This window comes from Manis pentadactyla, chromosome 3 (assembly GCF_030020395.1).
Source record: "Manis pentadactyla isolate mManPen7 chromosome 3, mManPen7.hap1, whole genome shotgun sequence".
Classification (NCBI taxonomy): domain Eukaryota; kingdom Metazoa; phylum Chordata; class Mammalia; order Pholidota; family Manidae; genus Manis; species Manis pentadactyla.
Window position 1 is genome coordinate 76,117,453 of NC_080021.1, and position 144,179 is coordinate 76,261,631.

Consider the following 144,179-nt stretch of genomic DNA (forward strand, 5'->3'; position numbering starts at 1 on the left):
TAAAAAGGCCCTGAGCTCCACTGAAAGGACACCAGAAATCATTTTGGCCCATTTTCAAGACTTGGACAATTTTTCCTACATGAGGATATTGTCACGGAGGAGGATGTTTAATGGAGAGTAACCACAAATGCAGAAACTTTTAAAATCATGCATTAAGTGGAAAAATGAAGGTACTGGGGATATTACCAGCCTGGAAAAGACAAGATACATTGTTGACAGTGATTCTAGTATTAGACAATCCTGGAGAACTGTCAAAAGGTTACCCTTATTCTGTATGGTTTTAGAGGTCAGAAGCAGGGTAAAGGAAAAGTAAAACGTAACAAAACAGGAAGTTATAGCAAAGCAGATCTTAATTCATTATGTGAAAGACCTGTTCAGAAATGAAGGTGCTGATGTGTACGGTCCTTGCTATTGAAAATATTCAAGCAAAAATTACATAATTTTCTTTAGGAATTTCATAGAGCCAGTTTTTACATTTTTAAGAAGTTTGGTCTAGAGCAGTGATGTCCTTTAGAAATATAACATAACTCACATAAAATTAAAAATTTTCTAGTAGCCAGACTAAAAAAGAAAAAGAAACTGATTAATATACTTTGTTTAACCTGATATATTCAACTCATTATTATTTCAAAGTGTAATCAATATAAAAACATGAACGAAAATTTTTCTTTTTTGGTAGTGTTTTTGGATTCCATTGTGTATTTTACATTTACCAGCACGATTCAATTTGGACTAGTCACACTTCCAATGTCCAGTAGTAACATGTAGCTAGCAATTATTTTATTGGACAGCACAGGGCTAGACCACTGGCTCTCTAACTTTAGCCCAGAGGACATGTTTAAACGTGACTGAAGGGCTCCCCACCCCTGCTCCAGTTTCTTATTATGAGTCTGGAGTGGAGCCCAGGAATTTGCATTTCTAATTTCTCAGGTGGAGCTGATACTGCTTGTTCAAGGACCACACTTTCAAAACTATTGGTTTACACAGACCTAAGACCTTTACATACAGGGGAGAGATCCTTCTCTTGACAATGTGTATGGGTTTTGGACATTTGTCACTTATTTTTGTGAGATTAGGGCCTTCCTGCAATGAAACTGAAGCTTTCTGGGTTAGCTCCAAAATGATTCTGCCTTTCTCAGTCTTTACTAGAAGTTGCGTCATTTTATGATTATCTCATTCTTAAGTTCCTCATGTTTTATATGCATTGGACTTTCAACAGAAGTACTTCTGCAAATTTCAATGAGAATATCTAAATATTAACATAAGAGCAAGTTAAGGTAGTCTTTTTTAATTGAAGAGATGCAAAAAAATGCAGATTTTTATTAAATTTATTTTTTAATTAAAAATATTTATATACAATCTTATGAAGATGTCACATGAGCAACATTGTGGTTACAACCTTCACCCATATTGTCAAGTCCCCCCCCCCACCCCACTGCAGTCACTGTCCATCAGCATAGTAAGATGCTATGGAATCACTACTTGTCTTCTCTGTGCTATACTGCCTTCTGCATGACTCACCTACATTATGTGTGCTAATCATAATGCCCCTTAATCCCTTTCTCCCTCCCTCCCCGCCCACCCTCGCCACTCTCTTCCCTTTGGTAACCGCTGGTCTCCTCTTGGAGTTTGTGAGTCTGCTGCTGTTTTGTTCCTTCAGTTTTGCTTTGTTGTTATACTTCACAAATGTGGGAAATCATTTGGCATTTGTCTTTCTCCACCTGGCTTATTTCACTGAGCATAATACCCTCTAGCTCCATCCATGCTGTTGTAAATGGTAGGTTTTGTTTTCTTCTTATGGCTGAATAATATTCCTTTGTGTATATGTACCACATCTTCTTTATCCATTCATCTACTGATGGACACTCAGGTTGCTTCCATTTCTTGGCTATTGTAAATAGTGCTGCGATAGACATAGGGATGCATATGTCTTTTTGAAACTGGGATCTTGTTTTCTTAGGGTAAATTCCTAGGAATGGAATTCCTGGGTCAAATGGTATTTCTATTTTTAGTTTTTTGAGGAAAAAGGTGGAGTTTAAGATTATTGTATTCTTAGAAAGGGCATTCAGTGATGGGACATGATTTCCCAATGTGCAGAACCCACGAGACATAAATATCCCTGTTTTTATATGTAAATAACATATATATGTAACATATCCATAGGCTATTGAACTCATGAATTTACCTAAATCTTTCTTGAAAGTATACATTTCTTGAAAGTAAGTATTTCACAATATTTTGAAGCTTATTAATTCTGTAAAGTAGGACTTCTTTTAATTTTTCCTACAACTATCTCTCTTAATTTCCCAGAGGAGCTTTCTTAATGTTGTTATTCCAGGATTTGGTAAACATGTACATATCTAATTTATTGATACCACCTCTTTTCCCAACTAGAATGAGTCTAAATATCTCTTGGGAACTTTAGTTTGGGTCTTACCCATTGGTACTCATCCATCAGTTGTATCCATCTATAGCTATAAGGATTTCCCTTTTCAGCTTACACTATCAAAATCCACATTTCTCGCACAATTTTTTTGGTTTGGCCACTGAAAATTAATCAGATAATATGAAAGCAGTTACAAAAAGAAAAAAGAAGGAAGGGAAATTGCATTACAGTGTATTGGGAAAGAACACAGACCTTGATATTCTTGGGAGAAGAAGACAAGAGTCTCTTCTCAGTAAATATAAAGAAGCAGAGATCTTTATTTTCATGTAACCAAGAAACAAATGTTCTTCTTATGAAGTGTCAGAATACAGCAGGGGACACTTTCTCACAGTAATTGCAAATACACACGGTTTCCATCAATTCCAAATACAGATGGGCTCAGATGTGCTTGCTGGTTGGGAACACCAGGTTCCCATCAGGCTTCTGTTACAGGGAGGATACATATTCACGCTGGGGCAAGGAGGACAAATATCAATGGTTTAAAAATATAAAATATAGTTAGTTTCAAAATGTAAATTAAAATTTTATGAAGCTTTCCCAAAAAAGATTTCATTTAGATGTATTGTGGCTCAGAGATGTCAAGAATAGGGATTTTACCTTAAGAATATGTAGCATATGAAACAGTGCATATTTCAGTTATTTGCTTAGAAATGTCTAAATCATTCTCAGCATACCCAGAATTTTCATATTAAACTATGGAGTTTACAGAACATTTTTTACAGGTTGTTTTTTAAAAAGATTAAAATCCTGTCATGTGAATTAGTCAACAAGCATTTATTTTGAGTACCTAGTATGAGTCTGATTTTTTCTAGATCTTGGGGATTCAAAGATGAGAAAAATGTAGCCTTTGACTTTGAAACTTATACTCAAGTGCTAGAGAAAGGCATGTAAGCAATGATTATGGTGTGAATACTTGGAGAACAGCAGCTGCTTTTGCAAACAATGGGAGTTGGGGAAGTCTTCACAGGGAGAAAGAAACTGAGCAGGGTTTCCCAGGCTGAGGGAGCTAAGGAGGGTTGGGGGTACAGGGAACGGGAGCAGAAGTGAGAGCAGTTCTCCATCTGGGTGGAGGGAACGTCATATGCAGGGCACATATTGGAAATACATGGTATATCTGGGACCAGGAAGTGTTTGGTATTGGAGTTATAGAAGAGGTTGGTGCAACCCGATTGAGATAGCTCATGTGTGAGAAGTGCATGGGAGTTTTGAGAGCATGTGATATTCAAGATGGAGGGAATCTAGAAGAAGGGCGTACAGCTAGTAGGCTATTACAACAACCAGGGTGAAAAATGATGAGGTCTAATTAGCCAGCATAGTGATTATTACTGTGCATATCAGTAGGGATCTAATACATTTTGAATATCAAATGCATTTTTGAAAAACAGATTTTTAGTTTGTCAACAATCAGTCAGCAGCTATTTATTGATTGCCCAACATGTTTCTGGAGTTACAACACTCTTGCTGGAGTAATGGAAGCCAACCATCCTTGAAGCTAACAAATCATGTGCGTATTCTAATTTCACTGCTTATTGTTTCTGTCATGTTGGGTAAGTTACATAAGCTCTCTGAGCCTCAGCTTCCTCATCTGTAAAATAGAGATAATAATACTTAACCTCTTAGAGTCGTCATGAGAATTAAACGAGTAATAAGTCTAGTATTTGACTCATACTGGGTGCTCAAGATGTGTTCAATACTGCTCCTGCCCCATCTCTGCTTATAGGCTTACCATTGAACTTATTTAAATAACCTCTAGAATTTTGTGGCATCTTTGGAGAAACTGGAGACACCTGTGGATTGGTTTAACTGAGATTTGCTCTAGTCCAGTGGTTGTTAGCCCTCCCGTATATTATATTAATTGGTGGAGCTTTTGCAAATTATGATTCTTGGATCTCACCATCTTCCACAGCTTAGAACCATTGCCATTAATTCTTTCAAAAGTTTGAAGATCAAACTGATTTGGGGCCATTATTTAAGTTTTTTACAGACCATATTAGTCATAGATATTCTGAATGAGGTCCATAAGGATGTTCTTGCATAATGCATATTGAATCCACAGAATCATGGTGATAATTTAAATGACACTTAAGTTGTCAAAATAATGATAATAATAACATAGACAGTATCCAAACTAATAATAATAATCAAATTAACTGAAACATAAAATGATCTAAGAAAATACCCAGATCATATACACCAAACATCAGTTTCTTTTAATTACCATAATAAAAATTACATTATTTTAGTGCTTATTGCATGCCAGATATAGTCAGTCTTGCTATACTGTGAAACATGCATTCTTAAAAACCACTGCACTATGCAAAACTGACAATAAAAATCATAGGACTTATAGGAAAAATGGATTTAGGGGCACAAAAGTCAAAAACTTTTCCCAACATCTTTTACCTAAGTTCACTTTATTGTGAGAGAGTCATTTTCAGGATCACAGAATGACCTAGGATTTTTTTTTCTGGCAGACATAACATACCAAGATTATTTAATTTTGTTCACTTGAGACAAGTTTGAGAATTGGTATAGATTAGAAAACTCTTCTTTATAGTAGGACAAACTCAGCTCTTTAGGTGTTAGTAATACATGAGGCTATTAAAAAAATGGCAAAACTGCTAGAGTAATTTCTGTGTTTGGATTTTTCCTTGTGTTATGAATCTCTAGGAGAATCCCACCAATTATGAGGGAACTCTTACAGAGCCCCTACTAAGATAATCCAAGACTATGTTGTTAGCAAAACTTGGAAACCCAGAAAACATCAATTTGTAGAGAAAATAGAAGCTTGCTAGAGGTCTAGGCTGGGAATTTCTAGCTGATGAGAAAGGCTGATAGACTTTTTGGAGAGTGGAAAGCATGTCTAGCATCAGAGAAAGACCTGAAACTTGGTTCTAGTCTTTCTGTTACCTAAGGGAGTAAACCTGGAAAAATCTCATGACCTTTTTGAACTTTGCCTTTTAAATTAAGGGATCTGCAGGATCTCTTCTGCCAGGAAAAGTCATGAGAAACATTAGAAATGAGCAGGAGGTTCTGATGTCTTTTCAGTGGAAATCTGGGCATAGTCCCAGGGGCCTTCCCAGGATAGCCTGATTTTTTGGGGCTGTAAGTCTTAGGCTGTTTTTTTGTAACTCTGTAGGGTTAGAAAGTAAGGCTTAAAGTTAATTAATTAATTAATAATCAATTAATTCATAAATTTATTAAGCTGCTACAATAAGCTGGGAACCAACTAGACCCTAGCAGGGCAAAGACAGAGAGATGAGACAGGTTTTCAGTCAGTTTCTAGCCTGGAAGAAGAGGCATCTACACTCCCGATTCGAGTCACCCTTTATCTGTGCCTCTACCCACTCCCCCTAGGAATGGGCAATAGGTCAAAGAAGGAATGTTACACAGAAAGGCATGGTGGGCATGAAAAGAACAGTGAGTATTTTGTAGTTAATGACAAGTTTTGTGTGGTTAGAGTAAGGGGGTTGTTATAGAGAATGAATTTAATGAAGCTAGGTGGTAAAATTTGGCCAGCTCTTTAAGGGCCTTGTATTCCTTCTTAAAGAGGCAGATCTTATACACTATATGAGGCATGAAGTCAGTAGGAATTTTTAAGCAGGATGTTACCTCCACCACTGACATGGAAGATGAGCAATAGAAGAGGCAGTGGGGGCAGGGTTGTCTGGGTGAAAGCTGACACATTTTTGAACTAGGACAGTAGTTGTAGGGTTGTAAAGGAAGGTAGGGTTGGGAGATATGTTTTGAATAGAATAAACAGGACTGAATTAGAGAAGAAAACTGGAGATATGAGAAGGGATGTAGTGCAGGAAGATTCCAAGCTGTCTAAGTTAGAGGAATAGTGGCTTCCTTAGGAACATAAGAAAAGTGAGGTGTGAGGGCAAGTGGGTGAGTTGGGAATGAAAGTAGTTTTAGATAGAATTTGAGAAGTAATTGAAAAGCCAATGATTAAGAAGCAAATTTACATTTGACTTTACAGTTATTTACAGTTTTCAAGAATCTTCCTGTGTGTTAACTTGTATGTTTTTTATGATTTTGAGTTGATATTTGTGGTATCATAATTTTACCTTTCACACAGAAAACAGTGCTACTCTTGTCAACATCATTAATGTATACCTGTGGATTAGGCAATATGTGTGTGAGCACGTTCATGCCATCGAAGCTTAGGCAGAGCAGCATAATTGCAGTGCTGATGGACTGCCTGGAAGAGGCCAAGGACTTGGTGTTTGTATTCTCATAGTGTTCTTGCGGGTAGTTCATATGGACTTGGGTTTTGAAAGTGCATAACAAGTAGGACAGAAAGTGTGCAAAATATCCACATCTCAAACGATCGTCTTGCCTTCTTCCCAAAACCTCAGCCTCTCTACTGAACTTGCTGATTACTGCCCTAAGGCCAAAGTGTAAATGTCATCCTCCTATTTTGTGATCATTGGTGAGAGAGGCTTATGGATCATTAGTCCAGAATACATGTGGTTGTATGAAACCAAACTATCTTGAATCAAATACTTAGAGTTACTTACTGATTACCAGAAGGTCCTATTTCTATCTGTGGTCTCAGAGGGACATGGTCAAGTTCCTAGGACATGGAACACTTTTGAAATCCTTAAGTGATAGATGGTTCCCATATTTTTATGTACTTTGAACAATCTCATAAATGTGCAAATCATATTGCTGAGTATGAATAAAATAATGATAATAACATAGACAATATCCAAACTAATAATAATCAAATTAACTGAAACATAAAATGATCTAAGAAAATATCCAGATCATAACACTGAACATCAGTTTCTTTTAATTACCATAATAAAAATTACATTATTTTAGTGCTTATTGCATGCCAGATATAGTCAGTCTTGCTATGCTGTGAAACATGCATTCTTAAAAACCACTGTGCTATGCAAAACTGACAATAACAATCATAGGGCTTATGGGAAAAATGGATTTGAGGGCACAAAACTCAAAAACTTCATCAGTAAAAGAGAAAAAAACCCCAAAACACCTTCATTAGTGACACATTAAAAAAATAAAGGACACTGATAAAATAGTAGTAGTTTTTTTACATATGTTCAAAGATTAAGAACTGCATAAAAGCTAAATTAAGGATGGCATTTTAACTTGGAAATGACCTGATGTTTGCCTGTGGAAGTGGGTGTTAGAAAGGCTGCAGCTCGTGAGTTACTGTAAAGGTTTTTAAGGAGGGCTGCCTGAATCTCATGGACAGTTGTCCCATCAGAGGAGGGTGGCTTGGGCCCTAACAAAGGGTGATCTGAGGTAGCTCGTGGATGCCCGAGGGGTGCATGTGTGTGCATTTTGTGTATCCCCTACATGATTCACTTCCACAGTATGCACTTTCCTGGTTTCGTTTCATGTTTCTCACAGGCAAATGACATAAGTAGATTGGTAAGTCTTGTCGGGCTCAAACTGTTCCTCATCTATCAATTGCTTGGGAACAAATTTGCATTTTCAAAATAAGCATTCTAGTAGAACTGACTGTTCTTAGTTTAGGGGTATTACCTATATTAACTTACTTTTTTAATCCTTCCAAACCTCTTTGGTTTAGTTCTATTATTATTCCCATTTTATTGAGGAAGGAATTGAGGCAGAGGTTAGATAACTTGATCAAGATCAAACCTTAGTGATAAAGCCATTGTATTTTATTATACAATACTGCCTTTCAATGTATTGTATTATGCTAATGTAATAATGCATGTAATAAGTGTTTCCTTCAGACTTTTGAAGAGGACTACTTCAAATAGTTCTTAATATCTGATAATTATTGTGTCTCACCTAAATCTCTCATGTTGTATTTTTAGTCTATTTTTCTGTTATGTCTTTTCTCAAGGTGAGGAATATCAAGCTAAAATGTTGCAGGCTACTGCCCGTGAAGTAATTAAGGTCTAGTTGAAACTCACAAAGTCGATCTTGTTTAATGCTTAGTATGTGCTCAGTACCAAGCTAGACTTTGTCGTCTATCATTGACAATTAGGCTAAAAGTAATATGCAGGGAAGCCTCGTCAATGGGGTTCCAGCCATAATGTAAACATGCTGTGCTCCATTAGCTTCAGAAGTGTTTATTGTTTAATGTATTTCATTTGTGTCCCTGGTTCCTCTCATTTCACAAACTCTATGAAATAGAAATATTTACTATAAAACATCTTGAATGCTCTCTGTTTTTGAGGAGTAGCATTTTTAGATCACTAAGTAGGCACTTAATTCATATCCCATTGAGAATTGGTTGTAAATGTGATGGATGAATAACTAATGACACTTTGAATGGTTTTTTTGGGGGGGTACAATTATGGCTAAAACCTGACTCTGAGGTGAGAGGTGGGAAAGGATTATGGAATAAGTATTGACCATAGAGCTGGTTAGAACTTACTCAAATTTTAACTCCTCCATTGGTAAACTGTACGATCAAGGGTACAGCACTTAAATGAGTTTCAGTTTTTCATCTATAGAAAAACCTTCTTATCATTATAAATCAATGAGCTAAATCACATTGTGTACAGAGTACATAATAGGTAATTATTAAATCACCAGCCAATTAGAGAGGACTCTGCAGTCCATTAAGAGACATCAAATCCTGGGTTGTTAGACTGAGCAGGGCAAGCCTGAGCCTGAAGACATGTCACCACCTGGGAGCTGCGTGACCCCAGACTCAGAGCTAGAGCGAACCTCCTCAACATGGGATTCCAGCCACTGATTCCCTTTTCGAGACCTAAGCAGAATACTAAAGTTATACTTAGAATGTACAACACAAAAAATGAACCCTAATGTAAACTATGGACTTTAGTTAATAGTAATGTATCATTATCATTGGCTTATCAATTTTAACAAATATACCATGTGGGGAAATGCAAGGTGCTAATAATAGGGGAAACTAGGCTGAGGCAAGGGAGTCCATGGTAATTGTATTTTCTGCTCAATTGTTTTGGAACAAAAAACTGCTCGAAAGTCTATTAATTAAAAAAAGAGATTTCAGTTGTATTTTTTTCTCCAAGCTTCCTTTCTTAGCTTATTTTTTCTTTCTCTTTCTGACCCTCCTAATCCCAGCTGCCAAAACTGGTCCAGCAAACCTCCCAGGCTGCCCAGAGGCAGGATGTAATAAGGCTGCAGTATGCATTTAAGTTGCTGTTTGGCTCCTGTCATAACCGTGTTGTCCTATGGTGGAGGTGGAGCATATCTGCTGAGTTTATCTCTGAAGGCAGTGAGTTTCGTGATTCAGAGCACAGGTTCTGGAGAGAGACAGATCTTGGGTCTCCCACTGTCTCTGTCTGTGGCCACAGACAAATCTGAGCATTGGTTTCCTCATAGGAAAATGGAATGTTACTGAAACTCTTATGACAATTAAAGGAAATAATCTATGGGAAGTGTATCGCATAGTATCTGGTACACAGTACTGATTTCAGTTATCTATGCTGCAAAATATATCATTTCACAGTTTAGTGGATTAAAACAATGATTTGTGATTTCTCAGTTCTGTGATGCAGAAATTCAGGTAGGACTCACATGAGCAATTTTCTGCTCCACATGTTATTGGCTGGGGTCGCTGACTTGGCTGCTGTCAGCTGGTAGCCAAGCTGGGCTGGAAGATCTGAGAGAGCTTTACTCATATACCTGTGCCTCTGTGCTCCTCCATGAGTCATCATGCAGCTGGCTTGGGCTTCCTCACAGCGCGGTGGGGTCAGGTAGTGGGGTTTCTTACGTGACGATTGGTTTCCAAGAGCGAAAGAGGAATTGGCTAGCCCTCTTAAAGACTGAGCCCCAAATTGCACAGGGTCACTGTACAGTGACCACAGTCTATTAGACAAGGTAAGTCACAAAGCCAGCCCTGATACAAAGGAAAGGGAAACAGCTTCCCCCCTCAAAGGGAAGAGCAGCATATGCCTAGAGGAGGGCAAGAATTATGGTGCCAACTTTGGAGACAAGTACAGTGCTCAAATTCTTCTTTTCCTGTGATTGGTTTGTCATCTTGCATAAGGGGCACACTTGCAGCATCTCCTAGAGCCAACAGCACATTGTAAAGCAGACTGCAGTGTCCCCATTGTTGTGGGAACTGAACTATGGGTATGGCCAAGAGGCTCTTCTATCTTGGCCATTGCATCTTCTCTGATTGTTGAAAAGGGCTCCATGTATTTTTTCTTGTTTTGAAACTGACCTTTCATTTATTAAAATGTTTGGCCTGTGAGACATACACAACATTCATATTTTGAAAATGCAAGCAATTCTCACAGATCCAAATTACAGAATAATTTAGACTAGCCTGAACTTTGGCAGGTCACAGCTAAGGCTATCATTTTGTAACACCCTTTCTGGCCTCTGGCTTTCCTTTCAAGGCTTTCTATGTTCCTTGGATCTCACCCACAGTAGGAAAAGTTATTTATTTTTTTTTGCTATCAAATGAATTTTTTAAAATGAAGGTATCATTGATATACAATCTTATGAAGATTTCACATGAGCAACATTGTGGTTACTACATTCCCCCCTATTATCAAGTTTATCAAGTCCCCCCCACATACCCCATTACAGTCACTTTCCATCAGCGTAGTAAGATGCTATAGAGTCACTACTTGTCTTCTGTGTGTAATACTGCCTTCCCCATGACCCCCCAACATTATGTGTGCTAATCATAATACCCTTTAATCCCCTTCTCCCTCCTTTCCCTCCTGCCCTCCCCACCCACTTTCCCTTTGGTAACCGCTAGTCCCTTCTTGGTGTCTGTGAGTCTGCTTCTGTTTTGTTCCTTCAGTTTTTGCTTTGTTGTTATACTCCACAAATTGGTGCTTGTCCTTCTCCGCCAGGCTTATTTCACTGGGGCTTCATGTATTTTCAATATTGTTCTGTCAATACTATGTAATTCAAGCATATCATCTGCTGTGCATTATATTTCATGTCATGATATTACTTTGAGACTCTCTTTTAAACGAAATTAGTAAAACATAGATATGCTATTTAAATGTGTCATTTTGCACTTTTATAACACCATAAAAAACCTGCTAACACCATTAAAAGAAAATAAACTTGATCAAAAAGCTTAAGCTATGTTGGCTTCTGAACTTGAGTTTGTTTTCCCTTTTGACTGGTATGTTCTTCTTTCTTTCCACCTCTTTTCTGTGCGCAAAAGAGCACTTATTTATCTTTCAAGACTCAGTTCATATGTCACTTCCTTTATGAAGCCCCTATTGACACACCTGCCACCAAGTGAACTTGGTCACTTCAATCTTTGCCTTCCACTGTACCCTGAAAACTTTTACCTTTGTAATCTTAACTTTTATTGCACTAATGTATTTATAAAGGCTAACTGGGCCACTGTGTGGCTGGTGGCACAGGGAAACCAATTCTTAAGTGCCTATCTTGGGGGGGTACAAAAAGGAGAAAGATGACTGTTTGGTCTTGGGGAGCTTGCTATCTATTGGAGGAGATGGTAAAATATATACTTCAAACACAGTGCTTTATTCATTCTGGGGCCTCCCATAGTGTCCAGTGCAGAACAGTACACATGAAGGAACACAGTTCTCTGGTGTTGAAATTCAGAAATTTATAATCTGGTTGGAAGCCATTTGACATACACATGTTAGCATTATTCCTGAGGTGTTCCCAGAACATAAGATGGACACAAGAAGAAGGTAGTTGTTAAGAACTACTCTAGGGCCCCAGCTCACCAATACAAGAAGAAAGCCTTGGTAAGGTAGATAAAAGGTGAAGAAAGATTGGGAGGACAGGGCTGTATAAGTACAGGGTGTGGTGAAGCAATCTCAGCATCTCTTTGTTCCTGTGACGTCTAGATTAGTTTGTCCCTGTTAGGTATTTCAATTTTTATTTTTAAGGGTAATTAGTTATATAGGTCTTCGTTTTAAGAAACTGTTCTACTAATGTAGTTTGACCTCAGTTACGCAAATATTAAAAGTGAACAGTAAAATAATTTAAGGAATCAAATACAATCTTAGGTTGAAGTGTTTTAAAAATTATATAGATGAATATGTGGAGTACTTCTGTTCATAATATAGAGCATGAGTATTTTTAGATTCTCTGATATTAGGTTTAGGTGTGCTTGTTCTATTTTGTAAATCAAAGAATTGCCCTATATCTTTGGTCTGTGTGTTTAGGTTTTATGGTGACAGATACCTTATAATAACTAGAAATAGAAATTCCATCTTTAGTGATAATATAGTACAGGTTTCTGAGAAGAGAAGGTCTTAAGGTGGTGGTAATTAGCATAAGTCTAATGCACACAGTCTCAAAGCAATTAAGGTTATTAATTGAATATCTGGATATACAGTGGAATGGCTCATATGTTGCTGGGCACTGTATCCTAGGATTTCAGGAGTTAGACACATAATATTGAAAAATTCAGAAAGGACAAATAGGTTAAACATCTGTTTAGTAGTCAACTGCATTTTATGAATGGTAATATGTTGTTGGCTATATGCCAAATTGCCTATTAGCTGCAAAATTCCATAGTAACAAATCAGTCTTTCAGCCTGTCTGCTATAAATATGGCACACCATTTCCTCATAGAAAACAGGTCTGTTTTTTTTTTTTTGCCATGGTGGTTTAGCTGTTCTCTGGTTTGGTAAACAAATACCTCTACAATTCATGCCACACTTTCAATGAAATTGGTGGTTCACCATGGTTACAATTTAGCATCTATATGTTTGGGGCAGAGTACAATGGACATTGCTGAGCTCAGAGTGGCAAAATGATTTCATTATTGGGGTCTTCCACAGGTTGCTTTAGCTGCATCATGATTAATGTATAAAGCTACTTCTGAAAAGAAACTTTAATGAAACTTTCAAGGTTGTGAAAAAGTTTTCAAAAATGGAAAAAGAAAGGAAATGTTCCTTTCAGAAGAACTGAAAATTAACCTTTCCAAAGGTTAATATTTTGGGCAGTGCTTATTATTTTTAAAGGCTGTAGCTTTAGGGGAGACTTCCACTTCTGTCAATCCAGACTTAATAAACTGTGGAGGAGAGAGGGTCCACTAAAGGAGGCAGTTAGCTCAGTCCTTGGAAGGGTATATTAAAAGAACAGAGAAATTATAAGAATGCCTGAAATCCTCAAAGCTAAAGTTGACCAACAGTTTTCACCTATTTTGCTAAAAGTTCTTGAAAGTGTCAGAACTGACTTTTCCCCCTTTCCTTTGGTCCCAATCCACTTTCCAGAGTAATTTCTGATATCTGTGAAGTGGCTTTTTTTAAAGAATGGAGAGCTGAGCAAGCAGTGAAGGCCAGGGCCACAGAACTAAAAATCCCCCAAATGATCATCTCCAACCTTAGATGAGGAATTAAACATCACGTAAGGATGGTATTATTTAGGAGCTGGCTATTCACACCACTAGCAGACATTTTGGTGCGTGCATAGACCATATAAAAACAAATTTTACTTAAGGTCCAAATCTGAGTTTATTACACCTGAAAATGTGGAGTAAACCTACTCTGGGGTTATTGGCTCCAGCTTTTGAAAGGCACTGGAACAGGGTCAAAGTCATTAAGTCATTGGGAAACTTGTTAAGAGGTAACAATGCGACCTCTTTGGATCAGGAAAGTTCCTGTTACGCAATGTGTGCACTCCATTATTTACACGAGTTCGTTTGGCGTTTGGGAGCTGTGTACACAGCTCCTGGGGCAGCACCCCAGACTCTGAAACTCAGTCTGAACACCTTTCCTCATCTTCATTCCCTGCTCCTGCCTTCAAAGTCATAATTTTTCATGGAAAAATTTCCCCAAATGATATCTACTTCTCTAGATTAAAACTATTTTTTTCTTAAATGTTTTTAGTAGCTACAACTGTCCTGGAAAAATTTCTGTACTCGTTTCCACTGTGCTTTAAGGACGAATTAAAAAGTAAATACTAAATAATACAGATTGAGTGATAAACTTTTATTTTGTTTTGGGGTCTCCCGGCCCTCCGTTTTCGCCTATCCAAGGCAATTCCTCTCTCCGCTCCTCGATTCCCTTTCTTCCCTTTCGGAATAACCTGCAGTGAAGATGCAAATCGAAAAGGGTAAGGAAGTCTAGGACCTGCGCACAGGGGTCCCCAGAGCGGAGGTTGGGTGCCTGGCGGGTTGTGGAAGGTGAGCGCGGGAGGCCGAGCGGGAGCCGCTGGTGGAGACCGACGCCCAGCCGCCCAGCCGCCCAGCGGTTAGGGCCAGGGGGTATCGTTTCGGCCCGGTAGCCCCAGGCTTTCTCCTGCTGTCCACCCCCCACCCTCATCCTCGCCCTCACCCCGACGCGGGGGCCGCCGAGCGAAGGGGGCGGATCCTCTCGTGCCAGACACGCCCCGCCGGGTTTATAAGTCGCCTGCCGGGGCTCCCGGAGCCGCGGCTCCTCGCGCGCTCCCACCCGGTGCGGCAGCCCCAGACCTCAGGCTGGCCCGGCCCGCCCGCGCGCTGCCGCCCACACTGCCGACCGCCTCGCGCTCCCGCTCCCTCTGCGGGGCGCTTCGCCCCTGCTCACCGGCGGAGGTGCAGGCGCAGCCGGCGAGAGCGCCGAGCGGACCCGCGCCTTCCCATGGCTGACCTGAGCTTCATCGAAGATGCCGTCGCCTTCCCCGAGAAGGAGGAGGATGAGGATGAGGAGGAGGAGGGCGTGGAGTGGGGCTACGAGGAAGGTAACCGGCGCGCGTGCGGGGTCCGGGGCCCTGGGGCTGCGCGGCGCGGCGGGACAGCGCGCGCCCCCTTCCCACGTGGTCCCCTGCGCACCCCTCTCTCCCACGTGGGTCCGCGGGCTTTCCCGCGGCTCTGGCCTGCTCTGGGGCCGCAGGCGTTCGCAGGGGCGAGCCCGGCCTTCCTGCAGCGCCGCGGTTGGCACCTGCCGCCGTCCGCGGCGCGAGCTTTAAAGATGCAGCTCATAACAGTTCTGTCCCCGGAGGAGCCAAGAGCGGCGTTACACTTGACTCATCTCCTCGGGAACAGTGTTGGCAAACGAATAGGTTCTTGCTGGCTGTGAAGACCCAGAGGGAGAAAGTATTTCTGCCCCTGCTCTTTTCGTGAAGAATACTAACAATGCTCAACTTTGAAGTCCTCAATTTCAAGCCGAATTAGTGGCTTGGCTAGATGGGGGTTGACTTTTGGAAAAGTTTAGTTTCTTACAATTATCCCTGAGGATGTAGGGCTGTTGTTGACTACGTAAGTGGAAACAAATATAGAATCTATAAGTTTAATTATAAAAATATGGAAAGAATATAAATGTATGAACATATAGCTATTTGTATGCACATATGCACACCTCAAAATACTGTACTTAAATTTCTGATAAGAGGCATTTATTCACTAGCAGATTTATGGTTTTTGGCTCTCACCAAGCACGTTGAGAGTTACGGGAATTTCCCAGATACTGCACATAATTGAACCAATGAGCAGAGAAAGTTTTTTGTGGTATTATTTTGTTTTCTAATCACAGGTGAGCAAAATTTTTTAGTCATAAACTATTAGGTCTGTGTGGACAAATACTGATAGAATATTTTGTTAGTCCAGGATTTTGTATGTGGTATTTGATAATATTAGATGATGCAAAATACGAATGCAAAAATTCACATGCATTTGCCGTATTTCATCTGTGAAGAGACAGTAGTCATAACCTTCTTAATGTCAAGCATCATAAACAGGGTTGAAATTAGTTTTTACATGTTACATTTTACTGTAACTTATTATTATTATTATTTTTTAACCTGTTCTGCATTTGCTTCATTTTGTCCCTAGGCGTTGAGTGGGGCTTGGTGTTTCCTGATGCTAATGGGGAATACCAGTCTCCCATTAACTTAAACTCAAGAGAAGCTAGATATGACCCCTCACTGCTGGATGTACGCCTCTCCCCAAATTATGTGGTCTGCCGAGACTGTGAAGTCACCAACGACGGGCATACCATTCAGGTTATCCTGAAGTCAAAATCAGGTATTTTAGAAGATGCTTCTTTGTGTTCTTGTAAACTAGAAGTCATCCCAGCGCTGTTGAACCCCCATTTAGCTTGTATGACCTTAAAGGTAGAACTAACCTTCATTGTCAGGATACCTTTCTATGTTATAGAATACGTTGTTTGGAATTACTTTCTGAAACATTCTGGGAAGGCTAAAAGGAAGAGATTATGAGATGGCAGTTTGGTTGTTTTATGTTATATGATGTTACTGGAACAACCATACCCGGTCAGCTTATACTTTGTGGAATTTGAGGAAAGGTAAATGCAGGTGTATGAATCTGTATTGTGTGTAAATTGTTGATAAGGTGAAATCATTTAGGTAATTATAAATTTTACTGCTGTGTGAAACTAAAGATTAGGATTTATGGACATAATTTGGCATTCATGATAGACTTTTCAAAATAATTTTCTTCAGTATATCAGTATGACACAACTTTTAACTAATAGTGATCAAAACCCTCTAAACTCAGCAAAAGATTTAAAAGGCAAACAAAATTCTTGCTTTCACTTACGTATTTTTAAAGTCCTCTACGTTCCTCTGAACCTATTTGGGAGTGATCTGAAGTGTTTTGTGGAAAAGGTGTTGGATAAGTACCAAAGCTTAGCTAAATGTAGGGGAGGGGAAAGAATTTTTTAAAGTTAGCATTAATACCATGATTTTCATAGTGAATAATAACTGTATTTCCTTCTTGGGAAGAATGTAAGATTAGAGTATGTTGAAATACTAGGAGGTATTTAATAAACCAAGACCAACTGAACTCAGTTTAATTCCAAATTGGTAAATTTAGTATTTCAAACTGTCTTCTGGATTTAATATTAGGCAGGGCAGGTATTGATGTCCATCTATGGATTTTTAAATTCAGTGTGAATATTCTTGAGCTTTAGTTTAGAATCTATAGAGTCTTGTAATTTTCCTACTGTTCTGAGTTTAGTCAAAGTATGGGCATCACTCAAAACAGATTCTAGGTGTTAAGATGTATATATTCAAAGAGACAGTTTCAGATATCAATTTAAACTTAAATCAAATTTTTCTGGGGAGTTATCTTTGATGGGACATTGTTATTTTTAAAATACACATTTTTAAAATAAAAGTGTTGAATGATGACTATCCTGGCATATAAAAACTTTTTAAGTTCATACATGTGTATTGGTATTGTTGACATTCTTTGTACTTCTGGAAATAAACATTTATATATCTATAAAAGATGTTTAAACATTTTGTTAAATGAACATTTTGATGAACACTTCATGTTAAACATCATGGCGAGTGCATGTTGTTTGTATACAATCGATAAGACTCTTCTTGACAATTCACAGTTTAGTGAAAACACAGTCCTTTTAAGTATTAGTGTTAATATGGTATGGTAAGTGTTATAAAGTATTAAGAGAGCTCAGAGGAATGACTGAGTACAAATACTGTCAATTAAGACTGTGTGTGTCCATTCCTGCTCTAGGGTCAAATTTACTTGATCAAATTGCATTTAATGTTTTTTTTTTTCTGGTCACTTCTCAAACACTCACAACTTTCCTTGACCCCTTACTTCACCTCAAATGGAGACTGTTAAGCAATGTTTAGAATCCCTAACCACCAGTTGTGTTAGCTTTTGCTGTCCTTATGTTCTCCATCCCTAGCCCTGACCATGGAGAAGAGCTGTGTGTATTGCTGTCTAGGCCTAATTCAGATACACTTGCTTCCAGCCCCATCCTTCTGCCTCCTCAGAGGTCTTGCTCTTTGAGATGCTCTGTGTCCCTTCTGCCACTAAGATAATTTCTTCTTCATGTTTCTTCCCTTTCAGTATCTCTCCAAACTTAAAAAAAGGTAACAAAAACTGCTATGTCTGGACCCAGGTTTATTACTATTTTCTTTGTAGGATATTTGTTTCTCAAAGGGATAGTTTGCAAGTCCAGGATGCCCTGTCGTTCATTTATTGAATTCCAGTCTTGTCTTTATTGAAATAGAATATAAATATACTTTACGTAGTTGACTACTGCCTAATTCCTCTTTGCCTGTGGTTATACCTCCTCTCTCCCCACCTAAAACTTTTTGCCCTGATGACAACCACCTTGAACTCTCAGCTGTTTATCCTGCTGTCAGCTCCATATTTCTTTCTTTCCTTTTTTTAAATTGAAGTATAGTTGATACACAATTTTATATTGGTTTCAGGTGTACAGTGTAGTGATTCGACAGTTACACACATCATGAAATGCTCACCATCGTAAGTATAGCTACCATCTGTCACCACACAAAGATAACTATGATATTAGACTGTATTTCCTATGTTGTACTTTCATCACCATGACTTAATTATTTTATAATTGGAAGTTTGTACCTCTTTATTCCCTTCATCGTATTTTGCCCCTCCCTCTAGCCCCCTCCCCTATGGCATCCTCTCTGTTTCTTGATAAAACATGTTAATATTGCCTTGCTTTGATAATTTAAGATATTGGTGAACTCCCTAATCTGCAAGATGAGGCTCTTTCTCTGACTGCCCCCCCACATCATGGTTTTGCCCCCCTATTGCTCCTGTATACTTAAATTACAATTTTATTTAAATTAGCACTCATGTTTTTATTACGGTGATGTGTAACTGCAACTATATTTTTCTAGCTGAAACTGTATTTTGTTTCCTTTATTGAACAATGAGGGTTCTTGCCCTGGAGTTAATGTCTAATCATTTTTTGTTTATTCAGTTTTTATTCATTTTTCATCATTTCATTTCCTAATTCTCTGACCGATGGTAGATCTTCTCCCAGACATTCAGATGCATCAGGAAGCCCTTCCTTACACCCCTTTGAGGCCTCTCTTCCCTTCTGCTGGGGTCTGGATGGTGTGCTATCAAGGCCTGCCATGTAGCCATTGCATGCACCTCCCTGCACCATAAGAAAGTTCCTTTGCTTGTCTCCCATGTCTGGTACTGTGTTTTTGCACGCTGTGACATCCTCTTTTGAGGTTGTTCCCTCATCGCAGGGAGTTTCTGGGTTTATTCCCTCCTATGCTCATCTTCTAGTGATTTCCCAAGGAGAAGGGCATGTGTGAGTAAATGGACACCTTGTGTGTGTCTGTGCTGGTTACTGGGAGGGCCCCTTCAATCAGGGTAATGGTGTCTTTTATGTCTCAGAAATTTTTCTTATATTATTTCATGGATAAATTTTCCATTTTTCCTTTCATTCTTTCCTAACTTCTATTTTCTTTTTGTCTTTTTGTTCTACTTTCTGGTAGACTTCTTCAACTTAGTATCTTTCAGTCTTTCTATGAAACTTTTAATTTCTGTTCTTATATTTTTCATCTCTAAAATACTGTTCTTATTCTATGAATTTTTTCAGTTGTGAAGAAACAGCTTCTAATATTTTTTTCATGAATACGGATCTTCCTCCATTCTTCTCTCTAATGCTTTTTTCCCATTTTCTGTGTGTCTATTTATTCTAGGTTCCTTCTTCTATTTGTTTTGGTCTCTCTCTTTTATATTGGAAGTTCTTCTCAAATGGCTGGTGATCTTTGGCCCTTTGTCCATATTAAGGAATGGGCCTGAAAATCGGATTAGAAGCTCTGTGCGTGTGTGCAGGGAGTGAAGTCTGGTGGGCATCCCAGTACCCTGATTCAGTAAGGGCCTAGTGTTGCAGGAGCCTTTGCAGGTTTATCAGCTTCTCTGAGGGCAGGGGTGTGGTGCCTCATAGCTGGCTGTCCGCATTCTGGTTGTTGACCACAGACAAACAGGTGTAACCAGAGTGGTACCTTTGTTACAGTTGATGAACTGGAATGGACACATCAGTGTCACCCCAAGTGTGTAGTGTACGTTAGAGTTTGTTTCTGGTGGTGTGCATTCTGTGGATCTGGGCAAATATATAAAGACGTGGACCCACCATTACGGTATCACACAGAATAGTTTCCCTGCTGTAAAAATTCTCTGTGCTCCCCTTTTCATCCCTTCCTCTTCCCAACCCCTGACAATTACTGCTCTTTTTCTTCTCTCCATTGTTTTGCCTTTTTCAGAATATCATATAGTTGGAATCATACATTATGTAGCCTTTTCAGATTGGCTTCTTTCATTTATGCATATTACCCAATGCATTTAAGTTTTCTTGAATGCTGTCATTTTGCAAAAAAACTTATAGCATGAGAATTTTTTTCTTTTTTTTAATAGAAATTATAGCTCATACCACTCTACTGAAACCTTAGGCATCACAGAGGCTGTCAGAGTCCTGGGCTCCTTAATTTCTTTCTTTCTTTCTTTGATTTTTTTTTGCTTTGTTTATATTAAAAGATAATAAGTGCTGAAAAGACTTATAACAATTGTAGTTTAATTTAAATGCTTATACTTACTAAAGCTTTTAACATAATCCTTATGATAGAGTTACTCTATATAATCCCATGTGAAGATAGTACCTTGTTTTAAATTTGAGGCATGTCATGAGCATGAATCCTGTATTCTTAACCCTTGCTGAAATGTCCCAAACCCAGGTCACTGATAATCTTCTCATCCCATGAGCTAATGGCCACTTTAAAGTTCTTAGAATACTTTAATTTGCAGTGGCATTTTTGGAAACTCTCTCTTCCATTGGTCTTGTTATTTCACCTCTTGATGTTTCTTTTTAACTTTGCCTTCCCTGTCAGTTCTTCATTTTCCATTATCCTTAAATAATGGGATTTCTTATGGTTTCCAACTCGACCCTGTTTTCTTTTTGTGCTATGTGTGCCCCATAAGCAGTTCACCCATACAGTCTGTATGCTGTTTTGTTCAGCATCCTGTTATCCAGTAAGACCCCAAATACATTTAGGAAAGAGGCTGAAGTCACAGATTCACTGAGAGCATGCGCCCTTGGAGGGCTGCTAGTCAAGCCACCCATTTCAGACCCTCTGGCAAATGGCTGAACAGACTCAGCTTGAACAGCTCAGGAAAGGAAATTCATTTCTCACTGATGAAATCCATTTTACCTTTTAGTAATTCTGTAAAGTTGAAAGTTCTGTGAGCTCCCTCATTGCTTCTGTTTTGGGATTCTGGACTTACACAGTACTTTCACGTGGCATCCTTTAAAATACTGACTGCCATCACCATATCATGAGGTTGCCATTTTTCCTTTCAGACATACTTAGTTCCTTTAGCGTTCCTCATGATAACCCATCATTCACCAATATATGCTTCCTGGTTATTTGCTATAGGAATTGCAAACTTACTCGTCTCTGAGAGCCAAATATTATAAATGAGGGCAGCCAGCAGAGCAAAACTTGTAAATAGCGATTGCCCCAGTGCTTTATCTGCAGTGTCAGGAGGCAGTAGGGACTGGTGGGGACTGTGGGCAATCAGCAAACTGCAGAGAGCATGCCTGGTTTGCCAGATGTTCAACATATCAGGGGAAGCTAGAGATGTGGACCTGTGAGTCAAACACACAGAGTGACTGGTGTTATCTGGCCTGTAAGGTGCAGTTGGCAGTCTTTGTTTTACCTTATGAAGGTGTTACATGCTTTGCATGAGGTAAATATAAATGAACACCAAAGCCCTCAAGGTTGCCTACTTTATGGTAAGTTGTAGAAAGGTAGCTGTACAGGGAGAGATTATTTTTTTACTGAAATTATTAGGGGAAGATTTGGGAGGAAATAGCACTTGCAGTGATCATTGAAGGGTGAATAAATAGCGCTTCGACTGGGAAGATTGGGATGTGTGGGAAGAGAGGAGGCAAAAAAGATAGGATAGGAAAGGTCTGGAGATCATATGAGGAAAAACAAATCCTTAAGTGTATGTGGAAGAAAAGATTCATATTCATGTTAAATGAGGTTATTAGAAAATTTAGTGGAGAGGCCATGTTGGAGCCAATTCATGAGGGGTCTTGACCCCAAGTCTAAAACGTATAGCTCTTTTTTTTCCTGTATGATTAAGTCATAATCAGCATGTTGCTTTAGGAAAGGTAATCTGGCCACACTGAACAAGATGGTATTGGGAAGAGATTGGCAGCCACTTTGAAGATTTTGCAAGAGATTGAGTTAAGCTGCAGTTGTCTGGGCATGTCAGTGGAAAGGAAGGGATGACATGAGAGGTTTCTGAGATGTCATCTGTGGAATGTCAGTGATTGGTAATGTGGTATGAGGAAAGGAGGGAGTCGTCAGAGGGAGGGCTTGGGGTGGATCTGCTGTGACTGGACCAACTTTTGGATCCTGTTGCTGTTCTTCAGCCTCTGCTGTGAGCGTATTTCAAGGTGGCAGAGCCCTTCCTAGAGTGGAGTTGAGCCAAATAGTCACCTCCCAGGTATGACTTTACCAGGCTGTTGGTCCTGTTCGCTCCTTGAGCTTGGACAATTTTATTTTTTTTTAATTTTAATTTTTTCTTTTGGTCCCTTCTTGCATTCTCCTGTTGCCTTTTTTTTTTTTTTTTTTTTTGTGAGGGCATCTCTCATATTTATTGATTAAATGGTTTGTTAACAACAATAAAATTCTGTATAGGGGAGTCAATGCTCAATGCACAATCATTAATCCATCCCAAGCCTAATTTTCATCAGTCTCCAATCTTCTGAGGCATAACAAACAAGTTCTTACATGGGGAACAAATTCTTACATAGTGAATAAGTTCTTACATGGTGAACAGTACAAGGGCAGCCATCACAGAAACCTTCGGTTTTGCTCATGCATTATGAACTATAAACAGTCAGTTCAAATATGAATACTCATTTGATTTTTATACTTGATTTATATGTGGATACCACATTTCTCTCTTTATTATTATTATTTTTAATAAAATGCTGAAGTGGTAGGTAGATACAAGATAAAGGTAGAAAACATAGTTTAGTGTTGTAAGAGAGCAAATGTAGATGATCAGGTGTGTGCCTGTAGACTATGTGTTAATCCAGAGCTTGGACAATTTTATAAAGGCTGCCACATACACCATATAATTTCTCTGCTGAACACATGAATCACTGTACTGCAGGAATCTTAACATTTTGGTGTACATAGACAAGTTAAAATCGAACACACAGTGGTGTAAAGTGTGGTTTAAGTATAAAAATATGACTATAGATTTCTAGCCTGAGTGGTTTGACATTTAAGTTGTGAAAAAGTGTAAGCCTGGCCATACTCGTGCAATAGAATGTCATTCCATCTGATAACAAGCAGTGTGCTAAGGTTGTGACATTTTTAATGGGCTGTCAGTATGCAAGAGATTGCTCATCAGGACAGGTCATATGTGTCCTTCACTATCTTATTATAGAAACCTTAATTAGAAAATTTTACATCTGGGTCTTCTATAATTCTCAATATTAAATTTAGGCTAAGTTATTATGATTATGAGTCATACTTTTTTCCAAAAACGTGACAACTTTTTATAATGTTTCCTAGCAACCTTGCTGGTTTAAAGATGAAATTGTCAAAAAAATCTTAAAATTATTTTCATGTAAGAAGAGGCTCTGTGTTGTTTATTTATTTGAAATGTCAAGGTTGAATTCTTCATGACTGTATTTATTATTTACTAACTTTGGGGGATTTGAACTACCTGGACAGTTGCTGTAATCTGCTTCATTTTGCTTATGTAGACCCCACCTAACTGGCCTCCTCTCCATTCTTTTGATGTTATCTTTACCCTTAAGAGCTGATAATATTTATTCCTTAAAATAAAGTTGTAGATTAAAAGCTAAAGACAGTAAAAAACAGTCATTTTTGCTTTTGAGATTTTGAATGCTAAAAAAGAACTAGCATACTCTTTTGGGAATGTTATATGAATACATTTGGGATTCTTAAAAGCTAACCTGAGGTTATAAAATCTTTGAATCTATTGATAATGAACTATTCGGGCCTTTAGATCCTTGGGGGACATGTCAGGGACCATTAGTGTTGGTTTCCCTCCATGCTGGAGGTGTGGCTCCAGCATGCTCTGTCTCCTGGCCGCACTGGCTTTGCCTGGGCTCTGACAGCAGCTTTGTAGCTGGTTAGGGGTGCCCTTTGTGGTCCACTGTCTGTGCAGACATAAGGGTAATATCTTAAAGTGCAAAAGTTTAGTCCCCTGCTTAAAAGCTATCATGATTTCCCCCATGATAACCCCAGCCCCTAAGCATAGGCTGCAAGTCCTCCCCTGGTGTTTACAATGCTTTTGGCCATTGGTGACATCTAACCTTTTGGAACACACTCAGGCTTGTGCATATCAGCCTCTGCCCTCCGCTTGGAATGTACCTTCTCATTTCTTCTCTTAGTGAACTCTTCAATACTCTGCTAAGCTGTTGTCTCCTCTGGAAAGTCCTCCCTGATGTCTGATACCCTCTTGATTGTGGCTTGGTCCTTGCTGGGTCCCTCCGAGTGCCTGGTGTACTTTTCCTTGCTGCTCCTGGTGAAGCCTGTTTAAACTGTTAAGTTTAATTCCTTAAACACTGAGAATGCCTTGCCAGCACCGAAACTATCTTTCCTTGTATATACTCAGTGGTCAGGGTAGTGCTGGCATGAAGTCCACCTCAGTGTGCATGCTGAACTCACACAAAATGAAGGGGAATAAGCTGTGAAAGCTTTTGGACCATCTGGCAAATTTGTTTTAAGCAAAAGATATTGGAAGCTTACATAGATTTAGATGAATATGTGTGTATGTATATGTGTGTGTGTGTTTGTATAATGTCTTTATGGTATTCTCAAATTTTGCAGAAGCTTCCAAAAGGAGCTCTTTTATGTTTATAAGTATAATGGTCATGTCTGTTAAAGACCATTAAAGAAAATGGAGATGGGAGTGCGGCATCAGTTTATTTTATATTTGCCCAAGTTTGTTATTCTAAGGAAATGCAGCGTGTCATCGGTGTGAGTTTCATGTTGTTCCATTGTAATTTTAAGGAATGTAATGACAGCACAGCTAATAAACCTGCCATTTGGTGACAAAATATCACTTAGCAAAATTGAATAGTCATAAATACAGAAAAAGTGTACTCCTTTTGATATGACTAGTTTCCTTCTTAAAAAAAAAGCTGTAGAAAGGGAGAATAATGTCTTAAGAGGATGTTGCCAAATGGGTAAAACAGAGCTTCTATTTATTTTTATTTTATAAACACAATAATTCTTGAGGGATGAACAGGTAATACTGTACCTGGCACCTCATAAAACCTCGAGTTCAGTATTTTGTCATTTTTATGGTTTTGCACAGCCATGCAATTTTTGTGTGGTTTAACTTTGGATTTTCCATCTGCAGCAACAGTGAAAGGTACCCAGAGCCTGATTCCTGGCTGAAAGCTGCCTCTTTGTCACTTCTCCACGGGGACCAGGCCTGAGCAACATGCTTCCCTTCTTTGTGTTCAATGTCAACCTAATAGAATGTAAGACCCATATGGATCTTGTTTCATTATAATATTATTGGTCCCAGTGACTCCACAGCTAACAAACCTGCCATGTAGTCACCAAATATAACTCAGTGAAAGTCTGATCTTCATAAATGTCTGAATTTACATTTCATCCTAATAGAATGTAGGATCCACAAGCCAGGGAATTGTGTCTGTTTTGTCAAAATCAGTGTATCTTAAGACTTAATACAGTGCCTGGTACAATGTAGGTGATCAAAAACTATTTGTAGAAAGTATGAGTAAGTGGACCCCCAAGGGCCTGCTGTGTCTCTATGAAGACAGAGAGCTGTGTGGTTTAAATTTCCAGGGCATTTAGAATATCAGCTCTATCTCCAAGTTTTAAACTAAGGCTTCATCCCTGTTAAAGAAATACTGGACATTGATGATTTGTGGCGTGTATTTTGGAAGCAGGAGTCTCCTTTTGGTCCCCTGAAATCACTGTGAAGATCAGTTTCCTCCTTTTCTGTAAGAAAGTTCTGGGAGACTTTCTGTAACTGTTTCAGAAATGTGTACCTGATTAAGAGATTTTGGGAAAGATTTTTTAATCTTTCTTATTTCACATGCTCTTCATGTCACAATACCCTTCTTTGTTTATCCTTGGCAATGTGGAGCCAAGCCTCCTCCAAGAGAATTTTTGTCTTCTTTTAAAAGTAGGGTATTACAGAAGCCCCTGCCAGGAGCCCCTGGTCCAGTTGTAGCTGCCCACAGGGACGGGTGTTTGGGAGGTGGTATGCACAGTGCGTAGATGCTGGACATCTTTATTCCTTCCCCATTATTCCTGAGACAAGCTGGGACAGCCAAGGGAAAGGAATGAGTCTTGAGGGCATTCAGAGACTGTGGCACCCTGGTTGAAATAAAAACAGCTCACGCTCTTCAGTCCGCCACGCGGGAGGCTATTGCAGAGGCAGTGAGCATGCACCGCACTTCTGGATAATCTGTAAGTCTTGGTGACTGCATATTTGCATTCTTCAGGACCATTCTGGGAAGTAGGATGATGTGTAGTACAAAGAAGGGACCTCGATTTGGGAATCTAGGCTGCAAGTACGCTCTATGCTTTAGCTTGTGCTCCCGGATGCTGGAATTTGTGTTTCGCGTGGGGACACAGGTCAGAAGATGAGAGCTCCAGGCTCCTGGAGTGGCTGGCTGGGTGACCAGGGCAGGTCACACTTAGCCCCTCTCAGCCGCATTTTTCTCCGCTGCCTATGGGGATGATATCTCTGACCCCTCAGTTGTGTTGTGAAACTTAAAATAAGACCAAGCGTGAGGAAAACATTCAAGTCATCCCTGACAATGTTATCCTAAAGGCCTTTCTCTCTGGATGTGAAGTTTATGTCCTAAAACGCCTTTTGCTACTGATGCTTTTTCTTCGAGTTGGTGGAAAGCATAGGACCAGATTTATAGAGCACTTTACTTAGCAAGGACTTTATGGCATTCGTTTGTGCAGTAATCTCATCTCTCTATCTCTTTTCTGCCTGTGTTTTCCCTTTTGCTCTTTTTTCTAATTCATGGTCTGGCTGTATCACAAGTACCTTGTTGTAAGCAGCCTCAAGTTCGTTTTTGAACAAGTTATTAGATGAAGAAGAACTAACCAAGTAAGTAAATATCACGGCACCAGTTCCCTTTCTTCTCTTTTGAGTTTTAGAGGAAGGGTGGAGGTGAGAGCTGCTCCCCTGGGCACTGTTTTTCCTCCACACGCCCCTCCAGGGGAGCCGCTAATCTCTTTCCAAGGGACCCCTGCTGGGGGCAGCGGGTGAATTCTGGCAGCTCCCTGACCAAAAGTAACCTGTAATTCTGACTGACACCATTTAGAATAAATGCTTTTTATAGGAGACCTGCAAATGACCTTTATTTGTGTCAAAATTAGCCATTTGTAATGAACTTTATTTCAAGTTTTTCCATATGCTATCAGGGAGTCTTTATCTTAAGAAAGTATTTTATTGCTTCAAGACAGGTTCTTGAGAAATACAAAAGTATTTTTTATCTTGCTTTAGAATGCTCTTATTTGGGACAAAGTTCTGGGTTTTATCCAGAAATGAAAAGTAGAGACCAGAACCTTTAAAACCAGTGTTAATATTTTAAGTATTGTTAGTATTTTATCACAATTTATTTTGTTTGTGTATATGTGATACTGAATGGTAAATTGCTTTTTAAGTGTGATTTCATTGTTGAAAATCAGATTGGCTTAATAGATGGATAATTCTGTAAATGGAATACATACTAGTACAAATGGATGATCTGAAGAGAAGGTTTAATTTTTTGATAGGTCTGTAGCAAACTATTTCAGTCTGAGACTGAAAGCATATTGTTGTCCCTACATGAGTGCTGTGTTTAAGTCTTAGGGAATAGAGCGACTGCATTTGTTTTCTTTGTCTACTCTATACCACAACCCAAAATGTCAACATATGCACATTATTACCCAGTATTTCAAAGTTTTTAAATTTCTACTGTGCCAAGGTGATAGTGTATATTCATCTCACAATTGTGATGAATTTCTCATTTTGGCTGTATGAATTTAATCTACAGAGCTCATGGGAGCTTTCTGGCAAAACATGTCCCCAATATTTATAATGCTGTGCTGAAGAATATGTTTGATATGTAATTAAATAGAATTTATTTTCTTTTTTTAGTTCTATCGGGAGGTCCATTGCTTCAAGGGCATGAATTTGAACTGTATGAAGTTAGATTTCACTGGGGGAGAGAAAACCAGCGTGGTTCTGAGCACACAGTTAATTTCAAAGCTTTTCCCATGGAGGTAAGAATAACAAATCTTCACCTAAATCTCTCATTCCTGTGAAGTATTCAGCGATTTACCGAAAATGGTTTAGATTCAAAGCAGATGCTAGCTCTTGAATTTTATCAATTTATATTAAAATTAAAAAATGCTTAATGTAATGTAAGCTTGAGCCAGCAAATGAAGCCCCCCATTGATGTTAGTGGTTTGGGTGGGCGCAGAGGTAATCTGTGCCAGTAAGTTTCATCCTCGTGTTGTTACTGTGCTAACTATTCTGTCACCTCTTCAAAGTTAGTGGCTGATTTTTGTAGATGCCATGAATAGATTAAGCTGAAAACAGATAACTTTTGGAGAGATCTCAACACTAATTAAAGTTCTAGTTTACCTCCGATTTAAATTGGTAAGTTGTTTTTATTCACCTCAAGGAATTAAGAGAGAGATTTTTAGAGTCATTCTTTTGTTTGAAGAATTCCCTCCCGCTTTTCTTCTTAGTTGACTTCTGTTCTTCCTTCAGTATCTAGTCACAGCATCATGCTTTCCATGGGTCTTTTTGTTCCTTTCCTAAGCAGGGTGAACCGCTTCCTCATCTGTGCTCCCAGTGTACATGATAGATTATTGCTGAGGCACCCAGGCTATGGATTGCACCCTTGAGTGTCTAAAGTTTTTTGCTTACTGATTGTGGGCTCCTGTCGTGGACTGAAGTGTCCGTGTCCTCATTCCCCCCTCCCATTCATATGTTGAAACTCTGCCCTCCAGTGTGCAGGTATTAGAAGGTGGGGCCTTAGAGAGGTAATTGGGACCAGGTGAGGTCATGGGGGTGGTGCCCTCGTGAGTGGCATTCGTGCCCATAGAAGAGTCCTGAAAGAGCTGTTTCCTCCCCTCCCTACCATACGAGGACACTCCAGGAAGGCAGCCATCTGTCTGCAAGTCAGGCAGCAGGCCCTCACCAAATGCTGTTACCTTGATCCTGGACTTCCCAGCCTTTAGAACATGAGAAGTAAAAGTTTGTTGTCTAAGCACCCAGTCTGAGGTTATGTTTCCTAGCAGCCAGAGCTGACTAAGACAGCTCCTGTCTCATCCGCCACCCCTTTTTACTCCCATCATTTTGTCCACTGCCAGGTACCTTAGAGACAGTCTGTGTTGGTGGAACTGGGGAGATGGCCCTCTTAGTACACACCTTATTTATATTTCTTTCTGTAAGGACCCTTGCTTCCCTCTAGGGAATAGTCCTTCAGTGGCAAGTAATAGTATGTTTGGGGGCTGCTGGAATGCCCGGCATCCTTCTCTGTTGTTCTCAGCTGCACATGTACTTACTAAGTTTGGAACTGCTCATAGTCCAGTCCGGCCTCACGTCCATGCCTCATATACTCTTCAGCACACTGCAATTGTTTTTTTCCCCTCCATCTATAAAACATTTAGTATTTTTCACTTTTAAGACTTGAGTCTTTTTTGATGAAAGAGATGTCCTACGTTTCCAAAGGGATTTTTAAAAATTATAATTAATGTTGAGAAATACTTCCTCTGACTTCATCCTTTAAGGGACATATATTATCTGTATAAATGATACAGCAGAGATTTCCACTCACTGTGGCCTTTGATGGGGAGGCTGGCTCTTCAAGGTCCACAGACATCTTCTCTCCTACTGTTTGAAATGATTCTGCCCTGTTTTTGTGTCAACTCCAGCTACTGCCCTGACCTTATCCAACATGAGAAGGATGAATTTACACTGGAACTCACCAAAGAGGAAAGAGGACACAAAACAGCTCAAAACAATTAAAACTATTGGGTGGTGGAGGGCAAGGTGAGGGGCAGGAGAGACGTTGGGCTGCCAGGGCCTCAGACCTGGTTTGAGAGGTCATTTCATCTCAACTAGTCCTCAAAGACAGAGTCCAGTAATCAAAAATTTAGGGAGAAATGGGAATAATTGGAGAGGCAACAATTTCTGGATGGAAATTTGGTAGCTTTGCTTACGACACACAGAATTTATAGCCTTGGGAACATTTAATTAGATTAGGGGAGTCAGTGATGTGTGCTCTTGGCTCTGCTGTCAAATAGAATTTCCAGACAAAAGGCTCAGACTAGTCCTGTTACATGGTATCATAACTGCTACTGTCCATTAAGTACAGGTAATGGTTTGTTTTGAGTGAAGATTAAATTCTGGTAGGGAGGCTTTGTTTTTGCAGAAGTGTTTATATTCAGGATAATGGAATTACTGACTGTAATTTTTCCAAAATAGGTTATGGATAATATTTATACTTTTTGTTATCCCAGATTATCCCTGGTCCAATCCTAGAGAAAATACTTGTATCAGTCATCTGATGTCTGTTTGGCACTGTATCCCAGTAAGTGCATCAATGTGGTGGGTGTGCAGAATTAGAGGGAGATACCTCCTTCAAGCCAGGTGGTTTGTTTTGGTCTTTTTTTTTTTTGCTTTTTTAACGGAGGTTGTGAATCATGAGCTGGTTTTTAAAAAAAAAAAATTCTATTTATGACCATATTTGTTTTGTTAACTGAATTATAGTTGATGTGCAGTATTCTGTTGGTTTCAGGTATAACAAAGGGATTCAGCAGTTATACACATTACTCAATGCTCACCACAATAAGTGTAGTTATCAGCTGTCATCATACAAAGGTACAACGGTATTATAGACTGTATTCTCTATGCTGTACTTCTAATCCCCATCATTTATTTATTTTATAACAAGAAGTTTGTCACCCTTGATCCCCTTCACCTGTCTCACTCATCTCTTCATTCCCTCCTCTCCGGCAGCCTCCAGCTTGTTCTCTGCATGCATGAATGTTTCTGTTTGTTTTCTTGTTTATTTTTATATTTCACATATAAGTGAAATCATACGGTATTTATCTTTCTCTAACTTATTTCACTTAGCATAATACCCTGAGCTGGATTTTCAGAAGAGAGAGCATATGTGGTGTTCAGCAAAACAAGAGAGAGGGGCTCCACATAGAACAGTCCAGGAGGGAAGGGGATGGCTGATGTGGAGGTAGGTGGGTAACCTGCCACTGGTGCCCCGGTCCTGAACTGCCCCCTCAAGGGCCACCTGGAATCCAAGGATGTAGCCAACAAACAGTGGAGAGGGAGGGGACCAGGTACCTTTTTTGGGTGCATGATTTTAAAAATATATTTTTAGGACACTTTACATATTTTACTTACATTTTAAGACTAACTTTAAACTCCAAATCACATATCTGTACATATTTCTAACTTCAATCTCCAAGTCACATATATATATATATTTCCTTTCTATTGATTTCACTTAAATGGATTATTTGTGAAACAAACACTGTAAACAAATGTTTACCATGTCTGTTACCTATAACACAGAAATGGCTTTACAGAAAGGCATCAACTTAACTGCTTGAATTTTAAAAATTATAATTACAGATGTAAAAACAATCCTGAATATAATTTAGATACCACTAGTAGCCAGCAACCACAGCACTCCAAAAATTAACACAATTTGTGACTTTAAACAATTCAAACTTAGCTCTTTTGTTAAGATGGGTAAAGCAGGCTGTGTCTGTTTTTCTTTCTTGAGATTTTCCGTTTTCAGAAAGACACATGCTTCCATGCTATCGGACATTTCTTATGCTTTCATTTTGTAAACCTGAGTTCTGTTATTAATAATAATAACTTTATGCTTTAACTAATGGTGCCTTAGCAAGAAGAAAAAAAATTGCTGCATTTTTCTCCCTGTTACCTAGAAACATAATGGGTTTGCCTGTATTAACGGTAAGTCTTACAGATGTCTGGGTCATGCCTACCAGCTGGAATTCTTTTACTTAATGTGTGGAGATGTTATACAATTTTGATTGTATCAAATCAAGACAGCACCATGAGTAGAAAGTTGTTGATTTAAATCAAGTTTGAGATCCATTCAAATTAATTTCTGTATGTTTGTCCTTCTGGTGGCTGCAGAAGTATCATTTTTTAGATGTCATTAGACTTCTTAGCTCTTGAAGTCCAGCTCTAATGCTATGAATTTTGCTATTTTGCTGACACTGGTGTTTTTCCTTCATCCACCGTACCACTAGAATTATTTATTCCAGTCATACTAATTTTGGTTACAAAGCTAATTGATGGAGGAACTTCTAGGTATTTAGGTTCACATTCAACATCAGTCTGCATGTTTGTCTCTGTCATTTGCTTGTGGAGACCACATCTTCTCTATTTCAAGGTAGCCTAGGGCTGTGGTCTATAAAAATCCTGATAAATTACGATTAGCCTTTACACATAAAATCGTTACTTTCACACTTCTAAGGGAGAGTACATCCCAGATTGAAATTTTATGCTGGAGCAGTAAAAATTGAAAAAACAATCAAGGACAGGGAGACCAGTAGCATTGCCATGTTCTCTTTTTTCCAAATAAGAACATTACTAACTTTGCTGTCCCCATCATTTTATAAGAAGAGGATCTTTAACAGCTAAATGTAGGAAGGATATGATCTCAGAATAAACACAGACCTATAATTTGTATAGATTTAGCTTTTTCAAAAAATCACTACATTATTTCTGTTTGTCTTATTTCACTACTGAAGAGGGATAGTTTTTTCAGAAGGGACACTGGTTCTGCCCGCAGACCAGCAGGAGAGCATGCATGGGAAACATGTATCTGACTCTTGCCTAAAACTTTATGGTTTGAGACTGAATAACTGAGAAACAGGCACAGCATATTGTAGGGAGGACTCTTATCTTTATTGGTATGGTATTTAAAGATCAGCCATTGCTCTGTGTACTCTGAAAGGGCTCAGTGATTACTGAGCCACATACCAGCTGTTTAAGGAAAGTTGGTGCATTAGGAAAATAGAAAAACAAAGTGAGGTCATTGTGTAGAGCAGGATTCTTTAATCAGGAAGAATCCAGGGCTTGGTTGCAAAATAGGCCAACAACACATCAGAGAGAATAAAACTCAGAACACCGAGCTCATCCTACATATTCTGTCCTCCCTACCCACTTGTGTCCCAGGTCTCCAGATAGCCTACATTTCTTCTTCCCTTTCAGGCAGATAGCAGTGTCTCCCATATACATGCTCTCCTTGTAAAAATGACCTGGCCTTTTGGGTTGCTGCCTCACAAGCCATTTGCATATTCACCTGACAGAAAGACATTGATTTTTATTAATTTATTTTATCTGAGGAGATACCAGGAAGATTTTCTTAGTTAATAGTGAAATGGTGATTTTTGCAAGTTGCTTTATTCCCACAGGTCTCTCAGGTAGAACTTCAAGTTCATGAATCTCTTCCAAAATAGACCTCCACTGACGTTCCAAGGGAATGTAAGAGGGTGACAGTGTGGACAGACGATGAGGAAGATTAGACGTGTAAGGTATACAATTAAATAAATTGTTTTTAAAAGGAACTGAAGAGATCACCTCGTCCAACCTCCTGTTTAACATAGGAGAAAATAGGAGGCTTCAAAAGGTTCAGGATTACAGGGCAACTTCTAGGAAACCATATTGTATGGTCTGCATGAAGAAGAGTACATTTTGGTTAATGAAATACTCTGATTAAGGAAGAGTTATCCTTTACTATTGCAAAAACCTCACAGTTTACTGAATAGAAAATAAATTATAGTGTTGAATAAACAGTTTAGACTGAGACAGACAACACAGCAGTCTTTGAGCCCCCTTCCACCACCCGTGAGGGGCTTTTATGTCTGCATGCTCCCACACTGAGGGCTGGGCGTGTCTTAGTCTTGTGTAGAAGGATGGGAATGAAGCTCTGGCTTCTGCCCTGGTGTTGGAGGCTGTGAAGACAAAAGTATGAGTGTCTTTGTGAAGGTATAGGAGTGTAGTATCCATAGGTGGAACCTGTGCTGCCCACTGAGAACTGGGTGGATTTTTGGGTCATCTGGTCTCCTTTGCTTTGCTGAGGTGTTCGCTGAGGCCTGGTGGGGAGGGTGACTGCTCAGTGTCGCACACCCGGGGAATGGCAGGGGACACGCAAGACCTGTGAACTGACTTCTGCTCTTTAATTAATTAATAAGAAAATTAATTCTTATAAATGAATATGACACAGAGTGCTTTTGTTTCACCACCCAAAGCCAATTTGTAACTAGGAAATCAACTCTAGTTTGTGGTTTTATTTGCAATGGTAGTTAATACCTTGGATTGAGTTTGCTTTATGGGAAGAAAAGGAAACCTTGCTATTAAGAGGAGGTAAGACTGATCCTAAAAGAAACAATTTGAGATTTGAATGTTCAACTTTTCTGGAAAGTTTTGTTATTTTGGCCAGAAAAAGGAACATCTTCTCTCTAAATACAATGATGATGATGATGATGATGATGATGATTATTATTATTTGGTGTCCTGGAATCTCCCACAGGGCTAGCAGATTGAGCCTCGTGGATAAATAGAATTAAACAAGGTTCTAATTCTAAACAGGAATTAGATCCATGTGTAATGGTCTCTTCTGTGGTTCATGATTGTGGAAACTCCCTCTCACATCTGGGTAAAAAAAAAAGAAAAACAAATTTATGTTTCCTGAACTCCAGTGAACACTTGTATTTTTACTCCATAAAAAGCATGGTTCCTGCTTTGATTCAGCCTATTTATTTTTTTATTTATTAAAATGTATTTAGTGCAGAAACCTCATAGTTTACTGAATAGAAAATAAATTATAGTGTTGAATAAACAGAAATGTTCTTTTAGCTGTACCACAGCTAAATGTGGCAGTCCACCATTCTCACTTAAAAGTAGAAGTGCATAACTCCAATGTGACCTTTGAGTAGTTGCTTTGAACCTATCTTTTATATTTGGAAGTATTTCTTTTAATAGATTATTCTTTCTCATTGTTTGAAAATGTATAAAAAGCTTTTTGGCAAACTAAATTTGAAAGAAGCACTGATACTATAGCTGATTTTATGATGTAAGGCAAATATGTACAAAATGAAAAATTCCTATAAATGAATATGACACAGAGTTAATTTATAGGTGGTTATAGACTTGCTCCAGGTAGAAAATATTTTAAATTGAGTTCTAACAGGTCTAAATTGTACAGTAAAATACATCTCCTGTTAGTGTATACCTTCAGATACAAAATAGACTCTGATTTAAATATATAGTCCATAGCCAAGTGGCCATCTTTAAAATAACTCATTCCATCTATTCATCCATCTGTTCACCCATCCATCCATCCACCCACCCACTTGAGCAACAAATACTTTTTAGGAACCTACTCTTTAGGCCCTGAGCTAATTGAAAGAGATATAGCAATGAGGGCAACAGACAGCACATGGAGATTTTATTACATTGGGGGAGTCCAAATGCAGTGTAACTGATTTGTCTACCTTCCTTTTCCCTCAGTTGATGAGTGCTTAGAAGATGTAACTGTTATTGTGGCATTTAAAGGTCTTCATCCTCTCTACCCTGTCTCTGTAGTATGCAAATCTGGCTCTTAGAAGCTAATTAAAGGAAGACTTTTGAAAACACATTTTAGAAAGGAAATATATTATTTGAGATGTAAATGATTGGCAACCAAACCACATGTTAATCAAGTAGTATGTGAAAAGCACTGTTGTTAGGTATAACCCTGTTACAGGCTGTTGTGGGTTAGATGCCCTATGATAACCTAACACAATCAGAATTAATGAGACACAGGATAGGAAAATTTTGATGGTGAGTAAAGTCAAGAAATGTCTGTACTCTGGAAAGCTGCAAGAGCAGGGGAGCAGGCTGCCACCTCAACAGTGGAACCACATGGGAGGGATCAGAATGGTGTCACTGGTAAGAGTGTAGGTTTGGAAGTCAGAAAAACCAGCATTTAAATCCAAACTCTGCAACCTTGGGCAACTGGTGAACTTCTTCCAGCCTTGATGTTCTTATTTGTGGAAAAGGCTCCAAACTAGCTCAGAGGTTGGTGAAGGGTAAACTCTTCAGTATGTATTTCTTATTATAAGAAGAGATGTGGAGACATCAAAGAGGCAATTGTGGTTGTGATGATAAAAATCTGTGATGATGAAAATATCCTGAGGGGGAAATCAAAAGTTTTTTGTTACTACAAATAAGAAATGTAGAGAATGGAGAAAAAAGTTTGAAGTCTTTTTTTTTTTCTATGTTAAATTTACAAGTCTAGTTACTATGACATTTATTGGTCATTTTTCTTGACACATCTTTTTTTCTCATTTTTTAAATTAAGGTATTATTGATGTACACTCTTATGAAGGTTTCACATAAAAAAACAATGTGGTTACTACATTCACCCGTATTATCATGTCCCCCCATTCCTCATTGCAGTCACTGTCCATCAGTGCAGTAAGATGCCACACAGTAACTATTTGCCTTCTCTGTGCTACACTGTCTTCCCCATGATCCCCCCCACACCTTGACACATCTTTTTATGATTATCATACATGTTTATGCAGTAGAATTTATATTATCAGCTTATTTTGTAGTGAAAATCAGAGAAATATTTCCTATGTAAGATAGTTGGGTAAGAGTATGATAGCACTTCTAATTGAATGAAGGATGGTAAGAGATTTTTATTCCATAATGTCTTACCCAGTATAAAAATTATGAGTTTTTCTTTCTTTTTTTTTTTTTTAAGAATGACAGCTTACAATGGCACAGTGATGTTAGTAAAATATTTGTGCTCTGGTTGCTGCTTGTGCTTGAATACCATTTTTTTTTAGCTTCTTACAACTACACACAACAGAAACTCACTGGAATCCTAGAACCACATACCAAGAATCCTATGGAAAACTGGACTTTTTTGGTGCCATGGTTCCCTAGGAGGCAGCCTGCTTTCATGATATAAACTATCCTTCAGGGAGAGCTACATCTGATTCCAGTCCACTGTAGTATTTCTGTTGGACTTCTGTGTAGCTGTTTTAAGCTCATGGGTATATAAGGATAATACAATTGTACTGATACTTGCGAAAACCTAGGGAGAGGCTGTAAAAATTAATGGTGCAATATTGGAGGCACCATACACTGAATATCTCATAAGAGGGGTGGAAATACTGTTATTAAACATAATCTGGTGTTAACTTAAAGTGGTTTCTGAAAGTATTTTTAGGGCATCATTAGCTGTATGTATGTAAATGTTGTAACTTAGGATGATATAGTTGTTTTTTTTTTTAGAAGCCTTAAAATGAATAAAAAAAGGAAACCCAGATTTTAAACTGTTGAATATAAACATTGAGTACAGAAGGAAGACATTTATGCTTGTAAGTCCTAACAAATGATGAAAGATGGAATTTTTAAATCAATTAATGCTTTTACTTGGGAACTCTAAGGCAAGTACATTCTCTAAACCCAGCTTAATGAATCACTTAGAGCTGTGGATGAGAGTTTATTCAGTGCAACCAGTTTATTTGCCTTTAGAGTGAATGTATTTTCTACGAATATTGGTGAGTTGTAGAAATTGGTGAGTTCTCTGAGAAGATCCCATGAAGAGGTTCATTTTCTGCAGCCTGAGTTCTGAACAAATTAGGAAATAAGGCATTATTGGAGTCATCAGGTGAGGAATAAATATCACTTCTGTTGTGGATAGAATTGCATTGCAGATATAGCTTAGGGTGAGAGAGAAAAGGGTCTGCCCATCCAGTTATGGTGAGGGCAGTAGGCGGCAGGAGAGGGGAGCAGAGGCGGGGAGCTCCCAGGTAGGGTTTCTGAGCCTGCTCTCAAAGGGCAACTCAAAAGAGGAAAAAAAAAAAAGGAGGAGTTAGTTGAAGGAATGGAGTGGAAAGCAAGTCCAGCCTTGTTTAGGGAAAAATCCCTCTTTATAGGAACAAGGAACAGGGAAGAGGCATTTCCTGTTAAGACCCACTCTTCAAAATTTTCCCATGTACCCTTCACAATTCTATGACACTAGACACCAGCAAGAGACCAACCAGATCTGGGAATCAGTGAAGAAATCCTGTTTCCTTTTATTGCAGGTTTGCTCATTATAATCATCTGGGACTACATCCCTTTCTGCTTGTTGCTTTGTTGTTCCTAAGATAGTCACATAGTTTTCCACTTTCTATAAGGAATAGGGGATGGACTGAGCGAGGATTTTGAAGCATGCATAGGATTTCTTTTTCTTTTTTTTTTCCTATTTTACTTGGGTGAATTTTTGCCCAATTCACCTTCTCCACTTGGGCCAATTATTGTTTAAACCAAAGATAACTAAGAGTGATTTATGGATGTTTCACTTTTCAAAAATTGTGGCCCAGGTCCAGGATTAAATTACTGATCCTCTTCCGAATTTGGGTTGTACAGCACTGGAAATATCTTGCAATAATTTCTAAATACAAATATCACTTATCTACCTTGTTATGGAGAACAAATATTAGAGATTTTTATCAGTGGACATTGTTCCTGATTAACTTATTGGCTCTGAGACGCTTTAACGGTGTTTCCAATCTTGCTGCTTTCTAACTGATCTAGAACTTGACTGCTATTGACTGTGTTCGGTCAGTGACTTGGGTCATACGGAATAAAGGCTACAAACTACTGTATCATTAGTAGTTTGAAACATTTTCCTTAGCTGAGCTCTAGGGGGCTGCTTCAAAACCTAGTGGTCTGAATTTATTGATTTTCACAGGATCATACGTTTTTGTACATTATGACATGTTCACTATAAGTGTGGTTGCCATCTGTCACCAGACCATATCAAATACTATCACAATATTATTGACTATATTCCCTGTGTGTGCCTTTGATCCCATGACTTATTTGTTACATATTTATAACTGGAAGTTTGATCCCCTTTATCTGTTTCACCTATCTCCCCACCCCCTCTCCCCTCTGGCAGCCTCCAGTTTGTTCTCTGTATTTGAGTTTGTTTCAGGGTTTTTGTGTGTGTGTTCATCTGAGGAGCTTTTTCTTGATACCCTCGCTCCTCGGCGTTGCTGTAGCTTGCTGTTGTCAGTTGCTGTTCCTGGAGTCTTTCTTCCTCTGCCACGTCCTTCCCTTGGCCCATGTTGTTTTTCAGTATACATGTCCATATCCTATCAGTGTGCCTGATGGCTCTCATAACTTTCTGTATTTAAAAAGGAAAGAAAGAAAAAGATACTGACTTGAAAGCAATAAATGAAGATGCATCAAATTATATGGATATTTACATGTAGCTAAATTTCATAGACTTTATTTTCAGTTTGGTGTGAGAAACATATTTGTGCAAGCAATGCAATTTCATTTATATTATTATAATTTGTTTTTCTGGCATTACTATCTGGGTGAGCTCAAAGCCTCTGGAGAACTACACTCTTGCTTCTTGACTACAGTTAAATTTGAGCCCTCTTTACAGGAAGAATTATCCCTGGTTGTTTGAGATTAATTTCAGAAACATCTCAGTTGCATTTCTTATTGAATAAATATTGAATCCTGTGGGGACACAGATTTGAAATAATGGTGATGACTTTGCCTTTCTCTCCCCAACTCTGTTTTGGTGGGGGCTGGCGAAGATAGTAGGTATAAAATTAGGCTAACCAAATACTGTGATTTTAGGGGAGGGATTAATATTCAGTAAGCATGTACATATGTTATGCTTGTCAAAAATGAATGGAGATTTTGAGTGGGAGGCATGGGAGCACTGCATGCTGTTCAGTGACCATGGGGACGCCAGGAGGGAGAGGAAATTGGAGGAAAGGTGTCAAGGTCATCTGTAGTCACGCTGAATCTGAGATGGGTTGAGATTTCTATGTAATTAAACTCAAAGATAAATTCTAGGAATTTTCACGTTTGGAAGTTTGACTTCTTAGAGAATTTCAGTTCCTGGCATTTAGAAACTTTAAATAAATATAAACAGATGGGTTAAAAAATAGTTGGGAAAGTTCTAGGCATAGTGCCAGGTGCTGAGGACATAAATAAGACAGTAAGGTCTTTCTCTCACCTGAGGGACTTTGCCCTTGGAATCTGTTCTGTCTGGAATATTCCCCTGCCAGACAGCCACGTGGCTTGCTCCCCCACCACCTTTGGGTCTGTATTCAAATGTCGCATAATCAGTGAGGTTAAACTTAACTGTCCTCAATCTGCTTGTTGTTGTGTCCCCCTTCTCTAATGTGTTTTCCTCCACAGCATTTCATAGTAATCAAATAATATATAAATATATGTAGTTATTTATAAATAAATACTGTATATGTATAACTACACATATAGCCATTTTATAGCAATCTGTTCTTGCTGGAGTTTAGGGGATCTGAAAATTAAATAACTAGAGATAAATTTCAAATGTCAGGTTGGGTAGAAAGAATGGAAGCTCTTGAATGTCAGGTTTCCACTGAGAAGCTTTTCTTTGATCAGATGTAGCACATGTGGTGTTTTATTAAGAGCAGTGGGGATCACTGTTCTGCATTTCAGTTACGATTTTTTTGTTCATTCACCAAATAATTATTGAGCACCTGCTGTGTATGTTCTAGGCAGTTTTAGGTGCTGGGAATGTACCAACGATGAAATGCAAAAATGGCTTGCTTGGTAAAACTTTTCTTTCAGTGAAATGTAATCAATTTCATGGCTCAGAAGAGGTGATGCTCTTTAGGAAGTCATTTAAAAACCAGACATAGTGTACAGATGACGTCACTGGGATGATGGCCTTGACAAAAAGAAGAGAGTGTTACAGACAAGATGTGGAGAGAACAGTCAGAGCTTCCCAAGGTCTTTGATAGTTTATTGTGAGATCTGGGGAAAAGAGTGATTCCCCTAAGATTGAGCCCCTAAGATTGAGGTGACTTGAAGAAGGCGGAGCTCTTAAGGAAGTGTCAGTAAAGGGGGTTTGTTTTGGTGGAAAACTGGGGTGTATACTTTGAAACATTTTCACAGCTGCCATTCATCCAAGTGGAAATGCCCAGGAAGGGGCTGGAAATGCAGATTTAAAACTCAGAAGAGAGGTCACAGACCAGGATTTATTGCAGCTGCTGACATTATTTACTTATATATCTGTTTAAATCTGGCTCTAGGCAAATGAGTTAATAAAAGAACACACAGTATCTTTTCTCATCCAGTGTCATGGAATAGCAGTTGTAATTTTAATTTGCTGTGCTACCACCACTGCTTATAAGTATCACAGGAATATGTAATGTTCTGGAGTAAGTCTAATCATGCACTATTTTACCAAGAGGAAATTATATTCCTGATCCTAGATAATGGCTATTTTATGCTCTTAGTTTACTTATGATAGTAGTTATAATAGTAGCATATAGCATATCCATATCAATAATTAATCCATTCTTCTAAGTTACTAAGCAACTCACCTCAATAATAAACTAATAATAAATCCACTGCATTAAGAAATACTAATGTGAGTATGAGAGATTAGTATTAGATTTATACCCCTAAAATTTCCTTAGCTAACCATACATTTTATGTCCATTGATGACTGGTTAACATTCTTCTTGTCTTTATTTTTCAAGGTATTACAAAAAGATGATACAGAAAAATGCCTCTTAGAATATATTTTTTAATGTTTTTATTGAAGTATAGTTTATATACAATATTATATTGTATATAACAATTTCAAGTATATAACATAATGACTTGACACATGTATGTATGTGTGTGTGTATGTATATATATATATATACATACACACACATTATTAAATCCTCACTCCTACTAATGTAGTTACTATTGGTCAACACAGAAAGATGTTACAGAACTACTGACTATATTCTTTATGCTGGACTTGCCTCTTCGAATATATTTGTGAAAAGCTTTGTATCAGAACAAAAATCTCAATCCATTTTGTTTACTCTTTGTTTTCAAGAAATACTACATTTTGTCTACCAGGGGCCCAAATTTGGATTATAATAATTTTCTTTTATTTATTATTATGTTATGCATACATATAAAATATTTGATGAAAGAAAATGAGGGAGTGCTTTTGCTTAGCATCCTAATGTTTTGGGCAATTAATGGAAAGACACAAATAAGAAATAATAAAAGTTTTTCTTCCACATACAAGAAGTTCCACAGTTGGTTAATTTAGCTGCTCAGCCATGTTTCCAAGGGCCAGTTTCTATATTTTTCTGCTAACCCATTTCAACTATTTGGCTTTCTCCCTTTGATTTGTTCACTCATGGTTGTAAAATGACTCTATCATCCCTAAGCATCAAATCCTCATAAATTAATGGTTAAAGGTTGTAAGAGGAGAAACTTTTTTCTCTTGCATTTAAAAAATACTTTATTGGAGTATAATTTATATACTATCAGGTTCTCCCATTTAAAGTGTACAAGTCAATGGCTTTGGTATATTTACAATATTGTACACCCATCACCATAATCTACTTTTAAAACACTTCCATCATCCCTGAAAGAAAGTTACTCCCCATCACCCTCTCTCCCCCCAGCCTGAGGCAATAACTGATCTGTTTTCTGTCTCTTTAGAGTTTGTTATTCTAGACATCTCATATAAATGGAATCCTGCAATATATGGTCTGTTCTGACTTCCTTCTTCACTTAGCTTAAAGTTTTCAAGGCTTATTCTTCCATGATGTAACATATCATCTGTTCATTTCATTATATTGCTTGATTGTTTTCTATTGTATGGACATTCCACATTTTGTTTATCCATTCATCAGTTAGTTGATGGCTGTTTGGTTTGTTTCCAGTTTTTTGGCTTTTATGGATAATTTGGCTATGAACATTTGTACAGGTTTAATGTGTACATATGTTTTCATTTCTCTTGGGTATATACCTAGATGTACAATTGTTGGGTTGTATGGTAACTCTTTCTTTAGTATTTTAGGAATCACTCGTTTGTTTTCCAAAGTGGTTGCAACATTTTACAGTCCCAGCAGCAGTTTGTAAGGATGAACCACATACTGTAAAACATGTGTTATTGTCTATCTTTCTGATTTTAACCATTCTAGTGAGTGTAAAGTGGTATCTCATTGTGGTTTTTATTTGCATTTCCCTAATGATTAAAATCATATTGAGCATCTTGTCACATGCTTATTGGCCATTTATCTTCTTATTCAAATCCTTTGCTCATTTAAAAGATTGGGTTATTTGTTTTATTGTTGAACTGTATGAGCTCTTTATTCTGGATACAAGTACTTTATGAAACATATGATTTGCAAATATTTTCTCTCATTTTATGGGTTGTTCTTTCACTTTTTTGATGGTATTGCTTGACATCAAAACATTTTTGACTTGAATTAAGACTAATCAGTTTTTTTTTTCTCTTACTGGTTGTACTTTTGGTACCATCTCTATTTTTTAAAGTAAAAACTTTTATAGATAAATGACATTCATAGAGAAAAGCGCCAAAATCGCCAGTGTACAATTTGTTGTGTTTTCACAAAGTAAACATACCTATGAAACCAGCATTCAGATTAATAAACAGCACATGACCAGTATCTCAGAAGCTCCCTTCATGGTTCCTCTAAGGTTAACCAAGATCTTGACTTTGGATATTATAGATAAGTTTTGCCTGTTTGAGGATTTCTTATAAATCGAACCGCCCAGTAGGTATTATTTTGTGTCTAGCTCTTTTTCATTCCACATTATGTTTAGAGATTCATCTACATTGTGGCATGTACTTTCTGTTTGTTCATTTTCATTATGTGAAATTTTCACAGTATTTTTTCTCTACTGTTGATAGACATTTGGACTGCATTCAGATCTGATCTTAGAAATAGAGCCTCTGTGAATATTCTAGCCTTTTGGTGAACGTATACTTAGGAGTGTAGCTTGGGTGATAGGAAAGGCATAGTTCATTTCTAGCGGATACGGCCAAGTGGTTACCTAAAGTGGTTGTCCTAATCTTGTAATCAGTTTTAGGAATCTCTTTTTAAGAACTAGGAAACATTTCCCCAGAAGTCTTCTACCCTCCAGCAGAGTTGTTGTCATTTATCACTGGCCAGAGTATCTGTACATGCAGGTTCCTGAAACAGTCATTTCAAGGGAGATGACATAGCTCTCGCAGTCTTAGCTTAATGAAGATTTACCCAGTGGAGCTAAGGAGGGGTTCAGCCTCTGTAAGTACTTGGCCTGCTGATGCATAAATGCGGTTGGAAGTCTGTTCACATGGAGGAAAGTGGGGGGCAATGGATGGCGAGTGGAAGTCAACCATGTCAGCTGAAAGAAGACAAACCCAGTTATACCAGTTAGATGCCCTTCTGAAAAAGTGACTTTTTGTCCACAGGATGTCTCTTGTGGAATTATTTTGAAAATTTACCAGACCTTTTAGTTTCAGGGTAGCTAAGTAAAGTAAGTGCTCAATAAACATTTTCTATAATGATTATATTTTTCTCATTTTAATTTGCATTTAATGACATATTTTCATTAGGCCTGCTATTATAAATTGAACCCAACCTTTGTACTGTGTAGCTAGTCCTCACGTTTATCTTCATCATGATGCCTTATTGAAAATGTGCTGTGAAGCGTTCCTATAAAGTGGTCACTGTTTTCCCACAGAAACAATGTTATTAAACTTTCATTCATTCCTGTTCAAGGCCTAAATTAAATTAATTAAAAATATCTTATATTGTGATATATAAAAGCAAGGGTAATGAAATAACTGTATACTTCTAGAATAACTTTAGATAGCAAAATAATCTTCTGGGTTATGTTGTTGCCAAACAAGGAAGATCTCTGCTTTTCTAAGAGGCTTGCCTCTGTAAACACAAAGACATGTAAGAACACAGTTTTGCTTATTGATACATTTCATCTGTCTGAAACAAATACACTATCTATAATAAAAGACTTGGAAAACAATATTTTTCTATTGCTAGCATTTTCACAGTTTTTTGAGAATGGTTTGGATGGCCAAGGTGATAAAGGCATTGAGCAGTGGTAGTTAGGCAGCAGTGACCACGCTCACTGGAGAGTAAGTGTTTCAAAGCAGAGACTCCAGCCAGTCCTGGGGAGGCAGCCCAGTGGTAGGCAAGACTGGGCATAGGTGAAGTTTTCGTTTCCTAATTGGTGTTCCTGTGTCTGCCCTCTGAACATTTAAAGCACTTTTGTCATTGATGGATTATGTACAAAACGTAATCATCTTGTTTTAGAAGTGTTTTTCCCCTAAGTCAGTATGAGCTGTACAAAATTGAAGTGCATGCCAACATAAATGTAGGTTATATTTCCTATCTGAATTGTGCTTTTTCTGGTTCACACCCATTGATGCCTTTCCTGTTGCTAGTTGACTTTTTTTTTACCCGAGCTGTTTTGGTACAAGTTCTACCTCAATCAAGCAAAGTGATACTTCACCTTATCACAGCATTGAAAAGAAACTTGGACTTCGTATTTTATGTCAGTAGTAGGTTAAAATCCAGTTTTCTAGAATGTCCTTTGAATTTTGATTTGTATTTGGCTCCCTACAACACTACTGTTAGCAAAAGAGTCTTACACAAATCTCTGGAAGCAATTGGTCCCCTTTAATTAGCACTAAAAGTTAAGTGCTTTATGGTGAATTTGCTAAAGAATGGTTCTTTGTGCAACTCTCTTGAGCAACAAGTGGGTTGAATTAGTTTGTTATGATTTTAAAATAAATTCAAACTTATGTAAATAAGGAAATACTTTGTGGGAAAAGCATTGGTGTAGGTTTTTCCAGAGCTTTTTGTCTTTGAGATTCAGGCAGCCCTCAGTTTGCACGGAGTTGGGGCGGGAAGGGAAGGTGCCTCCATTCCATGGGGAATGTTTTTGGGGAAATTTTGTTCCATATGTCTTTATGTATACATTGATTTGTTTAGCCTGTCAAACTTCAGGCCTCTCACAGTATTTTGAAGATACAGGATGTTTATATTGTTGGAAAGTTTTCTGTCGTTTGCATTCTCTCACGGCTGTGGAGTTAATGAAAGATTCCTTTTACTACAATCTTCAGGGAATTGTGGGGACAGTGTTAATACTTATGAAGACCGACTCTGTGTCAGGCACATATAATATCTTCTTTAATCGTTAAAATACTTCTTAGAGGTAGAAGTTATATGTATTTTTTCAGCTGGATAAATCTGGTCAAGAGGCGCTAAGTTGCCCAAGGTTACATCAGTCACGGCTGAGACTCAGACCAAGTACCATTGTTATCCCTCTACAATATGTACCTTATATTTCTGATAAAATGGTTCTGGTTTTTGCTCTAGATAATTGCAATTCAAAAGGTGAAAGCTTGAGTATGCTGTATTAATAGACAAGTGCCTTTTCAGGTATAGTGAGGATTAAAATGGATTTTAACATTTTCAGATCAATATCTTGCATTGTGAATTATAATATTTTGATTGGATTGAAAATTATTATTCCTGAAAATTAGGTTGTTAGGCAATGTATTAGGTATATAAAATTAAGGTGTGAAAAATTGACAGTGGTATTTCACAGAGGAATGAAATAGTGCTGAATTTTAAATCCAATTAAAATTGCTTTGTATGTGTTCTTATTACTAAATAGAGCTTATTGCTATAATCATTATCACCAATTTACCTGAAAGAATTAATATATAATAAACCAAATTTCATATACTTTCAGAGATTATAGGAATATGTATTCTTTTTTTTTTAGATAATTATTTTTTATTGAAGTGTAGTTGACACACAGTATTGCATTAATTTCAGGTGTACAACACAGTGATTCAACATTTATATACATGATAATTCTAGGTACCAGCTATCACCGTACCAAGTTGTTACAATATTTTGACTATATTCCTTGTGCTATATACATTACATCCCGGTTACTTATTTATTTTACAATTGGAAGTGTGTGTATATATATATATATATATATATACATATATATATATATATATATTTTTTTTTTTTTTGTGAGGGCATCTCTCATATTTATTGATCAAATGGTTGTTAACAACAATAAAATTCTGTAGGGGGGTCAATGCTCAATGCACAATCATTAATCCACCCCAAGCCTAATTTTCGTCAGTCTCCAATCTTCTGAAGCATAACGAACAAGTTCTTACATGGAGAACAAATTCTTACATAGTGAATAAGTTACATGGTGAACAGTACAAGGGCAGTCATCACAGAAGCTTTCGGTTTTGCTCATGCATTATGAACTATAAACAGTCAGTTCAAATATGAATATTCATTTGATTTTTATACTTGATTTATATGTGGATACCACATTTCTCTCTTTATTATTATTATTTTTAATAAAATGCTGAAGTGGTAGGTAGATACAAGATAAAGGTAGAAAACATAGTTTAGTGTTGTAAGAGAGCAAATGTAGATGTTCAGGTGTGTGCCTGTAGACTATGTGTTAATCCAAGCTAGACAAGGGCAATAAAACATCCACGTATGCAGAAGATTTCTCTCAGAACGGGGGGGGGGGGTGAGGTTCTAAGCCTCACCTCTGTTGATCCCCATTTTCTCACCTGATGGCCCCCCTGCGACTGTGCCTATCTTAGGTTGTTCCTCCCTTGAGGAATCTTACCCGTCTCTGGCTAACCAGTCATCTTCCGGGGCCATACAGGGAAATGTAAAGTTGGTAAGTGAGAGAGAAGCCTTATTGTTTGAAAAGGTTAGCTTTTTACTTCTTTGCATATTTATGCCCTGTGGCTTCTATGCCCAGCATTTGTCTTGAGGTGGAAAGACGTATTCTTGTAGTGCATTGTGTGTTAAGGAGTTTGGACTATACTCTGTGGGCGGCAAGAAGTCCGGATGAGCCTTCGCAGGAGGGGACATAACCAGAGTTCTACCTTATAACTGCCGGATGGAGAATGAATTTGAAAACCAACTTTGGAGGCATGGAAGTTAGTTGAGAAACCCAGGCCATGATTCTAGTAGATTATGAATATCTAAATGAAGGAATTGCTCGTGGGAATAAGCCAAGTGGATGGACTTGGGAGATTTTAGGAAGGTGGAAAATGGCAGGCACAGCTCTTGGTTGTTTGTAAAGAAAGAGGATGGTGGAGAGATACTGGCTCGGATCCATTTACGGAGTTAGGCGCAGAGATGGAGACATAGGTTTTAGGGTGGTGGAGGGGCTTCAGTGATGAAATGGTAACTTTAACATATTTCAGTAGGCAGTTTAGTAAAGGGATCTGGGCCTGGAACAGAGGTTTTGGTTCAATATGTTGATTTTGGTATTATGGGCATCTGGTTATGATGGATAAAAACAAGGGAGTGGGTAAGGTCTGCCAACCAGAATGTGCTCAGTGGGATAGGAGGTGAGGGGGTGAACTCTGATAAATCACCAGCTGAGAGGGCTCCGGGCAGGAAGCAAGGAAGGGAGCTTAAGGCAGCATGGCTGCTGAGGAAGAGGGATGCCGTGGAACCTACAAGAAGGGGGGGCTCCAGAGGAAGGGGCAGGAGGCTCAGGTGCTGTAGAGCAGTTAAGGAAGCTGAAGCCAGAAATGCAGGTGTAGTGGAAGGTTCCTGGTAAACTTGGGGAGAACAGCTTCAAGAAATTGATGGGGATGAGAAACGGATTTCAGTGGGGTGTGAGGAAACAGGTGAGGAGGTAGGTGGTGAACGGGAGTGCGGGTGAGGAGGGTATGTAAGGTGAAGAAGTGTTTAAAAAAAAAGATGAGAAAAATCTGTGCATACTTGAAGGACGATGCGAAGGAGTTAACAGAGAAGGAGGTATCTGGTCAAAGGCTCAGGAGAAGGGAGAACTGATAGATAAAAGACCCCTGAGTGGGCATGGGAAGGAAGCCTGGCATAGAGCAGAGGCAGAGGCTGACTCCTGGACAAGAGGCCAGACAGCTCACCATCACGTCAGGAGGAAGGAGGAAAGGACACAGAGGTCCCGGAAGGATGCAATGATAGTTCCCTTCTGATAGTTTGATTTTCCATTCGAGGCAGGAGAGCTTGGTGTTAGAATATTATGGATGTTCGTGAGGGGTTGCAAACTGGTGCGGCTGGATTTAGGGATGGATCCAGATGGCACTATGTTCTTTGAATTGTGGAACTGAAACACCTTCAGGCAGGGAGCTGATTTTCTGAGCCTCACAGCCCTCCCCATCCTGCTCATCCCCTGCTTTTCCATTTACTAGCCCAGTTCCTGGAGGCATTTGACTTTTGACTCTGATGGAAGTCACATGTCTGATGGAAGATCTGGCTTTCCATAATGGAAAGCAGTATTAGTTATCTCTAAACTTTAGGAAAGTAAATAGGTGAGTTCAGGCAGCATAGTGAGAAAATAACAGAACTGAAGGTAGAGGTACCCACCTTTGCTAAAGACCTGATGCCTTAAATACAAGCCTGCCTACCGTCTGTTGGCACCACCTGCTTCTCTCCACTCTCATTGGCTTGAGCTAGTACTTTGTTGATATTTTCCGGGAGCTTTCCTGATAGTATCTCCTGTCCTTGTGATGACCTTACATGGTAGATAGTATGATCTTTTCGTTTACAGTGGAGACTCTGAGGGCTTGTGTAATTTTCCCAGGAGGTTCTATTGAGTGCAGTGCTTATTCCCATCAGCTTGCACCTTAGCAACTTGTGCTTCTGGCCTTGGGCACAGCCTGATTAGTTTAACTCTTTCTTGGATTGCACACTCCATTTTTTGTTTTTTTTGTTTTTTTTGTCCCCATAGGGTACGTTGTTTGTTGCTTCTCTCATGTTGTGTGAAAATCGGCACTGTGAATTGTGAATTCTACCCTGATCAGTCTTCTTCAGTCTTCTTTTGCTCTCCCTCTTTGGAGTAGAGCGCTGGCAGAGAGGTGGTGGGGCCAAGCAGCCTGGTTATGCCCTGGCTCTCACTTGTTAGCTGTGCGACTCTGAGCAGGCCAGTTCACCTTCTGTGCCCCTGCTGCCTTCTTGTTAGGATGGGGTGTTGGTGACGCTCAGTGTCTCCCACTATCATGATAATGGTGGGCCGAGGGAAGCGGTGTTTGTGAAGAGCAGTGCCTGGTGGGAGAGTGCAGCCACAGTGTTCAGTTCAAGAAATAGGAATACCCAAAGCATCCTCTATCATTTATATTTCAGATTAACCCTTTTCCCACTTTTTCTTGAAATTGAACTATCCGTTCTTTTGATATTTTTATTTACTTATTTTAAAGTTATTTTTATTTTTCACACCCTGGATTCTTTTATACAAAGATTAGAGGTCTTTGTATTTCCAATGTTGATAGTAGTGAATACTAAAACCCAGATATTATAGTGCTCAAACAATGTTTTGTTGAATGTTGCCATTATTTCAGAACTCTTTAGTTAAATATGGTTTCTATTTGGGGACAGAGGAGGCCAGAGTACAGCCGTTATTCATTGGTTCACGTGCAGAGAGAACATGCAGTCTATGAATGACTTACATTCTATAACACCAAGACCCTTTGACAATCTCTCTACCTTTGTTTTAGAGGAAAACAAATGAAATATAGAGAATTCAAGTGACTGCAATTTAATTGCAGCCATAACCCACAATTCAGGTTTTCTTTTTTAGAAAATGAGACGGGATATTTCTTGGAAAACCAAAAAACCAAGGTCAAAAAAAAAGTTTTAATATCTTTGGATCTTATATTAAATATAAAATATTTTGAAATGATGTACTTTCTTCTTTGTTTCATATGACTGTTCGAACAAGTCTTTTCCAACTTTTCATAGTGAATTTCCTAAAGGAATTTCCTAAAGCTTCATTTTTGGGGAAGAAGAGTCCTAACAATATTACAATGCCTTGTTCGTAAGACAGTAGCAATATCAAGGTAAACAAAAAGAAATTAGCATTCAAAGAAGAAATCATTCCGCTTTGAAAAAAATCTTTTTATAAATTCTAGTTCCTTTAGAATTGAGGATTCTGAACCCTAACAACGCTATAAATTCCTTTGGATGTTAACATTTTAATAGATGAAGTTGCTCTGAAGTGCTCTGACACATTCCTCTATTTCTCTGTTGCCCGTATAAGAAGATACATGATTAAGTTTAGGCAAACATAACAAGTTGGTGACAGTTAGAGATAGAATTTCAAATAATTTATTTTCCATTCCATGCTTTACAGTGCTTTATCACGATTATATCTGTCTACACCTTGAATGTCCTTCCCTGAATAATAGCTGCATAATATATTGACAGTGACATCTTAAAGTGCAGCAGCACCTGGAAATAATACACACTAAATCCCAATTTATTTACAGATGAGTGGCTGCTTCATGTAATTAAGAGGGGATCTGGAGAGAGGGTGCTTTCTCTGCTGCTTTTCAGTTATTTAATGCTCCCATTATGTTACTCAAACATTTCACTTCCAGTTTCCTTTCCTTTTTTAAAATTCCAATACTTAATATCTTTTTTTCAACCCTGAGCATCATAAGCAAGTTGAAACATTAATTTTTCCTTTTTCTAATTTCATTGCTCTTCCGGTGGGCTCCGAGAATGTATGTTTTGGGTGTGGTGAGCATGGGTGAGGGAGCTACTTGGCTTCTGAAACTCAGAACCTGGCTGGGTTCCTGGTGTAGCTCTCCATAGATGAATATCGTCGAGACTGAGGAAAGCGGTTAAGCAAAGGCAGGCCAAGCAACCAGGGCCTGTTCTTGATGACACCTTTCTTCCATGGGTCTGTAACATACCACATAGTGACTTGGCTCAGGAAAGTTCTGATGACTATAGCTGGGCAGAAAAGTGGTTTTCAGGTTCAGTTACATCTGAGTTCATAGGTGTATTGAATACTCCCAATTTATCAAGATTTAGAGCCACCTGTGATTCTTTCCAGTTTTCCTTTTGTGCATTTATATTAAAGGTATATTTAAAGTGAAAGGTGAATTTGCTTCAACCAAGCATATTTATTCTCCTTATTAAAAAAAACAAACACTGAACACTCACTTCAGCTACCTTTTGCTGTTTCTGATGTTCACTGACCACCTTCTAGGATGAGTGGCCTGGCCCAGCTCGTTTTGTTCTGATGCCTGTACATTCTGCCTCTGCTCCTTTCATTGCATGGCAACTGCCTTCTGAATAATTCTTAAAAGAGTAGACCCTAAATCTCTTTTTGTTCTAATTTTCTTTTGTTAGTTTGTTTTTTGAAGCTATTGTGGCTCTGTTGCAGGTGGAGCCTTGACACTGTCGGCCACACTTTCTGCCAGAAAGTGTTTTCTCGTTTGTCCAAGCAGGGTTTTGGAATTTTCTGGGTTTCCTCCTGTGTGTTAAATATTTCCCTTTTCCTCTCTCACTGTTCCCCAAAGCTCAGTCCTTGCCCTTCTGTCAGCCTCTCGTGATGGGATCTGTGGGTGAGCTGACTCTGTAAGGCTGTCTCTCTAGATATTAAGGCTATTTGCAGTCTATACCTTTAGTCCCTTCTGGTCTGCATCTCTTGCTTATGGATGCCAGCTTGACTCTCCTGATGTAACTTCCAACTGCTATCTGAAACTGAACTGCTCTTACTTTTGGTAAATGATTTAGGGCAGAAACCCCACTTATTCCTTTTTCTCATATCTGTTGGTCCAAGTTGTATCTCTGTCAATCTCTGTCATCTTCCTCTTTAATCCATCTATCTATCAAATTTTGCCTGTCAAGGCCTCGGAGGATAGGTAAAATTTGGATAAGTGGCAGGACAGGGTGGGGAATAGCTTTCCAAGTGAGTGGAATGTAAGCAGAATGGGCAGGGTGTTGTAAGGGGTCAGGAGTCACGCTTGGGTATTTTGGGGAGGGTTAGGATGGGGAGGGGTGGGGTTAGAGAAATTCAAGCCTGATTATGAGTGGGAGGTAAGGAAATGAGGCATTTTTGAACAGAGATATGGTGAAAGCTGCTTTAAAGAGACATTATTTGGGCTTTGTAATGCAAACAAGTAGGGACCTGGAAAGGCCAGGGTGAATTGGAGATAAAGGGGTGGGGGGCCCTGGGTCTCAAGCCTGGGAGTTTGGGGGCTCCATGGAGAGACAGTAACAGGGCACCTTAGAAGGGAATTGATGTCAGTTCCAGAAATACTCAGCTTAGGGTGACATGAAGCCATTTGAAAGGAAATGTCCATTAAGCATTTGAAGGTAGGAGACTTCACAGAAGTTGTGTCAGTGCACAGAGCTGCGGAAAGACATTTGTGAGTCATAATTGCCTTTTCAGCTTTTTTTTTTTTTAGAAGAGCAAGGTACAGGCTTTTATTTAGAGATAAAGTGAAAGGACAGAGCTCCTGGCTCACACCAGGAGGGGACAAGAGAGTCCCGCCTTTTCAGCTTTTACTGCTTTTTCCATTCCTCCCGATTCATTCTCCTGTGCTCCAATGTTGTCATGTTATTTATGTTAATAACAAATCTCATTTATCTTGAAGAAAGCTTTCTATTAGGCTGCCGTGAAATCTTCAAACTTATTTTTCTCAGTGACAAATAAATGATTAGAAGGCTATGGTTTGCCATAGCTTCCTGACTTTGGACAAATGTGTCTAGTGCTGTGAGTTAAGTACATTAAGATGAACGTTTTACAGGTGTTAATGTCATAGCAGTGCCATCAGTTGCAGGAAATTCAGATTTGTGGGCGCCATAGCAAAAGCTCAAAGATTCTCTCTAAAACTGTAAGCAGATGCTTCACAGTTTTTATATCCTGTGGTCAGATATTTTTAATCAGAAGGAATGATATCATGATGCTGATAGAGTAATAATGGCTCTTTGCTTTTTTATTTCTTTGCAACATGTGTTGTTAATACACAGAGACGTTGAGGCTTTGCGTGGTGGGGGTTTGGTGGGGGTGGGGAAGAACAGTGAAAAGTGAGGAAAGACTCAGCTTTGGTTGTTATGGAAAACCACTTTCTTCAGCTCTGACATGCTGAGTTGGGCAAAAACCAACAGTGTTTGCCTTTAGAGGGAGAGTCAGTGAGGGCAGAGCGGAGGACTCCCCTTGGTTTCAGTTGAAGAAATCTCATCCCCTTGGTTTTCAACTACCGTTGTTGATAATCACACTGGAGTTTGGGTTCAAACTTCAGGAGGCAGTGCCTCTGCCACCTGTGGAACTGTGCGCTTACAGGCAAAGATGGTCTAGCTCCACACGGTAGAGTGCAGCTGAGTCCTGCCTGCGGTCATTTTTAGTCCCAGGGGACCCTGCAGGGGTGAGGTGACCTCTCAGAGCCGGACCGTCTGAGTCTATGCAGCAGATGTAGTAACAATGCTGTCTAGAACTGCTAAACCCTTACATGCCTTAGAAATGGTGGGAGCTGTTCATATACTTTGCCTTCGCTCTAAATTGGTCTGCTGTTCTCCAGTCTCAGAGTTCGTCCCCCTGCCTCTGTGCCTTTGCTGGCTGCATACAGCTGATGCTAATGACAGCAGATGTGATAGGGAAAGCAGAATACGGGGTGCCCTGCGAGGGCAGAGAAGGGGTGAGGAGGCCATGCTTTTAAGATAACAGTGCTCCCTGTCAGAGAGAGACTGATACTTGGAGGAGTTAGTGACTTGCCAAGTTCACAGAACTCAAGAGTCTTGGAGCTGAAACAAGAATCGTGAAGACTTGTGGTGCCCAGCTCAGGGACCTTTATGAGAGCATGTTGCCTCTGAGAATTTATCCAGAGTCGCCAAAGTGTGCAGTGTTCTGCTGCTCTAGCCTGTGCTCTTTGAAGACAGACACCCCGGCCACACCTGCACTGTTAGGCTTTGAAGCTGGTCTTCCGAGTCCCCTTGACTGAGGTGACTGTCTGCTCAGACCTCTACTAAGCCTCCTTTGGACTTGATGGGCTGCTTCGCTATTTTCTAAATGATTCATTAATACCATATGCCTTTCCATTCAAATCTATTTGTTCCTAAACAAGTTTTGGAACACATATCCTTAATATGTTCATATTTATTAATAAGTTACAGTTATGCACCATTCTCTCTCTCACTCATTTGATATATATATATATATATGAAAGGACTTTTGAAGGAAATTCATTAGTATGGGGGAGTTTGACTCTAAACAGCGTAAGTAATAATAACATTTGTGGCAATAATATATTGCTTTAGTGTTCTCCCAAATCAGTTATGATACAGTGTACAGCTCTGTGCAGTCTGAACCCTTCCAGCTTCCCAGCCTCAGCTTTCCTGCCACTGTGTGACTTACATACACTCTAGCTCCCCACAAAGGCACTCTTAATTCATCAAATGCACTCATACTTTTCCTGTCTCTATGGCTTTGCTTCATGAAGCAAAAACAATACTAATTTGAGGCAAAATATAACACAGTAGAAATAGAGAAGGGCCCGGGAGAACAGGAGTAAGTGTGACTAATTCCAGCTGTTGAAATCTGGAAAAACTTTAAGTTGGGGAGAAAGGAGAGGGCTGAGATAGATGGTGAAATAGGCTGAATCATGACTCCCCCATTCATGTTGAAGTCTTAAGTGCTAGTATGTCAGAATGTGACCAAGTTTGGAGAAGGATCTTTACAGATGTAATCAGGCTAAAATGAGATCATTAGGGCAGGTGTGAATGGTGGTGTCCTTGTAAGAAGCAGAAATTGGGACACAGCCACACATGGAGGAAGGAGGATGTGGGGACACAGGAGAAGGCAGGCCTCTGCGGGCAAGCAGGATGGCCTCGGAAGCAGCTGAGCCTGTTGGCACCTTCATCTTGGACTTCCAGCCTTTGGAACTGCGGACAGTAAATTTCTGTTCTTTGCACACCCAACCTATGGTACTTTGTTATGTCCCCTGCAAACTAATCCAGGTGGAGTGAGGAAGGGCTCTGGGAACTCAGAGTGAGACAAAACTGAGAGGCAGCGAAAAGGTAGTGTTGTATTTGTGGACTGTGCATCCGAGTTACTACTACTCAGATACAGCTGGCTTCCAGAATGTGTTGGAGATTGCCTAGTACTTGAATGAACTCTCCTCTAATGGTGTGGAAAGGGGAGCTCTAATGGTGTGTTGTTTGGTCTTGAAGTGAGAGGAAGAGCTTCCAAGAGAAGATGCTTTCTCAGTAAGTACCAGGATAGAGCTTTCTTTTTAAAGCATGGGTCCTTTGTTGTCTGTGAGGGAAGAATCTCTTCTGCTGCTGAATCAAGTTCCAGGTGATCACTGAAGACCCCAAGAGCAGAATGAACAGCAGGTGGTAGGGGGATTCTAGCTCCTTTCCTGCCATGTAGTCACACAAGGTTAGAGTGATCTTCCATTATCCTTTTTAGCTTGGGTTGGCTGATGTGCCAGCATTTCCCTTAATTTTTCTTTTCCTTTCTAATAGACTGTATTTTTTAGAGCAGTTTTAGATTTTCAGGAAAATCATGGAGTTAGCACAGAAAATTCCCATATAACCCACACCATTTCCCCTGTTATTAGCATCTTACGTTAGCATGTTACATTGGTTGTAATCAATGGACCAAAATCTATATATTAAGTTTTAATTTTATTCCATTTTCTTCATTTTAAACTAATGTCCTTTTTCTGTTCCAAGATCTTACCTATGATTTCACATTACATTGAGTTCTCATGTCTCCCTAGGTCCCAGTTGGCTGTGACATTTTATCAGGTTTTCCTTGTTTTTGATGACCTTGACAGCTTTGAGGAGTCCTGGTCAGGTATTTTGTAGAATGGTCTCTACGGAGCTTTGTTACTTTTTAGAATGGCCACACCCAACCTATTTTTCTGATATTTTTCTCATGACTCAACTGGGCTTGTGGGCTACTGGGACAGAGACGACAGAGGTGAAATGTCATTTTCATTGCATCATATCATGGGTGCAGATGATCCACATGATTGATGGCTGTTGGAGTTGACCTTGATCACCTGGCTCAGGGAGTATGTGTCGGGTTTCTCCTGTAAACGTTCTCTGCTGTACTGTACTCTTTGAAACGAAGTCGTCATGTGTGGTATACTCTGAAGGAGTGGGGGCCCTCAGTTTTTTAAATATGAAAACATGTGAAGCAGTTTTTGAAGAACTTTCGAAGGTGACAGTAATGATAACGTCAGTAATGATGTGCCACTACGAAGAGTAGAAAAAAAAGAAGACTGCTTTTTGGTTTTATTTTGTTTCAGAAAAAATACCCTATCATGTTGCTATGAGAAGTAAGAAAAATGTTGATTTGAACTTTGTAATTTGTTGAATAAAAATAGATTTTGACCTTGGGCCCTTATTTGTTGATTTAACTAAGGCAACTGGTTCTTATCTGTACCTCTGGGACTCACGCTATTGTTGCAGCCAGAAAAGGAAAGATTAAAACTGGTCTGTCTGACTTTCGTTATTAATTAAAAGGTTATAGAACATTGTTTTCTTAAAGGCAGTGCCTTGACAGTTATAGTCACTGGGTGGTCAGAGGCCATGTGGGTTTTTCAGAGCCTGACGTTGGGTACAGTTTTTTCCCTAGGTTACCATTTCTTTTGTATGCAGAGGACTTCATTACCTCCCTCTAGTGGTCAGCTTTATAATCTCAAATTCTAGTTAGACAATTTCGGCAGTAGAAAAAACAAATGAGTGGCAATCCTCATGATAATTTTCCTTAATATTTTAATACGGATGCTAAAATGGCATGGTGATTGAATTTTAGCTTTTGGATTAGAGCTAGTATTTAAATGAGGCAGTGTTTTAAGGTAGTAAGGACTTACAACTTGATCAAAAGCTTTAGTGATGACGATAGCATTCTAGGCAGAAGATTTATACCAAGCTGCTGTTTAACTAAGAACTTCAGTGGCCATTTGATTTAAGCAGGGAATTGAATTTGGCTTCTTGCAAGTGTTTTATCAGTGCTGTAGGAGCAAGTGCATATTCTAGATAAACTTGAAAGCTACGAAGCTTTATGAGACTAGGAGTGAAGGGGCCCTCTAGAGCATTGTTTGTCATTCCTTCACAGATAAAATTTTATCTCCAGTGCAGGAAATAGCTTTCTTTTAGAGCTGTACATCAGAATTCATTATATTACCGTGGCTTTAAAAAGATGCAGCATTATAGGATGCTATCTCTGGATATCCTTGGAAAGGTGAAATAATTTACCAGAACTTGAGACTGGCTTTGTCTTATCCTCTTGGTGGGAACCCAGAGGGGGGACACATATTTGATTATACAGGTACTAATACTTTGAATGAGTGTTTGTGCCCAGACCTAGAGTTGTATTCTATTGAAATCTGGGGGATGACATTTAAGGAAAGACAACTAAATCAATGTGAATTCTCCCAGTCCTTTAGATTTGCTCCTGATCAGGACTAAAGCAGAACTTGAGAGGCAGTGATCCACTAAGCAGTGCTTCTGTCCAGAGATAAAAGATTCCTACAGATACCCTATCCTAAAGCAGTCATTTGTTTGTGTCTGTTTGTGACACACTTGTTGCATATGTTACTGTGCAGAAACAGTTAAGGAGAAGTTGATACATCTTCATTTTCCTGAAGGGAAAAGTACATTAGGTGATGAGGTGACCTGTCTCTCATTGCTCACCCAGCTCCATCTGATCCACTGGAACTCCACCTTGTTTGGCAATATTGATGAGGCCGTGGGGAAGCAGCACGGAATCGCCATCATTGCTTTGTTTGTTCAGGTAAATGGTCCCCTGTTGTGATTGTCATATTGTTCAGAGTGGCTTATTTCTAATTCACTTGCAGAATATTTTTTGTTCACTCTCACTTTTATTACTTAGAAGTGACACTAAACTTATACACAGAGAACACTGAAAATTTAAAAATAGAAAACTTCACCTTTTTGGGTCATGACAGAGCAGCCCATACTCATGGGTAGGAAATGGTTCTTTTACTTAGTAGAAATTCTCCTTAGAGTGGCATTCAGAATCAGAGAAATGATTCAGAAAATGTCTCCTGAAGGCAGAGTTCATTTTATTAGTGGAAAAGAATTTCAGAAAATGTTTTTGGACCCTGGCTTACTGTGAAATCTAAGAGAAATCAATAATATAATCATGTAGTAGATTCCTTAAGCTCTATGTTATTAGTAATTTTCACTGCAAGTTGATTTGAAGCACCTTATAGAAAATTCTGATAAAATAAGACTGGCAAAGTTACTGGTGAGTATAGTCAATATAGAGTTTAGAGTTGAGCTCTGTGGCAGACAGTATATTTAAATTTAGTGAAATATACAAAAGCGGACCATATACTTTCAAAGGTAAAAATTCTAGTTCCTATGGCCAATCTTTTTAACTTTGTCTTATCTTCTGCCTGATGTGATAAAAGACTTACAGGTGAAGGAGACCTGGAAATTTTAGGGTCCCCTGTCTCCCTCTTACAGAAGAAACCAAGGGCTAGAGAGGTCAAGTCATTGTTTACAGTCACCCAGGGATCTCATGTCACCAGTCAAGACCAGAAACCATTGTTCATCTCTGTGTAGTTCCAGGTTGCCTCTTGGATAACCTGGGATTAGAGGAGTAATGTTAGCATAGTGGTCTTTACTGAGTTAAATTTTCTAAAGAGAGTTAGGCAAGAGGCCTTTGGACTTGCTTTTTTTTGTGGCATATATTTCAATAGTAGTATTAATTACAATTTTCTATTGTAAATTTATTTCTAAAATATTTCTCTATTGATATTTGAAAGTAGACATCTGGTTTTAATCTTTTAATACTTTAATATCAGTGTCTTGAAAGTATGACACATAGCAGAATTTTAAAAAATATAATTACATTTTTAAATTAATCCTCTTCTCACTATTTGTGGCTTTTCCATAGGCAGGACCCTATATTCCTTCTATTTTATTTTCCACTAGTGAATTCTTAAAACCTTTCTTTTAAGTTGAAGTACAGTTGATAAACAATATTACATTGGTTTCAAGTATACAACACAGTGATTTACAGTTATCTATATGATTAAATGCTCGCTTCAACTAGTATAGTTACTTTCTGTCAACATATAAAGATGTTACAGAATCATTGACTATATTCTCCATGCTACACTTTCGTCCTCATGACCAATTTATATTATGATTGCATTTTGTGCCTCTTTATCCCTTCACCTACCTCACCCACCCCCATCTCTTCCCTCGTGGTAGCTACCAGTCACTTCTCAGTGTCTATGAGTCTATTGCTGTTCTGTTCATTCTGTTTTATTTTGTTTACATAGTCCACATATAAGTGAAATAATACAGTATTTGTCTTTCTCCACCTGGCTTAATATGCTCAAGGTACATCCATGTTGTTGCAAGTGGCAGGGTTTCTTTCTTTTTTATGGCAAGTAATATTCCATTGTGTATATGTACCCCATCTTCTTTATCTATTCATCTAATGATGGACACTTTAGTTGCTTCTATATATTGGCTATTATAAATAATGTGGCAGTAAGCAGAGTGGAACATATATCTTTCTGAAACAGGGATTTTGTTTTCTTTGGGTAAATTCCTATAAGTGGAATTACTAGGTCATATAATATTGCTATTTTTAGTTTTTTGAGGAACTTCTGTACTGCTTTCCACAGTGGCTTCACCAATTTACATTCCCACCAACAGTGTAGGAAGGTTCCGTTTTCTCCACATCCTTGCCAACACTTGTTATCTATTGTCTTTTGGATAGTGGCCATCATTTCCTTTTATTTTATAACTGCAATGTACAAATAGAATGGAATTACAAAACATTGATACAAATGTATTTAGTTGTACAAATACCTTTTGGTAATCTTTAGTATACTGAGGTAATAACAATTTAAGTCCATTTTTTTCATAAGCTGAAAATGTTCAAGTATACACTTTTGAGAAGTTGCAGTAGAAGTGGAAGTAAATATCTTTTTATTAAAAAAAAGAATAAAAGTAATAATAAAAAATAAAAATTAGAATACAAATAACTGAATGGTCATATATAAATGGGAAGGAAATGTGTTATTTTCTTCTTTGGAGTTAGTACTCAATATTTGTGAATGCAATTAAATATAACTTAATATTTTCATCTGCTGATTCTTAGTACATCACTGGTAATGTGGACTAATAGAGCAAGTCAAGATTCTTGGAATCAGTGTCAGTATCTCCAGTAACCGCTCATTATAGGCAAGGGGACGCTTGAAAGCATGCACACTTGACCTAATTTTCCATGAGTTTGCTGGAAGGAAAAAAATCAGGTCATCTGTTGAAAATGCCTTCCAGGAGAGAGTATAATAATTTCTGAGAACAAAATTTCATGAAATAAAGGACTAATCAGGAGTGTTAGCTGAAGCAGAGTCATCAGAGGCTTGGCACTTGGGCAAGAGGAGTGGGAAATGGGAGGAAGATGGAGGTATAGAAATCCCTTTCTAGAAGTTTGACTCAAAGAAACATGGGGTAATAACTAGTGGTGATGTATGGTGAAGTTCTGTTTGTTTTGTTTTGTTTTGAGATCTGAGATCTGCCTGTGTTTTTATTCTGAGCAAAAAGAGCTAGGGCAGGTTTAGAGTTTTAAAATCCTGGAAAGCAAAGGGATAATTGATACAGAAAGTCCTGGAGGAGAGAGGAAGGCATGGAATGGAGAACTTTTGTGGAAGACTAACCTTGGATAGGAGGGGACCCACTCTTTCTCTGAAATAGGAAGTCAGAGGAAAGGGTAGGTACAGAGGGGTGAATGAAAGGTGAATAAAGGCAGGAAAGTAGGGGAGTTCATGCCTGATGACCTTTATTATTTCTGAGACATACATGCAAAATTATTTATAGGACAAGGGAAATGTGGGTGTGGGGTTGGGTTTTGAAATAGCCCAGAAAGGGTATCGTAATAGATTTCACAGTCAGCATGGGAGCCCCACTGGTGACTGGATATCACAGATTGGACAGGACAATGTGTATTGGGTTTTTCTCTATGGGTGTAGAGGAGTAGAGAATTCTGGCCAAGTGTTGCATTCTTCATTGCAAAACATCTGATTTAGGAGGAAGGCAAGTTTAGAGAATTGAGGTGGTTGAAGGGATGCCATTCAGCATAGGCAGGAGCAGAAGGTGACAAAGCCATGCGACCCCGGAGAGCCCCTTGGCTCCTTGTGATCATGAGTGGGGAGAGGAAGAAAAAGGGAGGGCAGACTGGATGGCGAGGAATGGTCAGGGGGAATGGTCTTTGGAGTTGAAGTCTCAGAGTGAAAACAAACCCAGGAAGCATTCTCAGGATTGGTTTGCTGAAGTGGAATGGGATGGAAAGCCATGGACTGAGGGGTGAGGAGACAGGCCAGGGTGGGACTGGTCACCCACATGGATGCTGAAGTCCTCCAGAGTGAGGCAGAAGGAAGAGCCTTCTTTTTTTTCAGCTTTACAGTGGTTTACCTTTGCAACAGTAGAGCATGAGAGTCCACTCGGGAGGATGGCCTTGCGCATGTGGGTCAGAGTACCCATCTGACGGTGATGGCAGGGTGCCGACCATGGCTTATGGTCCTGTGTCTGAGGCAGACTGCACAGCGTCCACTTGGGAGGCCTGGAGAGCAGACGTGAGGGGCTCACAGCCCAGGAAGTGGTGGGAGAGCTTGTCAAAGATGCTGCATCACCCGTTTTGGAAGAAGGCACAGTGGAAAATGAGGGCAGGTTAGAGTTAGAAGTGGAAACCTGGGGCCACGCAAGGCTAAGGTGCTAGGAGGACACACTGGTCAGAAGTGTGCATTGTGGCTGGCAGTGAGAAGTCACAAAGGTGGGATGTGAGAAGTTAACTAGTTCACGGCTCCTGGTGGACCCTTGGCAGCAGGTTGTGCTGTCAGCTGACTGCTATGGGATTTTAGGGGCTGGGGGCACAAAGGATCATCTCTACTAGCTTTTGGTGGTGTCATCACTGCAAACACAGATTTGTCAAGGAAAGGAAGGAGGTAGAGCAACAGCTGGAATTTGTGGCAGAATATAAAGTTTTGCCCATAAAGCAAAGAATCTTTATAAACAGAAGGAGCCAGAAATAGTCATTAAGTGCTCCCCTATGTGAACACTGTATTTGATGCTGTATGGGATTCTGAGTATGAATAACAATGGTGACATTAATTGGTTTCTGATGCACCGTGAAGGCCCTATTCTAAGGTCTTTCATTCAGCCTCCCTTGAACCCTCCCACCCCCACTGTATAGATGAGGCAGCTGAGGAATGTGCAGGGTAAGTAAACTTGCTGAAGACTGAAAAGTGAGTCAGGATCAGAACCTAGGCATCCAACACACGGGACCTTCCTCCTGAACCACTGCGTACTACATGGCCTTGCAGCATTCAGATGTGGACTCTTCAGAGAGTCATAATCTGACAGGAGATGCATGAAGTGCAAACAGACCTCAACTGTTGGTTGCTACATCACCGGTAAATAAATACAACCAAGAGGGTCCATTTGCCTGGAGATCTGGTGAAGTTTTCTGCCTAGTGGTCCAGGCTTTTGCACTCATGAGTATATTTGCCTTAGATTTTTTTTTTTTTGAACTCCAGAGAATATATTTTCTGTTTTTACAGCCTGTTTCAGGAATTGCAAACACTTGGAAAATAGATGAAGTCTTGATTATTTTGAACTGATTGGCCTCTCTTAAACTATGTAAGCTCCCTGTCTCTTTTCTCTCCTCTCTGCTGCCCACTCACCAAGTATATTTCAGTTAGCTTACCGGCAGAGAGACAGAGAATGTGAACATGTTGACCGCTAGTCTAGCTCCTTGTAGGCTGTTTTCCAAAAACTTATGTGGAAGAGAAAAAGCAAATGATAACAGTGATTGGGTATCTGAGGTATAAATTGTCTTGTGCTCTTGCTCTTCTCCACCACCATGGACCACTGAAACCTAGTAGAAAAGTAGAAATCAGAATGCATTCATAAATTTTAAAGTTAAAGTTAAGGTTACCTAATATCAAGTTTCTGAAGTCTCAAATTCTCTGGAACATTTTATACACCAAAAATGTGTAACAATATGTAATGCTTTAAAATAGAAAGCTATATATAGCATAATCTGACTTACTGAAGAATACAAAGGTGATTATAGAATTCTGTCCAGTGATGATCAAGAAATGTCCTGATTTGGTGATTTTAACATATGAAGTCACATACCCACTTTTCTTTAGTTAATAAAATTTTTTCAACCTTGATAACATCTTTGTAACAATGATCTAGAAATGCCAACGAGGAGAATGGAAGACTTTGGGCATGTGATAAATCATTATATTTCAGAATTAGTCTTGAAATGTTTATATTATACTATTGTATCATTTCATATACCTATACACGGCAAGGTGAATTTAGAGTGGATTCTTGGAAATGTCTAAGAATATATCTAAGACTTAATTTTACTAGTTTCTGTTCCAACTTGAATTACCTTTAGTAGATGTTGACCTGGTTATTAATAAAATGGTTATTTAATTATCCCCCAAGAAGGACATACAGGTGGACTTGAGCTTCACTTCTGTTAGTAAATTTTGAGTAAAAGCTAAGTATTTAAAAGTTTTGTGGTTATGGTGTATGCTTTATGTATTTCAGATAGGAAAAGAACATGTAGGCCTGAAGGCTGTAACGGAAATCCTCCAGGATATCCAGTATAAGGTAAGTCATTATTTAATAAAAGTAAATAAAAATGCTGGTTGTGTGAGATGTCCCCAAGACCACCCTCAGGCCTGATGCCTGGCTAAAAGGACTCACTGTTATTGTCGTGGTTGCAGTTTATTACAGGGGAGGGATACGGATCACAAATCAGCACAGTGAAAAGGGGCAGGGAGCGAAGCCCGGGAGGAACCAGCTGCAAGCCTCCAGGTGTCCCTCCTGGTGAACTGGTCTGGGATGTACCTGATTCTGCCAGTGATGATGTGCCACAGCGTGTGTGAAGTGTTACCAACCGGGAAAGCTTCCTGAACCTTGGTGTGCAGGGATGTCGTGAGGGCTCAGTTATGGAAGCATGCAGTGCCTGGGTGACTGAGCTACTCTGATTCCAGCCCTCACCCCCACCCTAAGCAAGACCAGCATTCACCTAAATCACATTGTCAGGATAAACTTACCTGGTCCAACTGGTATAGCAGGGCCCAAGGCCTCAGGTGTGCAAAAACATTCTTATCAGGCAGACTATTCCACGGGCTCAGAGATGAACTCTCAGTACTTTTTTTGAGCAATCCAGGCCTCTACTGAGTTTTTCTACCCATTGATTATAGGAAAGCTGTGTAAATAAAATAATAGACAACTGGAAAGTTGTGTAAATGAAATAAAAATAGTGGCAACCATACTTCAAAGCATTACTGTAAAAAACAAAACAAATGAGCAAAAAAGGACAAGTATACATAAGCCATAAGATAAATATATGCTAGAAAAAGTGACTTAGGTTGGTGTGACCCTATAGTGATTCAGCCCAGCATTGCTGGGAAGCCAAGCTCAGTTATAAAGAGTAAACAGTACATTTATATTTAGACTGAGTCCGTTGAATCTGAATGAGCTTGAGGGTGGTCTAGTTTAATCCTGTATGGCTACTGGAGATGCAACACAGGCATCCAAAGACCCAGGGCCAGTCCTAAACTCAGTCTGGAATGAAGTCTGATCAGCAGTGTGCTTGCATAGGCCCAGGGTGTCCTGAACCCAGTGTGAACCTCTACCATCAGGCTCAGAATGAATCCGGCTACCACGGGAGAGCAGACTAGTCCAAGAAGCTGGTGAAAGGGGGCAAGGACAATTCTGACTGACATTTGTCCAGTGGAAATTAGTTGAGATATTCTCCTTTATTGCTCCAGCTAAAATGACGTTACTCATTATGGAATCAGGAAGATGATGGGAATCAAGTAAACTGGATTCTTCAGTGTGTCAAATAGTCCATACAAGTAAGGAAGAGACTAAGAGGTTATGCCTTAACTTTCCCTCTTAATTCTGCATCAGTAGAGTAATTTTATAAGAGAATCCAACTGTCAGGACAGGTCTGTCTGCCTTTAAGACCTGAGCAATTTAAATGGCATTATTTAAAATAGTGATCATAACTGTGAATTGTTGAATACTGTCCAAAGTGTCTTACTGAAATTTAAATTTAGCTTTGACAAAAGTTGATTAAAATTGAGTATTTTAATTCAAGTGTCAGATCTCCCTCTCTGGAGGAGGAGAGCATCCAGAATTGATCCTAGAGCTAAGTTATCAAAACCAAATGGGACAAAGAATTTGGGTGGCAGGTTGTAATGTGGAGAAGGTTAGGAGTTGAGATCAAAGCAAGAGGGAGGAAGTCATTTCTAAAGAATTCCTGAGCCAGGCATGGGATGTTTTACACCAAGGCCCAAATCTCCCTTACGGGCATGCTAGGAACAGGAAAAGTAGCTGGCATGGGACCCATGCTAGACAGACAGTTGTAAATCTCACATCAGGAATTACAGGGAAATTTGAACTACAGTAGCAAAGAAAATAACTCTAGATGCAGAGCAGAAGTATCTTGTTGGAACCAGCCACCATTGCTCCAATGAGAAGATGGAATGTGACATCCACAAATCTGTGGGGTCTGATGATGCCATTCAGAAAAGACTTCAGCCTGAATTTCTAAAGATAATTAATTTTTATTCTAAAATTTAGAAATGTTAACATGGGATAATTTTTTTTTCAGGGGAAGTCCAAAACAATACCCTGTTTTAATCCTAACACTTTATTACCAGGTAAGAGTAATACAGTTAAAATGGATAGATATAGATTGCATTGTTTTTCTCAGAATATATCTAACTATATATTATTGGTTCATAAAGTTTCTTTATAACTTAAATTCTCTGTAGTAGGTACCAGCTTCAGGTTGCTCTAAAATGGGAGCAAACATTTTGAAAATGAACATTTTGCCACCAATCTCCATGAAGAATTTCCTTTGGATTTTCATTTGTAAAATTGGCTACCTCTGTGTAAAGCACAAGCATAACAACATAATGTCATAACAGACAGTAACATGATAACACAAGAGTCTACCTTATATAATTAGATACAGGATATTTCATCTGGAGATTAAAAAGAATTTCACTGATCAATCCTAGACTCTCTGCAACTATTAGCTAGATATTCTAATGATTTAGATATACCTGAAAAGGTAAGACTTGTGTATAAAGTATTCAGAATATAATTTGTTGTTAAAGGTTGTTTTGTACAAAATTTTGTTTTTTCACATTTCTCTGCCTAAATTATATGCTGTTTTTTAGTGCTTTAAACAAAAACGGTTGATGCATTTGTCAATCATATTTAATCATGAATTCCTCTGGTGCAGAGCTAAAATATTCCATAGGAATGATTTCTTTTGTCCCATCATAATATGACTTTAATATTTTGCTGTTGATGAGGCAGTATAGAGATAGAAAGAACAGAATGGTTAAAAACAGATTGAAGTCAAATGGCCTGGGTTCAAATCCTGCCTCTGCCAGTTATTAGCTGAGTGACCTTGAGAAATTATGTAACCTTCTGTGACTCAGTCTCCACACCTGAGAAGTGGGGCTAATAGTACCTATCTCATTGGCTTGTTGTGAAGGTTAAAATGTAAAATGCTTAGAATAGTAGCTTAGAATAGCCTCACATGTAGTAAGCATTCAATACCAATATTAGGTATGAATAAGTCAAGTACTGTCTTCAGTAAATTAAAAAAATATGGATACACTTCTAAAAGTTTACATATATCAAGTTTATATAGCCATATTTGGATTGTGCAGTAATCTGATGATAGAAATCACTATAAGTAATAGAAAGAGGGTTTGTCATGGTTTCCACTGGTTATTTTCTTCATGATGATTAGTTGAAGAATACATATATGTGAGGCTCTAGTTTAAAATGGCCTCAGTCTGAGAAATGTTTGTAGAATTTGTAATTGTGAAAATTATTGCTGGAGTCTACAAAATGATTATTAATTAACTGGCTTTTTCATGACATGTCCACAGATCCTTTGCTGCGGGATTATTGGGTATATGAAGGCTCTCTCACTATTCCACCTTGCAGTGAAGGTGTTACCTGGATATTATTCCGATACCCTCTGACTATATCGCAGCTACAGGTGAGTGCGATACTTTACGTCTTTCAGAATGAAGTTCTGAGTTAAAGGTTAAATATTGTTTCTGTAAAAGGAAAATGTCTGTTTCATGTTGCAGCTCCCATTAGATCAGTCACATCTTTGCAGATACAAGTTAAATGTCTTGAGCCAGTGAAAGCAATGGAAAGGTCAAGGATGAACAAAACCTAGCTATCATTTATGATCTGTATTTTAAAAGTTAGCCTTTATAGAGTAAACAGAAGTCACTGAAATAGTCTTTTGATTAAGCCAGTTACTCCTTTATGGGGTTTTCCCAGGAATGGAGAGGAGAAAGGCCTTGAAAGCAAAATGGGAGTGCTGGTTATTTCTGTAAGTCACACGTGGGCTTTTGTAATAATTCTTCCTTGGCTTGCAAGGAGAATGCTGTATGCAGAGGGGTGAAGTAGGTAAAAAGAATGCCCTGGGAAGTTCTGGTTTGTTCTCTAGCCCCACATTTGGTCACCTACCTCTCACTTGGGTTCTGCATAGGAACTCCAAATGCCACTGTCTGGTGGGTTGCGGCGTGGAGTTGAATTGTCACCAGGATGTAAGCTGGTGGAACATGGGGAAGCCTCACTCTAAAGTGCCAAATAACAATTTTGATATTATTACAAAAGAGGTGCTTTAAATGTCTCCTCCCCTCCAGGGATCTAAGTGGTATGTCAAGAAGGCTATGTCTTTTCATCACTATCAAGCTCAGAAAGCTCGGGCAATACTCTAAATAAACCAAGTATCCTGTAGTAACTTCTTACAGACTTTTATTATTCCCCCTATCATTTTATAAGAAGTCTCAGTGTACTGAGTGCTCAAGAAAGCCTTCTTTTGTTTGTTCTTAAATCTCTAAGGATTAAATCAAATCTTTAAAAATCCTTCTTTTAACCTTTAGCAGTTTCTTCTTATATGTCTTTTTCTAAGGATTAATTTTAAAAGTTCCTCATTTAGTTTCTTCATCTTTTCATTTTTTTAATAAACTTTGATCACAGTACCTTGACCTTCATATTTAATATGACAAATCCAAATTCCTTTATTTATTCATTCATCCCATAGTTTTTACAAGAAACTATTCCTGACTGCCAGTCAAGGATAAAGGATCCAGAGATTAAAACCCATTTTTTCCCTTTAAAATGTTCACCATAGAGTTGGGGAGACAGCTAATTATAGTTATGTTAATAAGTGAGGTGCTCTGCAAGCACACAGGAAAGAAACCCAACGAAGACTGGGAAGTCCAGGGAATAATTCGTGGAAAAATAATTAGAAATTAGTCTTGTAATGGAAAGGGAAGAAATTAGAAATTTGAATCTAATGTTAAGAATAAAGGAATGGAAATGATATGTAGGTTCAGCATTTAACAGTAAAGGTGGCAGCGGCTGTAACAGATAATCCTAAAAATTTCAGTGATTTACCACAGAAGATATCTCTTGCTCAAAAAAAATCCAATAAATGCATTTCTGATTCACAGGGAAGGCTTTTCTCTGTACAGGCATCAGGGAGGTAGGCTGAAAGGTGCTCTGTTGTCTCTTAAGGTCTCATTGGCAAGGTTGCTCTGGGTGTGGGCATGTAGCTAGCAGGGTGGGGAAGGGCATGAAGGATCTCAGAGGGGAATTTTTAAGTTCTAGAAATGGTGAACAACACCTGTGCTTGCCTTCTGTTGGCTAGAACTCAGGCACATGGCCACATCTGATTGCAGAGGAGGCTGGGAAGTACTTGCTAGTGTCATGTCCAGGGAGAAGTAAATTCGATGATCAGATCAGCTCAAGTTGAGGAGGAGACAAGATAGCCCAGCTGACTGCAACACCTCAGTGCAGGTGGAGGAGAGGCCGCGAGCTAAGAAGGACCAGACTCCCCTTGGAGCAGAGCCCAGGGGGAGTGACTCCCAGGATCCAGGCCCGCAGAGAGTATTTCCAAGATGTAGAGAAGGGAGGTTAATAGTGACAAATGCTACAGAGAAAGTAAGTAGAAGTGCAACCCCCCCCAAGTGGCAAATAACCACATCTAATAAAAAGGGGCCCAGATGCCACTGCAGGGTCCATGCCCTTTATTCTTGTTTTTCTCGGCTCTGTGTGTTCACTGCTTGATCCTGGTGTTAATACATCTCCTCTGTCACTGATCTTTGGCTCCCCCCTCCACTACCATTCCTTCACCATCCCTTCCATCACGCTGCTCTGGCTGCCCTAGTACACACCCTAGCCCATCCAGCCAGTTCGTCTTGAGGCTCTTACCAGGGAGAAAGCCTGCCTTTCTTTGCAGATTTGCCTCATCATTGCAAACAAGATGCATGAACAAGTACTATAATTGACAATTAGGTCACTATAAACCAAAGTGAGAAGTTTCCATAGAATGTTGAGCTAAAAATAGAAGGGGACCAAGGATAAATACTGACCACAGACTATCTTCCAAGAAGTTTTATGGGAAAAGCAAGGACTTAGTGACAATAGTTAGAGAATAGCAAAGTGTTTTATTTTTTATTTTTGTTTGTTTTTATGGAAATATAGTTGATTTATTACTGATTTCAGGTGAACAACATAGTGGTTCGGCAATTATGTAAACTATAAAATGCTCACCATGGTAAGTGTAGTTATCTGCCACCATACAAAGATTTTATAATATTATTGACTTTACTCTGCTGTACTTTTTTCATCCTTGGAAATTTCTGTTTATAATGGGAAGTTTGTACCTCTTTATTCCTATCACATGCTTCTCCCATCACATGGCAGTATTTTGTTTGTTTTTTTTAAATTAAGATTTGGGAGACAATAGAAGCTTTGTGGGCACAGTAGAAGGAGCCAGAGAGTGGAGCAGTCAGTCTTATGATGTAGTGATTGCTGTTAGTCCTAGGTTTTAGATGGGGAGACTGAGGGATGGGAGAGAAAGAAAACTTGCCTCGGCCACACATGTAGTAAGGGTAGTTTTGGGGATCCAGCCTGGTTTTGTGTGATCTGAGTGCTATGTGCTTTAGCCATTGCCCGCTTTCAGTCCTTGCTCTTTACAACTCTGTAGTTCCTTTGAGACCCTTTTTCTATAAAAGTCTTCTTAGGACGATCTTAGTAGTGCTAGAGGTTTCTGTCTTCATGCATATGTTTTGTGTCCCCAGTTGGAGTAGAGGAGTTTGTTTTTTCCAAATAGTTAAAACACAAAATGAGACCTTCAGAGGCTGAGGTGGATATACAGATTTAGGCATCCTCAGCATAAAAGGAACCAAATGACACAAACAAATGTGATGCCCAAGAAAAGAGTATGGACAAAGAAGAGCAGAGAAGATGGGAGAAGACAATCTTCTGGGTCATTTTCCTAAGGGTAACCTTTGTTTTCTAAGAAAACTCTTCTTAGCCAGCAGGGTCCCATGGGACTTACTACTATCCATTTGCTGTCTGATTACTCCGAGTCACTTCCCTCACTGATGTTGTATTTCTGAAAAAGGGAAGAAGTTCTGGGATTAGCAGGAGGGCATGTGAAGGCCATGCTTGCTGTTGGCTGCCCTGTTTAGGTCAGATGTAAGAGACTGCAACCTGAGCTGTCCTGTGCTGGGATAGTGCAGTTGCTTTTGTTCTGTAATACATACACCAAAGAGCAAACATCTCTCTTCATTTACTTTTCCTACTACTTGATTCTAAGACAGTGATACAGATTTCCTTATTGTTGCTGCAGGTGGCATAAATGACTCAGGTTTAAAGATGACTTAGATGACTAGGTTTCAGGGCACTGAGGCTTAATACACAGTATATTTTGAGATGCTGAGGATGCATTCATTGGTCTACCATTCATAGGCCAGTAGGCATTGACCCTATTAAAACAAGCAGTTTACTGATATGATTATATATATCCTAGTCCTGTCTTCCTTTATCCTTGTCATAGACAGAATGTTTGCAGGTGGAATTGCTCCTTTGAAACGGATGTGGATAATTCATTCATTAATTCATGCATTCATTGATTCATTTGGTAATTACTTGACATTTTCTATGTGCCAGGCACTGTAGTAGGTACTAAAAGTGGAGAACCAATAAGACATGGTTTTGTCTTCAAAGACTTCACCTTCTTGGGGCTAATGTCAAGTACGTTCACTTTAAAATGCAATATTTCATGTGAACATGGTATGACATGAATATGGTCTTGTGACTGCACCTGGGAAAGGCACCTGGATGAGGTTAGTCATCTGGGAGATCTTCCCCAAGCCAAGTAAGTGGGATGTGGTGTGGGTATTAGAAGGCACTGCCAACACGGGAAGAGGTGTGTGCAAATGGTCTTCAGGGATGCAGAGTTAGTGTTAAGAGCCGTGGCATGAGATGAGATTGGAGAGGGGATCAGGGGCCTGACCTTCATTAAAGAGCCTTGATGTTGTGCTGTGAAGGGTGCACTTTCTCCTGAAGGCAGCAAGGAATTCTTGAAAGGTTGGGAGAAAGGGAAAGATATGTCCAAGTTTGAATTTGAGAAAAATCTGTGTAAGCTACACTATGAAAATGTAGATCTGAGGTAAGATTTTGGTAGTGAGATGAAAGGAAGAGAGTGGCTTCAGAAATAATAAAGAAGCAGAATTAGGAGAATTTGGCAACTGATAACATAGGAGGGGGTTCAGGGAGGGGGACTTAGGGAGGAAGGACCCTCACATTATTCCCTTATTCCCTGGATTTTGGCTCAGGTGATGGGTGACTATAAGATAGTGCTCTTCACTATAATAGGGGATAAAATAGAAGAACAGGCTTTATATAGAATATCATGGTTGTAAATACTGAGAGTCTAGATGTCTGTGAGATATCCAAGGAAGGGGTAACAGGTAGGTAGTGTTGAACCTGGAAGTGGAGAAGAGGAAACCCTTCTTCAGGGAGAGAGAAGAAGTGATGCGGAGCATGGGGGTGACACTGATGAGGGGTGTGCAGTGACAGTTGTCCCAAGGGATGATTTAAGAAAAGGGAAAAGTCAGGAGGTTGATGTCATGTCTGAAAGCCAAGGGAGATGTGAACTGCAAGAAGGCAGGAACAGAGAGATGAAAAGCATCAGATTCTGCATAGACATTCAGTTAAGAACTGAAAAGTATTAATTGGGTTTAGCCACAAGGAGAGGGTCTCACTTGGAGCTGAAGCAGAAGAAGCTGAGGGTCTGTAGTCCCATTTGTTCAGCATTGCTACATTTAGGGGTAATTTTCTAAAAAGATGTCAGACCTTGTAGTGCAAAATAAAAGTTTTCTCAGAGCCAAGATGGTGGCGTGAGTAGAGCAGCGGAAATCTCCTTCCAAAACCATACATATTTTTGAAAATACAACAAATACAATTCTTCCTAAAAGAGAGACCAGAAGACACAGGACAATAGCCAGACTACATTCACACCTGCGAGAACCCAGCGCCTTGCAAAGGGGGTAAGATACAAGCTGCGGCCCAGCGGGACCTGAGTGCCCCTCACCCCAGCTCCTGGCGGGAGGAGAGGAGTCGGAGTGGGGAGGGAGAGGGAGCCCAGGACTGCTAAATAGCCAGCCCTACCTAGCCATCCGCACCAGAGCGCAGACACACAGTGTGTCCCTGGGGTGCTGGAAATTAGGGAAACAGGACAGTAAGACCTGTGAGTAGTTCCCTGCAGCCGGCGCACCCGGGACAAAGAAAAGTGAGTGCTTTTTGAAAGTCTTAAAGGGACAGGGAATCCACAGCTGGACGGAAGCATCCTGGGACACTTAGCCCAGCAGCTGGGAATCCTGGGGAACTCCGGGCGCCCTAACCCCCTGGACAGCAGGGCAGCTCGGAGACCCCTCATGGAGAAAAACATCCTCCCGGCCGTTTCCCCTCCAATGCGGCTCCACCATATCGGAGCTGCAGTCCGAGGCAGGCCACGCCCACAGCAACCATGGAGCTAAACTCCATAGCGGCCGGGCAAGAGGCCCTGTCTGCATGCAGCTGCCCAGCACAAGCCACTAGAGGTCGCTGTTCTCCTGGGAGAGGAAGGCCACAAACCAGCGAGAAGGGACGTTCTCCCAGCTGACACACGTGCTAGCTCCACAAACTATCTCTATCACCATAAAAAGGCAGAAGAATTTGATACAGACGAAAATCACAGAGTCAACCCCTGAGAAGGAGATAGACCTAACCAGTCTTCCTGAAAAAGAATTCAAAATAAAGGTCATAACCATGTTGATGGAATTGCAGAGAAATATGCAAGAGCTAAGGGATGACGTCTGGAGGGAGATTACAGAAATGAAACAATCTCTGGAAGGATTTATAAGCAGAATGGATAAGATGCAAGAAGCCATTGATGGAATAGAAACCAGAGAACAGGAATGCATAGAAGCTGATGCAGAGAGAGATAAAAGGATCTCCAGGAATGAAACAATATTAAGAGAACTGCGTGACCAATCCAAAAGGAACAATATCCACATTATAGGGGTACCAGAAGAAGAAGAGAGAGAAAAATGGATAGAAAGTGTCTTTGAAGAAATAATTGCTGAAAACTTCCCCAAACTGGGGGAGGAAATAATTGATCAGACCACGGAAGTACACAGAACTCCCAACAGAAGGGACCCAAGGAGGACAACACCAAGACACATAATAATTAAAATAGCAAAGATCAAGGACAAGGACAGAGTTTTAAAGGCAGCTAGAGAAAGGAAAAAGTCACCTACTAAGGAAAACCCATCAGGCTATCATCAGACTTCTCAACAGAAACCTTACAGGCCAGAAGAGAATGGCATGATATATTTAATGCAATGAAAAAGAAGGGCTTTGAACCAAGAGTACTGTATCCAGCACGATTATCATTTAAATATGAAGGAGGGATTAAACAATTCCCAGACAAGCAAAAGTTGAGGGAATTTGCCTCTCACAAACTACCTCTACAGGGTATTTTAGAGGGACTGCTCTAGATGGGAGCACTCCTAAGGCTAAATAGATGTCACCAGAGAAAATAAAATCACAGCAAAGAAAGCAGACCAACCAAATACTAACTAAAGACAAAAATAAAATCAACTACCCACAAAAGCACTCAAAGGAAACACAAAAGAGCACAGAACAAAACACCCAACATATGAAGAATGGAGGAGGAGGAATAAGAAGGAAGAGAAATAAAGAATCACCAGACAGTGTTTATAATAGCTCAATAAATGAGTTAAGTTAGACAGTAAGATACTAAAGAAGCTAACCTTGAACCTTTGGTAACCACGAATTTAAAGCCTGCAATGGCAATAAGTACATATCTTTCAATAGTCACCCTAAATGTTAATGGGTTGAATGCACCAATCAAAAGACACAGAGTAATAGAATGGCTAAAAAAGCAAGACCCATCTATATGCTGCTTACAAGAAACTCACCTCAAACCCAAAGACATGTACAGACTAAAAGTCAAGGGATGGAAAAACATATTTCAAGCAAACAACAGTGAGAAGAAAGCAGGGGTTGCATTACTAATATCAGACAAAATAGACTTCAAAACAAAGAAAGTAACAAGAGATAAAGAAGGACACTACATAATGACAAAGGGCTCAGTCAAACAAGAGGATATAACCATTCTAAATATATATGCACCCAACAAAGGAGCAACAGCATATGTGAAAAAAATACTAACAGAACTAAAGGGGGATATAGACTGCAATGCATTCATTCTAGGAGACTTCAACACACCACTCACCCCAAAGGATAGATCCACTGGGCAGAAAATAAGTAAGGACACGGAAGCACTGAACAACACAGTAGAGCAGATGGACCTAATAGACAGCTATAGAACTCTACATCCAAAAGCAACAGGATATACATTCTTCTCAAGTGCACATGGAACATTCTCCAGAATAGACCACATACTAGGCCACAAAAAGAGCCTCAGTAAATTCCAAAAGATTGAAATCCTACCAACCAACTTTTCAGACCACAAAGGCATAAAACTAGAAATAAACTGTACAAAGAAAGCAAAGAGGCTCACGAACACATGGAGGCTTAACAACACGCTCCTAAATAATCAATGGATCAATGACCAAATCAAAATGGAGATCCAGCAATATATGGAAACAAATGACAACAACAACACTAAGCCCCAACTTCTGTGGGACACAGCAAAAGCAGTCTTAAGAGGAAAGTATATAGCAATTCAAGCATATTTAAAAAAGGAAGAGCAATCCCGAATGAATAGTCTAATGTCACAATTATCGAAATTGGAAAAAGAAGAACAGATGAGGCCTAAGGTCAGCAGAAGGAGGGACATAATAAAGATCAGAGAAGAAATAAATAAAATTGAGAAGAATAAAACAATAGAAAAAATCAATGAAACCAAGAGCTGGTTCTTTAAGAAAATAAACAAAATACATAAGCCTCTAACCAAACTTATTAAGAGAAAAAGAGAATCAACACACATCAACAGAATCATAAACGAGAATGGAAAAATCATGACAGACTCCACAGAAATACAAAGAATTATTAAAGACTACTATGAAAACCTATATGCTAATAAGCTGGAAAACCTAGAAGAAACAGACAACTTCCTAGAGAAATACAACCTTCCAAGACTGACCAAGGAAGAAACCAGAAAAGTTAAACAAACCATTACAAGCAAAGAAATTGAAGTGGTAATCAAAAAACTACCCAAGAACAAAACCCCTGGGCCAGATGGATTTTTATCCAAAATACCTTGGAATTTTATCAGACATACAGAGAAAACATAATACCCATTCTCCTTAAAGTTTTCCAAAAAATAGAAGATGAGGGAATACTCCCAAACTCATTCTATGAAGCCAACATCACCCTAATACCAAAACCAGGCAAAGACCCCACCAAAAAAGAAAATTACAGACCAATATCCCTGATGAATGTAGATGCAAAAATACTCAACAAAATAGTAGCAAACCGAATTCAAAAATATATCAAAAGGAGCATAAACCACGACCACGTAGGATTCATCCCAAGGATGCAAGGATTGTACAACGTTTGAAAATCCATCAACATCATCCACCACATCAATAAAAAGAAGGACAAAAACCACATGATCATTTCCATAGATGCTGAAAAAGCATTCGACAAAATTCAACATCCATTCATGATAAAAACTCTCAGCAAAATGGGTATAGAGGGCAAGTACCTCAACATAATAAAGGCGATATATGATAAACCCACAGCTAACATCATACTGAACAGCGAGAAGCTGAAAGCTTTTCCTCTGCGATCGGGAACAAGACAGGGACGCCCACTCTCCCCACTGTTATTTAACATAGTACTGGAGGTCCTAGCCACGGCAATTAGACAAAACAAAGAAATACAAGGAATCCAGATTGGTAAAGAAGAAGTCAAACTGTCACTATTTGCAGATGACATGATATTGTACATAAAAAACCCTAAAGACTCCACTCTAAAACTACTAGAACTGGTATCAGAATACAGCAAAGTTGCAGGATACGAAATTAACACACAGAAATCTGTGGCTTTCCTATACACTAACAATGAACCAATAGAAAGAGAAATCAGGAAAACAATTCCATTCACAATTGCATCAAAAATAATAAAATACCTAGGAATAAACCTAACCAAAGAAGTGAAAGACCTATACCCTGAAACTTATAAGACACTCTCAAGAGAAATTAAAGAGGACACTAACAAATAGAAACTCATCCCATACTCTTGGCTAGGAAGAATTAAGATCGTCAAAATGGCCATCCTGCCCAAAGCAATATACAGATTTGATGCAATCCCTATCAAATTACTAAAAACATTCTTCAACAAACTGGAACAAATAGTTCAAAAATTCATATGGAAACACCAAAGACCCCGAATAGCCAAAGCAATCCTGAGAAAGAAGAATAAAGTGGGGGGTATCTCACTCCCCGACTTCAAGCTCTACTACAAAGCCATAGTAATCAAGACAATTTGGTACTGGCACAAGAACAGAGACACAGACCAGTGGAACAGATTAGAGACTCCAGACATTAACCCAAACATATACGGTCAATTAATATATGATAAAGGAGCCATAGACATACAATGGGGAAATGACAGTCTCTTCAACAGATGGTGCTGGCAAAACTGGACAGCTACATATAAGAGAATGAAACTGGATCACTGTTTAACCCCATACACAAAAGTAAATTCGAAATGGATCAAAGACCTGAATGTAAGTCATGAAACCATAAAACTCTTAGAAACAAACATAGGCAAAAATCTCTTGGACATAAACATTAGCGACTTCTTCATGAACATATCTTCCTGGGCAAGGAAAACAAAAGCAAAAATGAACAAGTGGGACTACATCAAGCTGAAAAGCTTCTGTACAGCAAAGGACCCCATCAATAGAACAAAAAGGTACCCTACAGTATGGGAGAGTATATTCGTAAATGACAGATCCAATAAAGGCTTGACATCCAAAATATATAAAAGAGCCCATGCACTTCAACAAACAAAAAGCAAATAATCCTATTAAACAATGGGCACAGGAGCTGAACAGACAGTTCTCCAAAGAAGAATTCAGATGGCCAACAGACACATGAAAAGATGCTCCACATTGCTAGTTATCAGACAAATGCAAATTAAAACCACAATGAGATATCACCTCACACCAGTAAGGATGGCTACCATCCAAAAGACAAACAACAACAAATGTTGGCAAGGATGTGGAGAAAGGGGAACCTTCCTACACTGCTGGTGGGAATGTAAATTAGTTCAACCATTGTGAAAAGCAACATGGAGGTTCCTCAAAATGCTCAAAATAAACTTACCATTTGACCCATAAATTCCACTTCTAGGAATTTACCCTAAGAATGCAGCACTCCAGTTTGAAAAAGACAGATGCACCCCTATGCTTATCGCAGCACTATTTACAATAGCCAAGAAATGGAAGCAACCTAAGTGTCCATCAGTAGATGAATGGATAAAGAAGATGTGGTACATATACACAATGGAATATTTTTCAGCCATAAGAAGAAAACAAATCCTACCATTTGCAACAACATGGATGGAGCTAGAGGGTATTATGCTCAGTGAAATAAGCCAGGTGGAGAAAGACAAGTACCAAATGATTTCACTCATCTGTGGAGTATAAGAACAAAGAAAAACTGAAGGAATAGAACGGCAGCAGAATCACAGAACCCAAGAAGGGACTAACAGTTACCAAGGAGAAAGGGACTGGGGAGAATGGGAGGGTAAGGTGGGATAAGGGCAGGGAAGAAGAAAGGGGGTAGTATGATTAGCATGTATAATGTGAGGGGTGGGAGAAAGGGGAGGGCTGTGCAACACAGAGAAGACAAGTAGTGATTCTACAACATCTTACTACGCTGATGGACAGTGACTGTAGTGGGGTTTGTGGGGGGACTTGGTGAAGGGTAGAGCCTAGTAAACATAGTTCTTCATGTAATTGTAGATTAATGATAACAAAAACAAAAACAAAAAAAATTCAGTGAGGGTCATCCACAGAGGCAAAGCTAGGTAGAGCTCATTGACAGGTGGCTGTATAACTAGAAACACAGATCCTTTGAGAGTTCATGAGCATACCTACTGTGCACCAGGCATCCTGCTAAGCCTGAAGATGAGAAGATAATAAAGCTGAGCCTCGGCTGTCAAAAATAAATAAATAAATAAATAAATAAATAAATAAAAATAAACGTAGCTTAAAAAAAAAGTTTTCTCTAGAGCCACTTTCTACTTATTGAAAGCCAGTTAGGATTAACCTTTTTGAAGTACAAAAAAGAACATTCTCAACTCCACTTAGATTCCACTGAGGTTTCCCTTGGCTACATGACCTTGTGTACATGAGTGTTGCACTATATTGTTGATGTCACTGATGTTCTGTAAACATGAGCTATAATGTTGTCCATGTGTTATGCTAAAATCCAGACAAATCATCCTGCTTTGGGTTTGGCTGGCTTCAGGGGACCCTTGCTTTGTATTGTCCCTCTGAGTGAGGCCAGTGACAAAGTCACTAAGTCATTAAGTCATACTCCATGATTATTGGGAAATCGGCTGTTATCTCCCTAACGGGGAGCCAAAGCTAAAGGAATGTGCTTTGGAAGGAATAATCTCAGTTGCTCTTGAAAATAGATGACTTTCCAGTTAGCTGTACCTTTTCAAAAAAAAAGCTTTAGGTGCTGTTGGTACAAAGCTCCTTTGAGCATCTGTTCAGAGGGTAGTGATGTTAAAATGTACAATCACACACATGAATATTAAAATGCAATTTAATTTTAATTAAATTTTAAATAATTTTTTCATAAATTTAGAAAAAATTTATAATCTTAGGAGAATATAAACCAGTCTATCCTTGACTTGAATGTTTCACTGTTGCTGCTCATATAATTTCAGAGAAAACAGAGTAAAAATAGAAAAGGTCTAAAGAGGGCAGTAAAATGAGAGGAACCAAAGGGAGAGGATGTAGTTCTAGAAGGTAGACCAAGAAAAATTGAGAAACCTCGTATTATTGTCTTTAATAAGGAAGAGAAAGGGGAGAGGTTGATATGTAAAATAATAAAAGGAATACTGAATGATAGGCAGTGTCTTTATAGCTCATTATATTGAGAAACAGAGAACTTTGCATTGAAGAAAACTGTTTCTTATATCATAGGGTTGGCATACGTAATTTAGCTGGTGGGCATTATTATGGAAATAATTGGTTATCTTGAAATAAATCATTTGCCACAGGATAATGATATCTGCTCTACAACATTAAAGAAAAGCTCCAGATCATAGTGCTTTCCCATGACAGGCACAGCAGCTGGATTCAAGGAGGAGTAGCCTCCTGCTGAAGGGTAGGGGTGACAGTTAAGCCTTTTGTGAGAGACATTTACATCTCCCAAGTATGGAGAATTCTAGAATACTGAAGAGGAAGCTCCTGCACAGTCAAATTTTTCATATTCTTGGTTAACATACCATGTGCTAGGGGAAAGAAGCATGTGATTGGATTTATTTGAATGAGTGTAATTTTCTCTTCTTTTAAAATGATCTATAACCATTAAATTACTTTAAGGTAAACAGTGATCTAAGCATTAGGAAGCTGAAGTAAAAAAAAATTTTTTTTAAGATGAATTATTATGTTTGAAAATGAGATTCCAAGAACAGAATGAAAATGCTAAGTTTCATCCACTCTGCCCACGGAGATGATAAGACTCATCCTGATTTCACAGAGACACTGAAATGTGAATGATACTCAGAATTGATAAAACATGGTATTTTGATGTAATGGCATGTATACAAATATGTGCGCACACACAAACACACATACACAGAGAAATGATTGATCATTTAGTTTTACTCTTTTCCTCTTTTTTCTTCTTTTTCTGTGTTTCCCCTTATTTTACTTACTTATTGTTATTTCTTATCTGTTTTCTCAAATTAGATTTGTTCCTTGCTTTCAACTTCAGGTAATACAGGTGAAACAAAGGGATATGAATGTTTATTGTTTCTCCCTGGGTGGATATGTCTGTTAGAACTTGGAAAAATACTTTTCATTTTCTTTTCATCTCAGTTTCACTGCCTCTTCATCTTTCCTGTTTCCGTAGTTCTGATAGTGGGGCCCGTCATGGCCCTGACAGCCTGTGTTGGGCCATGGGGTGTGCTTGGCCCATGGAGTCCGGGAGCCTGTGGCACTGGGTGGCCAAGGAGGTCGATCACATCCAGGACTCCACAGCATGCCTTCCTGGTCCCTGTGCCCCATATGGGTTCTGTGGGCCTGTTAATCCAAATGACCACGTTGCTGTGGAGCCACAGAGTGATCATGTTTGAAGATCATTTCAGACAATTTGGAGCATTTGTTGTAAGTTTTATTCTCTGTCCATGATTCTCAAACTTGAGTGTGCAACAGAATCCCCTGGAGGGCTCGTTAAACCTGGATTGCTGGACCCCACCCCAGCGTTGCTGAATCAGTGGGTCTGGGGTAGGGACTTCTTCCAGGAAGCATACTTTCAGAACTGCTGTTTCTTATTTGCCTGCATGCATCTCCATTTATGATTTAGATCGGCACTCTAACACCAGAATACCAGGTTTCTGCAGGAGAGTGTGTCTGGGTGACACTAGACCAGCCCTGTCCAGTGGAAAATGTGTATATCATGTATGTAAGATTAAACTTTCCAGTAGCCACAGTAACAAAGTCTAAACAGGCAAAATTAATTCAAGTAGTGTATTTCAACCCAGTGTATCCAAAAGACCATTTTAACATGTAATCAATGTAAAAAAATCATTGATGGGATTGTTTACATTTTTATTTTCATATTAAATCTGACTTGCGTTGTGTTTTCTGTGCCTCCAGCACATCTCAGTTCAGACTGGCCATGTTTCAGGTGCTCAGGGGCCACCCGGGGCTGGAGGCTGCTCTACTGGATGGTGCAGCTCCAGGATTGTCCTTCTGGAAGATTCCCTCTTCCCTTTCTTAAGTGTTATTTTTAGGTGTCTGTGGGAAATTTTGTACCCACATCCTCAGTGTTTTCCATGATAGAGAGCACTTCCCCTGTGGTCTTGAACTCTGTAATCTGTAATTCTTGAGTAAGTTTCTATGTGTGTGGTTCATCAGTAGCTATCCTAAAATGGTAATGGGAAGAAAGAGACTAGGGCTGGGGATTGGAACAGGAGACAGTTTACATTGGTGCTACTGCAGAAAGGATATTCTCTTCTCTGAGCTGTTCCTCAAGAAAATTAGAAAGGTCTGCTTAAGGAGTCAGCGACGGATAAGAACTGGTTTATAGGTGAGATGTCAGGAAGAAAGAGCAATGATTTTAGAGAAAATGGTACAAGAATATGAAATAAAAACATGGCTGCAGTACATGAAAGGTGGAGAGTCATAGATACATGTAATCTCAGTATCTGTACATATGTATGGACTGTTTAAGTGCAGTTTGCTGTTAGCTTTGTTAGTTGATTGTTTCTATAAGGAATTATATTATTCTAGTTTATGTATTGTCATTACCTGATGACAAAACAAAGTAGAATGAGAACATTGAATTTCATGTATTATTTTTCTCTTTTAACATGATTGATACGTACAATGTAGTCAAAATAAGTCTATTGGAACTTATGTATAGGAACCTGCGAACTCCTTAGGTAATTAGTGCTGAACCTCAAACTCTGAAATCAGCCCTTTAAATGCACTCTTAATTAGGCAGTTTTAAAGCTGAACTTGAGTGAATAATCTGGGTCATGACTTCGTGAAGGCTGGAATAAATGTTTTAGACCGACTGGAATGCAGCCTGGGTTCAGAGGACGGAGCTGTTCCACTGTCCTATCCCCAAAAGACGAGAATTTCTCCCTGAAGTGTCAGGTTCCTGTGTTCCCTCTCTCTCTCTCTTTTAAATTGGTTAAAAACAAATACCATCCTTTAAGTAGAGAAGCATAAAAAATTGACGAAATCATCCGCATATGTGTGATCATGACAGTCTCTGTACTGGCCTGACATTTGAGTTTTGCTGAGGGAGGGCTTTTATCCTGACGTGCAATCCCGTTCCTTCCTTGCCCTCTCCCCCTCGGTGTGGGATAGCACAGTATGTGCTTGAACCCACTTGAAGTGACTGAAAGGGTTTTGAGGGGTGGTTACTTCAGAAAAATTGGCATTTCAGAAAGACGTGGTTTTCCCTCGATATCTGTTGATGTCTGAAGTTTTCAAAGTGTTGCTATGATCAGAGAAAAACATTCCTCATGAAATAGTTTTCTCCAAGTACACAGTGATTTGGAACTGGCTGGCTGTTGATTCAGATCTTGTCTTCAAGATGAAGCTGTTTCACAGACAGAATGTGCTTTGGGCTGAGGCCTGAGGCTTGAAAGATTTATCTTTAGTTCAGAATATGTAAACAGAAAATCAACCTCACTTTAAAAAGAGCTTCAAAGTCAATAAAAATGGAGGATTTCTTAATATATGTTTAGGCAGTAAAAGTTTCTAGTCCCTATTGCTCTTCAGTGACCTTGAAAATGGTTTATAGATTCTAGTTGCCGTTATTATGTGTGATTGTATGTAAGATGAACGCAGGAGAGCTGACTTTCTGCTTTCTCAGCCAGTTGGTTTACTATTTCCAGTCTACTTTTTGCAAGTAAAGTTGTAGCTAAATATTTACCTCAAAATGCTAAAGGTTGATTTCTAAAGAAGTTGTGCTGGTATCTGTTGAACACTTCCTATGTGCTGGGAACTTTGCTGAATGATTTTCATGATTAACTTATTTACTTCTTACACTATCCTTGCAGATACTGTTAGTATCATCTCTGTTATATACGTGGTGAAACTGAGGCTTTAAGCAGTGAAACATTAGGTCATTTGGGTCTTAGGTCATAACCAGGAAGAGAAATGGCTTTTTGATGCAGAATGCATGGCCCTTCACCTTCTTATTTTTCTTTTTGAAAAGTATAGGATCTTCTGATACGCCAAGTTTCTTTCCATTCCATGTTCAAGAAAAACTAAGTAAAAATACATTCCACATGTAATTATAGGGGATTCTCATGCAGCCTTGGCTCTAGAAATTTTCTAGATGCAGCAGGCAGTAGGTGCTACCCAGAGCCCCACTGTAAGACCCTAAGAAGGTCTACTGAAAAACCATTGTGTAGATTAAACAGCTAATTGCTTATCTGCCTGGCACAGCTTTACAAATACAGCGTGAAGCTATTATAAGAAAAATAAAATAATACCAGTTGGGCCAGACTTATTCCATTTAGGCTATTCAGATAACATTTAGAGACATGGAAAAATGAAACCTTAGAAGTCTAATTTCTAATCTGGGGGCATTTCTAATCTAACAAGCCATTTGATTTTTCCCCAGTTCTGCTTCCTGACATGTATATGAATGGATTGAATTAGAATCTGATGAGAGTCAGCTCTTTTGGGGTCAGGGAACCTCTCCTTAGGAAATTTTGCATATGTAAAATTTTGCATGTCATTTGGGGTTTTCATGGGTCCCTGGATTTCTAGACTTTTACTAGAACCCCTGAACTAGGTAAGTTGATCTCTTGCATTTCATTTCACTTTATGAATGGCAGAACTCTATGGCCGTGCTGTATTAAGAACCTTTGTAGATACAACCCTCTGTTATGCAGATGGTGAACTTTGGGTGGATTGATGCCGTTCAGGTCATATACATTCACCATCCTGGGATAGATGCAGGATAGAATTTCTGAAGAGATGGCAGTGGAGCTGGGAAAAGAACAGATGGCTTAGACTTATCAGACCCAGCTAATTTGGAAACTTTCTTAACCTCTTTAACCTCAGTTTCCCTTTTGGTGCATGTGTCCTGTGACTGTGTGTCCTTTCAATGAAATAAAAGACAGTGAGCTCTGTAGGTAAATTAGCTAGTAGATGGGGATGAGGTTGGTGAATATTCATCGTATGTTTGCTTATTGCTTAACTAGTTCATATGAGTCATCACGTGCAAATGATTCTTAGGTGATGCAGACCTGCCAAGGAGGGGAAACTGATCCTCAGAACTGTGGGAACCTCCTCACATGTAATGGGAAGCCACAGGATCCGGAGAGGCTACCTCAGAAAGGGAGATGAACCTGAAAATTGATATTGCTAAGGGAGGAAGGTGGGCTTAATGTTTTGGAAAATCAGAGGCATTCTTTGGTCCTGTGCTCTCCAAGTGGCTAGAAGGGCAGCAAAGAGAGTCTTATGAAGGAAACCTCTTTCTAGTAAATCTAGCATTTTATCAGTGTTAACCTACAATAACATCATGAATTTAGGATATACTTGGGAGGCACTGAAGTCTGCTTTACTCTGAAGTTTAATTTTAATTTAATTGTTACACTTTATGCATATTTTAAGTCATTTATGAAACTCCAATCTTGTGGCTTGTAAATGATTCATCTCTTTTGTTCTGCTTTTATTTTCAGATTGAAGAATTTCGAAGGCTGAGGACACATGTTAAGGGGGCAGAACTTGTGGAAGGCTGTGATGGGATTTTGGGAGACAATTTTAGACCTACTCAGCCACTTAGTGACAGAGTCATTAGAGCTGCATTTCAGTAGCCAGAGAGAACAGGAGCAAGTCTGTCTTCATCTGGGTATGTGCAGATTCAGTAAGGAAAATGGGGCACACAGTTATGATTATGTAAACCTGTCCTACCAGTTATTCTCATGGGAATCCTGATAATTCAGCAATATCAGTGCCCTTCATTTTGATAAAACTTATGACACATTCTCAAACCCCATTACAAGTCAACTGGTTTTTAAAAATTAGTGGAATGTTTAAAAAAATGTACAACCTTTGCATTTTCCCACTAGAAATGCCTTTAAATCCAAGTTTTGCTTTAATACTGGCTTTCATAAGGTAAGGCACCCTGACCATTTCTGATGTACAGAAATGGTACCTCTTTATGTGAGGTAAAATGTAAAGTACCTCTTGAGGACTTTACTATGTGGCACCCTTGAAACTGTTTCAGTCACCTGCTGATCACTGAGCAGCCTAAAGGAAGGGACCAGAGGCATGTGTGAGCCTCAGAGTTGGCCTTCATCATCTAATGCAGATCTGGTCATCTTGTTTCTCAGAGTAGGTTGGGGCAGATCTGGCATAAATTAAAATGCTTCTCCTTTGAAAGTGTTTTTGTTTGATAGGCCAAGATACTAGTTATGTGAGTGTGGTACATTTCTTTATTGATTGAAATATAATCTATGCATTTTAATATATTGAATTCAATATATGTATTTCTTACTGTTAAAGAGCTTACCAAATAAAATGTCAAAAACATGGGAAAGACAAAATATACATGAATGACTGTATGTTGGATTATTTCTTTACCTTGTCTATTGCCACAGCATGCATGTGGAGGTCAGTGCACATAGCTGGCAAACCACTGCTTCCATAGGGGACACCATCTGCTTGAATGCTTTCCTCAGTACACAGGACAGAGCTCTGACTGTTTTGTTTAACAGACTATTGTGAATCTGAACTCACCTACTATATAAGTGGTACAATGGACTGGGAGTCGCAGATGAATAGAAATCTCTGGCCCTCAGGGAGCTCACAGTCTCATGAGGTAGAGAGTCCCCACAGAATTTTAAAAGGCCATCATGTTGTCCAAATGTTTCCCAATCCGGTTTTCCTGCCTCTCTCTTATTACTATAGTGGATGTACCCAATACTCCAGCTGGATTGTCCTTTCTTCTGGGAATGTGCTTTGCTCATTCAGTCCTTGCTGCCCCTCTGTTTGCCTGTTGAAATCCTAGGTCCCCTGCAGACCCAACTCTAATACTACTCTCAACATGAATTCTCTGCTTCTTTCTTAATGGTACATTTCGTTTCACATTCTCTCTCCCACTTAGCTATTTGTGTATTTCTCATTTTCTCTGTTAGGTTTTAAGCTTCTTAAGGATCAAAATATGTTTATTTTACTTCGAATTCATCATGACACGTAATACTCTATATTTTGAATGTATTTGGGCCAATTAGAAGATCCTTAGAACTATAACTGTTGTATACCAGTCAAGCATATTCTAATGATTCATTCATTCTTGGTTACTGAGTTAGCCAGTACAGTTTACTCCTGCTTCTTCTAATTTTGGAGGTTATGAGGTCCAGGCAAATGTGCCTTGGTAGGAGTGAGAAGAAACTTTCAGTAATTCATATATGGTAACACTGGAGAAAATCCAAGAGTGCTTTAAGTTAAGACTTATAATGGATGAACTAAAGAATTAAAATAATAAACTCAATCAAAAATCATTATTGAGCACCTACGATGTGTTTGATTCCTGGCATACAGAGGTGAGGAGAAGAGATGTGGTCTCTGCCTTCGTGGAACTTGGAGTCTGAGGTGGGGAGCCTGACAGTGGGAAGATAAACAGTTCAAAAATAGACCATGGCAAATTGTAATACATTCCGTGAATAAGAAGGACAAAGAAACGTAGGGAAGGAGATTTCAGATAGAGTATCTTTTGCAAAGACCTCGAGGGGTTACTCCCTGTGAAGGAGGCAAGGATTTGATGCACTGAGGTACCTGAAAGAAGCCCCATAGGTCTGGGTGTGGAAATCAAAGAGTATAGTCAGGCAGGGCCCAGATCTTAGAGGGCTTGTACAGCATTGAGAACCTGTAAAGACCTTTACTCAGGGGAGCAGCCTGATCTAGGCTTTCAGTAGATCACAGTGGGTCAGGTTTCAGTGGGCTGGGGCAGGAGTCGGACGGTGTTCTGGAAGTCTGCTGGGGAGCCAGGGTGAAAGCCATGCGGCTTAGATTCTAGATTAGAAACTGTGGAGGAGAGAAGTTACCACATGTGAAACAGACAGGAGCGTGATACTTAGTGACAGATGAGAGTGGAGGGTGATGGAAATACCAAAGGTAACTCTTAGGGTTTTGGACTTTAGAAACTGTGTGGCTAAGGTGCCATTGTATGACAGCAGGGAAGCTGGAGGAGGTTCCGGGATGGAAAGTTAGAGAGCTGAGTTGAAACACATTGAATGAGAGATGCCTGTCAATCACGACTGTGGTCCTGTCATGAAAGTGGCTGGAATTTAGAGTGGAGATCAGAAAAAGGGGTCTGAACTGAATATGGGAGTTGTTGGAATAGAGATTATATATATACACACATATACACACACACACAATACATGTATATACACATTGTGTGTGTGTGTAATGTTCTAATGCTACACAGGGATTACCTCATCAAGCGTTCACAAAATGTAATGTGAGTCTTTACAGATAAATTAACTGAAAAACAGAGAAGCTCAATCATTTGCCCAAAGTAATGCAGTCATTGAGCAGCAGAGCTGGAAATTGGACCCAGACAACCTGACTGGTGGAGCCCTTTTCTTAATCACTACATGGCCGAGGTCAGGATGGCATGATGCTGATGGGTGGGTGCATGTAGGCTGCAGGCTGAAGTTGAGTGCGAAGGGAGGAGGCGGAGATGCCTGGATTAGTAGCTCTGCAAAGCTGGGCTGGGAGGGGAGCAACAGGGAGGAATGGGATTGAGGGAGGCTTTTCTTTTTAAACAAGAGAAATACTGGAACTTTTCTATATGCTGGGGAGATTGAACCAGTAGATGGGAGGGGCTGACACTGTTCCTCAGAGGGGTTAATCCTAGCAAATGAAGTCTTTAAAAAGTTAAAGGAGATGCAATTCTAAGTAAATGTGGAGACAGTTGTTAAGAGAGTAGACACTTTCTGTGCTGTAATGGGAAGGAAGGACGTAGTGGCTTATAGATTTCATGTTTCCATGACTTGTTTCTGTTATTCAAGGAAAAATGGAGTAGCTAGGAGGGGTGAGAGCAGCAGAGAAGATGGGGGATTGGGGCAGAGTGAAGGGTGGGCCTCCAGGAGCAGCCCAGCAGGAAGGGCAAGCAGTGAGGTGCAGTGGGGTGTGGTTGGTGTGAATTTATGAATTTTTCCAGTCTAGGCTTAGTACATTTCTCTGTGAATATCAGTAATTAGAGATGATACTTTTTATGAAATGAGGTTATTGCCTTGAATTTTTGATCCATATTTGACCCTAGACCAGAGTTGCCTCTCTCTGAATATCTATATTACCATCACTGTTTCATCTCTTTCTTATTTACACAAACTAAAACATTTTTTATGGGAGTATTTAGTATTCATATTTTGAGTACTTCATATTCATTATAATAGGATAATGTGTAATTTTTCAAAGTTTTCAATTAGCTACAATTTAGGAATATTAAGAGGAGGATGGATTTGTGTCCTTGGTGGCTGAGATAACTTAAAAGGACTAATTTTTTCCAAGATTCCAAAGAATGGTTCAGGAATTCTTTTAAAGGTAACTCCAATTCTGACTTCATCCTTTTATGAATACATTTTTGATCCTTTTATCTTGAAAAGTGTAATACAAATTTAGTTATAGTTCTACATAAAATTATATTGGGAAATCGGACTTATGGATGTGTGCTTTTTATTTGATATTTAATAATGCCCTAAGGCAGATAATTCAAATTTTTATTAAAGTGAAATGATTTGACAGTCAGACTTTGAATTTAACGCATGAATATTTCATTTAAGCTCTTGGAACTGGATGGGAAAAAGAAATTTCTGGTGGTTCTCTAAAAAATGTTTAAAATACTTCAGATTTATTTTAGCTATGTTTTACTAAAATAACTTTAGCTTTTGGACTTAAAATTACATTTTTTTGCATGACATGTCTAGGCATCTGGAGGGCTTTGATAACCAAGACTTATTAGTCCCATGAATAATCTGTGACTTTTTATATTACCATTTAAGAAGTATGAATTATGGCTTTGTACTCATTTAAAGAATAAGCATATAACTCACCCAGATGCTGGAAATTCTTTAGTTCAGCATTGCTGCTTCAGATTTCTGGGGCCAATTGACATAAAATGATCTCTTATCCACTAAATTTTTTCGGTGACGTAGGAGAACCAGATCTTAGTAACAAACAAAAAAACAAGACCAATCATCAGGTCCACTTGTTGCTCTTGGTATCATAGTAATGTTACTAATCTTCTGACAAAATGATTATTTGCCTATTTGTTTCATGAAGTATTAGCTCACTTTTAAAAGGTATTCTGACTATCCAGAGCCTGTTTCCTGTGACTCAAATATTATTAAACTGTACATGTTTACAGTAACTTAGTAAATTATAATTAATCATAATTATTTTCTGTAAATACCAATGCCACAAGGCTTTTTACATTGTTTCATTTTTTTCTGCTTTAAAGGGGGAAAACTAGTATGCCACAAGTAAATTAGAAAAAAGAAAAACAGAAAAAAAGAAAAAGAAAAAAGGGGGATTGTTAATATTAATCAAGTATCTCTGAGTGATTCTTTGTCAGATGCCCTCATTTTTCTTTCTGGGTCTTTGAAGTCATCCTTTGCTGTGTTGAACTCTTCCCCACATACACTTGAGCAATTAATAATGTTGTCTTAGCTTTAATAAAGCTATAGCTAGCATTAATTTCCTATCAGTTTTCTTCCAGAACCTTAAAGAGTTCTAGGTTAGAAAAGGATAAGACATTGGCAAAAAGGAGGGAGCTGCATAGGGAAAGGGAGAATGTCAACTCTGAATGACCATGTTGGAAAAGCTAGTATCCTTCCAGAATAAATGGAAAGCTCAAAGCTATATTTCCCGTCTGTGGACTTTCCTCACTCTAATAGTTTAACATGATGCACAGCCTTAGGGTGAGAAATGAAAGCTTGATGGATATAGCAGTTTTCTATTTACTATATCATACAGAATTTCTTGAAAATGGAATGGATTTCAAATCCAAATGATTTCAGGAAAAGGCCAAAATACCGGGGGTGTTCAACCTATCTGTTGTGTTTTGATTATCTGATATAAAAATTGTAACTAACCCAAGAATGAAAAGCATCAGAGTTGTCTAGGCATTTCTTCAAGATTACTGAACAAGGAAAATAATCCCTGCTTCCTTATCATCTATCCTTTTTTCCTTTTTATATCTTAGAAGTGTTAATAATTTATTGTGGATAAAAATTCCTAGTTTAGTTTTTTTCTCCCCCATGAATTCAAACAAAATTGTGTTTGGGAAGAAGAAAAGAGAACATTTTGCAGTTATGAGCCAACCTGTATGTTGAATGTTGATATATTCTGATACCTTAAATTTAGTAGGTTCCATGATTTTAAACCTAAAGAATATATTGCTGTAAGAAAACCACTGAGATCAGGCTATCTCATCTAAACATGTTCTAATATGCCTTTTTATCTCAGGGATGTTTATTTTTGGAAATTCCCTCAACTCAATTTTTAGCTTTATTTTTCCACTTGGAGACTTACTAAAAATATCTTATTCATAATCAGGCTTCATTTCAATTTCCTCCTCATTTATCTGCTGTCTGTTCTTTCTAGTTTCTCTTTTCCGTGATAAAGCTCACAGAGACGTAGGAAAGCAGTCATCACAGAGCTAGGGAACTATGAAAGCTCATTACTCGAATGGATCTTCCAGAAGGCCACTTGTTTTGGGGTCCTCAGAGCTCAGCCGTAGGGTCTACTCTCTCTGTGGGTGACTAATTTACACCCATAGCCTCTATTACCACTAAATGCAGATGACCCACTTAGTTGTATTCCCAGATCAGGGCTTTCTGTTAAGTTCTAGAATCAAATGCCCAATTGTCTGTGTGACTGGTTTTGGATGAGACAAAGGGCTTTCAGACTCAATATATGCAAGATTGAATTCATGATCTTCCTTCACAGACATGCCTTTTTTCCAGTTTTCTTGAGTTACACTTGATAACTCTCTTCCTCACCTCACCTCACATTTCCAATTTATCATCCAGTTCTGCAGATTTGCTTTCTGATAGCTCCCTGATCCATCTGTGTGTCTCCATCTCCATCATCAAAGCCCATCGTGTCAGCATCATCTCTCACCCAGACTTTTGCAAGAGTGTCTCCCCATCTTCTACACAGGATTATTGAAGATTTATAAAAATAAAAGATGTGGATCTTATGGAGCTCTCAAATTTGTTGGTCAGCTTTGACTGATCAGTAGGAGCTGTCTTGAGAGTGTTGAGAAGGATGCTGAATCCCCATCTGAGCACAGTGGGAAAGAATGACGTGACTAATTGTCAGCATCTGCCATTGCAGGTTGGTGATGGTTTCATAGTTTGTTGTTGCCATCTGCAATGAAAGGTGGTCTGTGCATCTGATTTAATGTCTCAGCTATGGGGGTGTGAAGTCTTGAAAATGGGCTTTGGAAAATTTATCTCCATTAAATCTACTGATATGTAGCTTGGTGTTAGCAATTATCAAGGAAATACAGAAATACAATGAAATGACTGAAGTTCCTTCATCTATCTTCATTTTAATATTTTTATTTTATTATGTAATGGTTATGGTCCTGATGATTATATACAGCAAATTGCTTTCATATAGCAAAATATGAAATGTTCGCATAGAAATGAAATGGCATAAGAGTGAGGAGAGGATTATGGCTTTGGTAGTGTGGAGGAGCTTACCCCAGACCTCATTTGTTCTCCTGAAGAAGGGGAAGGGTAAGTTAGAGAGAAGGAACCATGTAAGGGAAGGATAGATAGTGACACGACCTTCACAAGGGTGAAAAACACTGCATTCTAAAAATATTTTCAATAAAAATATGCCATACCAGAGAATTATTCATTTAACTATATAAGTCTCAGAGAAATCTAGAACTGTACCATCTGTACTATAGATTCAAATGTTAGTTCAATAGTTAATATATCTATAATTACATATGATAGTACAAATAAGTTTGCCTTATTCCTTTGCCTCCTTCAGTTTTAATTAAACATTTCAGGGAACACTTGTTTTAATAACAAAGCTAAAACAATCTAGATAATACCCAATATCTTGGGCAGAATCTAAATATTTATTGGATAATATGGATGTTTCTCCAATCAAGACATTTGCCACTAGGTAATGGATTCTCCAAATGATTTATTAAAACAATAAAGTGACATTGGTTTTCATGGGTCTGTTTTCCATCACAGTGCTTCTTTATTAAACCCCTTCAAAATTTCTGAATTCTCACTGTATTTTTAGTGACTAGAAACTCATAAAGGTCTTCATGGCTTGTCTACAGAAAGTATTCCCATACCTCTAACATATTAGAGGCATGGAGTTGCATTGGACTTCAAAAAGTTATTTAGTCTTCTGCCTGAAGAAGTCTTTAGCTAAATGATTCTACATGGTTTCACCCCATATGTAGAAACAAGCAAGCAAACAAATCTTTTTTTTTTTTACTTCTGCATAATACAAAAATGAAAAAAAGGCCATGAAATAATATTCTTTGTAAAGTATTAACTGAATTGGAATGCTATTTTGATATTAGTATTTTTATGGTTTGCCATAAATAATTTTTTTTGATTAATGTAGCTGTTACATTCCTAGTACACCAAGATTTATGTTTTTTTTCTGTGTGCAGTATGTGAGAATTCCTATAACCTTTATGCTGCAAAGAAACTCATGTAATTTTTCACAGATAAGAATGCTTATTCTGATTTTAGTATGGTTACAACCAATGGTTCTCTAATGGTATCTTTCCTTTAAAGAATGATTATATTAGTGGGTCCCAGCAATAAAATCACTAATGAGGAATAGGAGATTATAAATAAGAATAAAAATGTTATTAATCATCTAAATTAGTCATTTATGGCACATGCCTGTACCTGAAATATTTCCATAGGAAATAGTGCTAAAGTCCACATTTACTTATAATTAGTCATAATACAAACCTTTTCTCATTATAATAGTTGCCTAAATCCCATTTCAACTTAATTTCATTGACTTTGATTTCTGGACTAAAAGCATTAAACTTAAACTAGTGAAAAATGTATAATATGTGCATTCAATTAGGAAGTAATTACATACTCAATCACCCTAACAACACACCAGGGATTAGGGAAAAAGGAAGAAAAATGTGACTCACTGTAGTATATAAAACAGTTTTGTTAATTAGTGCTAATTGAGATTGAGAAAGTGTCAAAGTATCATAACACAGGTTTATTTCTGAAAAAGTATAAAACTCAGTTTAATGTTTTATGATACTTTGATGAAGAATAATATAGAACTACCATTCAGTGTAATTTATCCTAGAGTTCTGCTTAAAGATTATGTATTCACTCTGTTACACATATTAGTAAGCAACGAGAGGAAAAGAACGAACGCTTTTTTGTATTTCAGACACTGCTGGATTTTATCTCATTCAGTCCTCACAGCAGTCCTGTGAGGCATGTGTTTTTATTTTCATTTTAGAGATGAACTGAGACTGAGAGGGGTGGAGTAACTTGTTCAAGGTTACAGCCAGAAAAGTGCAAAGCAAGGATTCAAACCTGGGTAGGTTTAGCTGCAAACTCTGAGCAATTTCAGGACACCACGTTTCAAATAAGAAAAGGCAGAACATCATGAAGTCTTTGTATATCTGTGCCTCCTTATTTTAGATAAATTCCTGGGAATGAGATTTTTGAGAGGAAAGGACGTGAATGTTTTCATTTATGGTAACATTTTGCCAGAATACCCTCTATAAGGGTTTATGCTAATGTATTAACCATTGATCAAATATTTTGTGGAAAGCGTTTTGCCATTTTTTAAATCAGTCACTGTTTACATTCCACCTCTTCCTCATCTCATTTTTACTCAATTTCTTGAAATACGTTCATCTCTGTCTACCTGTTGAAATTGCTGTGGCAAGAGTCACCTTTGATTTCTTTCTCTTTTTGTTCTTTATTCCCATGTTTCTGAATATAATACACTTTCATGACAGAAACTCAAACAATACAGAACAAAATGAAGAAGCAGCAAAGCTCTCTCAGAGCCTCCTGTCAATGACAGCCACTGCCAGCCCTGGGCGATTACGGGGGCCCCTTAGCACAGTGGGGAATGGCTTGGTTCCATTCCGACTCCACCACTAACTATTTGTGTGACCTTGAGAAAGTTACTAATATTTCTAAGTCTCTTTTTTCACCATTTAAAAACGTCCATAGTAGTACCTACCTCATAAGGTGGTTGTGAAGATAGAATGAGATTATGTAATTAAAGTGTGTGACATGTTTTTAGTCCAGAAGGTGAGTATTCAATAAATGTTACTTTCATGATTTTTGTCCATTTGATCTCTCTGCATACATCTCATACAGATGGATAGACACATACTGTTCCTCATGGGATTATATTGTACAGGGTATTTTTTTATTTGCTTGATGATATATATTTTCATGTCACTGAATCTGTCATAAAAGTATGTCATACTTTTAAATGATTATACATAAATTACCTTTAAGTAGGTGCCAAAATTTTATTCAACTGTCCCTCTATTATTGTACCTTTAGGTTATCTCCAGTATTTTGCTTTAATCAACAATACTGTGGTAATTTATGCATCTGTTTCCTTAAAAAATTCTTAGGAGATTCCTGAGTTATAGAGTTTTAGTTGTAATATACAATTTGTTCTTCCCAAGACTTGTATCAGTTTATGTTTCTGCTACTAACCACAGTTCTTTTCTCCTTCACCAACATTAAGTATTTTTAATGTTCACATCTCTGCCAGTCTAACTAAAAATGATAAAAATAGTTATAGTATTAAGCCCTGTGAATACTTGGTTCTATTCCTTAAGTCCATGTTCTGTTCCAGCAACCTGGCTTTTCATGAGCATTAACCACAAAATTTGTGACATTAGTGTATATTTCAGTGTTGGGTAGGACAAGACCTTTTGCAGAATTTTCCTGGCTCTTTTCACATGTTTAATTCTTCCAGGAAAACGTTAGGATCATTTTATTTGAAGGATTGAAATTAAGAATAAAAGGACAGAGAGGGTGAAAGAGAAAAAGGAATCTTGCTAGAATTTTTCATTTGGATTGCAGTGAATATATTAATGAGCATTGATGTCTTTATAATACTGAATCTTTCTCAAGGCACAGTGCATAGGTGTGTTCATTGAAGTTTTTTTCTGTTCTTCAATTATTGGGTAGTTCTCTGTTTTTGCTAAATTTACTACAGGATGTGTATTTGGGCTCTGGAGTCAGCCTGGGCTGTGGCTCGATGGGCAACACAGCATCTCTACTTCCTGCCCTGTGACTTAGGCAAATTACTGGTATGCTTTCAGCCTCAGTTTTCTTACCTGTGAAGTGGAGATACTGAGAGTCATACCTCCTAGAAATATTCTGAGAATGAAATGAAATATAGTAAAATGCATAGTGCAGGGTGTACCAGAGGGTTAGCATTTCAATAAATGTGAGCTGTTACTGTTGCTATCATTCCCAATTTTGGTTAGTATCACTTATTGGTTAATATTATTTCATTGAAAAGTTAATTACTTAGGCTTGTGCTTGGCTTTCTTACTAACCGTTCACTGAAATTTCCAATAACCAGTTGATCTGAATTTTCCAAGTAGACTGTGATCACATGTATAAATAGTGACAATTTTATTTCCTCTTTTCTCATTTTAATGCTTATTTTATTGCATCTTATAGTACTTCCAGAATAATGTTAAATGTTAACAGAGATTTCTGGCTCCCCTTTCTTATTTACCTGATACGCTTGGATTTGTATTTCCAAATCCAGTGGCATCTTTCCCACTGTCTTTCCTTTGAATCTTCAAAAGCACTTGACCCTCTTGGTCTCTTCTTTTCTCTTTCTTCTTTCTGTATTTTCCTTCCTTATGACGTTACACTGTTTGTAGTGGGTATGCTGTAAAAAAAAAGGTGGCTATAAATGCCCTTGCTTGTTATGGAAGGGTATTTATTTTTAACCTTCTGTTTTGTGTATGGTAGTATTCTAGGGGCTGCTTATTACTTTTCTTAAAAGACTCTTAGTTTGGAGATTTTTGCAGGGAATTACCTTATCTAAAGAGTGATGCCTTAGGTGGTTATCCATTAGCTGAGCCAGACTCACCAGAACTTAGGTCAGTGCTGGGGTGTGAGGAGAAGGACATGTGTGCCACGTGCTTTTTAACCTCTGGTATAGCATTTTAGGAAATTCTTCAATCGTGATTCCCTAAGATCTCTTCATAGAAGGTAAAGGTTCAGAAATAGTCACATGAAAGAGAGCATGTGTTACGTATATTGAAGTAGCTGATGATTTAGGCCATACATCAAGGCCTCATTATAAACAATGATCATTATATAATAGGGCATTTCCTTTTACACTTAAGCTTTCTTATTTTAATACATAGATAATGGGTATTTGGAGGAAGCCCTAAGAGGAGAATGCCTGATTACTTTTGTGTATTCAATGTTTTCTTTAGATTGTTTTACCAGATAAATTTGTATTCTGATTACCAAGGAATAGTTATTGCAGAGATTTTAGACAATACACAAATGTATGAAAAGGAAGTTTGTTGTTAAAGAATGATAATGCATTGAACATAGGCAGTTAGTTTTGTTTCCACCACAAGTTGCATTAAAATAACAGGAAAGGTATTTTTTTAAGTGCACAAACTACAAGGATGGAGAAAACAGACAGCAGCAAAAATATTTTGAAAGCTGGGAACAGATGGTCATATGGTAATGCATTTAGCAGATGTGAGGAATCAGCCAGTTTACGTGACAGAATCTCTCAGTCTCAGGAATTGGTGGCAACAGAAATCTCTAGAAGTTGGAATAAAAGGAGGCTAAAATCATTTATGTAGGTTAAAAACTGTTTGAGAAGCACTTATATCTCCAAATCTTCTTCCAATATTTGGTGGATGCCCAGAGATGCTTACCCTCTGGAGATAATGAAGAGCAAGTCTATGAGGGGACATTGGCACAACTGAGGACTGGAATACCTCACAGAAAATAAAGTTTCAGGGTGATTAAATAACATCCTTACACCTCATGTTCCCCTCCTCAGCCACTTGGCCTCCAGTACACTGACAAAGTGGGCTTCTGCTCTCCAGACAGAGGGCTGGAAGGATCTTTCTGTAGAATCTGAACAACCCCCGAGATTTCTCTAATGAAATAGTCCCACTGGCTCACACTGTGGTGAGGGCATGACAGAGAAGTGCTCCCTGTGTGCTCAGAGCCTCCACTTTGTTTTTTTTGTAGTTCCCATTCTTAGGTGTGAGCAATTAAGGGTATTTGAAGAAAGCCTATAATGTGTAAGAGCCTAAATAAGCAGAAGAAAGTAAGGTACAAGGAAGGAAAACTTCAAAAAAGTAGTATCTTCAGAGAGGTAAGGACAGGAATTGCAACAATGAAACAGGAATTGGATGCTATTTAAGAAAGGAATATTCTAGAAACCAGAGCTTTTGGATATTGAAAATATGATAGCAGAAATGAAAAGTTTTGTAGCAGAATTGAAGAAAGTTCTCAGAAAGTATAGCCAAAAGAGGAGACAGTAAAATAAAATTAGAGGACCAGTCTAGGAGGTCTAAATAATAGGAAAAGTAGAGAAAACAAAAAATGGAGGAGAGGAACCCAGTAACAAAATCTTTAAAGGAATTTTTTTTAGAACTCATGAACATAAATTTACAGATTAAAAGGACACAGAATTCCCAGGATGTAGATGAGACAAAATACACTCACAGCAAGGTACTACTACTGTGAAATTTCTGAACACTGAAGGAGAAATTACAGGGAGAAAACAACCAAACCAGCTAAAATCAAAGAATCTGGAATGTGAGTATTAGCCTCCTTAGTAGCAGTATGGAAAGCTAAGTCAGTGAAGCATGCCCTTCAGAATTCTGAGGGAAAATTGCAACCCTCACCCTCTAGAATTCTTCACTTAGCCAAACTTTCAGTAGTCATTTTCAGACATCAAGGTCATTGAAAATTATTCCCCAGGAAGCTACTCGATGTGCTTCACCAAAATGGAGTAAGCTAGGAAAAACAGATGTGGGATTTAGGAAACAGGAGTTCCAGCAAAGGAGAATGGCAAAGGAGATTCTCAGACTGATGGTGAAGTGAGGTTGTGGGGATAGAGGATATAAATCCAGATGTGAGTGGATGAGAAAGTTCTAGAAGGGCTTTCTCCAGGAAGGTAAAATTGGTAGACTGCATGATATATGTCTTAACTTCTTGAGAGGTGAGTCAGACAGTTGGTAGGTAGTTTTGGATTGAGTACCTAGAAAACTAAGGTGGGAAAACCCAATTATTCACTCCAGAGCAAACTGTTGTGCAGTAAAAGAAAATTAGTGACACATTAATACCCATCATACAGCTCTGAATATATTTACACCCTCATGAGAATAGAAACTGAATATTGATTCAGCCAAAATTACTGTATAACCATGTTAGGAGGATGAGAGGATGAGTGAAGGGGTGGGTTTGTATGTATATGAGTGTGTGTGGGGCTCTGACAGGAAGAAAGAGGATCACATCTTCATTCTTAAGGAAAGTGAACAGACAATACATTGAAAATTGAAAAGAAGCAATACATTCATGCTTAGCTCCTTGGTGTTAATAAGAAAAATCAGCTACAAGAGTTGAGGAGGAGGAAATTGATGACATAGGGGAACAGGGGGTCTGATAGTTTTCATAGCAAACCTTTTAGAACTATTTAACTCTTTAAATCATGTGCATGTATAATTTTGATACAAAAAAATTAAATAAAAATAGCATTTGCTACAGTCACTTTGTTACACTTCTTTATGTATATACACACACACACACACACACATTTTCTTGGAGTGTTTGCTGTGGTTGACCTTGGGAACACAGTGCAGAGGAAAATCCATCCTATGAAAACTTCCTATGAAATACTGAAAAGCAAATTCCCAACAGATACTGTGGAAAATAATAGGTCATCTGTCGTTCAATTTTCAACTAGTGAGATGTCTGTAAAGTGAACTGAAATCGTCACTACTAGTTAATACACTTGGGAGACACTCTTGTCACATTATATCTGTTGTCATATTCTCACACAAACTACAAAGTAAGCATTGTTATCTGAGGATCAGAAGGGGCAAGTAGACTGCCTAAAATCTTACAGCAAGTTGGTGACTGATGTTAGAACTTTAGTTTCCCAGATTCCAAAACTACCCCAGGTTGTGATCAATTGAACCATTTTTCCAGGTAACCTGGTATCTGCTATGAACAAGATCAAACATCTGTCTTTCAGGGAAGCTGATACAAAGATTGTTAAGGGTACCTTGACACTGGGAGATGACATTTTCTTTGTTTGAAAGATACAGAGAAAATGTTCAATAAGCAAAAGATAGGAAATCTTTAGTTTCTTCTGTGGGGGAGAATTTAACAGAGTTGTGTACCTGAATTCATCAGGAGAGTCCACACTAGGTAAATTAGAATTCATTAGGCATTTATTGGGAACTCTCTAACTCAAACCCTTAGAGCTTCAGAAATGAACAAGACACCAAGGAGCACATGCATCTGTTGCACTGTGAATGTTTGTTCAATGTTAAAATGCTTTGGGGTAAGACCTGACCTCTTATGAGGGAGATTGCATATTTGCTCAACTTTTGTTTACTTGATGGTTTGGACCATGGTAGCTAAATTTTAGAATGGTTGAAATATGTTCTTAAATTTATTACAACCTTAATGAACTTGGAATATTTACCTCTAGACTAGCCTTTCCCAGAAGCATCCTGCAGAGCTTTGGTTCATTAAGATGATTGTTAAGTCAAGAGGAGACTGTCCACATAAGTTTGGAGAATCCTGTGTATAATCTCCTCCTTTTGGAGATTTACAAAGCATATCAGAATATTAGAGACTCTGAGATGGTTTTGTATGAAAGAAACATGTTTTACGGTTTCCACAATTTTCTAACATGCGCTCGTTTTTCTAACCAACTTTTAGAATTGCATGGAAAACGGGAACTCCAGGTTATGTTCCTTTGACAGAAAATCCATACATTGTGACCTTTGGTTCCTTTTAGCTCTGAAATGCTATGGCTTTACAATTTTGATCATCAGTCATTGATTTATAACTTGTTGGGTTATAATTATCAGACATATACATAAACAATGTCCTCTTTTACCTTCAGAATCATATCTTTGAGGCATAATCATAAAGGTTTGATTATGATTCATCTTATTTGAAATGTAATTTGGAAAAATATACCCCAGCATTAGAAATACAAAAAAATTAGAAAAGTAGGATATTTTTTAAATTTCCACATTTTCTTAAGAAATTTTTAGTTTTCACATCTCTTGTTGTAATGTAAGAAGACTTCAGTCTACTGCGGAGGAATGCCAGTAACATAATTGGTTCATTCTTTTTGCCTAAAGGAGGAAGACAATGGTCCTATAGTGCCCTTGGATGAAAACGGAAACTTTTGAGCTGCAGCTTCAGTTTATCCTCAAAGCCTGCATTGTTTGTCTTCATCTAAGCCAGCTTTGATGGACGTCTGTGACAGTTGCCTGTACACATGCACTAATGAAATACTAGAAATGACTGTACATTCAAGAGAAACCCCATATTATATAGCCACGTCACTGCAGCTAGTATTCATATTTTTGCACATACTGTTTATTGCTTATGTGTCGAAGAAATGAAACTAGTTTTCAGAGTTATTATTAATATGAATATATATCATGTATGAATATTGAGGCAGGAAAAATACATTCCCAGTGTTAGCAGTCCTTCATTTCCTGTCTCCAATGGAAAATTCATTCAGAGAATAATGTAATTCTTGTTAATAAATAAGAGCTTTGATCAAGAACAGTATACAGCTTCGAAATGGAATGTGAAGGATTAGTAAAAAATCCTATCTCATGTTATTTTTCAGCCTTCATGCCACAATTAATGTATGGCTGGTTTGTTATTATGAAAAACAATTTGAGAGTTAATGCAAGAACATAATATTCATTTTATATATTACTTTCTTAGAAGATTTAATTGTATGAATCTGATTGTATTTATTTGACAGAAGCTGTGGTTTCTAGAAATTTGAGAAAAGTATAAGAAATAGGGTAAAAAGACAGTGGGTACAATGTACCAGGCATAGCTTTATTTTCCATGGTAGAAATATGAATTTAAGAGTACCCTGTGATAACTTAATGTACATTTTATAAGACTTTAAAATATTTTACTCTATGGATTCCACTTCTTCAGTCTATTGGGACTTTTCTTTCAAAGATGACCAACAATATTCTTATTTTAAATAATTAATTTTAAGTGCTACCAGCAAATTTAAGCATTTGCTTAGTTTGTAGTTAGATGTGACAGAATGAGATAATTCATTTAAAGCAGTAGAGTGCCTGGCACAAAGCAAGTACTTAAATGTATTTTGTTATTGTTATTATTGTAAAACTAATGACTTCATTAACATAGTCCCAATTTGGAGGGTTTTTGTAATGCACAACATCTAAGTTAGAAATAACACTGGTGGAACAGACATGTGTTGAGAGATTTTAGATGTGTTGGGTAGAGGTTGTAGTAATGAAAACATTAAATACAAATCAAAATCACACCAAGTGTCCTGGACAACAGAAACAAAGAAGGCTCGTCACTGAGCCTTAGGCTGGGAGAGAAAGGCCTAGAGCAGCAGCAGAGCGAGGGAAAGTGGAGACTTCAAGGAGTCAGTATCACAGTAGGGCAGCATCAGGCAGAACCTTGCAGAAGCGGAGGAAGCCCTGGGCTCTTCCTTTCTGGATCCTCTTTTACACAAAAATGAAGAAAGGGCAAAGTGTGGTTACAAACACTGGCACATGTAAACACTTACAGACTAAAACTGAACCCACACACTTGCAGACATTGACTGCAGGGGTAGCCTGATGGGTTGGTACTGAGCAGGGAGGAGCTGTTCTTGGGCCTAACTTCTGATGCTTATTGTAGTCTGTAACCAACCGTCTCTGCAAAAGACAAAATCAACACACATAACAACAAAAACTAGTTCCAATGACTTCCAGGGTAATACCTAGTTGCCCATATATTTTTTTAAATTAAAGCAATCAAATTTATTTACTGTTCATTTTCTGAGTCAAAAGGCTGAGATGAACTATTTGGTTCGGCTTGTAGTGTCCCTTGGTTAGACTGCATGGGAGCTTCATATTCTTTAATTTGGAGAACCCCTTCATTCCACATCAGGTATCCCACACTCTGCTATGAATGCTGCTTATAGTGATGCTTTTGTAGAAATGAATTTGAAGAGTAATTTGTCCATCAAGTACAAAACAGATCTCCAGTCTATCCTATTTTGATGAAGGCATGGTAAAAAGCATAAGGTGCATAATGGCCCTGAAACTGGGGAAGGGGCCTCCCAAAGCAAAACAATGTGGTGAGGGGAGGGAGAGGGGGGAAGTTAACTAGGAATAAATGACAAATTTCACAGATTCTGAAATTTAATTCAGGGTGGATTTTGTTTACCTAACAGAGTAAAAGGCAACAAATAGGTGTTTTTTCACATAGTTTATACATATGCAAGCACCTCTGATTCAGGGTAATTAATGTACCTCAGGGTGTGTAAAGTAATATTGTTCTCAGAAGGTTTGTCTATTAAGATAGTTTGTGTCTTGTCCTTTTTGTTGGTCAGTCTAGCTAAAGGTTTGCCAATATTGTTGCTCCTTTCAAAGAGCCAACATTGGATTTTTTACTTGTCTCTATTGTGTTTCTGTTCTCTATTTCATTAAGTTCTTCTCTAGTCTTTATGATTTCCTTCCTTCTGCTTGCTTTGGGTTTGTTTCAGAATTGTAACATGGAAAGTTGGGTTATTGCTTTGAGATCTTTTTTTTTTTTTGAGATCTTCTTTTTTAATAAAGGTGTTTGCAGGTACAAATTTTCCTCTAAGCATTGCCTTAGGTGCATCCCATAAGTTTTGTTTGTTATGTTTTGTGTTTTCTTTCACCTCAAAGTGTTTTCTAACTTGCCTTGTGATTTCTTCTTTGAACCAATGGTTATTTAGGTGTGTATTGCTTACTTTACACATATATATGAATTCCCAAATTTCTGGTTTTGATTTGTAATTTCCCTCCATTGTGGTCAGAGAACATTCTTTGTATGATTTCAATCCTTTGAAATCTATTGAGGCTTGTTTTTTTTTTTTTCCCTAATATATGGTTTATCCTGGAGAATGTTCTAAGTATACTTACGAAGAAATATGTATTCTGCTTTCGGTGCTGATGTGTTCTGAATATGTCTGTTAGGTCTGTTTGGTGTATGGTGGTGTTCAAGTCTTCTATTTTCTTGTTGGTCTTCCTAGTTCTTTCATTGAAATAAGATATTGAAGCCTCCAACTATTGTTACTGAATTATCAATTTCTCTGTTCATTTCTGTCAGCTTTTCCTTCATGCCTTTTTGGCTCTGTTGTTAAGTGTATATATGTTTATAAATCTCACATCTTTCTGAAGGAGTAATTCTTTTATCATTATAAAATGTCCTTCTTTAGCTCTAGAAACATTGTTTTTTGCTTTTAAAAATACTTAGGATACTTGGTGAAGGGGGGACCCTAGTAAACATAATGTTCTTCATGAAATTGTAGATTAATGATAACAACAAAAAATACTTAGGATATTAGTAGAGCCACTCTTACTTTCTTATTGTTGTTGTTTGCATGTAGATCTTTTTCCATCCTTTCACTTTCAGTCTGTTTGTATACTTAAAACTAAAGTGGGTCTCCTATAGACAGTTTAAAGTTATATCTTGGTTTCTCATCCAGCCTGTCAACTTTTCTGTCCTTTCATTGAATTGTTTAACCCATTCATATTTAATGTTATTGTTGATATAGTTGGATTTATGTCTGCTGTTTTACTCTTTGTTTCTACATGTCTTGGGTCTTTTTTTTTGGCTCCTCTCTCTGTCCATTTTTTTTGCATTGTGTGAATATTTTCCAGTGTGCTGTTTCAATTGCTTTAATCATTTTTTTTCACTTTCTTTGAGGCTTATTTTCTTAGTGGCTGCTAGAGCTTACTATGTACATGTTAATTTATCAGAATCTACTTCAGATTTATATTAATTTAATTACAGTGAGATATTAGAAATATTACCTCTATTATTCTCTATTCCTTCTTCTTTACCCTTTTTGTGCTATTACTGTTTTATGTGTTATTTCTATATATGTTACAAACACCAATATATTGTTATAAATTAATATTGTATATAATTGTATGTCCATTAAAGAAGTTAAGCAAAACAAAGGAGAGCAAGCATATGTTTATAGAATTTCTTGTATTAGCTTTCTTATTTACCATTTTTATTTCTTTTAACTTGGTTCTGTGGATTCAAATTACCATCTGCTGTCACTCTCTTACTCCAATATTGTTTTGTTCTCATTTACCTGATTTGTATTGTTAGTCTCAGATATGTTAACATTTCTGTACGTTCTAAGCCTAATAGTACAATTATATAGTATTGTTTTATATTATGCTTTTTAAATAAGAGAAGAAGGAAGGAATATGCATTTTCTTCTTTTTACAATTACATAATTACTTTTACCAATGTTTTTTGTTTACACTGGATTCAAATAATTATCTGGGGTCACTTGATTTCAGGCTGAATAATTTTATGTATGTCAAGTCTGCTAGCAACAAATTCTTGGTTTTTGTTTCTGTGGAAATGTCTTTATTTCAACTTTACTTGTGATAGTTTTGATGTATATAAGATTCTTGGTTGACAGTTGTTTTTTTTTTTAGCACTTTGAATATGACATCTCAGTGCCTTCTGACCTCCATTGTTTTTGATGAGATGTCATCTGTTAAACTGAATGGGTTCCCTGCTACATGACAAGGCATTTTTCTGTTGCTGCTTTCAAAATATTTTTTTCTCCTGGTCTACCTGCCCTCCTCCCCAACCCTATATTCTTAATATGATATGTCTGGGCGTGGATCTCTTGTGTTTATCCTGCTTGGAGTTTACTTTGCTTCTTTGATAAGTAAATATTTTTCATCAAATTTGCTACGTTTTTGGTCATTACTTCTTAAAAATCTTTTTTATGCTTCTTTCTCTTTCCCTCTGGTAGTCCTATTATGTATATATTAGTGCACATGTAAGTGTTGCATGTTTCTCTGAGCCTCTGTTCATTTTCTCCCCTTCATCATTCCTGCCTCCCTCATCCCCCAGGTTTGTTTTGTTTTTGTTGTTGTTTGGTTATTTGTTTAGGGACTTGGCTGGACTATTTTCATCACATCTATTACTCTATGCAATGTGAAGCATTTGATGTAGTTCCTCAGGGAACTGCAACTCTGGGCCTGTGCACAGTCATCTTGGAATCATTTAACTGCACTATCTTTCCCAGTCTCTTCCATTGCTCTTTCTGCTAAGCTATTGCCTCCATTGGTATCACATTAATTGTCAGCTGATAGCTCTATTGTTTTTGACAATGCCCTGGGGCATACATTGCTCCACATCCGGTTCAGTCAAATTTGGGTCCCTTGCAGGAGTAGTTTTAAGGCCAGCTTTGAAGTTTGTTCTGATCCCAGGAGAGTTTTTCTTGGCTGTCTCTTTTCCTGGATCTCTCTGAAAAATTAGCCAGTGGTTTTATTTGTTACCCTCATACAGTGATCAGTCTCTTCTTAATTGCTTGCCACCAAAATCTCCATTGTTTCCCAGAGCACCCTTAGGCTTGAATGTCCTCACACTTTGTTACTAATAAAGTCAGTTCTTTTGGAGAAGGCTTGGTGCTTTTTGTTCTTATCAGCTCCTCTTTTTCTAGGTAAAAGCTTTGAGTCAGCTCTTGAGCTGTTAGTGGGGACAGCGGCTTGCTTCTTGCGGCATGGCACTCCTTGCCTTGCAGATAGGGTTCTGGGTAGGGGCAGTAACTTCTGGTCTTTGTGTCTGTCCTCTGCCAGCATGTAACTTCCACTGCATGAATGAGCTGAGGCAAAGGTGATCAAAGCTCCAGTATTCTCAGCCTAATGAACCTGATGTAGAACCTCTGCTCTGTGTTTGTGGGCTGGATAGAAGAGTCCATGAGCTCTTGGCTGTAGTCTCCAGGGATTTAGCCTCTGCAACCTTTTTAGTATTCTTTGATTGGGAATTGAGGGAAGAAGGAGCTCCATCTTCCCGGCTATACCCAACTAAAGTAATTTAATTATCCTGAACTGGAGTAGAAGGGAGAGAGTGAGTTTATGGCTCAAATTCCAAATATTGTTCTTACTGAGATTTAGAGATTTTCTTGAATACATTTTTCTCTATTTCAAATTTCCAGACACTTTAAATTTCTCTTTACTTATTTATTTTAAAAATTCAACCAGTTATGGTGGTTATGCTGGGAAGCAGGTCTGTTGAGCTCCTCATCTTGCCATTCTGGAAATAATTCTCTATAATCTCTCAAAATGTCAGGTTGTCAAGTTCCCTTTTAGGATTTTCCCTTGACTAAGCATATTTTTCAGTTTTGTGTCAAATGTCATCATTGTGATTGAGGGTAGATTCATACTTTTTGATAATTTAAAGTTTCTTAAAATGAAAGTGAAATTGATATAGCAATATTAGTCATTACATTATTGAGTTAATTACACTGAAATTTTATTTCTACATTTTATTTTATTTTATTAATTAAAAGTGATTAATTAAAATGCTCTGATTATTGATTTTCAAATCTTAACTTACAGACCTAACTTTAAGATGGTATGTGCATAAATAGTCACTCAATATACCACATTGTCCTTAGAGTCTGTCCACTTCCATTAGAACATATTAATATAGCAAATAGTGATATTATAAAAAGCAACCTATATTAATTTAATATAAATATTATCTTGGGTCATACAGGTATTATGAAAAAGATGCGGTATTATACACTAATGATGTAATGCAGCCCCTAAGGAAACACACACACAAACATTTTTTACCTTTTTTTCTTATGTTCCTTTCCTTTTTTTAGAGTTGTTTCCTGTGTTACTTCTGTATAAAACTTAAGTGGCGCTCACTGAGGTTATGAGGCAGTGAGATGGGACCCTTCAGATGTTTTTTAAAAAGATAAGAACACAGAAGAATGGATTTGAAATTGGAAATGTTCTGTATCACATTTAGATTATGTTTTAATAAAGCATACTAGATGTTTTATAGTTCAGGTTGTACAGGAATGCCCATTTGGAAATGATGCTGTTGTGTTTTAAGAAACTTTTCAATTTCTGAAACTGAAGTGGATCTGCACAAACTACTTCCTTGCAATGCTTTTACCTCCTCACCTCCCCAAATGGAACACTGTAGTTTTAGTGAGTCAATAGAACAGAAGACATTTCTTAGAGCTGCTCCAAAGACCTAGATATGCTTATTTTACTCCCATTGGGCCTGATTCATTTCCAGAGTAACTCTACTGCACAGTTCCTTTGATAAACTTTAATTGCTTTCAAATTATATTGGACTTCATTCAGCCTCAATAGAAATTTTCCTGTGAAATTAGAATCTGGTCCACAGGGAATTTTTAAAAAAATGCAGATTAAAGTCTGTACATTGCATGAAAAACATTTTATCTTTTATAACATAAAGATGCTTCTTTATTGCATAAAGGAAATCTACAGCTCAAGACTGGGATGAAAATTGACTGCTTGAAATTTCAGTCATATTAAGTTTCCCTACAAATACTTTTTTGAACAAATCTCATTTGAATGAAATAATCTTAATACAAAAAAACCATATAATATACATGATTAGTTTCCTTTTTTTCTACTCATGCTTAGAAATTATCTTCAGATGAAATAGTTCCAAATACTCAATATTCTATTTGAGTTAAAATATATATTGAATTAAGAAAAATTCACATGCAAGTCTAGTGATGTCTCTAATAATGATTTTACAGAAAAAGAACTGCCTCTGCTCTTAGGCTCAGTAGTCAAGATGAGCAAGCTCAGTCTTCATACAAAACCAAAAAATGGGGCAGTTTGGGGACCAGGTAAGAATAACCTATAATTCCACAGATTTTTATTTTCTATATCCACAGAAAGGACATATGAAAACAGTTCTTGTGGGTCAATTGGTCTTCCCAGGAAGAGGAATTGATGCTTCTAGGCATCAATCAGGTGATTATCTCATTTCTATAAATGAGAAAATGTCCTAAGTGGTACTCTGTTGTGATAGACAAGTAGCAGGTAAGCAGTTAACTTCAAGGAACAGTTCATCTCTCATAGGTTAAGATCATTATTACTTTTCGTCAATGTACAAAACTATATATTTGAAAACATTTTATGGGCATTGGTTATGCTTATTATTTCTTAAAACAGTTCTGACCCCTGGGCTTGCATCTTCACTGAGACAACTATAGGATCCATTGCTGCTAGCTTATACATATTGGACAAGAGGGCACATATTTTGAATACTATTCTTGGAGGCCTTTTCTTACTTCTGGATTGCTGACTATTGGTCTGTATTTTTACCATCTCATGCATTTGTATTAAATATTTTTATCATCACAACTGCTATATTGTGGGAATTAGTTAATTCAAGGAGGCAGGCAGTGTTTAGGCCAGAAGAAACTTTTTCTTTCTTTCCTTCTAAATCCGTTTTTAAAAACTGGCCAGAAATGATGCCATAATTGCTTTCTGAGGTTTCTTAATTCTGTCCTCTAATTTAGGTAAGGGAAACTTTTCCTTTATTGGACTAGAAAGAAAAGTGTGTCCAGTGTATGTGAGTTCCAACCTATGTATCTGGTGAAGAATTATTTTTATTTTGAATTCCTTTGGGATGTTTCTAGTATGTTGAACAATACTTTTAACAAAACAAACTTGCCTCAGCAGCATTAGTTCTGACCATCACCTGTGAAGTGGGAAAATAAATAATAGACACGTCTCTTCCAGCTGAACACGGAAAGAGAGCCATTACACAGCTAAGTGGAGAGCAGATGGTGTCTCTAAGCAGAAGGTAATGTATGGTTGACTCTTGAACATGTGTTTGAACTGTGCAGGCCCACTTATATGTGGATTTTTTCAATAAATTTATTGGGAAACTTTTTGGGGATTTGCAGCAGTTTGAAAAACTTTTCTCTAGATTACTATTTTAAGAGTACAGTGTATAATACATATAATATATGTATATATGTTAATTGACTTTATGTTACTGGCAAGCCTTCCAGTCAATAGTAGGCTATTAGAATTTAAGTTTTGGGAGAATCAAAAATTATACTTGGGTTTTTTAGTGCATTGGGCATAGGGGGAGGTCACCATCCCTAACCCAAATGTTGTATAATAAGAAAATCTATAGTTGGGGTAGGTACAGAAATGAGAGAAGCCATTAAGACTTCCACAAAAGAAGCAAAGAATTTTGATGAAGCTAGACCCACAGTGGAGTAATGACTATAATAGATGCAGGTCAATACCTTAGATGATTCAAAGTGGCATTGGTAACACCATTCTCTGGGCAAAGTTGTGTGACTAACTCCACATTTGTGCTCACATTATGTCATGTGGTCAGTTGGGCAGCAACACAGAGGTTAAAGGCATAGACTGCAGCCAACCTTCCTTGATTTGAATACTGAATCTCACTCAGTCCTGCTTGTAATGGGTGACTTTGGCAACGTACTTAATCTTGTTGAGCCTTGGTTTCTTCGTCTTTGATCTTAAGACTTAAATCTTAATATGTTCATTTTTATTATTCTAGCATGCTTGGGAATATTTGAATGTTTGCTATTTTTACTCCATCAGTTACAGGAATGTCTGAAACATTGGAGAAGCCCTTTTACCATGTAGTAATGTTTTAATAGTTTAAAAAATATTTCATTCACTTGTTCAACAGCTCTTTACTGAGCATTTTTAAAGGTTCCAGGCACTCTGCTAGGTGATAGAGATATGGTGATGAAGGAGGCAGAAGCAACCCCTGCTTTCATGGAGTTACAGGCTGCCTGGAGACCTCACCTTGCCAACCCATTCCCCACTCTCCCTGGAGACTGCAGTGTACACACTTGGGTTAAGCCTCTCAGCATACCAGGGCTACACTGATCTCCCCAGATCTCACTTCATTTCCAAAGTGATTGATAGTGATAACATCCACTTACAGCTATTCATTCCCTGGTCAAAACACTGACAGATAAGTTTCCTCTAACCTTTAATAGTGATATTGTTAGGGGAGCGTTGTGTATTTTTCTCGGTTCTTGTCCCCACCACAACAAAGAACTGAAGGACAGAGACACAGTAGTGAAGCAGAGTAAAAGTTTTATTTAAAGATACTTAAAGAGAGAAAAAGTACAGGCTACCTCTGGGAGGACAGGCACCCTGAAAGGTTGGAGAGAGAAAGTTTAAGGCTATGCACTTAGAAAGTGTGGGCAACCTTAGAAAGAGGAGCACCCTGAAAGGTTGGAGAGAAAGTCTACCACTTAACAAGTGTGGGTGACCTCAGAGAGAGGTGCGCCCTGAAAGACTGAAGAGAGAAAGTGCACACTCAGAGAAAGGGGAGTGTGGGCTACCTCGGAAAGAGAGTCACACTGAAAGACCAGGGGTTCCCCTTTTAAGGATTTTGCAGGAATGTGACAAAGGGCTGGGGGTGTGGACTTGTTAAGTGGTCTCAAGATGTTTATCTTTGATGAGACATTAAGTTTCTTATCAGTCCTCTGGGTAATTCTGTGAAATTAGCTTAACACAAGAAATGTACTGCTCTGATTCCCTCCCAGGATAGCAGCTTCCTGGTCTGGGAGCATATCAATCAAGACTGCCTGCCCTGCCTCTCAGGTGGGCTAAGTTATCTGGTTGCTAAAGAATCTTACTTCTTAGTTTCTTGGATTTTAAAATGCAATTTTAGCTTTAAGATGGAATTTTCCTGCCTTTATTCTGCTGTTTGTAGATGGGCCTTTAGCAGGCTAAAGTAAATCTAATAATGAATGGCATGATCTAATTGACACAGTGAAGACATGGGCTGTGCTTACATACTTTTCTTTATCTGGGGAATATTCAAACATTCCAGGGCAAGTTGCTCTTGGCTTTTGAGCTTCAACTGATTAGCTCATTAACTCTGAGTCTTTCCTGGGTTTCTAGTTTTACTTTGGTTAACTTTTTGAGTACCTTGTAGTGGGCTTTCCTGGCCTTAATTCTCTCTCCACCCTGCTCATACCTATTTTCCCACTTAACAATATGAAAAAATAGCAATCACTGAAAAGTCTCAGATAAAGACTGAAGAACTAGAGCTGGCTTGTACATCCCTTGTAATGACAGGTGCTAACTCTGCCATGAGAAAGGAAAGGGTCGTCCTCATGGTTCTGTGCTTCTCTAGCGATGGTCAGTATATCCAGGAGGTCAGGGATGGAGGTACTTCACACGGCCAGTGGCCGAGAACCCTGGGCTGCTGGAGCAGAACTGCCCAGCACAGTCACCGTGCTTCTCTTACCATTTTTCCTCTTTTGCAAGGATAATCCTTCTTATGCCTAGAGCCCTCTGCACAGATGGTCATGACCTGTCTCTCAAGGCATGTCAAGTACCAAGAGAGGAATATCATTCCCCAAGGCAGAATCTCCTGAGGTGCTTCTCATCCTTTTCTTCTTCCCATGCACTAGGTGCTAAAACTAGCTATGTTCTTATGAGGGATCCACCTCAAACAGGTGCCTGAATATTGAAGTACTTGAAAGAAGATCAAATAATTTGTGAAGGATGAGTAAAGCCATACTTGGAATGAGGAGTAAATGTGTTTACTGTGTGTAATTTTGTGTGCTACTGTCTGTTGATGCAGACAAATAATTAAAAAAGTGAACTGTGCTTGCCTCTTTTGTTGTTAGGTAGAGACAGCCACCCAAGGGTACACCTCCTTGTGTTTCAGAGTCCCTGAGGGGCCCCTCTTACAAATTTAAAGTAGGCAACTTGGCACTCATTGCCTGAAGGAAGGGCAGGGAGGAACATTCTGACCTTGCCAAAGGGGATCTCTCCTGGGTAAGAGCTCTGGGGTGGAGTTGAAGCTATTTCCTTCCATAAGGAGCTACAGTCCTTCCGGGAGGGAAGAAACTAAGAGACTTAAGGGTGTTTGGTAAGCCTGTGGGAGTTCCCTGCTTGGGAGGACACCCCAAGGCCAGCAAAGCAGTGCACCACCTGGGGAGGGGCAGGCCAATGACACCTGATGAATGCTAAGCCTAAGGGCTGTGGAGTAGGACTGGCTGCAGGGTTTGGGGGGCTGAGGCTGGAATCTTGTCAGCGTCTCTCTACACCTTGTAGCTTTGGATAACAATGCTGAATGGGAGCAGCCCTGAAGTTTATGGGTGCAGTAATGCCGCAATGACTGGACTGGCTCCCTTTGAAGGAATGTCCTGGATGCTCAGACAGCTTTGTGGACAGATGTTTCCCCAAGACAGTGCTTAGACTTCCAGTAATAAGGATAGGAGAAGGTGCAACTGCCTCATTAAAAAAAATAAAAGAACTGCACGATTAGTTTGGATGCCAAGCTGGAAAAGGGAATCAACACCCATTATTTACACACAACAAACTATAAAGAAGACACAGTGGATTCAGGTACAAGAGTTCCTCCCCATACAGGAAATGTTATTAGCCCTGAAGTAATGCAGCAAAGGGAACAAATGTGGTGTGCTCTCTAGATCCTTGTGTTGCAGATTGTGCTCTTTAGGCCAACTGCTTATTTCCGTAGTATAATATTGTCCTTGGCACTGGTAATTCTTAGATTTTTGCTTATGTACTTCCTCAGAATCTTCAGGTTCTGGGTCTTTTTCAGCAGATTCCCCCATGACATTCCGTGAGAGGATGGCTCCCGCAGGACCTGTTGGTGCAGATAGCCTCTGGAGGCAGCAGCTCTCTGTCTCCGCTGCTAGGCTGCATCCGTGTGCTCTGTGGTCACTTCCTTCTCTCTGGTGGTATCAGCATTCTCCACGATGTAATGAAAGATACCATGCTTATAACTAACCTGGTTGGAAAAAGTCACTTTTTGCTTGAAATCTGACAGGAATAATCTCCCACATTCCCTCACAACATACCAAACTTCCTATGCAGTAACATGAAATTTGAATAATATGGGAAAATATTTTAAAATCATTTAGTCCCCAGTTTTATGTGTGTTAGATGATGATTGCTTAAAGATTCCTAGCTTTTCTTATCTTGAATGGAAATAGGGAGAACATCTAGTTTCCAAGAGCCACTTATATCAGAAAGAGTTAGAAACACCAGAAGGTAAGTGAATTGTTGCTGTCTGGAGAACTCCCTCCAGTCACTATCAACACTCATTGCTTTTGCTTCCAAGGGCGAGTCAGTGTAGGGAAAAAGGAAGTTCCTATGGCCAGTATCTTCACCTGACCCTAATCTACTTGATGATGTAATTGGCCTACTGCTAGGCTAATGCTTAGACACCCATTGGCAGTAAACTATTATTTCTTGTGTTGCTATATAAAGAGCTCCACTCAGTGCACAGCAGAGAGCCTGGAGCAGAGGCAGAGGAGGGGAAGGGCTTGCTGCAAGCAGATTTGTCAGAGGCAGATGTGATTCTAGCACTTGACCTGTCATCACAAGAATAAAGCTTGGTATAAACCCTTTTAACCCTGCAATATTCTGTTGTCATTTTCCAGTCTTAAGGAATCCAGAGTGAACTTGCCCAGAGCTGGGAACCTCCTCTGGCCTGGAGCTACAGTCAACATTTGGATTTCATGTGTGAACTGTTCATTGCCCACATTAACCCAGCATCCTTTAGGACCAGATGGGTAAACGAAAGGAAGCTCTTCACTTGCCCATCTGCATTCATAAATCAGATTTTTTCATAATAGAGCACCAACGGCAAACAAATGTAGTGCATGGACTATATGCTTCATCTTGTTGTGAGCATAAAAACCTCTTCAACCTGCACAGAGGTAGATGGGCAGTTGCCCTTCAGCCACCAAGCAAATATACAACACTTAACAGCACTTTACCAAGGTTCTGCCTGAAAACATGCTAGCATGAAAACTGGAAGCCATTGAAATAGTTGGTCATTTGAGTCATATGAGCCACAAGCTACTGAATTTGATCTAGTTCTAATACATTAAAATTTTAATAGCTTTGTTTTAAACAGATTTTAGACAACATTCTAAAAAAAATCAGCAACACTGAGTAGTTGAATTGCATAGTTAGGAAATGCAGGGCTCTTTGCAGCAGCACATGGAGAGCAGAACTGAGTGACAAGGAGACTCGAGGGTCCCTCTGGGACTAAGAGTCTCATTCATCTACAATGGACAAGGCCCTTCTTGGACAGGATGTTGGTTTGCGGGAGGTGATCCAGAATATAAGTGTGAGTTAACAGTGGTCCCTTTTATTCTATGTCTTCACATTCCCAACTAATTCCACCTATTGAATAACCACTTTATTTTGTTCCTTTATACATTTATATAAAAACCCCCAATTTATGGTCTCACCACTGTAAGTTTTCTCAATGTACACATTCTGTTTATTTCCATGCCTGCTATCTAGTCTGGTTTGGTGAAATTTAGGTAGCAATGTATTATTATATGCCTTTCAATTTTTACCCATCAGAAATGCTTAAGATTATGAAGCTATTCTTGAAGGAAATTACTTTCACAGACACGTCTAATGGATGCATTATCTTTTTTTAGAGATGTAGACAGTCCCACTGACAGGGGCCCCTATGTGGTAGAGATAAGCATTATTGAGATGCCTGCTGGGATGATGGCCAGGCTTACATTGAAGCAGAAAATAGAATAAAATCATGTTTATGTGTTGCTGGGGTCAGTAAAATCATTATGATGAGTGGGTGAAACATTTGAGGCTGCTGGAGAAGCAGTTTAGGTTGCACAGTGCCTGTCCCACCTCCTGGCTTGAGAGCTGGTGTCCAAGGCCACCTCCTTTCCCTCCAAGCTCGTCTCCTCTTCCTGAATCCTCATTTGGCCAATAGATGAGTCCAGATGTAAGCAATCTTCTGCCCTTCAGCTGACCTTTTTGTGGGGAGTCATTCCCAAATTTTTTATATTACTCCTCAGACTCCTAGAAATATAAAAGAGTTATCTCTGTCTCTTTAAATGTCTTACAAATTGTCCTTAAAAATCTTTATTGTGTCCTTCACTGGTCCTTCTTGGTAAGGTTTTAGTACCTCAGGGAAGGACTGTGTTTTCAGTGTCTTTGATAGGTTCCCCCCAAAACCCGTGACACCTGACAGATTTCCCAATGAGAACAAAGATTCCAAATTTATTACCAGGCACAAAAAATCCTCAGTAACAACCACATGCAAATTTACTTCTCTTTCTGAAAATGCAAAATATAACCTCTTTGTGTGTGTGTGTATTTATCCACCCCCACCATTTTTTCCATGATTTCATGGTAAAAATATTTGCAATCTGGAAATCATCCAGCAATTTCTCAGCCCTTAATATTATCCTAAAGCCACACCATCCTTTTTCTTTGCAACTTGCTGATAACACAGTTGTTGGGTATCGCAAGCTCAGGATGGGCATGTCTGCTAGATAAAAGCTCTCATGGATGTGGCAGTTCCTATCAGCTCCTGACCTTGTTTTTGTTTTCTGAAGTGTTCTGTAAGAGGATGCGTGGGTCCACTGTATCACCCCCAGTGCCCTTAGGGACTCCTCAGTGCCCTGGAGCACTGCAAGTCTCCATTCTCTGAAGGCCCATGCGATCCTACCCATGTGGAATGAGACAAATCTAAAAGGACTTGGGATATGGGCATCTGCAAAGCCATGTCCAGGAGGTGGGTGCTGGGTGCTCCTCTGCCTGCCCGTGGAGAGTTGGGGGTAGCGGCAGGTTGAACAGGGGTGTCCATGGGCTGAGGGGCTTTCAACCTGGAGGACTCTGAGCAAGCCCTTTGTGGATGGCTAACCAACCCCAGTACTCAGGCTGGGTCCACCGCTTACTTTGTCAGCATTCAGTCTTCTAATGCTCATTTTTTTTTTTTTTTGAGAGGGCATATCTTATATTTATTGATCAAATGGTTGTTAACAACAATAAAATTCCGTATAGGGGACTCAATGCTCAATGCACAATCATTAATCAACCCCAAGCCTAATTCTCAACAGTCTCCAATCTTCTAAAGTATAACAAACAAGTTCTTACATGGTGAACAAATTCTTACATAGTGAATAAGTTCTTACTTGGTGAACAGTGCAAGGGTAGTCATCACAGAAACTTTCGGTTTTGATCACGCATTATGAACTATAAACAATCAGGTCAAATATGAATATTCGTTTGATTTTTATACTTGATTTATATATGAATCCCACATTTCTCCCTTTATTATTATTATTATTTTTTTAAATAAAATGCTGGAGTGGTAGGTAGATGTAAGATAAAGGTAGAAAACTTAGCTTAGTGTTGTAAGAGAGCAAATGTAGATGATCAGGTATGTGCCTGTAGACTATGTGTTAATCCAAGCTATACAAGGGCAATAAAACATCCATGGATGCAGAAGATTTCTCTCAAAACAGGGGGGAGAGGTTCTAAGCCTCACCTCTGTTGATCCCCAATTTCTCACCTGATGGTCCCCCTGCGACTGTGCTTGTCTTAGGTTGTTCCTCCCTTGAGGAATCTTACCCGTCTCTGACTAACCAGTCATCTTCCGCTTCTAATGCTCATTTTTATTTGTTTCTAAGCAGTACTCCTTTGAATATTTGTAATTCTTCAAAAAGTTGATTTATTCTATACACTTTATGCCACATGAGTGATTTTTCATTTAATGTAAGCTGGTAAACTCTTTCTCATTTTAATGGGAATTTGTCTTCAGAATTAATTTCAGTCATTGCTGTTTCTTGTCCTATCTTTTGCAACTCATGAACATTACTTGGAAAGACTAGCTTATGTGATGTATTAGATCTTTCAAAAACCATTCATCTCTCTTCCTATTCCATAATTATTTTACTCAAATGGTTATAAAGTTATATTTTTTTCTTATTTAGAAGTAAAAATGAAAAAACAGTGAAATTCTGTTTATGTGCTAAATAGAAGATTAAAAAAACACCAGGATTAGTTTTTTGGGTCCACATATTTCAGTGGGTTTTCTTCTTTGTAAATTTGGGGCAATCCTGTTATTTGTTGCTTTACTTTAAACCTTCCAGAGCAATGAGAGAACCCAAAGCAGGTTTTCAAATGACTTAGTCTTTCTTTTCATAATGGTCTCACAAGCCTGCTGCTTGCAAACCTTCTCCCGTAACGGTGGAGTGACGCACCGTGCCTGGCACATGGTATTGCTTTGCTGTGACATCTTCTGCACCAGCATTCTGAAATGACCATGGACGGAGGAACTGTTTTGAAAGGACAACCTTCTGTGATTCCTAATCCTAGTACTACAACACTGGGCATAGCTGCATGAGACCAAAAGGCTCTTTCCAGCTTTGTGTGATCTTTACTCAAGCATTTAAAACCAAAAGGCTCTTTCCAGCTTTGTGTGATCTTTACTCAAGCATTTAAAAACGTGGGGTTTGTTCTTTCAATGCAAAGCAGTCCAGTTAATGTTAATGAAAAGACACATTTACCTCAAAGCCAGGAAGGATGGCTCAATCTTTCCCCAGGAATCCTACATTGCAAAGAAAGAGCATCTGTCTTTTTCATTTTGTAGCAGAGCAGAATGGAACAACGGAGCTTAGGCAGAATCTGGCAACATCTAAAATGAACCTCTCCATTTGTGGACACTAGAAAAATAGTGTCAGAACATGAATGCAAATGTCTCTACCTGTGCCTGAGAGTTCTTAGATTAGTCTCTCTCATTTTCACTTTGAAGGGAGAATAAAACTCATTTTGATTTTAAAAGATAAAACAGATTTTTAAAAATGCATTTTACGGACACCAGCCAGTCACTTTCTCACTAATTCAAATTCTTATTGATAAAATCTGAGAAAAGGAGAGGACATGAAAAACAGATGAAAGAAATAGCAGGATATGGTCCTGTTTCTCATTCTTTAAGAGAGCATATTCATATCGAGCTAAATGACCTCTGATGTTGGTGGGCTTGGTGCCCTGAAAATGTTTCATTTTCCAACTATTAGCAAAATCAATTAGCACATCTTTCCACCCAAGAGTAATAGCAAGCACTCACAATAAGACAGTATCATGTAGTGTTCCTTTAACAATTGCCATTTTATGTATCAATTTTCTATGTCAATCCACCTGGTGAATCTTATTCACTTTCAGAATTTTGGGGGTGGTTCTTCATTTTGCTCACAAAATTGAAGGTGGCACACATAGTGGAAAGGACATGGGTTTGGAGGTTAGCACCCAGGCTTAAGTTTATTTAGTCAGTAAATACTTAGTGCTCTACATTCAAGTGCTCATGTTCTCAGTGGCTATGGCATTTTGTGTCTGAAACTGAGTTTTTCTGAGCTTTGGTATTGTGGACATCTATCACATTTAGTTCTCCCTAACAGGGTTGCCACTATCTGCATTTCTCCATAATGTGACTCAGGCTGGGCAATGTGAACATTCAGCCCTAATGGTCACAGTGATTAGTCTGGGATACAACTTGGCCCAAACTGGGCCAGTCTGGGAATTTTGTGGGAGCTTCCTTTGAAGAACTGTGAGTGAGCTGTTTGCTAGCATCATAAGCTGTAAGGATGGTATTAACTTAGTTTCCAGGTATGAACTTGCCTGAGAATAGGCTTCAACCCACGAGAAGGAAGCCCGCAGAGCTAGGAAGAGGCCACACAAGAGAGCTCTGATGATATTTTGAATCACTGTGTCTACTGGATCCGGTCTGGACATTTCAGTTATATGGAATCAAGTTTTTTCTTTTACCTTTTGTTGTTTCATTTCATTTAGACTAGTTTGAATCCAGACAAAACATTTACCTTCAATGGTAAAATTAGAATGATAATGCTTTTCTACTTAAAGATTTGCTGTGATGATTGAATGAGAGAGTGTAGGTGAAAGTGAAGCCTGTGCATTGCCTGTGGTATGCATTATGGCTGAGAGTGGGAGACCGTGACCTCGAGTTGAGGAGGATAAGGGAGCGGGCACTACTCTGAGGCTCTCGGATGTTCTAGAGAGGTCATCAGTTCTAAAGGTGAATCTTGGTCTTCTGTTCCAAGGCATCATTTATTCCAAGTGAATTATATTTATAATTCATACTTACAGGAAAGGAATGAAAACCCACAGTCATTTGCATCCACTCATTCAACAAATATTTATGCATGTTCATTCATTCAGTAAATTTTTACTTGGGCCTCTACATATCTGGCACTGTTCTGGGGCTAGCAGGGGGAATATGGTAACTTAGCTTCTGCTACATGTTTCTTGCATTTCAATATAGAGGCAGGCTTGTACACAGAAAGGTACTCCAAATGGGATTCAGGTCAGCATTTGGGTCCTGGATATAGGACTATGAATTCCAGTTTCATTGCTCAGCTGCTGATGTTGCTGGTTGGGAACATCAGGAGGTTAAGGGCTGGGTTATTTGATTCCTTTCTTTAGTTACATATTTGAGCATTTGATCCACATCTGCCCTGATTTTCTCTTCATCAAAATTGGCCAAATGGAAAGACAGTTTTACAGCTGGTCTCAGGATCCCTGAGTGGGGATGTGGAAGCAGGAAGACAACAACGAATCGCCCGTTCAGCAGTGCCCCTCCCACAATGCCAAAATGCAACCCTCAGTGTACCAGGCTTATTTGCTCCTCCTCATGCTGCCAGGAAGGATCTTGCTTGGGATAATGAAAAACAACCGTCTACCAGTATAATACATTAGGTGGTTTATCTTAAGTTTAAATCTTCACTTCAGGGCTTCTGTAGAGTTTGGCTTATTTTGTTACACTCATTCTAGCATTGTGTACAAAATGCAGTGTTCAAAAGCAATATGATGTGTTAGTGGAAGGAGTGTAAGTCTGGGAATCAAATAGATTAATTTGAGTTCTGGCACTGCCACTTAGCATTTGACAAATAGGTTTTCTTAATCCATTTCTAAGTCCACAGAAGACTTGACTGAGCTCATGTTGCAAATTTCTGTAGAGTTACCATTTTTTCATTTATACTAATCATCTTAAGAGCTAAGGCCAGAAGTTATCTCTACACTGCTGTTGCCACAGTTTGATGGAAAAGGGGTGGAGGGGGCGTCAATAAAATTATTATAAGGGGTCAACAGAATCAGAGAAACTTTAAATTTTGCCTGTAAACCAAATAGATAATGCTATCATTGTATGTTACTATTTTTCAAGTATTAAAAATAATCTTGAATTAGTAATGAAATAAACCTGACTTAGAAACATTCAAAATAGCTTTCTGTAATTAATTTTTAAATTAGTGGCATTATAAATGCATAAATAATATCATATATGACTTACTGGATTTTCTTTCAAGAAAGGATTTTTCCTCTTTCTCCAAAAGGAGAACTCTAAAAAGCAGTGAATATTTTAAAAAGATTTTCCCCTGTTTATTTTATTCTGATTATTTTGACCTGCATTTGGTCCATGCTTTGTCCTCCCCACTTCCTCCCACTTTTCTTTCTCTCCAACTAAGCTTCTCTACTTTCTATGTTCAAAACCACCATTGGTTAACACTGTTATATAGCCTAAGGACAAAAAATAGTTGACCATTGCTTCTTCTCTTGGAGATTCTTTCAAGGGGCCCTGTTGAAGTCTAGAAATTGTACTAGTGCTTCCCTCCCATGCTACTGAAATTTTTTTTTTTAATGGCTTTTCATCCCCTCAGCCAAGGTTCTCCTTGGGGGTTCGCAATGCATGTCTCAGTATACCAGTTTTGTTATACATACCGGGGTGTATAACAGCTTCACCTCTACATTCCCTAGGGTACTCAGCATGTGAGATCCCTCCTGCCACAGCTGGAGAAGGAGATCATAAAAAGTCACCTTTACACAGCAATGATCCACTCATGAACCTACTGTCTCTTCCCCATCACCACTCCAAACAAACAAACTGTTGAAAATCACTGCTAAATTCTCAGGCTTTGAGTATCTTTATATGGTACTTTCATTTTGAACAATAAATTTGTAAACTCAAAGTTTACAGAAGGTTAAAATAATAATAATAAAATCAGGAATACCTATTTTCCCATCACCAAGAGTTAACTATAAAAAAATCCATCATATTTGCTTACTCTGTTTGTTAAAGATGTTAAACATAGCATGAAGCTAGAATCTCTTAAACCACTATTACCAGTTTCATCGGTTCACCCATTTTCAGAGGCAATCAGTATAATTAGTGTGCAACTTTCCAGTTCATTAAATGCACATGTATGTGACTAAACAGTATTGCCTTTGCATGTTTTTATTCATTCATTATTATAAAAAAGTCTCATTTTATTGTGTTTTTTTTCACCCAACATTATGTTTTGCTGTCTCTGCATGTTGTAGACTATGCAATTTTATGGCTGTATTTTGTTTATTTATTCCCAACTTGGTGGCCATCTAGATTGCTACTACCTAAAAATGTCATAATATCCATTTCTGTATCTGTTTGAGAACTTTCCTGACATACAGCATTTATAAATTTTGTACTGTAGGAAAGATTATGATACAATATTAAAATCTTAGACTTCCTCCTGTGGTAGAGTTAGGTTGATGCTAAAATTCTCTTAACTTTTTCAGCATTGATAATATTGCCTTGTTTTGCAAAGATTTCAAAATTTATTTCTCCATCTTTCCCCTTGATTGCCTGCACCTTTTTCCATGTCCCCTGGCCATCCTCATAGGTCTGCTCATAAGCCAACATCCCATTCTATTAATGCTGTACCCAGTGTGGTTGCTGAGAGGATGTACATACATATTGCTTTCCTGTGACACTTTCCTCAAAAATAGCAAAAATAAATATGATGGAAAAAATCGCAGAGAAAAGATCTATTCTTTAAAATGCCAGCTATCAGGCTGATATGAATGACTCAGATTCAGGAAATGACAAGTAATGTATTGTCATTTATGAAAAAGAACTTGCTAATCTTTAACCCTTGACCATCCAGATCATCACAGATAAGACTTCCTTTTTACTCCCCAAATAGGGCAGCAGGCAGTCTACCCAATACAATGCATATAGATTCATTCTTCCATATGTCACACATCATCACTGAATACCTCATGATGATAGCCAGGTAATTAAACAGATATTTGAAGGAGGAGAAGGGGATAATAGAGTGAAAGTTTTTACATGCTAACAGTTTTTGTCCTAGAATTTTATAAGATTAAAAAATCTCAGACATAGACAAGATGTTGTGTTTTTACATATGAAGAACTTTTTATATTTTACCACTCACTTTATATGTGGCTCCTGAAGAGGACACTGAAGCCTAGAGGGAGGCCACATGGGTCTTACCAGTGGTGAGATGGTGTTTGAATGTATGTCAGCTGCTCCAACTTCAGTACTCTTGCCAATGCATGGTTATGTGGATTTAGCTCAGTCAATGAAGCACTTTTGTCTCAGAAAATAAATACTTAACTTTTCTATTCATGTTGAAAGTACTAAACGGCATTGCAGGGAACAGGAGCACTCAGTGTAGGCAATGTAAAGGTATGGGAGGATTCTGACCTTGCGGTCTAAATCATGAGGGTCTTTCACTAGCTGTGTGACCTTGGGCACATGCTCCTCCACCCCATCAGTACAGTGAGCTGGTGTTAAACGCATATGAAATCCAGCTACTTCACTGTTGTCAAACATCAGTTTGCTTTCTTCTAGGGTTTTTCTTTGCAATACTCCAACAAGTAGCAAAAGTACTCATCAAAGTTTGAGACATAAAAATTAGTGCTATTTGGCGGAGCCAACATGGTAGCATGAGTAGGACAGTGGGAATCTCCTCCCAAAAACATATATATTTTTGAAAATACAACAAATACAACTAATCCTAAAAGAGAGAACAGAAGACACAGGACAACAGCCAGACTACATCCACACGTGCGAGAGCCCAACACTTGGTGAAAGGGGTAAAATACAACCCCCAGCGCGGCGGGACCCGAGCACGCCTCCCCCCAGCTCCCAGCAGGAGGGAGAGGGAGCCCAGGACTGCTAAACACCCAGCCCCAGCCACCTGCACCAGAGTGCAGGCACAGTGCATGCATGGAGGGCTGGAAACAAGGGAAATAGGGCAGCAAGACCTCTGAGTGGGTTCTGAAGCTGATGCCCCTGTGACAAAGAAAAGCGAGTGCTTTTTGAAAGTCTTAAAGGGACAGGGACTTAACAGCTAGACGGAAACAACACAGGCCACAGCCCAGTGGCTGGAAATTACAGGGAAAACTGGGCGCACTAACCTCCTGGGCAACAGCTCTGAGACCCCTCACGGAGGTAAACAACCAAACAGCACCCCCGTCCATTACCCCTCTGGGCTCTGCGAAAGCAGAGAAACAGCCTAACGCAAACCCCGCCCACAGAAAGGGAGATCCATCCATATTGGCCGGGCAAGACACAAAGACCCAGCCTACTCGCAATTACCCAACACAAGCCACTAGGGGTCGCAGTTGTCCCAGTAAAGAAAGGCCAGTAGCAAGTGAAAAGGTTGGCTCTCCCAGCTGACAGTCAATAGCACCCGTCAACATGAAAAGGCAAAAAAATATGATCCAGACAAGACTAACCCAGACAGCTTCAGCATCTGCTACATCTTCCCTTGAGAAGGAACCTGGGGAGATAGATTTAACCAGTCTTCCTGAAAAAGAATTCAAAACAAAAGTCATAACCATGCTGATGGACTTGCAGAGAAATATGCAAGAACTAAGGAAGGAGAATACAGAAATAAAACAAGCTCTGGAAGGTCTTCAAAACAGAATGGATGAGATGCAAGAGAACATTAATGGAATAGAAAAAAGAGAACAGGAACGCAGAGAAGCTGATGCAGAGAGAGATAAAAGGATCTCCAGGAATGAAAGAATTTTAAGAGAGCTGAGTGACCAACGAAACGGAACAATATTTGCATTATAGGGGTACCAGAAGAAGAAGAGAGAGAAAAAGGGATAGAAAGTGTCTTTGAAGAAATAATTGCCAAAAACTTCCCCAAACTAGGGGAAGAAATGGCCTTTCAGACGACAGAGGTACTCAGAACTACCATGATAAGGGATCCAAGGAGGGCAACACCAAGACATATAATAATTAAAATGGCAAAGATTAAAGACAAGGACAAAGTATTAAAGGCAGCCAGAGAGAAAAAAAAAGGTTACCTACAAAGGAAAACCCATCAGGCTATCATCAGACTTCTCAACAGAAACCCTACAGGCCAGAAGAGAATGGCATGATATACTTAATGCAATGAAACAGAAGGGCCTCGAACCAAGACTACTGTATCCAGCATGAATATCATTTAAATATGAAGGAGGGATTAAACAATTCCCAGACAAGCAAAAGTTGAGGGAATTTGCCTCCCACAAATCACCTCTACAGGGCATCCTACAGGGACTGCTCTAGATGGGAGCACTCCTAAAAAGAGCACAGAACAAAACACCCAACATATGAAGAAGGGAGGAGGAGGAATAAGAAGGGAGAGAAATAAAGAATCATCAGACCGCATGTATAATAGCTCAACAAGCGAGTTAAGTTAGACAATAAGATAGTAAAGAAGCTAACCCTGAACCTTTGGTAACCACAAACTTAAAGCCTGCAATGGCAATAAGTTCATACCTTTCAATAATCACCCTAAATATAAATGGACTGAATGCACCAATCAAAAGACACAGAGTAATAGAATGGATAAAAAAGCAAGATCCATCCATATGCTGCTTACAAGAGACTCACCTCAAACTCAAAGACATCCACAGACTTAAAGTCAAGGGATGGAAAAAGATATTTCATGCAAACAACAGAGAGAAGAAAGCAGGTGTTGCAATTCTGGTATCAGACAAAACAGACTGCAAAATAAAGAAAGTAACAAAAGACAAAGAAGGACATTACATAATGATAAAGGGCTCAGTCCAAAAAGAGGATATAAAAATTATAAATATATCTGCACCCAATACAGGAGCACCAACATACCTGAAACAAATACTAACAGAACTAAAGGAGGAAATAGAATGCAATGCATTCATTCTAGGAGACTTCAACACACCACTCGCTCCAAAGGACAGATCCACCAGACAGAAAATAGGTAAGGACACAGAGGCACTGAACAACACACTAGAACAGATGGACCTAATAGACATCTACAGAACTCTACATCCAAAAGCAACAGGATACACATTCTTCTCAAGTGCACATGGAACATTCTCCAGAATAGACCACATACTAGGCCACAAAAAGAGCCTCAGTAAATTCCAAAAGATTGAAATCCTACCAACCAACTTTTCAGACCACAAAGGCATAAAACTAGAAATAAACTGTTCAAAGAAAGCAAAAAGGCTCACAAACACACGAAGGCTTAACAACACGCTCCTAAATAATCAATGGATCAATGACCAAATCAAAATGGAGATCCAGCAATATATGGAAACAAATGACAACAACAACACTAAGCCCCAACTTCTGTGGGACACAGCAAAAGCAGTCTTAAGAGGAAAGTATATAGCAATCCAAGCATATTTAAAAAAGGAAGAACAATCCCAAATGAATGGTCTAATGTCACAATTGTCAAAATTGTAAAAAGAAGAACAGATGAGGCCTAAGGTCAGCAGAAGGAGGGACATAATAAAGATCAGAGAAGAAATAAATAAAATTGAGAAGAATAAAACAATAGCAAAAATCAATGAAACCAAGAGCTGGTTCTTTGAGAAAATAAACAAAATAGATAAGCCTCTAGCCAGACTTATTAAGAGGAAAAGAGAGTCAACACAAACCAACAGTATCAGAAACGAAAAAGGAAAAATCACGACGGACCCCACAGAAATACAAAGAATTATTAGAGAATACTATGAAAACCGATATTCTAACAAGCTGGGAAACCTAGGAGAAATGGACAATTTTCCAGAAAAATACAACCTTCCAAGACTGACCCAGAAAGAAACAGAAAATCTAAACAGACCAATTACCAGCAACAAAATTGAAGTGGTAATCAAAAGACTACCAAAGAACAAAACCCCCAGGCCAGATGGATTTACCTTGGAATTTTATCAGACATACGGGGAAGACATAATACCCATTCTCCTTAAAGTTTTCCAAAAAAACAGAAGAGGAGGGGATACTCCCAAACTCATTCTATGAAGCTAACATCACCCTAATACCAAAACCAGGCAAAGACCCCACCAAAAAAGAAAACTACAGACCAATATCACTAATGAACGTAGATGCAAAAGTACTCAACAAAATATTAGGAAACCGAATTCAAAAATACATCAAAAGGATCATACACCATGACCAAGTGGGATTCATCCCAGGGATGCAAGGATGGTACAACATTCGAAAGTCTATCAACATCATCCACCACATCAACAAAAAGAAAGACAAAAACCACATGATCATCTCCATAGATGCTGAAAAAGCATTTGACAAAGTTCAACATCCATTCATAATAAAAACTCTCAGCAAAATGGGAACAGAGGGCAAGTACCTCAACATAAAAAAGGCCTCTATGATAAACCCACAGCCAACATTATAGTGAACTGTGAGAAGCTGAAAGCTTTTCCTCTGAGATCGGGAACTAGACAGGGATGCCCACTCTCCACACTGTTATTTAACATAGTACTGGAGGTCCTAGCCACGGCAATCAGACAAAACAAAAAAAATACAAGGAATCCAGATTGGTAAAGAAGAAGTTAAACTGTCACTATTTGCAGATGACATGATACTGTACATAAAAAACCCTAAAGACTCCACTCCAAAAGTACTAGAACTGATATCGGAATACAGCAAAGTTGCAGGATACAAAATCAACACACAGAAATCTGTGGCTTTCCTATACACTAACAATGAACCAACAGAAAGAGAAATCAGGAAAACAACTCCATTCACAATTGCATCAAAAATAATAAAATACCTAGGAATAAACCTAACCAAAGAAGTGAAAGACTTATACTCTGAAAACTACAAGTCACTCTTAAGAGAAATTAAAGGGGACACCCACAGATGGAAACTCATCCCATGCTCCTGGCTTGGAAGAATTAATATCGTCAAAATGGCCATCCTGCCCAAAGCAATATACAGATTTGATGCAATCCCTATGAAACTACCAGCAACGTTCTTCAATGAACTGGAACAAATAATTCAAAAATTCATATGGAAACACCAAAAACCCTGAGTAGCCAAAGAAATCCTGAGAAAGAAGAATAAAGTAGGGGGGATCTCACTCCCCAACTTCAAGCTCTACTATAAAGCCATAGTAATCAAGACAATTTGGTACTGGCACAAGAACAGAGCCACAGACCAATGGAACAGACTAGAGAATCCAGACATTAACTCAGACATATATGATCAATTAATATTTAACAAAGGAGCCATGGACATACAATGGCGAAATGACAGTCTCTTCAACAGATGGTGCTGGCAAAACTGGACAGCTACATGTAGGAGAATGAAACTGGACCACTGTCTAACCCCATCTACAAAAGTAAACTCAAAATGGATCAAAGACCTGAATGCAAGTCAAGAAACCATTAAACTCTTGGAAAAAAACATAGGCAAAAACCTCTTAGACATAAACATGAGTGACCTCTTCTTGAACATATCTCCCCGGGCAAGGAAAACAACAGCAAAAATGAACAAGTGGGACTATATTAAGCTGAAAAGCTTCTGTACAGCAAAAGACACCATCAATAGAACAAAAAGGAACCCTACAGTATGGGAGAATATATTTGAAAATGACAGATCTGATAAAGGCTTGACGTCCAGAATATATAAAGAGCTCACACGCTTCAACAAACAAAAAACAAATAACCCAATCAAAAAATGGGCAGTGGAACTGAACAGACAGTTCTCCAAAAAAGAAATACAGATGGCCAACAGACACATGAAAAGATGCTCCACATCGCTAATTATCAGAGAGATGCAAATTAAAACTACAATGAGGTATCACCTCACACCAGTAAGGATGGCTGCCATCCCAAAGACAAACAACAACAAATGTTGGCGAGGCTGTGGAGAAAGGGGAACCCTCCTACACTGCTGGTGGGAATGTAAATTAGTTCAACCATTGTGGAAAGCAGTATGGAGGTATATCAAAATGCTCAAAACAGACTTACCATTTGACCCAGGAATTGCACTCCTAGGAATTTACCCTAGGAATGCAGCAATCAAGTATGTTTGCTTGCACCCCTATGTTTATCGCAGCACTATTTACAATAGCCAAGAATTGGAAGCAACCTAAATGTCCATCGATAGATGAATGGATAAAGAAGAGGTGGTACATATACACAATGGAATACTACTCAGCCATAAGAAAAGGGCAAATCCTACCATTTGCAGCAACATGGATGGTGCTGGAGGGTATTATGCTCAGTGAAACAAGCCAAGTGGAGAAAGAGAAATACCAAATGATTTCACTCATCTGTGGAGTATAAGAACAAAGGAAAAACTGAAGGAACAAAACAGCAGCAGAATCACAGAACTCAAGAATGGACTAACAGGTACCAAAGGCAAAGGGACTGGGGAGGATGGGTGGGAAGGGAGAGATAAGGGGGGCGGGAAGAAGAAGGGGGTATTAAGGTTAGCATGCATGGGGGGGTGGGAGAAAGGGAAGGGCTGTACAACACAGAGAAGACAAGTAGTGATTCTACAAAATTTTGCTATGCTGATGGACAAGGACTGTAAAGGGGTTTATAGGGTTGACCGGGTATAGGGGAGAGCCTAGTAAACATAATATTCGTCATGTAATTATAGATTAATGATAACAAAAAGAAAAAAAAAAGCAGTTCCTGTGTGGTGACCTCCAATGAGTTCTACACAATGGTATAAAGGACATATACAAGTGTGGACAAAGGGTCTGTTTGTGTTTATACAGAGGATCAAAGCCTCATTTGGCTACCCGGAAAATGAACTAAGATACTATATGAAAAAGAACTTCTAACATCAGCACTCTCTGGAAGACTCATGCCAGAAGATGATCATCAAAAAACCCCAACAAAGATCCATGCACTGCTACAGTTGTAGATGCACTCATCCCACCAGTTCCTGGACTTGCCATGGGAATGAAGAAGGAGATATCTAAGCTGGCCTGTGCATACAGTAAAACAACAAATTCGACTGGATATATACTGTTGGAACTCAATCAAGAATTAGGAGAAGTGCAAATTGTAGTGCTCCAAAATCTTACAACTACAGACTATTTACTGTTAAAAGAACATATGGGATGTGAACGGTCCCCAGGAAAGGGTTGTTTTAATTTGTCTGATTTCTCTCAGACTGTTCAAGTTCAGTTGGACAATATCCACCATATCATAGATAAGTTTTCACAAATGCCTAAGGTGCCTAACTGGTTTTCTTGGTTTCACTGGAGATGGCTGGTAATTACAGGTATGCTTTGGTTATGTAACTGTACTCCTATTATGTTAATGTGTGTGTGCAATTTAATTAGTAGTTTAAAACCTATACATGCTGAAGTTACTCTACAAGAAGATATGTCAAAGAAATAATCAATCTTCCCATGTTTTCTTCTGCCTGCTACTTCTATAGCTTTTCTTCTTCCTTCCTAATTACAACGAATTCTTAAATAGAATTCGTGCCTCATATCGAATTTACCAAGTATCATAATTCTTCCAAGTGGTAAAGATACCTCAAGACAAATGCTGGGCATAGAAGCTACAGGGCATAAATATGCAAAGAAATAAAAAGCTAACCATTTCAAACAATAAGGCTTCTCTCTCACTTACCAACTTTACATTTCCCTGTATGGCCCCGGAAGATGACTGGTTAGCCAGAGACGGGTAAGATTCCTCAAGGGAGGAACAACCTAAGACAGGCACAGTCGCAGGGGGGCCATCAGGTGAGAAATTGGGGATCAACAGAGGTGAGGCTTAGAACCTCACCCCCCCTGTTCTGAGAGAAATCTTCTGCATACGTGGATGTTTTATTGCCCTTGTCTAGCTTGGATTAACACATAGTCTACAGGCACGCAGCTGATCATCTATGTTTGCTCTATTACAACACTAAACTATGTTTTCTACCTTTATCTTGTATCTACCTACCACTTCAGCATTTTATTAAAAACAATAATAACAAAGAGAGAAATGTGGTATCCACATATAAATCAAGTATAAAAATCAAATGAATATTCATATTTGAACTGACTGTTTATAGTTCATAATGCATGAGCAAAACCGAAAGTTTCTGTGATGGCTGCCCTTGTACTGTTCACCATGTAACTTATTCATTATGTAAGAATTTGTTCTCCATGTAAGAACTTGTTTGTTATGCTTCAGAAGATGAGAGACTGACGAAAATTAGGCTTGGGGTGGATTAATGATTGTGCATTGAGCATTGACTCCCCTATACAGAATTTTATTGTTGTTAACAACCATTTGATTAATAAATATGAGAGATGCCCTCACAAAGAAAAAAAAAAAGTACACACTTCCAATTGTAAAATAAATAAGTAACCGGGATGTAATGTATAGCATAAGGAATATAGTCAAAATATTGTAACAACTTGGTATGGTGATAGCTGATAGAATGATCATGTGTATAAATGTTGAATCACTGTGCTGTACACCTGAAACTAATGTAATACTGTGTGTCAACTACCCTTCAATAAAAAATAATTATCTAAAAAAAAAAAAATTTGTGCTATTTAGAAAAGCAGTGGTTGGGTGAGTGAAATGAAAAGCCTTATAGGATAGTTTAAAAAGTTCAGATGTATTCATTGCAAAGAATATAGTTCCACAAATAACAGGGTACTGCTAAGTTCTCTTTTAGAGAAGCATTGCTAGATGGCAGAATGATGATTATTATAATCCTGGAAATAAATACCTGTTGCTGTATGCTGTTTAAATAGGGTGAAAGGTAGGTTGCATTTGCACTATTAATTACTGAAAAAGCATAAAGTAATAGCTGTTGCAGGACTTCCATTTCAGCCTATGAAGAATGAAGTGCTTTGGAAATAGCTCTCCTTCCATAAAACCTAGAAAACTGGATGGTGACTACAAGAGAAGGAAAGCAATGGAGTGAGCCCTGCAATTACCCTAGATTGCTGCTGAGAAGCAGCTTCCAGGCTGTAGCACAGGGCAGGAAACACAAATGGAGCAGATAGTTTGCTGACTTGAGGAGACACAGATGGTAGTTTGGAGAAGCTGAAGCAGTTACACTATGGGCAGAGCATCTGAGGCAGGGTGCTGCACAGGATCTCTGGAGATCAGCAGAGGGCTCCCTCTGAGTCTTTGTCTAAAAACTGATCTACATAAGCAGGAAATGAATTTTCATAAATCAAGAAAAGAGCCACCAGAAAGAAGTGGGCCAAACAATTCCCAGAGCGCACATAGGATTGGGGAGAGTTTGCACTCACCAACAAGTGAAGAAATATGGAACAATATGAGTACTGGGCAGAATTCTCAGAGGGGTCATCCAATCATCTCAGGGCTAAATTAACTCTGGAGCAGTCTGCTCTGGGCCCATCCTACTCCTAATGCAGTTTACAGCAAGCCTGGAAAGGGTGAAAAAATAATGTGCCAGTAAAAGGGCCATAAAGCCAAATACTCATTAAAGGAAAACAACAAAATCCAACACACAATGATGTAAAATTCACAATGGCCAGTAAATGATTAAAAAATATCACACTGCTTGTAAATAGACAGGAAAATATGTCCAATACCCAGGACAAAGATTAGTTGGTGTAAAAGAACAAAAAACCAACAGAGAGGAAGGAATTAGGAGGCAAGGATTTTAAGAGAGCAATCATAAATCTTAAATATGCTCACAAATGTAAAAGCAAACATGGAAAAGATGAGGAAACAAATGGTTTACATGAAAAAGAACCAAATGCAACTTTGAGAGGTGAAAAATACAATATCCACAAAGAAAAAGAGACTGAATGAGATTAACATCAGATTAGACACTGCAGAAAGTCAATGAACTGGAAGACAGAGCAAAAAGAATAATCCAAAATGAAGTGAGAGAGAAAGAAAAAAGACTGAAAAAAATAAACATAATCTCTGTGACTTATGATATAGTATCAAGAAGTCTAACACATGTTTTAATTAGAGTCCCAGAATAGGAGAGGGAAGAGTGGGTGGTACAGAAAAATATTTTAGGATCCAAGAAAAATAACAAATCAGGAAAAATAAAAATAAATAAAACCACAGTACATCAGTCAGGCTCCGTTTAGAAGAGAGAAACCATACATTAATTTGAAAGGAAAAGGATTTGAAAGAGAAAGTTTAATGCAAAGAATTAGTAACTATAATGGGGATTGGCGTAATAAGAGGTTGGCTAGTAAGAAGTGAAGAGAATCCTGAAGAATACAGGAGCAACAGCTGCCAGGAGGAGCCGTGGCCCCCAGGCTGAGCTGGAGTCCTCAGGGAAGACACCCTCCAGGTCTGGGATTCAGATCTCATTGCCCTGGGCACAGCCCTGGCTCCCAGTGGCAGACAAGGCACTGTGGTGCCATGTTGTGGAACTTGCTGGAAATATGCCCTCTGGAACTTGGTAAAATTAATATTCTAGGGAAGTGGGGAAAGATGTTTCACTGAAGGCACTCCGCTACAAAACCTCCCACAGCAGAGACTGCTGACCACACAGTGCTGCTTGCTGCGAGCCTTGTGGGATCCTGCCAAACGAGTACACCAGAACCAGCACAGAGCCCTTCCTCGTGCACTGTCTCTCCAGCACCCTTTACTGACAAAACTTACTGTTGCCAACAAAGGAAAAATTAGATTAAGGGTCCAGATCCATTTTTACAGAGTAGGCAGTGAAGTATGTATTTGGAGCTGAGACAATAAATTGATAACTGGCACAGTCTCCTGTTGACTATTGAGCTTCCATATGTCCCTTCTATACACATTTGAGCTTCCTTACATCAATAAAGGAACTCTATATTTGCACCTAATAAGATACATCCATCCATGTAAAAGTTCTTTTCCTTTGCCAAAAAGGAAAACACCAGACAGTCCCAACAATAATTTATCAGTTGCTGACTGTATTAGTTCCTCCTCAAATTTAGCTACAAGAGCATTGAATATTGTATTACTTAAAACGTGAAATTTAAGTCAACTTCTAATAACTTATTTATGAAATAAAAATGGGAAGAAAGAAGATGGCTAGAGCAGACAAACATGCACATAGCAATGAGAAAACATGCAAAGCTACTGCAGTCCTCACTGTCTACACTGGTTGCAAGGTTGTAGTTGTATTCCACTGCCTGTCTTAAAATCTCCCTTGTTCTCAGACTCTCAGCAGCTCTAGGTTCTTTACTTGGTGGAGTGATCTGCACATTCTCTCCTGAGTGGTCTGAGTCCTCAGTCATCCTTCTTGCTGTAGCTTTTACATAACTGACTACTGGGCATGGAACTACTGAGAGGTGTCCCCAGAGTCCCCTGGCTCTCAGCATGGCCCTCCCTCCTCCGCTGGATAGCAGCAATCCACTTTCCCTTTGGTCATTGGGAGCAATCACTCTACTTAGAAGACAAACACCTTTTTCACCTATTGGTTCAGTGATGTAAGGAGCCCAAACTGGCCAGACAGAAGTTTGACTGTTATCATTGTGTGTTCCTGATAGAAACATTTTCCTCTCCAGAACCATGCCAGAACTCTATGCCCAGAAAAATACTTTCCAAAAATAAGGGCAAAGTAAAGACTTTTCAGACCAAAAAAACTGACTCATTCTTTTTTGTTTGTTTTTGCATGTGTCATTTAAATAAATCTATCCTTTATTAACTGACTGCTTTAAAATTTTTATGTTTGTTTTAGATTTTTAGAAGTTTCTCTGTGAGAAGTATGCATGTGTATTTCTTTTACATTTTCCTGCTTTGTATTCATTAGATTTTAGAAATATGCAGATCAATCTCCTTCATCATTTCTGGAAAATGGTTAGCTGTTGTTTCTTCAACAATTGCTTCTGCTTCATTCTTTCTGTTCTCTGCTTCTGAGTCTTCAACTAAGCATATGACAGACCTTCTTACTACACATGCTATACTTTTGTGTATTCTACACTTAAAAATTTTTTTTCTATCTTTTTCTCCATATTTCATTCAGCACATTTCTTCTACTGTGTCTTCTGGTTTACTAACTTTCTCTTCATCTGGATGTAATCTGATAAACACTTCCATTGAGTTTTTAATTTCAGCTATTGTATTTTTCAGTTTTATAATTTCTGTTTGAGTTTTCTCTGAATCATCTACACCACTGTTTGATAGTTTCCATTTTGCTGCTGATAGCTTTAAGTTTCACTTATGAACTATTACTATGCTGTTTCATAGTTTGTTGTTAACTCCACTACCAAGAATTCTTGTGGATTTATTTCAGTTTTCTTTTATTCTACTGATTCATATTCATAGTGTTGTCAGATAGCTGCATCTGGGGAGATCTCTCCCTGTGCACTAGGTGAAACCTCAACCCAGACTGGGGAGGGTTCTTGACTCTGAACAAGAAAGAATTCTCAAGCAGGTCAGACAAGTGTTGGTAAGGAAGGAATTCATTAAAGTGAGAGTAGAAATGAATGTCAGCTGGCATGCAGGCAGCAGAGAGCAAGGAAGAACAGAGAGAGTTGAAGCTCCTTGAATTCCTGCTCAGCATAGGGACAGATCCCTTGCCAACTCCTGAAGCCAGGGTCATCTGGTGTCCAGTGTCTGCTTGAATCTGCATGGGTGGGAACTAAGCCTCTGCCACGCCAGGATTTGGGGAGCCACAGAGCACTGGATGGAGTGAGATTATGTTCTGAGAACTTCCCAAAAACAAAGAAAGGAGATTTTCAGGCAGGCCACTAAACAGCATGATTGTATAGCTGCAGTCCTGTCTGGGTTACCTGGGCAATGGGAACTTGCAAGCCCAAATCAGAGATCTTGGTAGCCCTTCCCTACTGTCTGAAGTAAGACAGAGAGAGTAAAGACTAGTGCTTACATCTAGAAAATTGAATGAAATAGTGAAGTAGAAAATACACTTAGCACTGGAAGTGCGCAGAGACAAAATGCAAGAAGTTGAGCAGTGAGAAGTCTTTATTTAAGGCAATGTACACACTTGAAGAAAGGGAAGTGCAGGCAGCTCAGAGAAGAGGCACACTTAAGGGCTTAGGATTCTGTTTTTAAGGTTTTCAAGAATGGAGCAAAGGATGGAGGGGAGCAGGGGGCCAAGGCTTGACCTACAGTCTCATGGTGTCTATCTCCAGTGAGAGACATTATGTCACATGGATAGTCTGTCCTCTGGATATCTTGTTAGATAAACTTACAAAGAATGTCTTGTTCCTGTTCCTAAGATTGTGATTACCCTCAAGCAGTGGGGACATACCACTTAGGACTGTTTTCCCCACCTTAAGATAGGATAGGTTATTGGCTGATTACCATAAAAACATGTTAGGAATCTTACCTCCTAACTCCCTGGTTTTTAAAATGGAATCTTAGCCTTAAGGTGGAGTCCCTCCTGTTCTTACTCTACTGTTTTTATCTCAGCATTTTTCATGATAGGCAGGAAAAGTTATTTATGATGCTTGTCCCATGTCACTGCCCCACCTCATTAGGCTCTTGTTTTTTGTATGCTTGCTTCTCTTTAACTCTTCGAGGCCTCAGATGATATAAACCTTTTTTTGAATATCTTTAGGGTCTTTATAAATTACAAAATGTAGTGGTATCTATCTGCATTGTTTAGTGAGCTACAAATTGAGATTCTATTATACTGTTGAGAGATGTATGTGTACATCTGCCTTTATCTATTCATACTATTAAATCCATTAATTTGGGGTAACTAACTTCATCTAATAGCTAAGTTTGGACCAGACATTTATATTCCTATTTTTTTGCATATTTGATTAAAACTGATTTGATTAATATTCTAGTTGCCCTTTTAATCTCCTTGTTATATACTACAAACATTAAAAAATTACTTTAGATTTAATATTATGAGTCACATGACTTTTAGAGTTTTAATTGATTAATAAAATGTATTTATATTGCCTGAATTTTAGAAATCACTAAAAAATTCTGTACATGTTTTCTATTTGCTCCTACTATTTTACAAGATAGTTGAGAGTACAACTAATGGAACAGTAATAACACTTTTGTACAAGAAAAGCCACAGAGATATTACACTGTAATTTGTCCTAATTATTTTGATGGCATCTTACAGAATCTGAGAGATTTTGATCATAGTGATATGGTCCCCTAGAGACTCTGTCCAATATCTACCTGCTTGATGTTACAGAATACTGTAGATAAAAGAAATAAGTTTTAAAAGTTACTTTGAAATAATTTAAGTTTATTAATCACTAAGCATGGAACTCACTCTTTTCTAAGAGGTGCAAGTAATTGTGCTTCTTTGAATTCAATATTCATTCCAACAAAAAGATTAAACCAAATTGCAGCAAGTCATAAGGATTCCTCATCCTTTTTCACTCTCATTTCTTGCCAGGCTGTTATTTTATTTTAACTCTTTCTTCAGCTTTATTACATCTAACCATTAAATATCTTAGGGTTCTCCCTCTGATTATAGTGTTGTTTCTTTGGGGACAATGAGGCCTAGATTTATATATATTTTTGTAAATGCTTCTAGGATTAGAAATGCAATATCACTCAAATAAGTAGTATACATATTGATTTATATCATATTTATTTCTTTTAAAGCACAAGAACAAATATTGGTCTATTTATAACTGGATTATCAGATATATTTCTCTTTTTCCACAGAGGACAAAATCATACTCAGGCCTGAGATATAAGAATATGTAAACATGAAGGAATAAAAATTATTATTTTGAATCTATATCCTTTCTACCCCATACCTCTTTTCTTCACCATTTTAGCTTCTCCTCATAGAGATTCTATATTTAAACAAAACAACCACAACAATAAAACAAATAAAAAAGGAGAGAGCAGATGCACAAATGTATTTTCCTTTCATTAATACATCCAAAACCCCTGGATTTCGGTCTACTTTGAAGAGAAAGTAATTAAGCTTTTCTGTTTTTTCTTACTTGTAAAATAGAACACCAACTTATCACTACAGTGTTTTTCAGCCTTTTAATTTTTTGGAGGGGAAGCAGACATAGTCATATTATTTCTTCATTAGTTTTCTCAAAAATTTTAGTGCTTTCTTGTCTCTTATGAAGTTTTTAATTAAGATCATTTTAATACTTTAATTTTTCTAAAACAAGGATCTTTGGAAAATTCAGAGGGGTACAAAAAGGAGGGGTGAATAAAGGAACAAGGGAGCTATCTAATCTCCCTTAGATGATGATTATATTTCATTAGACTTTTAGGCTCTTTAACCGTGTAAAATTTGCAGAATGTTGAAGATTGAGCTAAACCTGTGGACCTGGGTCAGGAGACCAGGTGCCAGGTCAGACATCTGAGCTTCAGCTGTCTGAGCCCCAGCTCCTGGGTCAGTGATCTGATCCTCACCATGGATCTCGTGACTAACAAACTTGAAACACTTTGAGTCCTTTGCCTAAACTATTATAGTACTGAATTAGATACAAAAAACACTCATCAAGTGTCTGGACTGTATTATGGTGTCTGTATCAATTACCCAAAAATACAAAATAATATTTTAAGGAACTGAATTCCTTCTCCCTGTGGAAGGAATAATTAGTCCTTTTTTCTTCTTACCTGAATAATCTCCCTTTTGTCTATACAGATCAGTGTGCATTCATCATACTGGCACTGAATGCACCGTGAAACCTTCCATTATATCCAGGAGATGAACTAAGGGGACTTAGTTCTTTCATAAATACAACACTGATTTCCCATTTAGTGCTGCTAAAGCTTTTATTGTTTAATTTTTGCCTTGGTAGAGTCCACTGTTAATATCATTATGATGCCTTTCATACTTAAACCTTCTCTCTGTTGTGTTAGGGAATAATTAACAGGCAGGGGATATACAGGCTTCAACAATTTATCGGCTTGAACAATCTTAGTCTACATCACCACAGAATAGATGCAGAAGTCACCCACGATCCATTTTCTGTCTTACCATGTTTACCACCCTTTCCTCTTTGCTAACTTGATTTGGAAACTACCAAGGGAAGTGTTTGAACTGTGAAGCATAGGTGTGAACTGAAGTGCCAGCTAACTAGCCCAGCATTCGTGGGAGCCAGAGCAAAATCATTGCTTCCCTTTTGACTCTAAGGTATTACCAGATGAAATAACCAAAAAACATCAGTACCAAATGGCTCCAGAGATGATTCTGATAATATTGTAATATTGCAATTACATTTAACAGAAAGAAAAGTTTTGGCAGTTGGTGATCCCACTCTTCATCATCTGGTTGAAACCTTGTATATCACGTAGTTTGGACCAGCTTAATTGTTCCCAGAAAAACTAACACACTCATTTGCAAATGGCCAGCAACCAGCACACAATCTCTTTGTAACTCTTCATCCAAGACTGGAAAGGAGGCAACAAATCCTTGGACTAGCAGGTTGGCTGGACTGGGAGGCAGACAAGTTCTAATGCTTGTTGGTGCCTTTCTTTTTCAAACGTTCTCTGCCTGACTCTGTGGTAGGCAGATTGATGGCCCCCCAAAGATGTCCATGTCCTAATCCACAGAACAAGTGAGTATGTTAGGTCACATGGCAAAAGGAATTAAGGTCATGGGTGGAATTGAGGTGGCTAATCAGCTCACCCAGATGGAGAGATTATTTTGGATTATCCAGGTGGGACCTGTGGATGCCAGAGAGGAGGTCAGCAGAATGCAGTGTGCAAAGGGCTTGACCTGCTGTTGCAGGCTTTGAAAAAGGAGGAAAGGGGCCACAAGCTAAGGAATGTGGGTGGCTTCTGGAAGCTAGAAAGGGCAAGAAAATGGATTCTGCCATAGAGATTCCTGAAAAGAGTATAACCCTGCTGACACCTTGATTTTAGCCCAGTGTGACCAATTGCAGACTTGTGAATTACAGAACTATAAGATCACACGTTTGTGTTGTTTTAAGCCACTATGAATTTGTGGTAATTTGTTTCAGCAGGAATACAAAACCAGTATGATCTCATTAATTCTCTCACCATTCATTCAGATGGATTATGAAGGTTAATGATGAAAAAGCAGATAAATCATTTTTTTAAAGTTATTTTAACTTCACTTACACTATTGCCAGAGAGACAGTGTCTGCCATTCAAACATCCTAGAACAGTTATTGCTCACACAGAAATTTTAAACGACATCAGGAGCACTTTATGACAGTTAGAAGTTTTCTACAGTTCAGTAAATTTCTGCCTCTGGAATGTCTCTGAATAATTAAAAGAGTGCTTTTTTATTTGAAAATAATTTCTAACTGCACAAGTTTAAGCAAGAGGTGGCGTTAGACTCAGGCTTGTTGTACTGGCTTGGAAAAAGCAATTTAATGTTTTAGGAATTTTGCAAGCCATGAATTGTCCACAGTGGATGTATGTACTCCTCAGAAATCAGCAGACACTGCAATGGGACTGCTGGTTGCTAACCCTATATCAGCACAGCACTGGCCGGAGTCCTCTTGGATGAGCATCTTCAACACATGTTACATGGCCCGTCTCCCAAGACTGAACCGCTACTATCAACATAGTATGATCTTCCAGATTACTTTCCATGCATTTACATATTTTTGGATTTCCAGATAAAATATACCCATTTGTTAGCATTTTTTCCTTTTTCCTTTTTAAACCATCATGATAAACTTGCTGTTCTGTATCTTGCTTTTTTTCCCCCCTCAGCAAAGTCTTGGAGATTTGTCCATGTTAGTTCATATAGGTCTGCCTCATTTTTTGCACTATATCATGAATATTCTTTGGAATATACATATGCTGTCATATTGTTTAATTTATTTAACAATTGCTCTATTTATGAATATGTGCATTTTAAACTTTTTTATTGCTATAAATACTGTAGCAACAGGTGGCCTTCTATCCATTTTCTGGCTACTATGTGTCTAGGGTAAATAATGACACTTGGAATTTCTGGGTTTAAGGGTATGGGCATTTATAGTTTTAATATATACTGTCAAATTGCTTTCCAAAGAGGCTGTAATAATTCACAGATCTACCAGCAGTGCATGGCAATACAGTTTCTCTGATTTTGACATAATGTAGTCAATTTACATTTGCCAACACAGTGGATAAAAAGTGATCATTTAATTTGTGTTTCCTTGATCAGTACTTGGGTTTAACATGATTTTATGTTTATTGGATATGTGTATATGTTTTCATGGAATTATGTGTTTAGATGCTTTCTCCACTTTTCCATTTTTGGCTTTTTCTAATTAATTTGGAAGGTACAGTCTGGATACTAATCATTTGTCTATTACTATGTGATGAATATTTTCTCCCAAATTGTCCTTTAATAATATTATTTTTTCAACTTTAAATAATCCTTTGGTGTTAGAATAGTTGCAGAGGTCCAGCATAGTGAAGGGTTCACTTAATTTCCTCTGTTGCTAACGTCTCACATTACTATGGTGCATTTATCACAACTAATGAACAATATTGGTACATTATTATTAAATAAAGCCCATACTTAATTACCATTTTATTAATTTTCCCCAATGCTCCTTTTCTTATCCAGGATTCCATCCAGGATACCAGTTTGCATTCAGTTGCTAAATCTCCTTAGCTTCCTCTGCATTGTGACTTGGTCTCACAGTTTCTTTTTTTAAATGACCTTGACAGTTTTACGAAGTACTACTCAGGTATTTTATAAAAAGTCCTTTAATCTGGGTATGACTGATGTTTTCTCATGGTCTGACTGGGTTGTGATTTGAGGATGAAGTTCATGGAGGTGAAGTGTCATCTCACCACATCATGTCAAGGGTACATGCTCTCATCATGACTCATCCCTGACCACGCTGCTCTTAATCTCCTGGAGAAGGGAGTGTTTGAAGTAGGAAGTATTAGGTGAATCCTAGACTGCAATCATATATCTGTTTTTTGCTTTTCTTCTGTGGATGTTAAATATTGCCTTAGCAAGAGGTAGTTGGCACACAAAAATATTGAAACATAAATATTTAAATTTATTGAATAATCCTGAGTAATTTCATGTTAAACATTTATAAAGTCATTTTTTTTTAAATAAGAAAACTGTTTTCAAAGTGAGATTTTGCCCTTGGGATTACACTCGTTAAACTTTCTCTGAGGCTATTTGGTAAAAAGGGATGATTTCCTATGTTTTGTTTGTTAGTAGTAATAATAATAATGACAGGAAATCAACAAAGAATAGCACAGCACATATTGCATTTATAATATTATAAACTTGCAATTACATCTAATGACCAACATTAAATACAGTGTATTAAATTATTCAAATTGCTCTTCGGTATAAATTATGCCATTGATTAGATTTACAGTGGTAGCTAAGAGATGTAAACTAAATATTGTGACATTCTTTAATTGAAATAAATGCTGTACTTTAATTAATGGCAATTTTTTAGGTCATTAACTCCAGAAATTTTTTTTATAGTCTATTCAGAATTCTACAATCAAATGAATTGAGACATAAGCAGCATGGGTTTATAAAGAACAAATCAATGTCACATAAACCTGATGTATAAATATCAAATGTTTTTAGATATAATAATAAGGTATAACATATAAAATCTGAATGCAAAGAAGTGAAAATATCTATGTCTCTCTTAAATTTTGTTATGTCAAACATCTTCTTTCCAAACAATGGTTTGTGGGCAAGTGATATCTAGACCTTATAGTGTGTAAATTTTACTCTTTAATTGCTTAATTCATCTTAGAATCCATCATTATCTTTGGTAAAATGCAGCTCCATCCCCATCTAAGGAATACCATAGCTCAAGTTAGCATGGTCGTGCCCACGTGTACAGTGATTTGTTGTCATCTGGAGGAAAGGGTGCTATTTTTATAAAGTATCATACAAAACCCTCCAAAACTCTTATCATCTCACTTCAGCAATGTAAAAGTGAAAAGTTTGAAGGACATCGATCAAAATACCAAGTGATATTTCTTGAAGAATGGGCCAAGGACCCATATCACAGTTTCCTTGAGTAGACCCACTGCATCAGATACTTAGGAACTGGGGAGGCCGCTGCATGTTTCCCATCTTTAGATATCTTCATGCAACCTGAAGTTCAAGGTCTACTGGTATGAAGGGTACTGTGTTATTTATAGCATGTGAGGGAGAATAAGAATAAATACATGAAGTTTTCCATTAGAAAGGGCTTCCTGCCAAATAAAATGTCTGCAACAAGTTACTTTGTGTTTCTGAAGATATGCTATTCCATATGGTTTATCTTCTCTTTGTTCCTTTAACATTTTGTGGTTATTGGCAGTGTTGTATTCCACCTGTATCTCTATAGTATTAGTCTGCAACCTCCTCGAAGGCAGGACTCATGTGACACCATCTCTACATCCTTATAACACTGATCTGATTAAGGCCACATAAATTTTAATGATCTGAATTGGGAAAACAATTAGCTAATGAGATCGAGATAAAGTATAACCATTGCTGAACATTTGTATTATTACCATGCCCAGTGATAAATTATGAAAAATGGCACTGAACACAATAGGCATAGTTTCTGCCCCTGCAGAAATTAATGTAATCAGTTTTCCTGATTATTTCCTCACACTTTCCTAGCTCATTTCAAGGCAAACCTCTTCTATCAATGTGCTTTACATTTTTACAACAGTTGCTCCCCAGCCTTGCAGGACATTTTTCTGAGGCACATACAGTAATATTCATTAGGCATAGGGGAACCATGTTCACATTACATATATACTGACTCATAAATATTATTTATGGTTATTTAGGTAATAATAATAAAAGTAATATAGAAAAACATTAAAAATACTTAATTCATTATGACTTAGAAATAACAGGTGAACAGGTGTTGATATTCACTTTCTATTCTTACTTGCTAAAAAAATAAGATCTCCTTACTCCCAGTGAACTCACAGGACATTTAAACAATTGTAACTCTGGAGTTTAAATCCCCTGATAAAAATACCTTTGAAACTGAAGTCAGTTAAAGGAGAAATGAAGTGGGAGAAACCTGTTTATTTCCTACAGGCAGTCATCCACTTCTGCTCTCCCAGGTCTCTTGCCATCTGGCTGCAGAAGAAGAGACCTCAACCAACCTCTCTGGTCCAGATAACTCTTGGTCACCATTGTAATCATCTATTGATATGGAGATGGACTATTTCTCCCCACACCTTGGAAACACCTATTGATATGGAGATGCGCTAAGGCCAGGTGAGAGATTCTGGAAAAATTATAATTTTATCCACAAATGGTACACAAAAAGGATATTAAGTGGAGTTACATTGTCACAGTGCTCCAAATCCAAGACCAGGTGCAGGTTGGAAAGGCACATGCTAAGGCGGGTGACTGTTGATCGGGTGGT

At 38.5% G+C, this 144,179-nt stretch overlaps 1 protein-coding gene across 4 annotated transcripts; it reads left to right on the plus strand.

Annotated features, from left to right (window-relative positions):
- The first annotated feature begins 14,748 nt into the window (after positions 1-14,748).
- CA8 (carbonic anhydrase 8) lies at positions 14,749-102,398 on the plus strand. Of its 4 annotated transcripts, XM_036907549.2 has the most exons (9): positions 14,753-15,061; positions 16,152-16,343; positions 28,284-28,408; positions 58,515-58,610; positions 64,427-64,489; positions 66,507-66,555; positions 67,807-67,919; positions 85,667-85,836; positions 101,386-102,398. In XM_036907549.2, the coding sequence occupies exons 1-8, from the start codon at positions 14,962-14,964 to the stop codon at positions 85,799-85,801; spliced, it is 873 nt and encodes a 290-aa protein (XP_036763444.2). In that variant the 5' UTR covers positions 14,753-14,961; the 3' UTR covers positions 85,802-85,836; positions 101,386-102,398. The 4 variants fall into 4 exon arrangements, with proteins under 4 accessions (XP_057354024.1, XP_036763445.2, XP_036763444.2 ...); XM_036907550.2 differs by lacking the exon at positions 85,667-85,836 and having other exon boundaries at positions 14,750-15,061; XM_057498040.1 differs by lacking the exon at positions 101,386-102,398 and having other exon boundaries at positions 85,667-86,539.
- The last annotated feature ends 41,781 nt before the right edge of the window (positions 102,399-144,179 follow it).

Coding starts and splice junctions, on each gene's coding strand:
- CA8 (XM_036907549.2), top strand. CDS start 14,962: ATGGCTGACCTGAGCTTCATCGAAGATGCCGTCGCCTTCCCCGAGAAG. Junction 16,344..28,283: donor TATCCTGAAGTCAAAATCAG/GTATTTTAGAAG, acceptor TTCTTTTTTTAG/TTCTATCGGGAGGTCCATTG. Junction 58,611..64,426: donor TCATTGCTTTGTTTGTTCAG/GTAAATGGTCCC, acceptor TATGTATTTCAG/ATAGGAAAAGAACATGTAGG.